Here is a 141,534-nt window from a genome sequence, read left to right as displayed (position 1 = left end):
TAAGAAGATTATCTTTGATAATGTGGGTAAGACTCATCTGATGAGTAGGAAGGCCTTAAAAACAAAACCAAGGTTTCCCTGAGGAGGAAGAAATTCTGTCTCAAGGCTGCAGCATCACCTCCTGCCTGAGATTTTCCAGACTGTGGACCTTCCCTACAGATTTCAGACTTGTCAGTTTCCACCACCGCATAAGCCGATTCCTTGAAATAAATCTCTTAACACACATGTATCCTCCTGTTCTGTTTCTCTGGAGGACCCTGACGGATACACCCACGTATCACTCATTTCTTCCACTCTTCTTCTTAAAGCAAGGTGAGAAGGAAATAAGTGGGTAGGGAGGAGGGGAGTGAGAGGTGGTGGGCCAAGTGGGGCCAGACGAAGAACCCTCCCTTCGTGACGTGGGGAATGGAAATGCAGGAAGCAGCATGGGCAAGCCTCCCCACCTCTCTGGGACTCACCTATCACCTTGGAGGGGTGGGGACAAGAAAGGAAAGGAATGCAGTCTCCACAAGGTAGGTCGTTCTTAGCATCATAGCCCAAGAATTGTCCAAGGCCATTGGGAATCACTCCCACCCCACCGGTCCACCCTCTTTTTAAGTAGATGAAGCCTGAGCAACAAAGTCTCTTGCCTAAGGACACAGCAGGTGAGGGGCAGAGCTACTTGATTCCCAGTTTAGCTGTGAATCTCCTCTGTGCTCCTATCAGGGATCCTGGAGCTGTCCATGGTGACACTCCACCCACCCTGTGGTCTCTGTGGAAAGCCACACCAGGGACCGAGACACAAAGGACCCATCTGTCCCCCACATCCTCTCTCGACTCCGGCAGCACATTAGCATCCTCTGGGGAGTTTTTTTAGAAGTTCTAGTATCTGAGGTCTACCCCAAACCACTTCTATCAGGATCTCTGGGGGGACGAGCTTGAGCGTCAATACTTTTTGAAAGTGCTCCCAGGTGATTCTAATGTGCAGCTGGGCTGAACTGCTGCATTTCACATCCCGTTTTTTACCTCACATTTTACTCCCCTCCGTCCCTACTGGGGGGCTGTCCCTTCTTACTATTTTTGGTGATCTGCCTAGAAGGGGAGAACCAGGGAGGAGGCTGGCCTGGCCGGGAACACTTTCTCTGTCCCTGTGCTGCCCTGGAGTCTGGCACACCTCACCCCGCTCAGTGCCAACCCATCCGGGGCTGCTGCCCCACCGAAGCAGAAAATACTAGTATCCCTCTCTCTTCCCCAATCTGACATGACCTCTGAGACTTCCTGTTCTCTCTTCAGCCTCTCCTCCCCTCAGACTTCCAACCCCCTTTCCTTTTTCAGTCCTTCTTTACCAGAAGTTCTGAGCCCCCTTCTTGGCTACCTTCCTCCCCACACCTGCTGTTCTCTCTCCTGCAACCGTGGCTAATTTGAGTCCCTCTGTGGTGCCTTTTTCCAGGAGAGGGGTGTGCCTCCCTGCAGCAGATGCCCTGGCTGCCCTAACCCCACGTCTGCAGGGAATGCCTCCCAGATGTCCCTTGTGGCCGTATAGTTGACTTCAGGCTGCAAGCAGGGAGTGTGTCTGCCTCATACCCTTTTCTCTTCCCTCTCTGTGCTGCCTGAGAAAATTCCTGATGAGAAAACTGCAGCAAGAGCTGCCGAGAAAGACAAAGGACTGCTTTGCGGTGTTTTCCCAGTTCTGCAGAATCTTCTCTTGAGGCCCTGCTATGTGCCAGGTGCCAGGATTACAAAAGATGAATAAAGCAGTCATTTCGCTCAAGGAATTTATAATTAAATAAAAGGTAGAATTTTTTATGGAACAGGGGAGAAAGGACGGCAGGAGAGGGGTATGGGGAAAAATGAATATTAGTACCTGTTACGTGCCGGGCAAATGCCTTCTCCATTTTATATGGAGTTTTATAGGCAAACTCCAATTAAAAGGTACTGTTTTCCCCATTATATAGATGAGGATACTGAGGCAAACAAGGTTAAATAACTTGCCAAAGGTTATATAGATCTTAAGGGACAAGGTCAGGGTTTGGACCCAGGTCTTTGGACTCTAGTTCCAGCACTTTCTAGGAGTCTGATGGTTATTCCATAACCGACCCAGTGCTCTTCACCAGATTGAGCCATGGGGAGAGCAGAAACCCTGGAGCTGGGGGTTTGGCTTCTTGCCCTGGCTTTACTGCTAACGAGCTGTGTGACACTGGGCAGTCACATTCCCTCTCTGGGTCTTGTTTTTTTTCTTTTTTTACATATAAAGTGAGGGAGATAGGAGTAGGTAATTTTAAAGATCTTTTTCAACTCTATGATTTTCTTGATTGCATTTCCTTTTCCCAGTCAGTTATATATTTATTTTGTTTCCATCTTAAAAGAAGGGTCACTGGAGCTCGGGGGAGGGTCACGCAGTCAATCCTGCAAAGTCGGAGCTGGCACCCACAGTCCAGCAGCCTGGCACACCGCAGTGGCCATCAGTCGGGGCTGGATGCGTGCAATTAGACTTCCCAGGGAGGCACTGAGAGTGCCTGCGAGGATTCCAGCAGCTGGGGCAGCGCCCCTGCAAAAGCCACCAAGAGAGATCACTCAGTTCATGGAAACAGGCCGAGGGGGAGAAGAGGACAGCCCAGAACCAGTCACTGTGAAGCCTCCCCAGGCATTTCACGCTTTTGAAAATGGCCCTGAGAGAGATGCTATCGGGAGGCATATTTAATGGCTTTGGGAAATTGACTAATTTTGTCGCAATCATTTGCATGTTGTCCGATGCATGCTGAGCATCTAGGACCAGCGTGGGTGTGTGAGTGGGGCCAGGGTGTCCGAGGGAGAGACGTGGCATGGGGAGGGCAGGGCAGAGTTGCTGGTCGTTTCTAGTTGCCTGGAAACCCCCTCGCTGACTTCAGGCCACCAAGCTGGGTGTTGGGTCAATGCCCTCCCTTGCTCCACCCACCTTCTCCACCCCTCCCTCTTTCACATCGGTCCTCCCTCTCCTCTCTCCCCGGGCCTCCCTTCCCACCCTTGCCCGTAGCCCCGTTTCCCTATACCCCCCAGTCAGCCCTGAGCAGAGTTCTTCCTGCAGCCACCCTTCTCCCATGTTCCGGGTCAATAGCCATCAACATCCCATGCTGAGAAGGAACACACAGCCCCTTGCGTGCCTGATTCACCAAGAGCTGCTCTCCCAGTCCCTCCCTGGGCCTCTGGTGCGCTCCCTCCATCCTATGGGCCCTGCTTCTCCTCCTCCAGAGACACTGCTATCCATCAGCTGTCTGCCTCGCTGGTCACAGTTACTTTCGCTGGCTGTCTTCAGCTTGGTTGTTTATTTTCTCTCTCTCCCCTCCTCCCACTCCCTTTTCCTCCACTTGTTCCTGGATTTGGGTTTGCTATGCGTTGCTTTTCAGGGCTGTCCTGCAGAGGGGGCAGAAAAGATGCTCAAAGCAGTGCACTCACGTCCCCTTCCAGGTGACTCTCTCTCCTCTCCAAAGTTGAGGATCTTCGAGGAAAGAAGGCTACAGTCTCCCGCAGAGGCACACGATGTCATTTAAAGGGCCAAAGATTTGGAATCAGGGGACTCTAGTTTGGGAGCTAATTCTGAGAAAACTTTGGGTAGGTTCCTTAAACTCTCTAAGCCTCAGTTCTCTCATTTATACAATGGAGCCGTGATGACTGAGTGAGAAAATCACAGCTATCATTTACTGAGTAAATTCTCTATGTCAGGCTCCATGCTAGGCACTTTCGAATAGGATTGCATTTAAGCATGTTTGTGAAAGTGTTTTGTAAATTAGAAAGTGCTGTGCAAATGCCTGTTATTAAAGGAAAGCAGAAAGCCGCTATTGGCATCCACATGGCTCTCTTTTGTACCCAGAAAATAATTCAATGGGTACTTTTGACCAGTTCTGTTACAAAATTTCATACATACATCATCTCATTGAGCTTCACGTGGCTGCTCTGTAGTCAGTAAGCAAATATGATCGGCCCCACCCTATAGATAAGGAGGCCAAGACCCAGAAAACGGAGTCTGGGGAATTCTGCCTGTTTTCTCCACTTCCCCCTGTGCCCTCCTGTCCTCCCTGCCCTCCATCCCCCTGCAGTGGGCTGGGAAGTATACCTGTTCCATCTCATCTGATGGAAGGTGGGGGGCAATGTATGAGTGTGCCTGGGCATGGACAACATCTAGAAAGATGCAGTGACGTGCCAGGCAGAGGAGCTATTTGGAACAGGCAGGGTGGAGCTCTGAGAGTGGCAGAGTGCCCGGGGGGCTGAGGTGGCACAACCGGTGCTGTCTCCAGAGCGAAAGGGCATGGTGGGACCAGAAACCAGCAGGAAAGGGGGCTGCCTAAGAGAAGGCATGGCGTGCCACATGACTAGGATCCTGGACATGGGGCTCCGAGCCCAAGAGTCTAGCAAGGACTTGTTCTTATTCTCTGCTAACCTTGGGCCAATCAGATCACCTCCCACATATACCTGGTACCCCACATCCTCAGGCCATGGGACCAGACTCTGGTCCAGGAACTTGTGTCTGAACCTGCAGTCCCTTCCAGGCAGCCAGTGTAATTATCCAGGCCTTGACTACCACTTTAACCCCAGCCACCAAAGGCCACAGCTCATTCCCACACAGGCTGAGTCATGGCGCTAGCCGGCACACGCAGACCAGGGCTCCCTCAGAACCATGAAGAATAATCAGGGCTGCTGCTGACCCTTTCAGAGAGGCTCCAGTGCTCCCAACCCCAATAACTCACTGCCTGGGCAGATTCCTTTAAAAATTGCAGCCAGGGCTACCCTGGTGGCGCAGTGGTTGAGAGTCCACCTGCCGTTGCAGGGAACACGGGTTCGTGCCCCGGTCCGGGAGGATCCCACATGCCGCGGGGCGGCTGGGCCCCTGAGCCATGGCCGCTGCGCCTGCGTGTCCGGAGCCTGTGCTCCGCAACGGGAGAGGCCACAACAGTGAGAGGCCTACGTACCAAAAAAAAAAAAAAAAATTGCAGCCAGTTAAAGCCACCGAGCCCAAGGATGCAGCCCCTTCTGCCAGCTAGGCTCTTCCTTACACTCACCCCCGAATCCTTCTGAGCTTCCTTTTTTCACCTTTTTCCAAGGCCCTCTCTCCTCCAAAATTTTCTTTGGGCTTCTGGGTTCTCCCTTCCCTGCGCCTCCATGGACTGATGCGCTGTGGCTCTCCCCTCAGAGCGCGGTTTCCCTTTGGGCCGTCTCAGGTGGAAGCTGCCCTTCTCTCAGCCCCTGGGCTCAGGGGGTGGGATGGTGACTCTGCCTCAACAAACCACTAAACCCAGCCCTCTACGGTGAAAACCGGCCCCAGTGGGTTCCCGCCGCCTGCTTTGCACTCCACTCTTCCTTGGTGCTGCCCTGAGGCCACCTCATTCAAGGAAGACATCGCCCTTCCTCTTCTGGGGACAACTTTATCAGCTGCAAGCCTAAACGTCACCATCATGTGGGATGATATCGCATCTCCACGGGCTGCTTCCTCAGCAGCTTCGTCTCTCTGATGCAGCCCCTACTTTACGGCCACTGCCTGGACCTAGTCATCTTGGAACTACCCCACCTCTGGAGTGTTAAACACAAATGCCCTGTGGGCAGACCATAATCCCACACCCTTTGTGCTCTCCACAGCCTTTCCTACACCTGACCTGTGATGTCATTGGCCCTCCAGTTCCTTGGCTTTTAATTTCCTCCCCGTATCAGCCCCACCTGTTTTCCCTTCCATCCTGAGCCAGGCTGGGGTCCGTATTCCTTTTTTTTTTTTTTCTAGTTGCTCTTACCTCTGTTGTCGCCTTGTCTTTTCATGACATCCTTTTGGCAAAACCCCAGTGTAAAGTTAATTCAATTATTTGCCTTTTCTGCACCTCTACCTAGGATACTGGGTACTGTGGCAGAAAAATCACACGGCTGCACAGAGTGAGGGGACTCCACGACCACAGCCGGCATCACAACCAAGCCTTCAAAGTGGCCCGGAATTTTCTTTCTTTTCCTTAGTCAGTTCTCTCTAGAGCTCATGGTCAGCGATTTCTGACCTTCTCCACTCTCTTCAAGACACCACCTTTCCCAGCATCTCCCTACACATTCCCAGCAGATAACCTTCAGAGAGAGTAAGAATCATTTGGCAGAAATTCCATCAGCATCCTGCCATCAAACAGACTTTATTCTTCCCTTCTTCGCTCTCTGGTCACAATGGATGAGGTAGGGGTCCAGATAACCCTCCTAAGAATTTAGGCTAATCCCTTCAAGTGCTTTGGACCCTCTCCCTTTCCACCTCCTTTTGAAATCTCCTTTGGTTGGTTTTCCATGCACTACTCCCATCTTGTGTTTCTTCCTCTCTACCTGCTTCTTCTCATTAGCATTTAAACATGTCTGAGATGAACTGTTTCAAAACAAAACAAAACAAAACAAAACGATCCTCTCCCTTAGACCCACCTTCTTATCTCAATACCTCTGTGTTCATTATTGCTCATGTAACAGTTTCAACCCAATATTCTGAAGCTTAAAACAACCAACACAAAACAATAAACATTACCTCATTCAGTTTCTGAGGGTCCGGAACCTCGATTCAGCTAAGCAAGATGGCTTGCGTGTCTCCTGAGGCTGCAGTCAAGATGGGACAGTAATTATGTGAAGGTTAGACCAAGGCTGGAGGACCTGCTCCCGGTATGGCTCAAATATGGCTGTTGGTCAGTGGCCTCTGTTTCTCATCACGTCGGCCTCATGATGTGGCAGCCGTCTTCCCCTAGAGTGAGTGATCCGAGAGAAAGTGGCTAAAATGGAAGTTGCAATATCTTTTGTTAAAGGAAAATCAAAATGGAGTTGGTATTGCTCACAGAGCTCTCTAAAATGGAGCCGAGAGGCCAGTGAGGAAGTGTGACTCATACACATCTCAGCTTGGAAGAAATCTGAGCTTTTGACCACTTATTGTCTTAACAAAGACATCCAGGACATCTGCCGGAAACTCAAGATACTTATCGGACTCTCACCTTAAAATAACTCGTGACAATCTGTCTACTTATCGGACCCTTAAAACCCTTAAAACCACTCTTGAGAGCCTATTCCTTAAGGACAAATAATTCTTTTCTTGTATCATAGCACAGCCCCATGGCTTTTGCCTTTCTATGAGCCCCTGACTCTTTCTCTTCCCTGGAACACGCTTTTGGTTTCACCTGAATCCGTTATCTCCTGAATTACAATTCTTAAGACCCCAAATAAAGCTCTTTGTTCTTTGCAGCCTCGATACTGATTATTGTTTGACCCTTTTGAAATGTCCTCACTTCGGCTATATTTCTTTGGTCACACAGAACAGCCCTGATATGATGTGGGAGGTGAGAACCCCAGGAGGTGGGGGTCATCAGGGGCCACCTCGGAGGCTGGCTACCACAACCCACTTTGTAGCCAGACCTGTTCAAAGAGGTGTTCACCTTGGGTGTCTCCAGATTTTGCTCTTCATTCAGACTGCTCTCACTGAGTCCCCAGTGACTTCCTTATTTTGAAATCCAAATGCTACTTCTCAGTCCTTATCTCAGGTGGCCTCTCCGCAGCATTCCATCCTGTTGAGTCCCTCCTTCACAAACATTTCCTTCCCTGGTTCTTGTGACATCACAGGTTCCTGGATTTCCTTCACCTTTCGGCCCCTCCTTGGTTTCAGTCACAAGCTTCTTTCCTCCCATCTGTCTATCTCTGAGGGTTGCTGCACCTCAGGGTTCTGATCTCAGGGTTCCTTTCTGTGAACATCATCTTGGCCTCTGCTAACCTGATCTCCTGGCGCTCCCTGCACCCCTGCAGAATGTCTCCGGGCTCCTGCCCTCCTCCCACTGTCATCAGTTCAGATCAGCACCTCGGGGCTACTCTTTGTCCAGTCATGAATTCCTCAACTAGAGGAAGAGGGAAGAGGCCTGAAGGAAGTAAGGATAACGGCATAAATTAATGCAGGGAGTAACCGAAATTCATCAACCTCAGATGGAGAAGCCTGCGGGCTGGTTTGATTATTGTTTTCAAGTCTACAGAGGCCCCTTGCTTTGAGAAATATGACCAATTGCCCTGTCTCTTCCAAAAACCAAATAGGGAAAGGTAAAGTTTTAGTAATGACAGATCCAGGTTAAAATAGAGAAGCGTTAAGTGCCAGGAATTAGCTAGAGCAATGTGGAGTCTGATCAGCAAATTTTTAAAGTAGGTTAGGTTTTTGCACATTTGAGATGATTCCTGGGTAGACTGAGCTAAGGGTGGGCAGGTGGATTGGGTAACTCACCACATCTTCCGTGGCCGCATGAGGGGAACTCCAGGGTGGCACTGAGCTCAGAACAAAATCTCTTGTCCATTTCCAGCAGTGGAGTGTGAGAAAGCCCGTGCTCAGCAACGAAGACCCAACGCAGCCAAAAATAAATAAATTAAATAATTAAAAAAACCAAAAGGGACTTCCCTGGTGAAGCAGTGGTTGAGAATCTGCCTGCCAATGCAGGGGACACGAGTTCGAGCCCTGGTCTGGGAGGATCCCACATGGCGTGGAACAACTAGGCCCATGCGCCGCAACGGCTGAGCCTGTGCTGTACAGCCCGCAAGTCACAACTATGGAGCCCGCGCACCTAGAGCCCGTGCTCCGCAACGGGAGAAGCCACTGGGCTGCAGAATGGGTTCATTGTGGTCTGCAGGGTCAGGGCAGTCTAGCCACTACTGTTTGGCTGCATCAGTCCTGAAACTGGCTAGAGCCTGGGGTTATAGGTAGGGAGGAGTGGTGTGAAGACAAGCATGAATTGGTATTGAGACGAGGAGCACAACCAGAGAGAATAACCTTGGCTGAGGAGCTGGTTGGTGTATCACCTCCTCCAGGAAGCCCCCCCTGATACCACCAGACTGGCTTCAGCTCTGTGCTCTCACAATGCCCTGTGCTCCCTTGGTCCTCAAATGGACACTGTGGCACTGAGATGGTCTAAGGGGTTGTCTTTATACTCATCAAGCCATGAGCTCCTTGATGGCAAGAACCATGTGCTGTTGACGGCTGTCTCTGGGACCTGGCACAGCATGTGGACCATGCAAAGTGCTGGGTAAATCAATCTTAACTAATTAACCTAGGGAACAGAGGCCTTGGAGGACTTTGTATCACATCATCCCCAGCGGTAACTTCAGTATAGCCCAGCAGAAAGCCCTGGCTTTTCAAAACCCCATTCCCATGGGACAACTGAAGAGATGACCCAAGGAAATCTGGGTTCTGGTACCTGCTCAGCCACTTATTAGCAGAATGACCTGCTTAGCACATGACAATCCCTTCCCCATGCCTCAGTCTCCTCATCTATGAAATGGGGGCGATGACCCCACAGATTCACAGAGTTGCTTTGCAAATCAAATGAGATAATGGGTGTGGAGGTGGTGAAAACATCTAGAGAAAAGTCTTTAAGACTTATACAGAGGTAAGAAGTTATTAATAGTCTCATTAATATTCTTACCCAGAATGCCCATGGAGAAGCAGTCTGTGGCAGCTCCAGCCCCCGCACCCCACCCTTCCATACTATTTCTGTCCCTGGAAAGCAGGTTCTTGGAATGGGAGTCCCCATTCTGCCACTGTGCGGGAAGGGGGTGAATGTCAGGCAGAGACGCCCACCCCCCCAGCTCTCCAGCCTGCCCCTCCTTGGGGGTTCTCACCAAACCCTTTGATTTAGAAAGAATGGCCGACACCAGCACACCAGCCATCTGGAGGATGGCAGGCGGCATCTTGTCTCTGTCACTTTGTTTGATGCTGAGGTGCTGAGGTCAGGCCCAGTCAGGCCCAGGTATAAGGGGAAGCAGCTTCCACTCGTCTCCTGCATTTTTGGGGAGGCGTGAGCTGCTCCAGGTGGCTGGTCCTTTCTCTCTTCCTGCTCTTCTTCCCAGGACTGTTCAGCTGCCTGCGGCCCACCTTGCCTGCAGAGTGGGGTGGCCGGGAGTGGGAACAAACCCAGGGTTTTCTCCTCCCCCACATTATTCACTTTCCTGCTGAGCAAGTGTGATGCTTGCCAGCATCAGCTGGCCCATTCCTAGGGAGCAGCAAAGAGAAGTAGGTGGCCCCAAGATGGGGAGAGGAAATCCAGATGGGTGGGGTCTGATGGTGACCTCATCCTCCAGAAAGTTCTGGAGATGACATCCAGGTCCTGCCAGTCAGCAGAATCCCCCAGGAGGTAAGCCCTGAGGGCTCCAGGCAGAACACCTGACCTCCCCTGGGCCTCATCTCCCAGTTTCCCCTGGCCATACTATAACCTGTGAACATCAGCACGAGGGCAGAGCAGATCTGTAGAAGTGGGGTCTTCACTGGCTTTGCAAATAATCAAAGCCTAGGGTCAGCAAAACTGTGGATACGAAAGGAAGAAAGCCAGGAGAATACATCTGAGGTCCAGGGAAGGCTGGCATCTGGAGTGAGGTGTCAGACGGGGGCTCTGCCAGCCCCGCCCAGGGCTGTGTCCACAGGGGGGAGGAAGAGCAGCAGTGGTTGTTACCAGTCTTGTGGGAATGGGCCACTACCAGAAATGCAGCCGCCTGCTCAGAGGAGGTCTCCTAGCTCAGCCTAGCTCCCCTTCCACACTGCGCCAGCCAGGTCTGCCGCTGCTGACTTAAAACGCTGCCCTCAATTTTATCTTTAGCTCTGGCTGCTGGGAGCCTGAGTGACAGGCAGGCTGGGGGCTTGTGCCGGGGTGGGAAAAATTTGCAGCTACCTGGTTTGCTGAGGTGGCACGACTGCAAGGAGCAGGGCCTGTGTTGTGTTCGTTGCTGCATTTGTGGCTGGCGCGGTGGTAGGCACGGAGCTCCCCCAATACTGGTTGAATGGATGGGTGGATGCAGCCAAGCATGGATGGAGCAGAGGACCCCAGAGGAGAGGATGAGAGCAGGGCCATCTGGTCCACAGACCAAGTCACGGACCTGGAAGGAACTCCGTGTGGTCTTGGGCGAGTGACTTCCCCTCCTGGCCTCAGTTTCTTCATTTGTAAAAGGGGACTAGATAAGCAGTTTTCAGACCACCTCTGTGGACCACCTCCGCCTCTAATCCCCCACCCCACCTCCATAAACAAGGTGCTGCTGCTGGGCGCTTGAGTTGGAAGGGAAGGGAAATGACGGACTACAACGCGCTCCTACCTCTTCCGTCGGGATTGAGTCACTTTTATCAATTCTGAATATTGAGCTTCCTGGAAAGAATTCTTTTATTTTTATTTATTTATTTTTAAAATAATTACTTACACTATCCAGAGTAGTGGATGTTTTGGTTTGGGAAGCAGAGACTGGTATTTTTCTTTTAAACATAAATTTATTCATTTATTTATTTTTGGCTGCGTTGGGTCTTCGTTGCTGTGCGCGGGCTTTCTCTAGTTGCAGTGAGTGGGGGCTCTCTTGGTTGTGGTGCGCAGGCTTCTCATTGCAGTGGCTTCTCTTATTGCGGAGCACGGGCTCTAGGCATACGGGCTTCAGTAGTTGTGGCTCGCGGGCTCTAGAGCGCAGGCTCAGTAGTTGTGGCGCACAGGCTTAGTTGCTCCTCAGCATGTGGGATCTTCCTGAACCAGGGCTCGAACCCGCGTACCCTGTGTTGGCAGGCGGATTCTTAACCACTGCACCACCAGGGAAGTCCAAGAATTCTCTTAGACAAAGAGCAGCTCTGTTCCCCAAACACATCCAGACTTGAGGAGCCGGAATGAAATTGCCTCTTGGAGCAGGTAGCAAGAATAGCCCCTCCACTGTCTCTCTTCAGGACTGATATGAAAAGCCCTTATCTGAGCAATAAAACATGTGAAGTGCCCAAGAAAGAATGAGGAGGGGCCAAGGAGAGACCCTTGCAGGGCAGTAGGAGGGTGTATTGGAAGGCGCAGACCAGGGGTTGATCCAAACCCACAGCTAGACCTCGAGAAGAAGCAAGCGTCCGTGGAGATGGCAAGGAGACTTGAGGCAGCAGGAGTTCCGAGGAGAGAGCCAGAAGAGGGACTTGAAGCCAGCATCCAGCCACCCCCGACTGTCCTGAGGTGGGAAGGCTCGGCAGACCCTTGAGGTCCCAAGAGGGGGATCCAGCAGCCTGGTGTGCTGGGACCTGGATGCCAGCTTGGGTGCTGACCCCGTGGAGCCCAGGGAACATGGTTACCAGCAAGGCAGGAAGGCCTGCAGGGAAAGGGAAGCCTGGCCCAGGGGACTCCTCGCCTTTCCTCTTGGTCTGCCTTACGAAAGGAATGAGGTGTGACCGGGACCTCGGGCAAGTTATTTTAATCATTTGTGCCTCCCTTTCTTCCCTTGTTATAGGGAGATGACCTCTGACCCTGCCTATATCACAGAGGTATTCTGATCAAAACAGATTATAGATGTGAAAGTCTTTCTTACTACATATTGAAACTGCTTTGCAGGTATTACTCAATGGCCAGAGGGCTGGGGTCTAGCTGGCAGGACTCTGTTTCTTCCAGGCTCTTCTTCCTCCTGTTCTTATAAACCTGCTCCAGTGAGAGAGCAAGTAGGCCCAGGGCCTACTTCTCTTTCTCCTTTGAACTTCCTTCTGCCTTCCTCCTCAAAGACATTCTCCTGCCATCCCCTTTCTTTCCCCAGCCCTTACCCTGGTCCAGCCTCTGATGCTGAGCTCCCAATAAGGCAAAGTTCCTGTTTGGACCCCTTGCTCCAGCCTCCCAATTCCAGCTCATCCCACACACTCGGCTGGCCTCATTATCCCCTCCCCCTGCTTGGAAACCTGCCGCGTGTTCAGTGTGCAACCCACACTGAGCCCCAGTTACTCATCAAGCGAGTCGCCTGGGCCACTCACTTCTTACTGACCCGAGCCCACCCCCGCCAAACACCACCTGCCCCCTGCAGACACTCAGCTTCCTACTTCCTCCTGTTCCAAACCATATCCTCAACCACCATCTGGAAGGCCCTCCCCTTTCTTTCTGCTAAATCAAGAAAATACCCCTTGAATAAGTGGTCGAACATCTCCTCCCCTCCAGGAAACCTTTCCCGAATAACCTCACTGAAATCTTGCCTTTCCGTCATCTGAATACTTTCTAGAATAGAACAGGATTGGCATCTCTGTAGTGTGTGTACCTGTGAGGTATGTGTCTGTGGGTTCTGCTAAGTCCTGTGGCAGTCATCTTTCCCAAGTCACCACACCCACTTGTTCCCCATGGTGGGATTGGTACAGACGGCCGACCAACGGGTAAGACTCATTATGTAGGAAGATGACCAGGCCAGGTCTGATGTTGGGAAAGATGGCAGGACAGCATCACGTGCAGAGGCCACAGTGACCTTTATGACAATGAGACTTCCCAGAGCCTTTTCCTTTTTTCTTTAAGATTTTTTTTTTTTTTTGATGTGGACCATTTTTAAAGTCTTTATTGAGACTTCCCTGATGGCGCAGTGGTTAAGAATCTGTCTGGCGATGCAGGGGACATGGGTTTGATCCCTGGTCTGGGAAGATCCCATATGTCACGGAGCGACCAAGCCCATGTACCACAGCTACTGAGCCTGCGCTCTAGAGTCCGTGAGCCACAACTACTGAGCCTGCGTGCCACAACTGCTGAAGCCTGCGCACCTAGAGCCCGTGCTCCACAACAAGAGAAGCCACCGCAATGAGAAGCCCTCGCACCACGTCGAAGAGTAGCCCCAACTCGCCGCAACTAGAGAACTAGCAACTAGCCCACGCACAGCAACGAAGACCCAACGCAGCCAAAAATAAATAAAATAAAATAAATACATTTTAATAAATAAATAAATAAAGTTTTTATTGAATTTGTTACAATATTACTTCTGTTTTCTGTTTTGGTTTTCTGGCCCTGAGGCTTGTGGGATCTTAGCTCCCTGACCAGGGATCGAATCTGCACTCCCTTCGTTGGAAGGTGAAGTCTTAACCACTGGACCACCAGGGAAGTCCCAGCTTTTTCCCTAAGACATGGCCACAGGCTGTCCTCCTCTAATGCCACCTGAAGCACTCGTCACCTGTGGCAGGAATTGTAGATGAGGCACAGACATTGTCACCCAGCCCCAGGATGGCAGGCTGGTTTGTTTTGGTTGCCTGCACATTGCTAAAGGGTAAAGGCTCAGGGGCTGCTTATGTGCACACGTTGGGCTCAGCACACAGTCCTGGCCTATTTTGTGGTTTTATATCCAGAGATGCCAAGGACAGTCCGTGTTTGTTGCTCAGGCTGGTGATTTAACCCAGAATACCCTTTAGGTGCTTTCCAACCCTGCAGTGTTCTTTTGTATCGTTTGGGTTGGAAAATGAAAAGCTCTCTCTGCCAGCAATTAATTTACCAAAATAAACAAAAATTCTGCTTTTCGTGACAAAGACAGTCCCTGAATGCCAGTCTTAGGGCTGCCAGACTGCAATTTCAAGTGGCTGCAGCTCGCACGGTTACAATTTACAGGTGATTTATCGGGGAGGTTATGAGAAAAGGAGAAAATGCAGTCAGGAAGGAGAGGAGAAAAGTGTCGCGCATCTCTTGCCCTCATCCCCAACTTCTCTGGCAACACGTCTCGTGTCCTTGACTCTACCTTCCCGTTTTTAGTTTTATTTTTTTTAAGAACTGCAGATGATTTTTCTTTTTCCATTCTGTTCTATTTGGCTTATTTCCAACCCTCTCCTGACAAGGGTGCAGCCTGGCGCCCTGCTTTCAAACCCCATCACTGGCTGTGGGCACCTCCCGCGCATTCACCATCCAAGACCTTCAGCCTGCTACATTTTACAGGAGGGTCTGGTCCCTTCATGAGAGAGCTGCTTCTGGGGGTAGTTGATTTGATACACGCTGGAAACAGTATCCAGACTGCGGAGTTGCAAACTCCCTCGCCTTCCCTAAACGCTGAATGAATAGGGACAGGGATGCGTTGCATTGGAAAGGGAGGTGGCAGCCATGGATTTGAGATACAGAGTTGCTGAGAAGCTGGGAAGAATTTGCTCAGGTAGGCAGAGTGGGGTGTCTGGGGGTGGATGCTCTGAGTGGCACCAGCCAGGGACCATTAGAGATTACGCTGGGGGAGTTAAAAGCAATGATTTAAGTCTGAGAACATTGTCTCCTTCATCTCAGAGCCTGCTGAGAATCAATCCCAGTAATCACTACCCGCATCCCCACTGCTGCTCGCCAAGGCTCAGCTCACTCGTAAGGACCCACCAGCCTTGCTCACACACCTACTCTATCAACTTCCTGCTTCCTACCACCTACCTCTGAGAACTCTGCTCTTCGTGGCTTTGCAATCTGGATGGTTATCTTTGCCAAGATTCTATCGACTCTGATCCTGGGGATTCCCTGGGCCAGACTGTGGACAAGTATTTATGGTGCATGGTTTTCAGGTGCTTTGTGTGAAAAACAGACACAGCCCTGACTTCAAAAAGCTCACAGTTCCTCCTGGAGTCAAGGTAAACACAGAAAACCGAGGAAACATGCAGAGAAACTAGAGAATAATTTCCTTATAGGCAATGGCAGGAAGTTGAATCCTCTTCAAACTTTTCTGCTTTGCATCTCACTCTTGCTTCCTCTCCATTGTCTCCCACACAATTCCGTCCTGGAATAGTTTGGACACAACACCCCACGGAGCCTCTTTATTTAGCTCCTCTCCAGAGAGACACAGAAGTGACCCCAACTCTCTCTGGAGGAGTGGGTAGGCAGAGCAACCTTGATAATAAAATCCAGTGAACAATTTACTGACCAGACTAACAGTGAGTGGTTTGCTGTGGATTCCGTTCAACACTGCATGCACAACTACTGTTGTGTTAGGTCTTCGAGGGAGGGGTGAGCGGTACAAAAATGAACAAGAAAAATCTTGCCTCAGAAGAGCGTATTCTTGGGCTTCCCTGGTGGCGCAGTGGTTGAGAGTCCGCCTGCCGATGCAGGGGACACGGGTTCGTGCCCCGGTCCGGGAAGATACCACATGCCGCGGAGCGGCTGGGCCCGTGAGCCGTGGCCGCTGAGCCTGCGCGTCCGGAGCCTGTGCTCCGCAACGGGAGAGGCCACAGCAGTGAGAGGCCCGCGTACAGCAAAAAAAAAAAAAAAAAAAAAAGCGTATTCTTCATGTATATCTAATATTTGCTTTATAAAACTTCAATCATATGGAATCCTTTGGAATATAGTACTTTGAGGTATTAATGCTTTTCAGACTCTTTCACTGATCTACCACTGAAGTCATAGCATCAATGTCTTTGAAATCTTGTGTTTTTATCATCATATGAAATTTATACTCCACTTTATATCAGTACTGGTTTTAATATAAAATGATCTTCCTCCCCCTCAATCCCACACTCCTCAAAGTCTAGTTATAACCGAAGCAGTAGGACAATGGGACACTTATCCTGTCTTTTGGACCCCCCGTACATTATCTTACACCCAAGGAACACAAGTACCCTGTGAGAAAATCAGGGTAATAGCTCAACACCTACCTATTGATTCTCCCTCCTTCCCAACCCACCTCCTAGGTCTCACCTTGCCAGGGGCCTCCAGACTTCCTATTTTTCCTACCTTGGCCCTCTACTCCTACAAGCCAGTAGCCCCCTATTTCTGGGACCTTCTTTTTGTGCCTCTCTTAGAGGATGTTCCCTGTTCAGTTCTGGTCCTTGATTTTATGTTTGGGATTGTTTTTGGTTTTGGACACACAGCCATTTAGGCCCAAGGCAAATAGTGGCAAAAAAGTCATTAATCACTCCATTAATTAATTCTTCCAAAAATATTGATTGGCCACCTGCTCCTCAGACTGAGCTGTGCTAGACACTGTGCATATAGTGATGAGCAAAATAGAAATGTTTTCTCTCCTGATGATGGTTACAAGTTATTGAGAGAAATGACATTAATCAAATAATCCTACCAGCATGTAACTTTGAACCGTGCCTGGAAGGGAAGAACTAGGGTGACATGAGAACGTAGAGCAAAGTACGGACTTGCTCTGATCTGGGGGAGGTGGTCAGGGAAGGCTTCCGGGAGGAAGAGGTATTTCAGCAGAAATGTGGAGGATGACTAAGAGTTAACTAAATGAATGTTAACTGAGTGAGGGGGAGCATTCCAGGCAGAGGGAAGAGCATGTGTAAGTGTCCCGTGCCTGGGGGAGGGGAGCACAGCCAACTTGAGGAACTGAAAGACCATTGTGGCTGGAACATAGAGAAAGGAGAAGTGGGTCAGATGGGGGCCAGAAGTCTAAAATCCAAATTGGTAACTTTAGCTGGAGATACACATATGTGTACTAGGTACATAGGACATAACCAAATATGTTTACTTAGTTCCAGAGTAAACGGAGGAGGAAGAACTTTAAGTGAAAACAAATTAACCAAGACGAGAAGTTCAGGAGAAGGTAAATTCACTACAATAAATATTCCCCAAAACCTCAGAAGACAAAGAGCAGGGACATGTTTGTTGAATGACGGAAGGAAGGATAAATGATGGATGAATAAAGATCTAGTACCATATTAGACATCTCCATTTGCAGCCATGCTCCCAGCAGAAGACTGACCTGGCTCTGCCGCTTCCAGGCCAAATTGCCTTCAGTGCTCTGTCCTCTGGATGCCATGGCCTCCTGTACATGTGACTGTCACAGCATTGTCCCATTGTATCGCCGTGATGGGTTGCCACTTGCCTCTACCACTAGACTCTGAGCTCCTTGAAGGCAGGGACCTTGCCCTACTCATTTTTTTCATCCCTCGGGCCGAGCAGAGTGCCTGGCACACAACAGGTGCTCAGTAAGCGTCGGTTGAAGTAATGCACAGTGTCCTGCCCACATAAATTCTGCAAGGGAATGAGGATGACGGAAATGAGCAGTTGCCTTAGCTGCATATACCCTCAGGACTAACAGCAAACATTTCAGAAGAGTCAGCTGCCTTAGACATCCGTTTTGTGGTGAAATCTTAAACTTGCTCTTAGAGTGATCAAATCCAGGACGCTGTTTTTCTTGTGGGTTTTTCTGTGGGTATGTCCAGCTCATCAAGTCATCAGTAACTAAGCCGGAAAATCTACAGGGTGAATTACCCGTCCTCTCCACTAGCCTATGATATCAATATTCTGAGTATGAGTAGCCTTTGTATTTCCAAGCTATATGTGCACATCCGTCGTTTCCTTTTGTCCATACACCACCTCTGTGATGTATTTAACTAAAAGAGGTTAAATGATTCGTCCAAAGATCCTACGGCAAATCGGTCCAGCCTAGAGTCTTTTCTCTTACATCCACTCTGCTGCCTTACTCCCTACCCCAGCGCTTTCCTTTACCTACCTTGAAAGGAGATGGTTCTCAGCAGCCACACTCTTGGAGATGCTCTGGATAGCTCTATGGGCCTTGCTCCTGCTGAGCCAAGCACTGGCAAGCTCTGGAGGGAAGCCGAAAGGCTGCAGAGATTCAGCGTACTAGAGAGGGGATAGAGTTGGATAAGCCAGATCCACTTTCTCTCGAACACTCAGAGGCAACCTGATACAACATGCAGCTACAGAACTGGCATCGTGACCCAGACAGGGGCAGCCAAGAGCAGCCAGGAGGCTGGGAGAACAGAACTGAAGACAGACAGCTGCCAGGAAGGGAGGGGGAGACATTTCCTCCTGAGCCCAAGGCCAGGGAGCCTGCAGGCTGGAGACAAGCTAGTGTTGTCAATGAGCCCCGGACACAGATGACAACTGACTTCTACAAGATGGGAGCCCGAGTCCTGCTCTAGAGCTACCCACCCAGGATAGCGCACTACCATGCCCTTCTTTCTGTGGATGAAACCAAATCGACTGTTACTCTTCCCAGTCCTTTGGAGACCAAGGCTACTGTAGGGTTAAATGGTCGGATTCAACACTTAAAGAATCATGACATCTTTTTCCACATTAAAAAAATTTGCTAAATGGGAATTCCCTGGGGGTCCGTGGTTAGGACTTGGCGCTTTCACAGCGCTGATCCGGGTTCAACCCCAGATCGGGGAACTAAGATCCCGCAAGACCTGTGGAGCGGCAAAAAAATAAAAAACAAAAGAGAAAAAAATTGCTAAATAATTGCTGAGTGCTGAGTTTTAGGCATTTACTTAGAGAGGAAAGGGCAGTCTCTATTCTCAAGATGTTTACAGTCTAGTAGGAAGGTAAGCTGACACAATAATTACAAATTACACATGAAAAAGAATGTGGTGAAGTGTCATAAAGAGAGGATTAGAATCGGCCTTAATGAAGGCAAGCCACAGGGAGGCCATCAGGAGGCCACTGGTCCTGAATGGCACCTGAAATGAAGCCTAGAAGACAAATTCATGGCAAACGCCTGTGATTCTAGGCCACTGAGCAGTTTCCATGGATGCAACCTTCTCTGCTTATCTAGAAGGATAATAATAATCAGGTACTTATTAGAGTCAGGCATTGAGCTGAATGCTTTGCATACACCACCTCGGGTCATCATTAGAACCACCCCTGGGTGGACACTCTTATCCTCCTGTTTTACAGCTGAGGAAATTGAAGCCTTAAACGTAAGTTAAATAACTCATCCAGCGTCAATCAGCTGGGGAAAGAGTTGGAGCTGGGATAGAAACCCAGTATGTATTTAAAAATTTAAACAGTATAGAAATCTAAACAACTGCTGTGTTCCAAAAGTGAAAACCTCCCTAGGAGCCTGGGGAAATGCTCAATGATCCTGTGGAGTGGTTCAGATTGCAGATGGCATCTGTCTCTGGTGCCAGGCTCCTAGACTCTAAAGCTCCCCAGGAGGGGCCAAGACCAGCGCCTGCAGGCAGGAGAAGGCGAGATGAGGAGAGAAGATCAAGACCACCCATCTCAGAATTGTGGAGAATCGGGTGAAAGTCCCCAGGGACAAACCTATCTGAGATGGTCTCTGAATCAAATATCTTGGCCTTAGTCTCTGTCCTAAGGCCCTCTGGACACCGGGATGTGTCCTTGCTCTCACAGGTGTGACTAGTCTGCATCTGCTTGCCCGTGGTGCTTGAGCTTCCCTTCAGTGTCTTGATGAATCATAAGCTGTTAGTTCTGACACAGACATTAGAGATTATCTAGCCCAATCCCTTCCATTTTTATATTACACATGACAGTAATTCATGGCAGAGCCACTAGGATGTTTCGTCTTTGTTTCAGTAAAAGGTCAGCTTACCACTAAACACTGATGTAAGCTATTTCCCTTGATTGCAAAACCCAGAAAAGAAACTCATAACGGTTGTGCGCGTCCATCGAGAACCTCTGCAAAACCCCATCTTTAATATTTTGCTCCACCTGCAGTACCCCTTTTTTTGTGGTAGAGGCCTGTGGGTGGGTAGGGGAGAGCAGAGCAATGCATTTCTCTAACGCTAAGAACAGAAGCCCTACTGCTTCCTCACCTGGCATCTTCCAACTCCCAGCATCTCTGCCATATTCAAGGCCAGCAGTCATTCATTTTGTCTGCCAGGCTCCTTATCAGCTTAGCCCACCGGCAGGCAGAGCTAAGCTCATCCTTTCACTGCTGGCTGCTTATCTGGGACACACGATGTGTGGAGAACAGCCTGCCAGGCAGATAGGAGCCACGACTTTTCCTCTCAGAGCCCCAGCAGATGAGGGGAGCAGCGCTGATGGGCTAGGTCTGCCCCAGGATCTCATGCCTTTCCTCTATTTGGGACAGCAAACATCTGCACTCTGGCGTCATGGGGCAAGGAGCCGAGAACAGGCAGGGAATGCCTGCAGCAAGTGGGAGAAACCACTGCCCCTCTTCCACCCCAGTCACTAAGGAGCTAGCCATGTGTGTTCACCACTTTGCCACCTTCTCCAAGGACCCTCAAGCCACCTCTGCAGCCCATCTCCTGGGCCCCATCCACCACCCTCCCCTCCACTTCTTTTTAGAAACCAAATCCCTGGTTTGGAGAGCATGGTAGGTTCCCATAGCGATGGGCCTTTTAGCTGTTTCCATGGCAACCAACACCCAGACCATTTAGTTGCTAGTCAACTGACAGCTGTAACTGAATAGGATTCAGTTTAGAATCTGAGGGATAGGCCAGGGGATTCTCTTCATAGAAGGAATCACAACAACCCAAAATGACTCAACTCTTCTAAAGACTTTTTTAGGCAACATCTGTGGAGATCCTGTGCCACTTTCTACCGCAGGTCACACAAGACTGCAGCTCCCATTCCCAACACACACACACACACACCCTCACCCTCCTCAGCTGAGTATCTCAGGCCTTTAAATCCCCCAGCTTCTATTTCCTGATCTCTTTCCCAAGGGTCCCTGGAAAAAGACTTGTTCAAGGTAACTATCACCTTGGCGATATTTTTCACACATAACCCTTTCCTCTGTGTCAATGCTCTCCCTATGTACCATGACCCTGTCCTCACAACAACCCAGTCGTTTAAGCAATATTTGCTTTTTGGATTGTCTGATGTAAATGGCTAATCCCAGATCACCTTCCCTTAGCCTGGACCCCACCTATGTCAAGCCACTTTCCTATGTCCGTGGGTGTTCTCAGAGAACAGACTGTTTTATCAACCTTCGCAAAGCATAATTAAGATCAATCTGTTGCTTTTAAAAAGTCAACTAAAATTTCAAACCAAACATAGGGGATTAGAAATTACTCCATGCTCATTGCTTTTCATTAGCCTGAAGATTTGACGAAATGCCAGCCCTCCCATCTAACGCTCTCCCAAACCGGGGATACTGGGTATTGGATTCCCTTTATGCTGTAAACAGGGGTCTGCATCATGTTTTTTTAACCACTGGAGTCTGGGGTTTCTCTACTCTGGAACTCACGCAAGAGAGGAGCTGTCTAAGCCTCCATGGCTTGCTCAGCGGACTAGAAAAGCGTGAGAGCGTCACAGGAAAGAGCATGACCTTTTTGAGGGGGCTGCCCGCAAACCCTCTGTACAGAAGACGACCTTTCAAACTAATCCCTCCATGGGAGCCCTACCCAGCTCACTGCTGCAGGCTCCATGTAGCCTCACAATGGTTGGTAAACAGTTCTAAGCTGTCGAATGACCCTTCTGCTCTAACAGAAGGGTATACACTAGTGGGACTGCTTTTTTTCTGTCTTCCTTCAACATATGAGGGCAGAAGTACAAAATGCAGGGCAGGCAGTTGTTAGCCTCAAAGGAGCTCAATGACATGAGAGTCTTCTGGGATTAGGGCGAGAGCAGACGCATATGAGAACTGAGGTTTTCCAGGCACATGAGAAAGTTCCTGTGCATAGAGGATTGCCTCGCTTTTGAGGTGACGTATCATCACACATCAGATTGAATCTTCTGATTTTCCTGCTATACCTAGATGAGGGACAATGTCTGTCTCTTGGAATGCAGCTAACATTTACTGATTATGTACTATGTGCCAGGGGTCATTCTAAATGCTTTACATGCATCGCTTCATTTAATCCTCACAGCTCTACTGTTATTAACTCTAGTTAACAGATAAGGAAACTGACACACAGAAAAGTTAAGGGATTTAAAGATCATACTGGTTATCCTACTGATTGGTGAAGCCAGGATCCAACTACCGGCAGTCTGAAGCCAGAAACTACAGCAGTTAACCACCTCTGGAATCCATTTAAGTTTGATATACCCAGGGTTCAGCATGTGGAGAGAGTGGGCTGTCCCTCTAGACACAATGTGACAGGATACACAAAACATCTTAGCTAGAGTACAGTGGTTGAATGGCTCCAGGAATTAACTAGGAAATCTTGGCCGTTGATAACATTATTCCCAATCTATTGCTGTCCCCTGGTGGTTTTCCTGGGAAACTCACAAGCCAAAGAAATCCAAGAAATCTAGTGAAATCAGTAGGATGAAAAGAACTGGACCAAATGACTTATTTGCTGCATAAGCACCCCAGACTAAAAGAGATGACCTTCCACATTACCCAACTCCTTTGTGAATAGGGCTGTAATCTCTGTGACAGCTAAAACCTGACTGATAGTACATTGATTCAAAACAGCAAAATATATGCCCCATGATTACACTTGTACTTCAAGAGCAGGACACTCCAAGATTTAAATAATCTAGCCATTACTTCCTGCAACTTCACATTTCATCTTTAAGCTTCTAGGCTTTCTTCAAGGCAGGAGGTTCCCAAAGATTGCCGTGCTTATGCCAACTTGTAACTTCCTACTCCCCGCCTCAACCCCAAATTCAGTTCCCCTGACCCTGCAGATGTTGTTATTCAACTAGGTGATGTTTGCTTTCACTGTTTCTTTCAAGCACACTTGGTGGTATAAGACTGTGCAAAGTGAAGCAAACAAGGTCGTTTTGTGTAAGATAGAGAGGTGAGGCCTAACTGTGAAAGGGAGAAGTGGCAGTTTCTGAAAGTCATGTCTTTACAGTACTGCACTCTGGGACCACGGGACCAGGTGTCCACCTACCATGGATCTGGGGGAACATACTCTGTGAAAGAAGCAGGTGTCCACAGCCCAAATGCAGAAGAAAAGATTGACGAGTTTTTATTTATTCAAAGGGACATTTCCAGGTGCATAAAGAAGCCACAAGTTAGTGTTGTTAAAAAAAAAAAAAATCAAACATCTGCTAATCAAGTGATGCATTTAATGAAAACCACCTAAGACAGTAAAGGAGACATGAGCTAACTGCAGAGAATTTCTGTTGTAGAAGACCTCCCCTCCACTACCACGCTGGACACCACTGCACAGCAAGTCATGGCCGGTGAAGCAGCGGAGCTGGAGGTGAGGAAGCTCATTGGCCAGATGCACTGAACTCAACGAGGCACGTGGAGATGAGGAACTTGCAGATGTAATATCCCACTTAGATGGATGTGGTTTGGAACCCGTGCTTGGCTGCAACGGCTAGTAACCCTAGGGCAAGTTATCCAATATCCCCCAAGCAGCCTCATTTGGATCATGTCTGGTTAGACCCTCCTTATTCCAAAAGCAAAAACCAAACCAAAACAAACAAACAAAAAACTCTCCCTGAAGATAATTAAATCAATCCCTACAGTCTCACTTTCTCTTCCTTCCTTCAACCCTTTTACAAAGGATAATACAGGGGCGACAGTTCTGAGCTCTCAGGAAATAGGGTCTTAGATGCTTTTGGAGGTTGAGAGGCTAGAACGGCAGTCTAGAAATTCCTTTCATCTTATGGCACTGATTTAGTTTAGACTTGATCTCTCCTCCTCTCCCTCCACCCGTGCTCTCTCACCCCCAGACGGACATATTGGCATCAAATAGCTCTAGCTTTCAATCTGTACTGGGATTTGCCAGCAGAAGAGACGTTGGTCGTTGTCATCCGTAAGTTCCCACTCCACCACCAGTTTTATCTGGAGAAAGAGAAAAAGAATTGGGAAAAATGAAACTAGAACCTCACCTCAATCCAGAATGGGTTTAACTATGAATCCTAAATGTAAATTGTAACAAACTGCCTAATTCCTCATCCTTTTCTTCTTAAGTCATGCCACCATGAAGGCTGCTTGGGATGTGGGCACAGCCCGTGTCCTTTAGCTTAGAAGGGCAAACCAAGTTACACCTAGGATTTGGTGTTAGCAGTTAGCTTCTCAAATACAATTTCTAAAGCATTTTTTCCCTCTGAGATCAATGGTACATAAATGAAGCCAGGACTTCCCTGGTGGCGCAGTGGTTAAGAATCTGTCTGCCAATGCAGGGGACACAGGTTTGAGCTCTGGATGGGGAAGATCCCACGTGCCGCGGAGCAACTAAGCCCGTGTGTCACAACTACTGAGCCTGTGCTCTAGAGCCCGTGAGCCACAACTATTGAACCCCGTGCGCCTAGAGCCCATGCTTCACAACAAGAGAAGCTACCGCAATGAGAAGCCCGCACACCACAACGAAGAGTAGCCCCTGCTCGCTGCAACTAGAGAAAGCCCACGCGCAGCAACGAAGACCCAACGCAGCCAAAATAAATAAATGAATGAATTAATTAATTAAAAAAAATAAAGCCATCCATGAAAAATAATTTTACATTTAAACAATTTCACATGCATTTTGACAACCTGATGCAGCTTTTTCCAACTTTAACTATGAAGTATGAAGAGTAAAAAGTTAGATTCCTAGGTCTCAGGAAACTTACTTGCTAGTTGGAAAATGAAATGTCAAAGCACAAAGGATGTTCAAAGAAGTTTAGGGTTGTATGAATACTTTCAGGGACAATGACCTTTGTGGCAATACAGTTTTGATTAATGCCCTTAAACTTTTTGTTTTGTTTTGTTTTGTTTTTTTGTGGTATGCAGGCCTCTCACTGTTGTGGCCTCTCCCGTCGTGGAGCACAGGCTCCGGATGCGCAGGCCCAGCGGCCATGGCTCACAGGCCCAGCCGCTCCGTGGCATGTGGGATCTTCCCGGACCGGGACACAAACCCGTGTCCCCTGCATCGGCAGGCGGACTCTCAACCACTGCGCCACCAGGGAAGCCCAAACTGTTTTTTCTTTCTTCAATAATATACCCCCTTAGAGATCTCTGCCTTGACTTGTTACACTCATACTATGAGCTCTCTCTTCTAATTCTTAATAAGGCACTGGCGCTCTGCCAGTCCTTTCTTAAGCTTACTTGCTTTCAGTTACAACCTCTCTTTTGTACTCAAAATGTTTCTTCAGAATGCAACATTTGAGTGACAGTGATACCCAGCTTCTTGAAACTTGTTTGATAAATTTTTCAAGACTAGTACACATCAACTACTGTTTCACTTAGTGCACACATTAACATAGTTTAAGCTGGTTTTCAAATGAAATGTCACTTAAGCTGCGTGGCATGGCAAAACCAACAAAAACAACAACCAACAAACAAAAAACAAATGAAATGTCACTTAACACTAGCTACCATATATTAAGTGCCTACTCGGTATCAGGCCCTAACTAGACACTCTAAGTTATTGAGGCTCAGATATGCCCATGATTACATGGCTGTTCTGCAAATTAATCTACAAATCTCTTCCTGACCTTTAGGGTCTCTGATACCGCTTAAGCACAGACTCCCTATATTTGAGTCTTTTTAGAATGTCCTTTAATTACTTGCTGTTTCTAGGAAATAAATGGCCAGATTGCTCCTGGTTCTACTTGATCGCCTTTTAAGAAATACAGCTCTAGGGACTTCCCTGGTGGCGAGTGGTTGAGAGTCCGCCTGCCGATGCAGGGGACGCGGGTTCGAGCCCTGGTTCGGGAAGATCCCACATGCCGTGGAGCGGCTGGGCCCGGGCGCCACAACTACTGAGTCCACGTGCCACAGCTGCTGAGGCCTGTGCGCCTAGAGCCCATGCTCCGCAACGGGAGAGGCCACTGCAGGGAGAAGCTGCGCACCTTAGCGGAGAGCAGCCCCCGCTTGCCACAACTGGAGAAGGCCTGTGCACAGCAACAAAAAACCCCAACGCAGCCAAAAATTAAATAAATTTAAAAAAAAAACAACAAAGAAATACAGCTCTTTTTCTTCATGGAAAAAAAGTAACCCCTTTACTTCCTCCATTCTTATCAAGATTCATATTGTTAACACAGGCTCATTCCAGCAGGCTCTATCTCACAAGTGTTTGGTAGAAAAAGAAGTAGGTACAGCAGGGCGAGCCAGAGGTGAAGGTTGGGGGGTGGGTGGTGGCGGAGGAGAGAAAGCAGAGGAAAAAGCCACCGCTCTGCTACGGACCTAATAAATTACTGCTTTCTTGTTAAGAGATTAATGGAGAAACCACGTTTTTCTGATGACAATGCTCTGACTACTTGAAATCTTGAACTATTTGGTACCTAGCTAAAATCTTATAACATTGCACAGGTTTTGGAATCACGAGACCTGGGTCTCAGTCTAGGCTGTAATTCTTGGCAGAATGGACTCTGTTCATATTGCATAGCATTGGAGGCTAACATCTCTTCATCTGTAAAATGGGGATAGTATCACCTCTACACAGGTGGTCACAAGAATCCAGTGAAATACTGTATATAAAAAAGGCATCGTTAGGCCCAGGCTGACCATTAAGCAAGAGACAAAGAACAAAGGGACACAGTGAAAACTCTCCACCCCAGCTCAAGATTCCTACACTCCTTTCTCCCAGGTGTCCAACTCTTCCTCATAGAGATGAAGGATTCCTATTCTAATCTTTTCTTCCTGCCCCCTCTCCTCATATTTCCAATCTAGTCACAGGACCTTTGGTGTCCTCAACTACAATGTCACTTACAGAGGGGTATTCATTCTTCACGGGTAGTTTATTCAAGTAGCTATAGGTCTTGTCTTTTTCAATGGGGCAGCTGATTCCACTCTTACAACCGTCGGGCTCAGGAATAGGAAAGGGAATGGCGACGCCCATCACAATGCCGTGCACCACGGCTTTGCTACTTTGAGACTGAGTGCCTAAGAGAAAAAAAAAGAGAATAAGATGGTGATGGAAACAGCCTATTTCCAAACTGTAAATAAAAAATTCAGACATATTCTCAAGCAACGGCATTGCTGGGATAGCAAACCAAATTCTGTACCTCTTAATTCCTAGGGTCTATTTCTCTTTGGAGTTATACTTAGTACCTCCGTGAATGCTATACAGTAAGCATTCACTCTGAAACTTGAAAAATTACTGAATTATACAAAAAAAAAAAAAAGCAGTCAGTGGGGGCTGTTTTTTTTGCTGTTGACCCCACCTTGCTCTTCACTGCCTTCATAGTTTCTCAGGAGAATCAGAGCCACCTGGATGGATAAATAACTTTATCGAACAAGCTAACTGATTTTTGGTGGTAAACTTTCTGTTTACTGTTTACATCAGATTCTGTCAAAGTGTATTGCGTATCTTAAAGGGTTTGGGGAGACTGGTCTCTGAATTCTCAAATACCCTGTCCAAAGGATTCCGATAGAAATTAAGAATAAAATGGAAGACAATATGGAAAGAGGGAACAGGAGTCTCCATAGAAATGCCACGGGCTGTAACAGCAGTGAAAGCGGTAACCCTTTAGAAACTGGGTAAAAGAAAGAGGAACATTTCTTGCTAACCTCTACCCTCCATATTGCAAGTTGGGCAGAGGAATAAATATACTAAAATTAGGGCAACTGGAGTTATGCACTATTAGGTTCTTCTGGAGATCCAGAGCATTGGCTCTGCTTATTTCTTTCTGTCTGGGTTGGGAATTACTTTTGTTTAGAAGGTACTTTTTTGGTTTGGAACAATAGAGGGGACAGGGTATTGTCCAGGAGAGAGAACAACTCCAGGACTTAAGAGCTGTCTTTAGGCTTACAAACAAGAGATGACAGAAATCTCAAAGTTCCTAATTAGTCTGTCCAGTCTAGTTCCATAGGATAGAAAATGAGGGAAAGAGTCAAGGTAGATGCTCTTTCTAGAAACAGAGATTTTCACATTGTCTAGATTCCTGGGAATCTGAAGGAAATGAATGTGGTACCAGAAAGAAACAAGTCCCAATAACATGCCTTCAAGTTGAAGAAGAAAGCTTCTTGATTGTTTCTTGGGTCACCAGTGAGTTCCCCAAACCTTACAGAGGCTAAATATTAATTGTTCCTATATTTTCAGGCAGAAAATAGACTTCAGCCAGAAGATATATTGCTTGAAATAACACTTTGGAGGCGTTCCAGAGTCTACAGGGTTGGGGTCTGTACTAACACTCTGCAGTCAGTAGCTAAACAGAGTTGACACTCCCATGAAATCCACTGTACAATGTGAACCAAAAATAGGGCACGGAGAAGCCAAGCTGTCTTCTTTGACCTGTGAAAACATGGAAATCCCCCTGTTTGCTCGAAGGGAGTCTGGCAACTATGGATTCTGAGAAACAGGCATATGGGAACCCAGTATGAGAAGGGAGCATAGTGAATCCAAGCTTTGCCCATTGAGAGGGAGGTCACAGAATTCCTGACTGCAATTCCCCTCCCTCATATTCCCACAATTATTCCAATACTTGAGATTGATGTTACGCTTTAAGATGAATTTGAAGGTAAGAGCCACTTTTACTCACTACTGGTGAATGTGACATTGACACTGTAAGACTGTCCTTTGTGCAGTTGGCAGGGTTCGGTGGAGCACGGGTTCACATTCACTTCCTTTATAACTCCGACCCCAGAACCTGCAAAAGAAGAAAAATTTATTGAAATGGGTGGGAAAACAAACCTCCTAGGCTGTCTCTTACCTAACGGGAAGGTGCTCTGCCTTCCCAATGGGGGCGAGTTCTTTCTCCGACAATCCGTGGTCCCCGGGAAACTGTTCACATTTGACAGGTGAAAGGGAATTAAAGAAATTATTGAGTATACCTAGTCAGCTCCCCTGCTCTATATCCTGGGAGGGCTATTCCAGGGGAAATCATCTCCACCCTTCCTTCCATCTTGACACAGGATTTTAAAGCAGCACACTCGGCATAAGCGATGGCTCAGGTTGCACCGCTACTCTTTCCATTTGGAATCTTGAGACTGGCTGCTCCCTAACTGCCTTTCCCTACCATCTTTCAATCCTGTCCTGGTAGCTCTCCAAATCAGCGGTCTCTGAGCTTTGTATACTCCTACCGATGAGAACAATCTTAAGCATGCATCTGTAGTACACTCTACTCTGGAACCTGTGTTCTTCAAAATAAGTGTCTTTGAGGCAGGGTGTGTGTCCTTTTTTTTCATTCTAAACAAGGACAAAAATACCTTGACCAAAAAAGGTTAAGTACAAATCTTTAAGAATCTCCTTACTTCATCCAGGCCCCTGAAACCAGACAGCTGAATGGGAGAGAACGCAAGTAAACAACAGGGTAAGCCTAAGCTCCGCCACTCATATACCACTGCTGACAGCTAGACTCTGGGATCCGACACCTGGCTTTGAAATCTCACTGGCTCCATTACTTACTATGGAACCTTAAGGCAAGATACTTAGCCTCTCTGGGGGCTAATAATGGTACCTACCTCATAGGGTAGGTGAGCTAATACACATATAGCTCTGAAATAAGTGCTTGGAACATAGTAATGCTATATAGGTATTCACTGTTACTATCATATTGGGATTTAGTCCATGAATTCAATCTAGAGTAGCTGCTCCTGGGTGGGTTAGCAAGTTTCCCTTTCATACAAAGGGTGAGCCTCTCACCTCAAATTTACTTTGTGGGTAGAAATTATGGATCTAGACAATAGAATGGACTCTGTCTCAAAAGTAGAATGCATGAAGACAGAAAGGAAAAGGCAGGTTGAGAGCACATTATCTGCCTGCTCTTGGGTGGAAGGGTTGCATCGTATTGACTAACACTGCTTCAGCTAGGTCTGTAAATCATACTTAGCAGTTCCCTATCACCAACTTGCTTCTCCATCATGGCAAAGTTCTCAAACAATAAATACAAGATTCTCTTCTTTAAGCACTCTCTTCCACTCTGTCCTATCGTCTATGGCCAGGAAAGAAAATATCTGGAATTTTAGTCAACAACTTGTTGAAAATCAGTGCTTATGCTGAACTTCTAGTTTCAACTTTCAACTTCTAGTTTCTTTCAAGGCTGGGTCACATGATCTAGTAGGAACTGAGTAGAGGGCAGTACTTGTAGCTCCTTCATCTAGTTTTATTTTTGCTGACAAGTCGTTCCTGGACTTCCAGTGTCAATAGAGCAAACTTCTCAGTCCTAACCTGCAAAAATTGCAAAACTAGTTCGCTTGGCCCCATTTCTCACTTGAGGAAATACCACTTCAGGGAAAGGGGGCATAGAGTGGGACTCAAAAAACCTTTTGATGTGGGCACGGAAGTTTTTACACTGTATTTCCCAATTCAAAAGTAAATTGAAAGTCTGTAACTGAAACTCTCCTTCCCTTAAGAGGTTTTTGCCATAGGTCTAACACCTGCTTTATTCACATGAGCAGAACAATGTCAGGATTTAGTTTCCTTAGTTGTTTTTCTTTCTTTAATATTTTTGGCCGCGCCGCGGCTTGCAGGATCTTCGTTTCCTGACCAGGGATGAAACCCCTGCCCCCTGCAGTATAAGCGTGGAGCCCTAACCACTGGACCGACAGGCGAGTCCCCCCCACCTTTTTTTAATGTTAATGTTACTGTCGAAACCCAGAGTGACTCACAAACACCCACTAGTTTCCTACTGCTTACTAGGAACCTGGTTCCTTACTGCTGTAAGAACTTGGGCAAGTACCTTAATGTGCCTGTTTCCTCATCTGTAAAATAGATTGTGAGAGTTGAGTGACAATAAAGTTAACAGCGTCTTCATCCAAATGTTGGCCACTAAGTTTAGTGGAGAGAAAGGCAGTAATTTGAGGTGATAATAGGAGCTTTCAAATGCCAGTCTCCTAGTTCAGTGGAACAGCATTTGTTAAGTATACAAAGGCCAGCAATTTTTATTCCTTAATCACGCCTGTCTCCTAGCCCCCAACTTTGCTTTTGCCTCAACATGAATTTTGGAGATATAGTGGGAAGAGTATTTCTTCCCTCATTTACTTTTCCAACAAATATTTACTAAGCAGTTACTATTACCTGGGCACTGGATATGAAGGAGCAAGTTTATTCTGGTTGCCATTCTGCTGTGTGACTGGGTACGTAACCTAACATCTCTGGAATTCAATGATTGACTATAGGATCTCCAAGTTTCCTTCCAGCTCATAAATTTTACAAAATCAGTTTCATGCCTCTTTCATTTATTATTACACCTCTCCACTTCAGAAAAGTTCTGCTCAAAAAATTTAATAGACTTGACTGAAGGAGCTCACAATTTCTACCCCCTGTTGTGCTTCTCAACAAAGATTCCAACCATAGCTGCATGACAGGGTTATGCATCACAAGTTGTGACCAGCAACATGAGTTTTATAAATAGGAGAGGAAAACTGGTAAGAATCACAAAATTCCATAGCCCAAAGGACGCCCTAACGGAATAACTCATGAAAAGGAGAACTGACTTTCGACTTATCAGCAAAACGGAAATTTAAAAAAGCAAAAGAAGTGGAGAGGCAGAGGACATCCAAGGCACAAGGCATAAATAAAAAGCAGTTTTGCGCCGCACCCCTTACGCCCAACGCTGCACATGGATCTTCGGTTGTTTGCCCTACAATCTTTAGGAAACTTCAGCAAAAGGCCCACCTCCAGGAATGGGCTGGGATCCCAAACACGCGTTCCAAGGAAGGAGAAAAGTTGTGAGTGGTCGGGTTTCATCCAGGCCAGCACCCTGTCCCCTACCCCAACCCACTCCAGCCCACTCCACGAGGGGTCCGAGGCTGAGCCTGGCGGCCCGGGGGACCCACCCAACCTAGCTCGGAGATCTTAGCACCGGGTTCTGTCGGGGTCTCCCGCAGAGGGTGCGGGAACCTCAGGCTGGCCCCGGGGCTCACCGCAGTCCTTGAAATGCACCGGCTCGGCCAGGGCGGAGGCGCTGAGTGCCAGGAACAGGAACGCGGCGCCCAAGAAACGCATCGCAGCTGAGACTACAAGCTCAAGGAACGAAGAACCAGATTCCGCGGTCACAAGATAAACCTTCAGGGGCGGGCCGGGGGAGGAGCCCAGTCAGGCGACCGGTCACCAGCAACCGGGTCCGAGGCCTACCCGCGCCCCGCCCCCGGTTCCAGGGAGCCAGACACAGGGTCCCAGACATTCGCAAACCCCGCCCATCCGGTCCGCTTTGCTGCCGGGCCAGCTGGCTTCCACCTCCCTCCGGCCCAGCTCCTCTCTCCAGTGCTCCGTCCGGGCTTTGTGGGTGACTCCCACAAATGCTTCCGCAACGGGAGCATTTCTAGCCAATCAAATCCCCCCTCCTCCTGCACCACCCAATAGGTGTGCTCAGAGGCGGGGTCTCTGTGGATCCCGCTTCCCGAGGCCCAGACGCAGAAGGGGATTGGGACAATGCGAGGGGCGGTGCTTGTGGAAGAAAATGGCGGCCGTCAGAGGGTTGAGTCTAACCGCTGTGGCCCTGAGAGCAGTCACTCTCTGGCCAGGGGGCAGGTACCAAGCCTAGAAAAGCAACTGGGAAGGGTGTTTGGTTCTGCGCCTCCAGGACTAAAGGGAAACTAAGGCTCGCGGGGGAGGTGAAGGTTAGGCGTGAGGCTGTCCAGGTGGAGGGACTTCAGGTTTGGCTTGAGGCTGTCCAGGTGGAGGGCGCCAGGTGCCTCTCTGCTCCCAGGCTCACCCTCCCCCCTTGCACAGCAGGCTCCTCGCGGCCTCCCGCGGACCTCGGGCGCTTCGGAAACTGTCGTCCTCCAGCCCCGAAGCTGGCGAAGGGCAGATCCACCTCACCGACAGCTGCGTCCAGGTAAGAGGCCGGACGCGGGGCAGCGGTGGCGGGCGAGGGCTGGGAGTGGGGGGATCTCCCCTTGGCCCACCTTTCTCTCTCCCCTTGCCTGGCATTCTTGACCCCCCTTCCTGCATTTCAGAGGCTTCTGGAAATCACCGAAGGGTCAGAATTCCTCAGGCTGGAGGTGGAGGGAGGTGGATGCTCCGGATTCCAGTACAAATTTTCACTGGATACAGTTATCAACCCCGACGACAGGCAAGGAGAAAGGGGTGGGTTCCCGGAGAATGTGCAGGAGGGATAAAAGTGTCTCCACTTTAAGGTGCACTTTTATTCCGCATTTAAAACGTTTGCTAAGGATAATTTAACATCACCCTTCTCACACAGTGGGGATACAGTGAAGATTTGTTGTCTTGATTCATAATAACTAAGTCATAGGAGGAAAACTGGCCCGTCTAGGTGCATAGGGTAGTTGGTAGAGGGTCAGGCTGGACTAGAAAGATTCCAGGCTTAAACCTCTAAACATTTCCTAGTATTCATTCTGTTGAATCTTTTTGCCTCAGAGAAGATCAGCACCTGTTAGAGGTAATAAGGGAAGCTTCCTCTGTATTTCAGAAAACAGAGGATGTGCATCTCTGGGCTCAGAGGGTGTTATGTTTTTGGTGTGTATGATATACATTAATGCCTTCCTCCCATCTTTTCAGGGTATTTGAACAGGGTGGGGCAAGAGTGGTGGTTGACTCTGATAGCTTGTCCTTCGTGAAAGGGGCCCATGTGGACTTCAGCCAAGAACTGATCCGAAGCTCCTTTCAAGTGTTGAACAATCCTCAAGCACAGCAAGGCTGCTCCTGTGGATCATCCTTCTCTGTCAAACTTTGATGTGATGACAGGTGACCCAGAGATGACCATCATCTGTACGGATTTGAGGAACCTGGGATTAGAAGAATTCTAGAGGTTTCCTTCCAATCCTGTCCCTCTCACGGTTTCATTTCCCTCGATCCAGGAATGCTGTGTTTCACCACTATTTATTTTCAGAATGTGAAGCTTTTTCTCTTGCGTTAATTTCTCCCTCACAGTTGTAAGGCCAAGCCTGTAGATGCTATTACGTAAGATTTAGTAACTTGTCGAAACCAGTATCCTCTGTAGAGCCTCCAAGGTTCCAGAATTTGGAATTCTCTGGCCTTCAGAGCTACTTGTACATAGGTGTATAGCTGTGTGTAAAAGCTTCATTTTAAAGAAAGTCCTTAATTACTTGTGTTGTGGATCAGGGTCATAGATTGGGTGGGTTGAACACTGGTTACTAGGCCAGAGAGGATGAAAAAGGCAAATGAAATGTTATCTTTTTCATTTCATCCTTCCTGAATGTGCTAGTTGACTTACCCTTATTTTCTATGCAGCCCATTCTCTGCTTCCCATTTGTTACAGCAGATACATTTTCCTCTCATACTCATGAATCTGCTAGATTCACAAAACCAATTGCCCATCACCCAGAAAACTTGGACCTAAACCTCACTGATACTTGAATTGTTTGAAAAATAGCCTCATACTCCATATTCACACAGACATTTTAAGCTTCTTTGATCCTTTAGTGACTGAATCTTTTTAGAATATGTTGCTTCACTTACCTTATGGTGTAAAATGTTTCTGATCTCATTGCATAGCAGGAAGTGGTCCCTTTGTTGGCACAGATAATAGATACTTGGGGATTTTTTTTTTTTTTTTTTTTAGTTTGGACTACCAGATAAAATGCAGGATGCCCATTTAAATATGAATTTCAGATAAATAGCAAATAATTTTTAGTATAAGTGTGTCTCAGTGAATACTAGAAATTATTTGTTGCTTATCTGAGATTCAAATTTCACCGGGTATCCTGTATATTTACTTGTTAAACTTGGTAACCTTACTTTAGAGTCACTGAAAGAAGAGCTTTTTAGCCACAAATTCCAATGAATTTTAAAGTACTTGTTTGGTAAAGCACTTAAATAAGCTAAAGAGCTAGAAATGATTGTGGTATGTGTGTGACGGAGCTGGGGCAGCCAGAACTGCATGGACAGACAACTAAAAAAAGATAAAAACACCACCACCATGACAAATGATTAATGAATGCTAATGCTGGGGAAACCACAACCAAGTTGATTCTGTAAGGATTATTGGTTAAACCCATCTTTTCCTCGAGAGCCTAAAAGTTCATGTTGGCAAATCTTGCATTTCTGGACTGGATTGAAATTTTTCTAGACTGGATTGGAATTGAGGTCATTCAATAAAGAGTTTACCATTAGAAAAATAGAAATACAGAATTTAGAGACAAAATAGCTGAGACAGAAACTTCATACTTACATTTTCAATATGGGAAAACCTAGGACTTAGAGAAAACAAACCTATCGTGTGTGCAGTCTGTACAAAGATGAAAGAAAGGGACACTCAGAAACCTGAGCAGTTTTTTTTTAAGCAGATATCCATGGAAGGGGGCACAAAGCAGCATACTGTGGAAGTGTCTGTGTGTAACTTTACTAAGCCATTGAAAGTTGCTGCCAATACCTGGGCCTAATAAGATTTTCAGCTCAGACTAAGGCCTTTCATCCTCGTTAGAGATTTTGTTACATTTTAGGTGTTAAACCTCTTCTTCCATGATATTTTTGTGGGTTATTTATTTATATGGTGATCTTAGCACCGGCATAATAGCTTTAGTTCAAAAAACAATTAAATTCCAGTGGTCAGTTAGATAGGAACAGTGTCTCTTTGATTGACCATGTGTAAATACCTCATATTAATGGAAGAATTGGAATTTTGTGTTTACAAAGGGTAGGTTAGGGAGGAATCACCTTATCGCACTGGAAAAGCTTCATAGGGAAACCTGAGGTCCCCATTGGAGGAGGGCAATGTAGAAATTTTAAGAACACAGGGCAAGGGGAGTTGATAGCATCAAGGGGACAGGGCAGTTGGCTTGGAATAATAGTAAGTGGAGGTAAAATAGGTTTAAGATCTTCTGTAGGCTCTTCTGACCAGATGCCCTCTTCCTGGCAGGCCGTACAAGCCAGCGCACGTTTTCACAAATTTTGCTCACTATGCAGTTCATTTAGGAAAATGTTATACTCTTCCAGTATCAGCTGGAAGATTTTTTTGCCTCCCTATTACTTTGAGGGGAGGTTATCAAGAGGCTATTTATTGCAGAATTGGTTTTGTTTAACTTCATAAGCTAGTGACTGCCTGGGGCAACATGCTCCACCATTGCCGTAGCCAAACATAATTGTGTAAGGACTGAAGGCACAGGAGCCCTCCGTCTGCTTTATGTGTGAATCTTTATGTTGTTGGCTCAAAAGAGGGGGCTTCTTGGTCAACATCCAGATCTTTCCTTGTTGCGAAATCATACTCTTCAGTTACATGATTGATAGTGACCAGTGGTATATAAACTATAGGTGTCCCACCCACCCTTAGTTTCTTTGGGAATGTTGACCAGTTACAAGGGATTCAGAAGTAAGAGATTAGGAAGGACCACTAAGGTAGGTGTCCAAGAAGATACTCTTCTTTCTCTAACTTTTCTTCTGAGAATTGCTCCCCATTCTTTTGGTCTTTTGTCATAAAGCGTGAGCGGAGGGTCGATATTTGGCAGGAGCATCCTATACAGAGAAGTGGGCAGCACTGACTGTCATGGGGTAGCCCTCCCGTGAACTCTGGCCCTGAACTGACACCCTGCAGCGGGCAGAGCCTAACACTGTCCCTTGCAACATTATCATGGCCTTGCGTGTTTGTCTCAAAAGCAGGAAACTCCTCTACTTTTCTAGATATCTTGCATTGATGTTTATGTTTGCTCTTTTAAAATCCTTGTTTGCCATTTCTCCACAGAAATGCCGCCCGCAGGGCTGTTTAAAGGACGTTTGCTTTAAGAAGTTTTGAAATAATTATCATCTGGCTTTAATTGTAAAATATAGTCAGATAAGTATATAAAGAGAGGGAGCATTTAAGCAGTCTATGTCCAGCAGCTGTATTTAAAAATATTTTATTTTTGAATAGGTAAGACATATGGTACAAAATTCAAAAAGACACAAAAGGGAATACAGTGAAAAGTCTCCCAGTCCTGTGCCCATCCACTCTGTTGTCCTCCCCATCAACTACCCTTGTTTCTAAGAATTTAGCCCGCAGGTACAATTCCGTAGATGTAATGTGAAATAACATATGCACAAGAATGTTCATTACAGCATTATTTTTAATAGCAAAAGATAGGAAACAATGGAAATATCCATTAATAGGGGACTGATTAAATAAATTATGATTTATCCGTTCAGTGGAGACGTATACGGTTATAAAATAGAATGAGACAGCCCTTTATGTGCAAGTATGTATTAAGTAAAAAAGGTGCAGAACGGCATGCCATTTGTGTTTCTAATACAAGGAAGTATGTGTATATGCATGAACTATCGCGGGAAGGGCGAGCAGGAAGGCGAGGGCTGGGAGGAGGAGCGGTGGGAACGGCATTTAAGGAAGTGCACTTCCCGAAGGGTATATTGAGGAATGGTGAGTTCTCTGAAATACAGCGTGTGAAGTGGAGCGGCGAGGATGAGGTTAGCAGATATCCAATTCTTTTCCCCCTCTGTTTTAGAGAAATAGCAATAGCAGCGTAGGCTTCACTTTGTTGTATAACCTTCCTTTTTCCCTTAAATCTATTTTGGAAATCTTACCCAGGCATTTAGAGCCGCTTTTTTTTTTCTTATTAGGGCTCCATAGCAATTAATTGCTTCTAACCTTTTGCTATTACAAATAATGCTATAATAAATAACCTCTTGCATACGTCATTTTTCATTTGGTAAGAATATATCTGAAGGTTAAATTCCGAGAAGTGGAATTACTGATTTAAAGAGTAAGTGCTTTTATAATTTTGAAAGACACTGCCATATTATCCTCTTCAGAAGTTGTGTCAATATATACTCCTGTCAGCTATGTACGTGAGTACCTCTTTCCCCAGGTGCTTGCCAACTAGGAGTTTTAACAAACTTAAATCTTTGCCAGTCTGACAGTTTAAAAAAGTGTCTCAGTGTAGTTTTAACTTGTATTTCTTTTTACTATGAACGAAGGTCAGAATATTTTCATATGTTTAAGAACTATATATTTTTGTCTGCTGAGAACATCTCAACTAGTATAGTGACCTAGATAGAACAAATTATTTAAGCTTTGTAAGTCCAAGTTCCTCATCTGTAAATTGGGAATAAAAGTAGTAAGTAGGATTGTTGGATGATTAAATGAAATTTGTGTACAGCATTCAACACAGGCCTGGCACATAGCAAGCATTCAATAAGTTATTTTGTGATGGCTGACAGAGCAGCAGGTAGGACAGGACAGATTAAATTAAGAAAAGAGCATTCATCTCCACGTCTTCAGGCACACAGAGCCTTGTTCATTTACATTGCCATTCATCAGAAATGCAAAGTCAGAGCTTTCTTTGTCTTAGAAGAGGAAAGAACCTTTTCCTATTGGCTATTGGAACCCAGTCATAGGCTATCGGCAGAGCTGGCGAGGGGGTAGCACAGCCTCATCTCTAACATTTAGACTCAGCCAAGAAATTTGGTTTATAAATTTGGTTTAATATGAAATAAAAACAAAAACAGAAGAGCCCAGATGTACATTTCTTTATTCCACCGTGGTTTTAAACTCCCAGCTAGCCAAGGTTGGAGTGAGTCTCTACTTGTAAACTCAGTGGGACGCCAGCCAGCCGTTTTATGAAGGGGAAGAGGACAGAGGCCTCTGAGTAGAGAGAAGAAACAACGTAGGAAATCTCGCTTCCCCTAAACAATATTACACTGTATTTCACAAGCCAGAAAATAGACCTCTTTATTTTTAGCACATCAAACTGGTGTCCACAAAAGGAGAGCCCAGGAGAGACTTGTTTCCTGTAAGAAGCAGTATGTATTTACAGAGGTCTTCTGAGGTGGGCCCCCTGCGTTGTGGCAGCCCTTGCTGTGGTGTACAGGAGCTATTGCTGGGTAGATTCTGAATGTTTATTTACCTGAAGCTACTGAGTATTTTCTTTAGACTTGTGTAAAGCCCTGGCCCCCCCTTTTTTATCAACTCCCCATATTTTTTTACATTGCCTTTTGCTGCTTTCTCAGGCTCCTCGCTCCCCTTCATCTGTGTCTCTTACTAGCAATATAGTATCAGTCTTGCTTCTCTGAGATGAGGGGATCTTCTGCCCCTCCCCGGGGCCACAGAACTGGCAACAAGGTGGAGATGTGGCACAACTGGCCCAGACCAGATTTGCCGAGTGGTGGTGATGGTTCTTGGGAAGAGGCATTGGAGTCACTCCCCAAACTCCCCCCAATCCTTTTTTGCTTGATAGATTCTGAAGGACCATCCCAGGGCAGATATAGCCTCTGATCCAGGTGTGGAATCATCAGGATGATACGTGGATCATGGCTAGAAAAGGGTGTGTGCAGTGTGAGGACGAAGGACCTTGCATGTTTGCACAGCTTGAGGGGCTGGTTCAGGGCCATCCTTTGGTAAGCATCCCATAGCAAGGCCAGGACAGATGGCAGACTGGGCCTCACGGCCAGTGCTTGAAGCATTAAAGCATTTGGTGGTGGTTGAGCCAAGCAAGGGCATGGCGGTGTGGAGGTGGTGACAGAAGCTCACAGGCAGAGCCGAAGCTGGGGGAGATGAAAAGCAGGTGAGGCTGGCTGGGAGCTGGCTGCAGGGCCTCCTGCCCGGTGTCTTCATGTCGTCCCCCCAACCAGGAGAGCTTCCTCAAGGCCCCGCCTGTGGCCAGGGCCCACTTCCAGGTAACCGCCTGCACTGACCCCTCGCCGCTACTCCTTGGCGGTGCAACGTGGGGGGCCTGCCTCGGCAACATAACCTGGGGGGCAGTGGCAGCGGTAGGAGCCCTCTGTGTTCTCGCAGTGACCTTGGACACAGAGTGCTGCAGGCCCGTTCAAGTCATCACATTCATTCACATCTAAGAGGAGGAGAGGGAAGAGAGAGCTGTAGGGAGCCCACATGCCTCCGGCCTGCTGCCTCTGCCCCTCTGGCCACTAAGCCCTGACCCCTGCCCTGCAGTGCAATCCTAGATGTGGTGGCCGGAGGATAAAGCCACTGCCCAAAAGGAAGCAACTCACGGATACAAAGCCGGTGATAGTGAGCCCATACTGTGACCATGCTGTCTTGTCCCTGCCTTTCTTCTATCTGGGAACCTCCATGGAAAGGGCTTTCTAAACACAGCGTAGACCTTTGGAGCTCTCACCCCTCGGCCTGGAGCCCGGCAGGCCTGCTAGGGGGCAGCAGTGAATCTCCCAGCTAGGCTCAGTCCTGTACCCTCAGTGAGCAGTGGGCCAGTCTGACTTTTCCACGTGGAGCCAGCAGGGCCGTCCTGCTCCCTGGGCGTTGCCACTCTGATTCCAAACCTACCCACACAGGCCATGTTGGCCGTGTCCAGCTGGAAGCCCTCGAAGCAGTCACAGGTGTAGCCCTCCTGCACGCGCACGCAGCGGCCATTCTCACAGCCGTTCAGGATGCCGCACTCCTCAGCCTGAAGCCCTTCAAAGCCGGCCTGGTGCTCTGGTAGGAGGGAGTCAGAGAGAGAAGGGGTCTAAGGCCTTGTACTCCACCCTGGGGCCCTCGCCCTCCGCTCAGAGGGTTTCCCCTAATGAACTCCTGGGGTCGGGGTGGGAAGGATCATAACACTCTCACAGAAAGATGCTGAGACAAAAAGCAATACTCTTAAAAATAAGTACGTGTCATTTTAGATGGAGAGGCACGCTTACTTTAAATGAGGGCTCTGGGGAGGTTGGGACTCATTGCTTTCACAACGCCAGGGCTCCTCAGCGCTTGGGTGTCCCTGTACAGTTTTGATTTTGTTGTGGTTGGTGGCAGGGTATTTTGTTAAAATCTTTACATAGTTTTTTTGGGGCGGACACGATTGGTAGCAAAAGGGAATTACCCTCACTCACCACAAAGCAAAACTCCTCCAAGATCTGCCTAACCCTCTTCTTTCTCTAAGCAACCCCCCTCCCCTGGAAACGACCCTGTCCCTAATCTCAGTGCAGTTTTGATCAGTCTGATGCAGTGGCTGTCCCCGTGGCAGGTACCGCGTCCACTGCACAAATGCCACGTCCGACTTCCTCATTAGAATCCAAGTCCCGAGTGCTGGGGTCATTGCCACTTACAAACTGTGTGACCACAGTGGACCTTTAAAGTGATTAGAAATCCTTGATTCCCATTTCAGGTCACAGGTGTGAACCTGTAGAGCAGGGTATCCTGCATACTGTAAGTGGCGTGGTGGGAGTGCGCTTTTGTCCCCCTCTTCAACTCCCACACGCAGCTTTTGGGGTTGGGATGATGCCCTGTACCTCTCTGTGTCCCCTGTGCTAGTCCATCAGAGGGAGGTGTTAACGTGTGACCCGGGCGTTTGGAGTTCTCCCTTGAGTGACCCGTGAGGGGGCTTGGGGGTCTTTTCCCTTCCCTGTCCTCACCCTGCTGACAGTGATGAGCAGATGGAGGAGATGGAAGTGAAACAGCTTCAGAGCCCACCTCTTCCCCATTTTTGCAGCAACACAGACCTGGATGGCTGGCCACGTAGTGGGGCTGGAGTTCTGAGGGCTGCAGGGGAGGCTCAAGGACCGGTGTGCGGTCCTCTGGGCGGCTGGCCGTGTTGGGGAAGGGCGGCTCAGGGATGGTGTCCTCGGGGCCCAGGTAGTTGTAGAAGGGGACCCCGTCTGGGCCATAGAGGCTGTAGTGCAGGTCCTCGGGCCCAGGGCCATACTCATAGCCGGGCCGGAAGTGGACCCCGGCCTCCCGCTCCGCTTCAATGCGGGCCACGTTGCACAGCTGAGCGTAGACCTCTGTGAGGGAGGAGGGAGAGAGGAAGCTGGGCCTGGCTCCTGGTAGCTGAAGCCTGGAGCGCTCTTCCCCCAGCTCGTGCTCACCGCCCCCCGGAGAGAGGGAGCGTGCTGGGACTGCCGTCCTCTGTCCCCCGCTCTGTCCCCAAACAACAGGGACGGAAGACAGGGCCTTGACTTGCCCTACTCCGTTCTAAACCCACAGACCTGGCTGGCTGTGGATTCCAAGGTGAGGACAGCCCCTACCCTGGGGCCCAGCCCAGCTCCGCAGGTGTCCCCCCTTCCCTCCTTCAGGCACAGGCCGCCCTTCTCACCAGAGCTCCTGGGGGGGCACAGAGCACACTGCTGGCTCCAGGCCTCGCCGTCCTGGCAGCAGCACTCAGTGTAGGTGGTGTGGCGCCCGTGCAGGGGATGGCTGCACACGTAATTGGTGACTTTTTTCCAGCAGATGTCCGTGTGGATGTCATGGTCAGGCAGGTCCTCTGGCGGCACAGGGCGTGGAGGCATGTGAGCCCCCCAGCCCAGGTCCGCTCCCCCGGCTGCCCCACCACCCCATGGCCCCCCCACTGACCCGCACTGCTGGTGCTGTTCACGCAGCGCTGCTGGCTGAGGTCCAGGGTGAGGGGCGGGCTGCAGAAGCAGTGGAAAGAGCCTTCCGTGTTCATACACCCGCCATTCTCACAGGCCATGTCCTGGCACTCATCGTGATCTGGGAGGCAGGGAGATGGGAGGAAGGTCGGGGGCGGTGCCAACGCGGCCTGCCCACAGGCCACCTTCAGGGAAGGGGTTTTCTTGTAACTGTGTCCCCTCCTCACCCCCTTCCCAGGGATGCCTTTCCGGTAGGTTCCCTCACCTCAGACCTGCCCGCTGTAGTGGGTGTCTTCCCCGGGAAGGGGAACTCCCAGCAAGAATTGGGCTGGCTGGCAGGGGTGGGTGAGCACTCAGCTCTGGGCCCCAGGGTGGGGAGGGGTGCCAGGTGTCTCACCCTCACACTTCCTGCGGGCAGCGTCGTAGTGGTAGCCAGGATCGCACAGGCAGATGTAGCCAGGCACCGTGTTGAGGCACCGGCCATTCTGGCAGAGACCAGGCCCAAACATCACACACTCGTCGGCATCTGTGGGAGGGCAGAGCTGAGGCGAGGGGAAGGCGAGAAGCAGGATGGGGCAGTTCTTAGGACTAGGGGTTCCAAAGCCAGACTGGCTGGGGTCGAATCCCGGCCTTGCCACTTGCTAGGTGGGTGATTTCGGGCAAATTGCTTAAGTTCTCCTTGCCTCAGTTTCCTACCTAGAGAATATGGATACCACTACTTAACCTCTTAGAGTTATTATGAGGATTAAAAGGTTAGTACATGTAAGGTGCTTAACACGGTGCTTGGCACGTCGCAAGCATTCAAGGGGAACTCCCATTTCTGTTACTTCCTTCTCCAGTTTCAGGTGTGAGCCCATTCCTGAACCATCCTTTCTGAGTGTGAGTTCCCCAAAGTTTTGGGCTTTGTAAGTGGGGCCAGGGAGACCAGCAGCTGCCTCTGGCCTGTGTCCCTGTGCCCTGTGACTGGGTTAGTCAAGGCATCATAGTTTGTTCCTTGAAGGGTTCAGCCTCGAGTGAGCAGAGAAACCAAAGTGGGGTTGTATAGACACTTCAGGAGGAGCTCAGGTCAGAACTTCCAGCTAAAAATCTGCAGCCCTGGGACAGGAACGTTGGTTGGAAGCACCCTGAGAGGCAGGGACTGCATGCAGAGTTTCCCTGGGGGCCTCCTGGAGGACCAGGCCGGGCCTAGTCAGGTGAGTGGCGTTTGGGAAGGAGGGTCTGTAGGGAGGTTACCTGTGTATGTGGTCTGTCCAAACATCCAGGCTCCTTCCACAGGGATGTAGCCTTTCCCACTAGGGCAGATCTCGCTGAATTCGACTGTGCAGGGAGGCATCCAAGCTCAGAGGGAGAAGGGTTCTGCCACCCCCCCTTCCTCTCCCCCTTCTTTCAGTGTCACCCTGCAGAGCTGACCCTGAGAGGATTTGGGACCCTTGGGGGCCTTACCTGAGTCCTCGGCTGGGCACAGCTCACAGGCATCTCCCCAGCCGGTGCCCTGGGTGCAGCAGCACTCAGCCTGCGTGGTGTTCCGGCCCAGAAGACTGGAGCAGGGCGGCTGGCCCTTTTGCCCAGAGTAGCATCCCATGCGGATGGGGCCTGGGGGGTGTTCCCCTGGCGGGGCCTCAGGGATCCTGTGACCTATTTGCGATAGAAGCCCCTTATTATTGTCTGTTCATGGCCCCCTGGGGCACCCTAGCCTTTGAATTTATTTTAAAATTTAACCATTTATATAGCGCTTTACAGTGTGCGAAATGCTTCCATTGTCTCGCCTGATGCTCTTCACACCCGTACGGAGAGCTCACCCGAGGTCATCTGTCATAGAAGAGGCAGCCGAGGCTTCGAGAAGCTAGGTGACTTGCCAAAGCCACCTAGTGGCTTAGCAGAGAGTTGACCCCCGTTCCTCTGGTGCCAAACCCCCGCTCCTTCCAGAGTACCATCCTGCCTCCCTCCACTGCAGTGGGGTGCCCCCAGTCCCTGGCATACCGTATGGGCAGCCCTCTCTGCCCATTCCTCTGCTTCACACTGTACCCCTGCCCCTCCCACCCTTCCTTGTCCTAAGTCCTGCTTGCTTTTCCCCAAGTCAGAGAAGTCCAGCTGAGTCCCAGTCCCGCCAGGGCTGAGAGGCTGAGCCCAGCAGCATCCCTCGGTGGAGTGGGACGGGGAGAGTCGCACTTAGCTTCAGAGTCTCCCTCAGCCAAGAGCTCCCCGGGGTTGGGTTGAGGGTCCCTCCAAGGCTCAATCTGAGATCCCTGAGGCCCCCCTAAATTGGCATTATAGCTTCTTGAGCCTCCTGTAGTGTCGTCACAACCCTGCAGCCTCCTGGAAGTTCCCTGGCCTGGAGCAGACTCGGCACCGCACTCTCAGACCCCTCACCGCTCGGTGCTCCATCCCTAAGCTGCAGCCCGGCCCGGCCCACATCCCTAAGAGCTGGAGCAGTGGAAGCGGTTTGTAAGCCATGGAGTGGTGGTGCACAACGACGGGGTGGGGTCCGGGGCTCACCTCCAGCCACCCGCGGTTGGCAGCGCCCCTCCTGAGCGTCATACTCCTCCAGGTCGCTGGCGCAGAGGCACAGGAAGGAGCCCTCCACGTTCTCGCAGAGTGCCGCCCCGCATACCGCCAGCATGAGCTCGCACTCATTCACGTCTGCCAGGCAGGAGGACAGACTCGTGGGCAGAGGAGAGGCAGCCCAGGCACCCCTGCCCCTGCCTCAAGCCCAGCAGGCAGATCCTTGTCTCATCCCCCCCCCCCCCAGAGAAACAGGCTAGGCCTTGGGTCAAGAGTGGAAGTGGGTATGAGTTAGCAGGAAGGAGCAACAGATGCGCAGAGGGTATGGGAAGGAAGAGGAAGAAGGAGAAGGGTGGCAGAAAAGAGTCCGTAAGTGGACAAAGAGGAAGGGTTCCTCCCTCCGCACGGTCCCCACATGTGCCCCTTGAGACCTTAGGGTCTCTGGGGAAGGGTGGTGACTTCACTGGCGTGCTTGCTTCCCCTGCTGGTTGAAGGTGGCCTCGCTTCCTTGACCAACCTGGCCAAGGTGCCCCTGTAGGGTGCGGCTGAAATCTCCCTCCTTTGCCACTCTATGAGGACCCCTTATGGAGCCTTGTTAGACCCTGAACATTTCAGGAGGAGGGCCCTAGGGCCCCTCTATGCAGGGCAGCCAAGATCTGCGGAGATGGGATCAAGGGCCCAAAGGCCTTCCCTTCCCTGGCTCAGGCTTCTCACCAATGCAGTCCCAGCCGGAGGGCGAGGTCTCGAAGCCCTGGTCACAGAGGCAGCGGAAGGAGCCATCGGTGTTGTCGCAGAAACCGTGGCTCCCACACATGGTGTCGTTGGCACACTCGTCTATGTCTGTGGGACAGGGGAGGCTCATAGGGTGTGCTCTCTATTCGCTGGGAATTCTTACTTATTTGGTCTACTAACACCAAGATTTCTGAAAGCTAACTTCTGAATACAGGAAAGGAAAACTCTAACACTGACATTCCTCTTCAATTTTTGTGTAAGCACTGCTGTATGGAAAATACACAAACTTCAAACAGCAGCAAAAAATAGTTTCTAGCTGGATACATGAAAAATAGGTGTCCTCAGGCTTCTCACCCTGGATACCCGCTCCCGACTCACCAACACAGTCTCCAGTCGGGGCCACATGGAAGCCGGGCTGGCAGCCCGGGACACAGCGGTAGGAGCCGGGGCTGTTCTCACACCTCCAGGCCCCACACGCCGAGCCTCCGAAGTCCTCACACTCATCAGTGTCTGTCCCCAGAGTCATGAGAGGGGACAGAAGTGGCCGGGTCACTACTCTGGCCCCACCTCTCTGGCATTAAAAGGTCATGCCCCACAACCTCTGGGGTCTTTGATCTGTTCCAAACTACTGTGCACGTGTCAACCCCCAAGCATCAAGTTCAGGATCATTTCCCCTGACCCGCAGGGCTGAGCGTCCAGGAGGTGAGCGCTCTGCTATTTAGGAGAGCACCGAGCTCTCAGACTCTGTGACACTCCTGTCCCCAACACCCTGCTCTCTACAGCAGAGCACTTTCTACTTCTCTTTATAGAAAACCTTCCCCAAAGTGTATTACGGAGAGTCGTCTTCATATCTGTCTCCCTTGGTCCATTTCAAGATTGTCCATAACTGTCTATTTGTTCCAGCAAAAGACATTAAACCCAGGTGGTGTTTAATAAATATCTATTGCATCAGTTTGGCTTTAAAAACTAGATTATGTGCTCTGCTAGCACAAGGAGTCCCTGAGTCAGCAGAGGCTCAATAAATGCATTGGATGATTAATCTGTGGAAAGTTCTCTGCTTCCTGGAAGCTGGGGGTCCAGGTCCCAGGGAGCTGAGGAGGAGGCAGAGTGGAGGAGACAGATGTGGGGAGGGGCCCCGTTCGCTCCCCCCCAGAGCCCTTACCCACACACTCCCCACTCTCTGCGGAGGTCTGGAAGCCAGTCTTGCACAGACAGTTGAAGGAGCCCTCAGTGTTGACACATTGCCCCCCGAGACACCGGTCAGTGACTGCACACTCGTCCACATCTAGAATAGAGACATCTGTCAGCAGGACCAGCCATGGGTCCCCAGGGCCCTGTGCAGCTTCCTCTGGGCCCTGAGGAGCCCATAGGAGGGCCAGGGAGTGGCTCGAAGTAGGAAAGTGCTGGAAGGTCCCAGGGAGAGTCCAGAGCTGGAAGCCAGAGGCCCGACTGGGGGGCGGAGCCCTGGAACTGGGGCTGTGTCAAGGGGAGAGAGGGTGAGGGCACCTGCCATAAACACCATGGAGAGGCCCTGGAGGAAGACTGAGACCCTCCTGACACCTGCCTCCCCTCTCATCACTCAGCCTCCTATCTTCCCATCCTGGGTGGGACCGTGAGCATTTTATTTCAGTACTCTAGATAGCCTCTAGCGCCCCCTGCTGCTGGCTCCTCACCCTGGCAGCTGGCGCCCCCCTCTGCGCTGGCAAAGCCAGGGGCGCAGAGACAGAAAAAGGACCCGTGGCTGTTGAGGCACTCGCCGCGCGGTGCGCAGTACTCCTCTCCCACGCACTCGTCCACGTCTGTAGGGAGAAGATGGGCTGTGCTGTCTCCCGGGGACGCTCCCGCCTCCCCGCGCACTCTGCCCCCGTCCCCGGTGGGGAGACCTGAGCCACTCACCCTCACACACAGTGCCATTGGCCAGCTGGAAGCCCGGGGGGCAGAGGCACTGGTAGGAGCCAGCCGTGTTCTTGCACTCGCCTCCCAGGCAGCTGCTCTGGGGGTCTTCACACTCATCCACATCTGCAGGGTCACACAGGGAGGAGGGCAGCCGATGGCAGCACCTCCCAAGGGCAGGAGCCAACGGGGAGGTCTCCAGAGGACCTGGCACCTGCCTGAGGAGACTGGACCCATAGGGGCATCGTTCCCTTGTAAAGCAGCACAGCGGGGAGAAGCTGGCGAGGGAGCCTTTGGGGAGCGGGATAACTGCAGCTCCCTCCTTCTGTCCCAGCTCCCCCGCCTCTGGCAGCTCACACAGTGCCCACCTTGGGGACAGTTGGCCTATCCCAGCAACCCTGGCCTAGGGTGGCCGAACCCTACTGCCCTCATCATGGCTGAGATTTCACTGAGAAACAATTGGGAAGGCAAATGAGACATAAGCCGAGGAAGCAGATACAGAGAACCTGAGAAAGTAACAGAAACTAGATTATTATTACTATTTTTTGGGGGGGGGGGCGGGAAACGCGGGCCTCTCACTGCCGTGGCCTCTCCCGTTGCGGCCATGGCTCACGGGCCCAGCCGCTCCGCGGCACGTGGGATCTTCCCGGACCGGGGCACGAACCCGCGTCCCCTGCATCGGCAGGCGGACTCTCAACCACTGCGCCACCAGGGAAGCCCAAAACTAGATTATTTAAATTGGCCTACAGATTGCCTGGTACAGGCCAAGGTTTTTCAGAATATGGTCCCAGCACCCACCCTTACAAGGAACCCTTGAGGACCTTCTTAGATGACAGATCTCAAGGGCCCCCGACAGAGGTGGATTTAGTAGGTCTGGGACAAGGCCCCGGGAAGCTGCCTGTTGAACAAACTCTCCCAGTGATTCTGACACGCGCTGAAACTTGTGATCCAGTGGCTCAGTGGTCCCCTGGACCCAGTTCTGCAGTCGCCTTTCCAACTACTGTTGGGGGAGGGGCAAGAATAGGTGTCCCCAGCTGGCCCACCATCTGAGGTGAGCGCCCTTCTCTAAGGGTGATGGGTTAGTCTGCGCTCTTCTCCCCCACGGCGGGGGGGCCTCTCACGTCACAGGTGTGGCCCAGGGCGCTGGGCCGGTAGCCCCGCTCGCAGTCGCTGCAGGAGAAGGAGCCGGCAGTGTTGGTGCAGACTCCCAAGGGGCAGACTCCCAGAAGGGCACCCTCGTCTAGTTCTGGGGCAGACAGCCAGCCAGTCCCCAGGGGCCTAGGAGGCCTCCCTCCACCTGGTGAGGCAGGAAGCACCCCACGCCTCTGGCTCCCTCTCTGAGCTCATAGGACTTTCTGGGGGTCCCTGGGGAAGGGGAGGCCCTGGCTGTGAGCCTTCTGTAGGGCAACCCCAGTACCCTCTCCCCAGGATGCTCCTGGGGCAGCTCTACCGTCAGCTTCCCTCTTGCCTCCGTGACTCCCTTTTCCTCCTGTCCTCATGGAGGAGGAAATAGAAGCTGTCCCTGGGGCCAAGTCCATTCACAGGGTCCTCTAGCCTAGCCTGGAGACCCTCAGCATCAGCCCCAAGCTGGGGGACAAATGGAATGCTCTTTGAGAGGTAAGAGGGCCTGTGTTCTCGGTCCCTCTCTGCCATCCCCCCTCCCCCGGGTTACCTTCGCAGGCGGTGCCGTCCTCGTTCACCCAGTACCCACTCTCGCAGGCCGAGCAGGTGAAGGAGCCCTCCGTGTTGAGGCAGAGGCCCGCAGGGCACGAGGCCCGGCTGGCACACTCGTCAACATCTGAAAGAGGCCATTGAGCTCTGTGTGGGGTTCTGCAGGACAGACACGCCAGGCTAGCCAGAGACCAGTGGGGCGGGAGTGGGGCAGGGTGGGGGAAAGGACGGGTCTCGCAGCCACACGTTGGGTCAGCGTGCTCCGGGATGCGGGGCCGGAGGGAGGGAGCTGCAGGCTGACTCGCTGCGGACAAAGCGTGCTTCAGATCTTCTCTGTACCTTGGCAGCCCTTCTCGTCTGAGGTGACCTCATAGCCCGGCTCACAAGAGCATCTAAAGGAGCCCTCCAGGTTGATGCACGTTCCACGGGTGCAGACCCCAGGGGTCAGACACTCATTCACATCTGCGGGAGAGAAGTCCAGGATGGCGGGCTGGACTCATTTCCCTCACGCAGCCTCCATCATCAGGCTGAGAGCATCTCAATTACGAGGCCAGGGAATCAGCATTCAGAGGGGCCATAGACACCCTGGGAAGGGCATGAGGTCCATCCTGTTCCTGGGCTTAGACAGGGTACCCTTCTCCCCTGAGCTCACTTCCCCCCACCGAGCTCACTTCAGCTCTATCTAGTGACACAGAGCATCCTGCAAATTCCTAGAAAAGGGGGCCAGGTCCCCCAGCCCCGGGACTGGTTTGGCCCATCTGAGGACACCTGCAGTCAAGTGTCTAAGACCCTTGACTCACCTTATAGTGAGTCTGAACCTCTCTGGTCTCCTACCCGCCAAGCAGACTGGCATTATCTCATGTTCCCAGCCCACCCACCAGGTTCAATAGGCGAGTGGGCAGCGTAGAGAGAGGGCAAGTTATGCCTGGGTGGCTGAGTGGCAGTCTCAAGGGCCTGGGAAACGTCTGCCCTCTCCAGAGCCTCAAAGCGTCTATTCACAACTCAGTCCCTCCTGGCATTCTGAACCCTGGGTCCTTCTTCCTGTAGGGGCTGAGGGGAAAGAGCATTCCTCCTACAGATGACATGCAGCACCCCTCCCCCCGGAGGGAGAAGAGCACCCGCTGTTCAGTTAGGCGTTGCTGTTAGACACTGAGACATTGAGATGCAGAAGAGCAGAAGAGCACTCCTCCCTGGGAAACACACCACTGGTGTCAGCCTCTTCCAAAGACGCTTGGTACCTCACTCTGCCTAGCAGGATCCAGCCACAGAAGCCGCTGGGACCTTGGGCTGTAGCCCAAGGATGGATGTGGCCAAGGAGCTGACAGGCACCCCCCACCCCCGGCTGATTCAGAGGGCAGAGCACCAGTAACTGAAGCACACCCATCTCAGCCCCAGCGTCACCTGGGAACCCAGCCAGGTCATGGAGGACAATAGCCTCCAAGCCACTTCCCTCTGCCCACCCCTTCCCCTTCCTGTTGTGGGCTCATCCGGGGGTCCCAAGGCCAAACAGCCCCCTCAGTGCCCTGGCAAGCAGCCCTCACCTACACAGCTCCCATTCTGGCCCCTGTAGCCCTCCTCGCAGGGCAGGCAAGTGTAGGAGCCAGGGGAGTTGACGCATCTCCCGTCAGGGCAGGTGCCGGGGTGATGGCATTCGTCGATATCTGCAAAATAACAACCCCGCCCGCCTTGGTCATGTCTGCGAACCACGGCACATGGGTGGGCTGTGAAGAAGCAAATCCTTGAACCTGCCCTTGGCTGGGGAGAAAGAGGGACGTCAGTTTCTGTACTGATGGAAACTAGGAAAAAGTGAGTGCTGTCCTGTGTTTCCAACCCCACCTCCCATCCACTGTCCTGGACAAAAGAGAGATGGAAGACCTTTAGGAAGGGAGACTCTCTGGTGAAGGAGGCTGCCCTTCCACTAGCTAGGGGAGGGTGAGAGAGCTTGAATTCATGAGCTGGACTCTTGGGAAGGGCCTTCGTATCTCCCTTGTTCCTTTACAAGGGGTGACAATGACGTGTTTGGATGTGCTTGGCAGATCCCAGAGGCCCCAGAATAGGTCCCAGCTGGGCAATGAGGGCCAAATGGGCTTCCCTGCACCAGGAAATGAGGACAGAGGATAATCCCCCAATCTTAGATGTGACCAAGACCAGCCCTGAGGCTGATGCAGAGTGAAGGGTGGAGGCTGGCAAGGCTTCTCAGCTGGAGAGGAGACTTTCTTCTAGCTGAGAACCACATAGAGCTCCAGCACCCACTCTGGTGAGATCCAGGAAAGTCAGCCAGAAAGGATGAGTCTGAGCACCAACTGGACAAGTAGGGGAAGGGGTGATCCATGGAGAAAGAGAGCAGCCAGTCCTGGGAGAGTGACAGGGAGCGGGAGGGTGAGCTCTCTCCCAGGAACTGCATGCAGGGCTCTTCCCAGCATGAAGCTTGCATACTGGGGAGTCCACCATCCAAGGCACCCAGGTGACCTGGGCTGAGTTAGGGAGGTTGTGACACAGGGATTGAACTCTGGGTCAGGACTGCAGGAGGACATTCTGCTCCTCTGGCCCAGTGTCGAGGCTCCCAGTCACTATTCATGACAGACAGAACTATTCATGACAGACAGATTGACCGAGCGCCAGATTTACCCTCCCTATGTGGATAACTGTCATTCTCCTGCAGGGAGGCCACCAGTTCATGTAGATTCAGAGACCCTATTGCCCAGGAGGAAGACCTACTCAGCACCCATGGAGGAAAGAAAGGCAGGAGGCAGGGCCAAGGGTCAGAACACAGGCTTTCTGCAAAGGGACTCAAGCCAGCAGCTGTCATAATAGAACAGGACATGGGCCCGGAAGTGCAGGGTGAATATGAATCTCCTCTGAGGTTGTTTGGTCTACAGAAGACCGGGTACATCAAAGCCCTCTGTCCCAGGGAACCAGGTACCTCTCAAGGTCAAAACTTCGCCCTGAGGGTCCACATGAGGAAGACATACACAGGGCGGGTGGTTTTTCAGGTGGTGTGTGTAAGGAGATACCCAGAACTCCCGGGCAATCTTGGGGACACTGAGATAAGGCTCACCTCTGGAAAGAGGGCAGCCAAGAGCCCCTAGCTGGGCTGTGGTGACACCAGGCTAAACTATTCTAAGGGCTTCTGTAAAGACAGAGATGGAGAGAATGAGGCAGAGGTGGAGGAAATGAAGGTCCTAGGGCCACCAACTTTGGCAGCACCATGGCCCGCTGGCCTTGGCTGGGTACCAAAGGAAAATGGGCAAAGCCATTGGGAATTATCCACAATTCCTGCTTCAGGGATATGAGACTCCGGGATGAAGAGAAAGAATGAGGCAAGGATCCTCCTCTAAGACCATACTGAGGAAAAATGGAGTCTTTGGACCTCTCCTGCAGGGATCAGGCAGGACAGGAGGAGATTAGATTTACCAGGAGCAAAGGGCCCTGAGGTCTGCCCTGCCCCAAATGTTCTGGGCACATCTGTGGAGGTGGTGCCCGAACTGTTTCACACTGGGCATTAGGAGACTTGCAGGACGAATGCTGTTCACTGAGAATTCCAGCTCTCCACTTCTGGGCCACGGTGGGCTTGTGCCTCCTGATCCCTTGTGGTTGGATGGGGCCAGGGGACTAGTGCTGGCCAGTAGCTATGACGTGTGTAATTCATGGGCCCAAACATTTATTTGTGTGCAACCCCGCAGGGTGCTCTTTCTTTCTTCCATGAACACTGGCCACATTCAAGATGCCGGCCGTTCCTTTAGCCAGGTTCTAGGGTGAGGAAACGTGAGGCAGGATGTTTCCTCATGATGGACGTGTGGCCTTGGTCAGATATCAAGTTTGCGGTGTCCTAAATCACTAAGGTTGAGGTTGGTTGTTGATGTAGTATAACCTGGCCTGTCCTGGCACACCCACCACTGGCACGCCTGGCACACCTTCCTCAGACCAGAGCCCCAGCCAGCGATGATCATGTGCGAGAGGTCTGTCAGCAGGTGAGAGAGGGAGGGCAGAGGGTCAGAGCAGCCCACAGTCTCCACCTGAGCCAGGGCAGGCCTCTTCTAAGTGGGGGTGGATATAACAGAGCCACTAGCCTAGCCGATTACAGGAGCCAGATCAAGATTCTGGATGAAGTGGGTTCCATGTGAAAGGCACAGGCTCTGACGTCACCAGATATCTTGAGGCCGTTCCGCCAGCCTCTTGGTGCCTGGAGCCAGACTTTTCTGCCTAGTCTAGGGTTTGAATTTTAATCTAAGCTTATGATATGCTTTGGTAGCTTTTACCCTGGTCCTCGGGGGGCAGGAGCTGTCTGTCTTTTTATTGCTATATTCCTAGCCCATGGCTGGGACCCAGCTGGCGCTCAACAAGTGTTTGCTGACCGAAGAATGAGACCATGTGACTAACTAAACCTTCACATCCTCTTGGTATGAGGCTGCTGAAGAGATCCCAGAAGACCCAAGGAAACAGTCACCCCCGGGACCAGCTTGCCAGCCTGCTGTCTGTACACTGGGAGGACCCTGGAGCTTCTCTAACCAGCACTGCAGCTTCTGCGTGAGGAAATGTGAGGGTGCTGCCTCTGTTCCTTGTGAGAGCACAGGGTGGGGAGGGTGCTCACTCAGGCGCCAGACGCTCAGGTGACCTTGGACGTGGGTGGGGACAGCAGAGCCCTGGCAGTCTGCAGGGGAATCTAACCCCTTTCCATGGGAACCCAGAGTCCTGGTACGATGGAAATGCCATCGAGACTTTGGATGGGCTGCTGTCCAGACCACTCGGGCCTTTCACCAGATACTTGAAGTTTAAGTGGAGAGAGTGATTTCTTAGTTGGAAGAAGAAGAAAGAAGGAGAGGAAATTCACTGGGCTCTCGGGGTGATGGGCCGGGTCTGTGGTTATGGATGGAAACCTGGGGAAGTGTGCAGGCTACATCCGTTTTTCTCTCAGCAGACTCAGAGTGTCTGCCCTGGGCCGGGAACTCAGCCTGACCTCCCAGCCGAGGTGTGTGTCTGGAGCCTGGCGTTGAGGGGAGATTAGACGTGCGAGAGAACGGGTCCTCAGACAGTAGTGCCGCCCCCCACTCGCTGTAGGGCTGCACGTGCGCTTTGTATGTGGCAGGTTATTCAGTCCTCACAAGAGCCCCTAAGATGGGCATTATGGTTTCCATTTTCAGACATTGAGACAAGAGCCAAACCCAGGCCTGTCTCCGCCAGAGCCTGTGCTCTTGCACGGACTGGTTAGTATAAATTTGATATTTTTAATGTCCTGGTATTTTTTCTTAGTTCATTTCCTTTAGTTTTGCTTTACTTTTTAACAAAGTCTGATGCCAAATTAATAATGTTCGATGCTTAAATGAGGCAGTCTATCAGATCCCTAGCACAGCACCTGGCACGTAGCAGGCACACATCAAATGCTAACTCCCTTCACTCTCCCTTCTCCCGGAACACGCCAGGATGTCTGTCCCCAGTGAGTTAGTGAGGATAAGGGAAGTGGGTTCAGGTTTGGAGCATAAGTGGGCCTGAGTTTAAACGGGGAGGCATTGAGAGGGGAAAGTAACGCGCCAGGGATGCAGACAGAGTATTGTCTGTCCTACATCCCTAGTGACCTCTCCCCTTTGCCAAGACCTGCCAGGGCTCTGGACTCTGCTTCTGTGGTAGTGGCATTGGGAAGGGGGTGGGCTCCCTTCACCAGACACAGAAGCTCATCTCTCACCTCTAGGACCCTCTGAATCCTGGCCCGGGGAAACCTGGAGGCAGGGAGGCGTCTGGGCCTAACCTTGGATCCAGGGCAGGACTTCCTTCCAGAGAGAGCCTGGATTCCCCCTCACCCATTCCTGTCTCAGCCAGTCTTGGGAGCACATGACCCAGGCCTCTTGCAAGCATCTGAGAGCCCCAGCCTGGCAGGGGGTTGGAAGTGGCAGGGCTGCCAGGAGCTGACATGATGGTGGCAGGTTCAAGCCAGTCTGTGAGGACATCAGTTGGCAATGACACAGCCACCTTATGGCAGGGCCTGGGAAAGGGGGCCAGGATGAGAGCTCATTTGTTCATTTATTCCACTAGCATTTGTTGGGGTGTCCAACACATGGACATTTGTCAGGTGTCCATGCATGGTCATCTAAGGATATGGTCCAGCTCTGAGGAGCTCACAGCCTTAAAGCTTTAGCAAGTAGGCCAAGCCCAAGGCCCCAGGCACCTCCCAGATAGATCAACCTTCCCTCTGCCGCATGACTCAAGGTGAGGGGCAGAGGTGCACGGAGGGGTGCTCCTGGGATCTCATGTACATAAAGTTACTGTGCTCCGTGCTGCCGGGACAGACAGGATGTCAAAATCCCACTGAGGGGCCAGAAGGGCTCCAGAATCCACAGATAGGTCTCTCTGTGTGAAGGAGGGGGCTCAGCATCAAGGGGCCCAGTCGGGGATAAGCTGGAAGGGGAGCTGGTTGTGGGCAGTGCCCGGGGAGGGGCCAGGAGAGGGAAGAGCGGCACCCCATTCCTTACCTTGGCAATGGCCCTTCCTGACCATCGCGTAGCCCTGGTCACACTCGCAGTGGTAGGAACCCTCCGTGTTGGTGCACCGCCCCCCGCTGCACACCTCGGGCTGCCCACACTCGTCTATGTCTGTGAACACACAGAAAAGTCCTGAGTTGGGGCCAGCCCTGCAGGGGGTCCTGGGACATCTGTTCAGAGGCCAAGGCCAAGGACAGCCATGCTGAGGCCCAGGCAGGGAAGGCATCCTTGCTGCAGCGATGAATGGCAGGGTCTGAGACTGACCTAGCTCAGGCCCCTGCAAACTCCTGAGTTCCTTTCTCCTGGAGGAGACAGCTACTTTGGGGGCCCATGGGGACTCTCACAGCTGTCTCCTTACCCCAGTGCAAGGGCTGGTCTTTAGGTCAGGTGGCTGTGCCTATGGCACTATCTGAGGAAGCCAACGAAGTCCCCCTCTTGACCCCAATAAACCCCCCAGAAGTCTGCTCCTAGAGTTCCTACGGGCCTTCCTAAAAGTTAGGGATTGGAATTCCCTGGCGGTCCAGTGGTTAGGACCAGGATGGTGCTTTCACTGCCAGGGGCCCTGGTTCGATCCCTGGTCAGGGGAACTAAGATCCCACAAGCCACGTGGTATGCCCCCACCACCCCCCAAAAAAATAAGTTTAGGGATTAAGCAGCTAGTGAGAGACAGCATCTTAGGCAGCTGTGGATCTGTCCCTTTGGTTTCTGCCATTGTCCCAAAGCATAATGGTGCCCTGTGATGGCTTGAAAGCCCAAGCCTGGTCATGCCCCTCCCCTGCTGGGTTCCCTGCTGCTCAGCCTGCCTCACAAGGCCTCACCCCAGCCTTGCTGTGTGTGCTGATCCCCACTGGTCCAGCCTCCAAGCCTTTGTTCACACAAATGCCTCTGCTTGGTTTGATGGCCTGCAGAGCCCTACTCCCATTCCAAGGATGGGTTCAGGGCTTCCCTGGTGGTGCAGTGGTTAAGAATCCGTCTGCCAATGCAGTGGACACGTGTTCAATCCCTGTTCCGGGAAGATCCCACATGCCGTGGAGCAGCTAAGCCCGTGTGCCACAACTACTAAGCCGGCATGCCACAACTACTGAAACCTGCGTGCCTAGAGTCCGTGCTCAGCAACAAGAACCCACTGCAATGAGAAGCCCGTGCACTGCAACGAAGACCCAATGCAGCCAAAAATAAATAGAATAAAGATAAATTAAAAAAAAAAGGGTGGGTTCAATTTGTCAACTCTAGGTCACTCTGGCCACTCCCCATTCCCTGCCCCCCACAGTCAAATTAATGGAGGACTCACCCTTGCCCCAACCCGTAGCAATGGTTCAAACACTTCACAGAGGCTTTGTGCAGATGAAATGAGATAATCCAGGTAAAGGGCTTAGCACAGTGCCTGGCTGACACAAGGTGAGCACTGAAGAAATGTTAGCTATTATTATTTTTATTCTAGCATTAAACCTACCCTATAAAATCCAAGCTCCTCAGGCTGGCATGTGAGACCTTTCGTGACCTAGCCCCGCCTGGTTCTCTCACCTGGGTTGCTGCTTCCCACATGCCTCCTTCTTTTTCTTTTATGGTCAAAATTTTAATGTCAAAAACTTATAAATGTTTGGTATTAGTCCACATACAATTCAGTTTTTGGTGTAGAGTTCTTTGGCCTCACGAAAAAACACTTGGTTTACTTCACTAATAGGAATATCTCTTAATGCTGAGATGGCCTCTTCTTGGTATTTCTTCTGCTGTCGATTTCTGGCCTAGTTATCTGTGATTGCATGAATGGACTTGAGTGGAGAGGTACTCATCATGTTCATCCCAAATAAGAGCACATATAGTAATCACATGATTACTATAGTAATGAGGAGGTACACAGGCAATACAACTGCTCGATATTTTTGAGGCCAACAGGATAAGCCTGAGGAGTTTAGCCTAAGGAGCTTCTGCACGTGCTGTTCCCTCGCCTGGAGTGGCTTCCCACCCACCAGCTTGGCTGTTTCCTTCTCATCTCTCAGTGAGGCTGCCCTCGCCCCTCCAACCCATATGGCCCTTCCCAGGGTTCCCTTAGGAATCAACCCTTATATTGAAGAGTAACTGCTTTTTTTTCTCCCTGACTGCTGAGAATGTGCCTTATTATCCTAGTGTCCTTAGTACCTAGCCCAGACCCCCGCAAACTACTTATTGCATGAATGGAATAGTAAGCATTTGTTTACAGACATGAGCAATACTTCATGACACTTTAGTGCACAGTGGAGTCACTGGCAGATGGTATAAAATGTACACTCCCAGGCCCACGTCCAGAGATTCTGATGCAGCAGTACTGGGCGGGCCCAGAAACCTGCATTTTAATAACTCTCCAGGCAATTCTGAAATAACTGGTCCTCCCTTTGGGAAGCTAAAGAGAACCTGATAAAGGACCCACAAACTGGTAGGGCCAGGATGACTGCCTGATAGATAAGCCTGGGAAAGCTGACTTGTTCTATGGAGAAAAATGGAAATGGAAAAGACCCGATCTTAACACCCATGCAAGGATGGACTCCAGATGGACTAAAACATGTCGTGAAAGGCAAAACTGTAACTTTAATGAAAGAAGGTGTAGGAGAATATCTTTGTGAATTAAGAGTGGGGAAGGACTTGTTAACTAAAGCTCCCAAAGCATAAAAAATAAGGCAAAAAGGTGAATTTCAATACATCAGAATTAATGATTTCTGTTAAAGAAAGGACATGTGGATAAGGTCAATGGACAGAGGACAAGGTGGAAGAGTTGTCATATCTAAACCCAGGCAAGTATCTGGAATCTATAAGGAACTCCTAAGGAGCCACAAGGAAAAGCAACAAAGGCCACTGGAAAAGAGAGCAGAAGATAAGAGCAAGCAGTTCCTAGATAAGGAAACCCAAAGGCTCATATACGAAAAGATGCTCGTAGATACTAGTAAAGTAAACGTTATTTTAAATATTTAATAATCAAATAATTTATCTTAATCAATTATTTATATTAATTTCAATTCTAGAAATTGTAATGCCTTCTATTAATTATATAAATTAATGAAATAATTTATACATAAGAATAAAGTAAATATTTAAAATAAGGAGGTATTGTTTTACTAGAGCAGCAAAATTTAGAAAGTGGATGTTATCCTGGATGAGGCCTCATCACACCACAGCCAGACCCCACTGGGAGAAGCTCTGACAGCTGACCTTGACCTTCCTGCCTCCTCCCCCAGCTGTCGGGTTGGCAGAGACATCTGGACACCCAGGCTGGCACGAGGCAGGACGCTTTGTCTGGGCCAGTCCTGGCGACACCCTTCCCTGCAGCAGCCACTGCTTGTCCCAGGCCAGCATCGCGGGCTGGGCCTGCAGGGAGCAGTGCCTCTGGCCCACAACACGTGCCAAGGCTGCGAAGCCCAGAGAAGCCCCTTGCTCCCGGCCTCTGCCGTTGATAACTCCAGACTGTTCTGAGCACTGCTGCCTGAGTCATCTCCCTGAAAGCTGGCTGACCGCATCGCCGCCCTCTGCTTGCAAACCTCTATTGGCTGCCACTGTCTGCGGGACAGCGACCAAGCACTTCAGCCTGGCACTCAAGACACTTCGCAAACTGGCGTCGGCTCCTGACACTTCCTCTGCACACCCCGCGCTCCCATCACACTGGATTTATTTATTCCCAGAGCACGCCAGGCTTGTTCATTGCTCTGCCCTCTGCAGAAATGGTTCCGTTTCCCCAAAATACCCTCTGCTCCCTCCTTTCCTTCACCGTGTGTGTAAGGGAAGGTGTTGGAAGCGAACCATGTTTTGGGGCCAGGGTGACTTTGATTCTGTTTCCAGCTCTGCCACGGCTCTAGGTGTGAGGTCTCTGGGTGGTTCAATTCACCTCTCTGAGCCTCAGTTTGCTGAACTGTAAAATGGGGATAAGGATTTGTGCTGCATGGGGTTGGGTTGATGAGCTTCATAAATAAAGGGCTTAGGACGGTGCTGCCGTATGAGAAGTGCTCATTAAACGGTAGTTGTTATTATTCTGTCCCCACTCAAACACCCCTTTGGGAAACCTTCCCACATTCCTCCATACAGAACCAGTGCTTCCTCATCCCACAGTACCAACGTTCACACCTCACTCATTGCAGTAACCCTAGAGCTCACACAGCGCCCAGGCCAGAACCAGCAACGTGAGCCCCAAGAACAGCAGTGTCATTCGCTAGGTGAAGGATTCCAGCTTGGTTATGGACCTTACAGCACTGCTTTGAAAGCGCTGCACCCTATTCTCTGTAGTTCGTAAAAAAGTATGTGGAGTGTTTCGTATGTGGTGTAAATGCCGCATATTAAAGGGCCTTTCTTGGAAGCATCTTTGTCCAGCGGCCCCATGCAGAGCTTCCCAGGGAGGCTTAAAGCCTTGCAGGCATTTCCCAGCAAGGGCAAGCCTGCTCCCAAGGCTGCCTGGAATCCCAGTTGGTGTCCTCACGGGTCACCCTCTTTATCCAATAGGAAAGAAGCTCCTTGTCACTCAGGATTTGGGGACCTGGTTTTTCGTCTTCATCTCCAGCCATGTCCCCAGACCCCTCACACTCTTGGCTCCAGTCACAGTTCCTTGGAGCGTTGGTGAATGTTGCTGCCTTTCAGATTCCTATTCCTCCATCTGGTCTCAGCGAACTCAGCCTCAGCGCAGGGTCTGCTTCCTCCCAGGTCCAGGTTAGAGCCCTGGTCTTGGTTCCTGCGGCCCCCGTACTCCCCACACTCTGCAGCTGTGTCACTGGGTGCTGTGAATGCCTGGATCCTCTTCCACCCCAACACTACCTGTGCGGTCCTGTGCCCCTCCCAGGGGCAAAGGTGGCTCACCTTACCTTGGCATTCCTGTGTGGCCCCCGAGGTGGCCAGCGTGTAGCCAGGGTAGCAGAAGCAGGAGTAGGAGCCCACGTTGTTGACACAGCGCCCCCTTCCCTTGCAGGGGTCCCTCAGACACTCATCGTCATCTGAATGGAGGGAGGTGAGAAGGACAGTCAGGGAGGCCTTCCTTTGGGCACCTGCCAGCCACCTGCCATGCTAAGGACTGGACAGGGAATGGTGCTGTGGGGCAAGGAGAGGATGAGGGAGCAGAGGAGGCTGGGAGTTGAAAAATCTCTAAGGCTGAGGGCCATGAAGTCGGTTCATTGGGCCCATTCAAGAACCAAGGGCCTGGGGCAGCGGCCCCGCACCTCCCCCCTGCCCCGTGTCCCCCTCCCACAGTGGCCCGGTGATAGCTTCCTTTCTCCTTCAAGGCACAGTGGATGTGTCTCCCTTGTATAAGAATACTGGGGGAGTGGATGAGGCCCACACTGGATGATTTATGTGTTATGCCTCCGAACCTCTCCCCCAGGGATGGCCGTGGCTTCAGTCTGCTATGCAGACGGAGGGGTGGGCTGATCTCAGAGCTGAAGGCTCCAAGTACCAGTCGGGGACCCTGGGGTGGCTTCCCATCCTCCTCAAGTCCCGGGGGCTCATCAGATGGGGCTCCCAGAGACCGCTCTCCCTGAGGTTAAGGTTAGCTTTGTCCATAGGGGCTGCTCTCCTCAGTCCATCCGCCACACAGCACTGCTCGGGCTTTTGGCTGCCTGGACTCTGGACTGTCCTCCAGCCCTGCCTCCACCCTCCCCAGCCGCTGAGTGAGCCCAGGCTGCCCACGTGGATACCTGCGCAGTAGGCCTGGCTGGGGTGCAGCCGGTAGCCGGGGCTGCAGATGCATCTGTATCCATCAGGGAGGTTCACACAGGTTCCCGGGCCACAGATGTCAGTGGCTCCAGCAGCACATCTGTCAATGCCTGTGGGTGATGGAGCAAAGCAGAGGTTATGGTGGGGTGCAGATGGGTGAAAGCAGTGGAGTGGGGTGGGGACAGGGCACACGGGCCTCAGAGGACCACAGAAGCCTCACCCCAGCCTTAGCTGGGCCCTCCCACACCCACGTATAGCGTGGCCTGTGTAAGAACCCATGGCCCCTCCTCCCAGGGCCCCGAGCCCTACCAGGATAGAGCTTGCAGCACTGCATCCCTCTGACCGAGACCCAGGGGGTTCCAGTAACCTGTGTCCCGCGTCCCAGCAAAGGGGCTCCCCTGCTGAGGCCTCCAGCCTGACCTCACCCTGAATACGGGGACAGCTCTTATCCACAGCGAGTGCTTCCCTTCCCTGGCAACTCCTGACCAGTTTTTCTTAGGCAGACAGACAGATCTGGTGAGGGGGGTCTTGGGACAACTGCCAGGGGAAGAGGGGAGAGGTGGGCGCGGGCTAACTGAGCAGGGCCTTGAGTGTCATGTTGAGACAGGCCTGTAAGCAGGGGGGTCATGGGAGGTGGGGTGTGATCAGAACTGTCTCAGAAAGACCATGCATCTTGCATGTCATCTTGTTCAGAAAGGCAGCAAGATGGCAGATGGACTGGGGTGGGAGGGGAGGCACAGAGGGCCCCTCGAAACCTGTTGAAATGAATTAAACAAGGACTGCCTTGGGTGGTGGTAATGGGTAAAAATGGGAGATGGAAACTGAATTCAGAAACAGTTTGGAGACTCGCCAGGACTCAGGGCTGAGGCTGCATAGAGAGCAAGAGATTATAGGTCTTTTGAACTGTGTCCATAATACCAGAAAAGTACCTGGCACTTAAAACATGCCGAATGGACAAATGACTGAATGAATGAGCGATGCTCTCACTCCAGGTCTCAGCCGGAAGCCCACACACCCACGCTCCCAGCCCTGCCCCACAACGCTGAGGGAACCCCAGAGACCCAGGGAAATGGGTCAGGATGTGGCCTGTGGTGGTGCACAGCGGGGCTTCACAGCGTTTGCTAAATTGGACTGAACTGAACGTGCACACCGGCCTGTTTGTCGGGCTACCCTGCCCCTGGCCTGGCTCCAAGTTTGTGTCAGCCTGGGGGCTCAGGAGGACCTCCAGCCAGGTTCTAAATGTCCTCCCAGAGGGGTGGAGTTGGGGGATGGCAAGGAGGAAGGGGGATCAGGCGAAAGTCTATAGATCGTGGGTGGGATTCTGTCCCCACATAGCTGAATCCCCAGCTGAGCCCCTTAACCCAGCTCATCTTGCCTGCCGAGCGGAGGGGGGCCGAGGACACTCGTTGGAGCAGCGCACTGAGCCCAGAGAAGAGGGGTCCTGGGGGAGGGCAGCAAGGATGCCCTGGTTCAGGCCTAGGAAGGCCAAGCTCCCAGCCCCACCCACACTCTCTGGACTGTTCCACCAACCTGCAGGGTCTCTCCCTCTGCTGGAGGAGATCTGGAAATACCCCTCACCCCAAGGTGACCTCAGTCTATGAGGTTACAAGCAGCAAGGCCCTGATGAGGACGCTCATGGAAACACATGCACGAACACACACACGTGAGCACGCACGTGAGCAGGGAACAGCTGCAGCAACACCGGCCCTGCTTCTCTTGAACCAAGTCCCCAGACAACGAGCCTTTGAGGAGGGTGCATTCCAGAGCAAGGTGGATGTGCCGGGGATCTCCCCACACCACCCCGCAACAACGCAGTGGCCAGAGCCTGGGGAACGCAGGCTCCAGGGCAGCTAAACAACTTTGAGAAATAGAACCATTTTCCTTCCCTAAAGTCGGCCCTCCCTGTGGGCAGGAGACTGCCCACCGCCAGGGTACTCAGCTGACCCAGGGTCAACAGCCTGGAAGAGCCAGGCTCCCGGAGGCCCCACGTGCTCGCCTTCCTTGAGAAGGCCCCGTGGATTCTCCTGGAAGGCACCCCTTCTCTTTCCCCTGCCTGGCTTGACCGGTGCTCCAGACGGGACTCCCCCGATCACTAGGGGCACCCTGTGCTCTCTGCGGAATGCGGCCGGGGCCGCTGACCCCGGCGGGAGTTCAGTGGACACTGTGCATCCGGTGGGAGAGCCCTGGAGTTGGCTCTGGCCGCCCACACCTCATGGGGCTGTTGCAGGTACCTGACGGGGCCGGGGTCACCAGCACATCGGTGGGGGCGGTCACTTGCTCTTCTGCCCGGGCCTCCGGGATCCCCTGTCCAGGCAGTGAAGGCGTTGGTCTTCCTGTGGCGTCTCCTGCGGAGGGGAGAGGGGCGGGGGGAGAGAGTGGGCCTCAGCCCCTTGACGGCCCGCTTTCCCACCCCCTGGACAACATCCCCTGCAGAGGTGCAGTGCCCTGTCCTCCTCCCTGCCCTCCAGTCCATCGGGCTCCGAGAACAGGGGGTGGAACCTAGGGCGGGTCATCCCCCCTGCCTCTTAGTCTCCTGAAACTTAACCTGGCCCCAAACAGAGTCAGAGAATCTGAGAGCCCTGACGGGGCTCGAAGCACATCTGGTCTCCCGGCTCCACTCCGCAGGGAAGGAGGTGGAGGCTTGTGGGAATGGCCACTTGTCCGAGGCCGATAGCTTGTTGGGGATGGAGCCGTAGCCCGGGTCTCCTGACTCCTACTTCAGCACTCTCCTTCTGTCTGCAGAGGTCTTTACAGTTTACAGAGCTCTGCCTGGACCACCAGTGTCTCAACTGCCTTAAGAGGCAGGCATTCGTGTCCACATCATAGTAGAGGAAGCTGAAGCCGACTTCTGAACAGTGCCCTGTCTGCAGCCCCAGGGACGGGCAAGCTGGGCTCTGTGGAGCTCTAACCATTTCCTGAGGGAAGACAGGCTGGGGGCAGGGCTCTGGGTACCTGACCCGCCCCTGCTTCAGCCAGCCCTTCCTCTTTGGTCTTGTTTATTTGCTGACCAGCACCACGAAGGGCAGAAAGAGTGCTGTGGCTGCGGAGGTATTTGTAAGGCATCGCGGTGCCTTTCACTGACCTATAACACCTTCCGCAGACAGAGCTCCCAGGAAAACTGATCACACGTCTCATCATCCCCAACCTCAGCTGATCTGAGCCTGTGCACCAGCTCCCGGGTACTATCTCCACTCCTGGATTAAGCTCTCTCCTTCCCTCCCTTTGTTTGCTGGGCACCACTAGGAGGAGGCACTCACCTGGGGCCCAGGCAGATAGCTGGGTAACACTGGTTGTGACCTGCACAGAAACGGGAGGAGGTCACTCTTGGCTTCCCTGTCACCCCCATGATGTGCTTCCTTCCTCCACACTCACCCCTGCCTCCAGGCTCCCCGTCCAACTAACTCCCTCTTTCAGTCTTTCATTCATTCCAGGTGTTGATGAGTTCTTACTACACCCTGGCATTCTGCCAGGTACTTTATGTCTATTGTCTTAATGAATCTTCTCAACTATCCTCTGGTAGAAGGCTGTGATGATCAAAGGAGCCAATGTATGGAATGGGCCAGCTCAGCGTTACAGCAACAAGTATCGTATCAGTGCTATGATCTCCACATCTCAGACAGCAACAGAAGTTTAGACGTTAACCAGTCTACCGAGGGTCACAGGGCCAGTGTGGTGAAGCTGGGACCCCAGGCCACACCTGGTGTCTCTCACCATAGCCCATGGACAGAGGTAGATGAGCTGTGGGGAGCAGGGGAAAGAAAAATGGGCAGGGGATGGCAGAGGGCCAGGAGCATGGCTGGGGCTGGGAGGACACGGAAGAACTTTGGTCTGGGAGACAATGCATGCTTCTCCAGGGAGAGAAGAAGCTCCCTGGGGAAACAATATTTGCGGAGAGTCAGGGATGCAGGTTGGAGGGGCCAAGGGATAGGGTAGGGATTGGCAGACTGATGAGGGAAGAAGCAGCTTCACTCTTCTGGAATGTTTTTCTAGGAGGACACTCAGTTCTTTGCAGGGAAATCCTGGGCTCAGGAGAGGGGGTGGGATCCCCCTTTCTCAATGAAGTGGTTATTCACAGCTCTGCTTCTACTTCCCCACGAGCCACTCACAGAGGAGACCTGAGACCTTAAGCAAGTCAGGCTCAGAAAGTGCTGAATCCGGAATTAATCTGGAACCAGTTCTAGACCTCATCTGCTGTGATGAAAGCCTGAGTGACAGCCAGGACTAACAGGACACGTTCCTGCTTCCTTTCTGAAGGGGGCCCCAGAGCTTCCCGAATGAGAGTACTTGCACAGCAGCTGCTGGAAAAACAGGAGCTGTTGTTATTACTTCCTTTAGGGTAAAACTGGGTCTTTGGATCAACTCTCCCACCACAGCTTCTCTGCAAGTAAAATCCTACGTACACTCCATCTTTCTCCCCTCCCTCCCTCACGGGACGCTGCCCTGCGGCCTCAGTGCTACCACGTCCTGCTCTCTGCCACCCTTGCGCGACTTGCTGGTGGGAGGGCTCGCTTACCTGGCCAGCCTGAGAGTCACCTGGGAAGGAAAGGTGAGAGCGTGAGCTCAGGGAGGAGGGTCTGGCTGCCTTCTCCCTCCCACCCACGGCCAGGGCTGGTTCAGTCCATGACCTCCTGACTTCGTCCCCCGCAGGCTCAGTGGTAGAGAGAGCCCAGACTCTTCTTACCTGCCTCTGCCCCTGCCACCCTTCTGGCACTGGCCAGCCCAGATCCCAGAATCCCAGGTCTGGAAGGCCCACAAAGTGGTCAGTTGGTGAGAGGAAACCTCCGGGGCTCCTTTGATGCCCCCGGTGACAGGAGTCCCACCCGCTCCGGGCCAGTCCACCCCATGGGTGGACTGCCACCCCATCCTCGCTGTAACCCTCCTTGCACTGCCACCTCCTCCCTCCCGACCACATCGGGTCACTCCGCCCCTGCCCCAGGCTACAGGCCAGGGCAACAGTTCTAGGAAGGGGAGGAGTTGCTCCTGGCCTGGCCAGTGTCTGGTTTCCATGATGACTGGGGCTCTGCCTGACTTCCGTGTCTGTCTGTTCCCTATTCCTGGAGCACTTTGGCCACCACTTAGTTCTCCTGGTCCTCATATGTCCTTGGCCTCCTGCACCCTGTGCTACCAGTAACCCGGGCTTGCCTTCTGCGTGGTTTCCCAGGGCACCTGCCAGGGGTGCCTAGAGCCCAGTCCCTTTCCAGCCCCACGCCTCCTGGGCCCAAGGCGATTGAGCTGGAGCCAGTGCTCTGACTCTAAGGCCACGGGAGGGGATCTAAAGCCCCCAGATTCCCCAGGATCCACCTGCCGACCCTTCAGCTTGGCAGCGAGCACCAGCCCCAGAAGCTGCGCGGCCGGGGGCAAGGGATGGAAAGACCTGGTCAGCTGGAGTGGAGGATGCGGCGGGCCTCTCCCACCCCCACCAGCAGCTCCCTGGGACATGGGTACCTATTGACCCTATATAGGAGAAAGAGGAGGTGAGGCCATGTCATCAGGCCAGGCCATGAGAGCACATTCCCAGGGCTGTGCTGCTGCTCTGAACTCCTTTTTCTAATGCCCCAGAGATGGAATGCCATGGGTCCAGTGGCTCTTTGAGGTGCTGTAACCCGAGGGGAGGGGGAACCTCTCAGGCATCTTCCCCAACCCAGATACCTTTGTCAGGGATGGTCCCGGCCTCCAGCCAGGTGCCGGTGGCCTCCCGGAGTGGCTGCCTCTCTGCTGGTCTGGGCAGGGTCCTATTGCTCTTCTGCCCCTGTTGCCTCGAGGGCCTGGTCAGTTCCTCCTCCTCAGCTTTCCTCATGGACAGACGGATGTCTGAGCTTGAGTAGGTGTAGCCGTGGCCGGCAGGGCAGATCTCCTTGAAGGCCTCTGCAAGTTCAACAGTCAGAGGACAAGCTGAGGGGTGCTGTTCCCGCAGGAACCCAGGGCCCTCCTTTTCCTGCCTTTTGAGGGACAGGGCAATTGTGCCAGCAAGGAGGGAGGGGCCCCAGGTTGGGTTAAGGAGTTGAACAGGAAGGAAAATTAAGAGTCTTCTGGCCTGATGTTAGGTCAGGTAGGGGAAACTGGCCACTGGCTTGGAGGAAGCCCTTCGGCGGCCGGGGCTGAGATGAGGACAGAGGGTTACCTGTGCCAGGCAGGGGGCACTCCTCACACTTGCTGCCCCAGGCTTTGCCCACTCGGCTGCAGCAGCATATCTGCTTGGTGATCTGCTGGGCCAAAGGCAGGGTGCAGGTGCCGGGCCCCAGCAACCGGTAGCACAGCCCCTGCTGCATGGAGATGGCCTTGTCCGCTGCAACAGACACGGCAGGTGGGGATGGGCAGGTGGCCAGCGGGAGGGGAAAGGCAGTGGGTGGAGGAGTGACCGGCCACGTGCGTTCAGATTGGCTTGGCCTGCATCTCAGTGTAGAAGTTGGGGCCCTGAAAATGCTCACAGAACATTTGGAAGAGTAGCTGCAGGAATGCTTTTAGCACCTCCTCATGTTATCTGTTTGAGGCGACCCTTGACTCTCACCCTCATGTGGGGAAGCTAAGAGCAGGAAATGTGGATGTCTCTGCTTGTCTCCAGATTCTGAGTCTATGCGTGTTTACAAAAGCCCATCCTGGGGAGCACGAGGCAGGAGCAGTGTGCTCTGAGGGCCACAGTCTCCCTGGGGAGATGAGACGAGGCGAGAACCACAGGCCTGATGGGGAGCTTGGAGGACCAGGCCCTGTCTTGGTCGTCTTTGCAGCCCAGACACCCTGGGCAATGTCTGGCGCATGTAGATACTCAGTAAATGCTTGCTAGATTGACGGCTGCCTGGCTGGAGCCATGAATCAAAATCCCATGGACTGCAGTGAGTGTAAGCCACGCTGGGTTTAGAGAATAACAACACCAAGGGCCAACCCTGCCTCCCTGCATGAAGGGTCTCTATCCAGAACTAATAAATAAGTCACCATGAGCTCTTCCTGAGAGTGGCCAGATGGGTTCTCCCCATTCTGGGTCCCCTCGCTCTCTGCTGTCCCTTTAAGGCTCTTACTACCTAAGGCTCTTACTACCTCCTTGCCCTGGGGATGCTGGGTCCAGTCTTTCCCTCACATGGGTGCTCCCTCTGGGTGGTGCTGGAGTCTGTTCATCTTGTGGCCTCCCCAGACCCAGTACCTGGCGGTTCACAAACTGGGGGCTTGGCCGGCCACAGGGAGCTCTGCTGAGCCTTGGGTGACCCACCTGACCTGGGTGGCTACTTTGCAGAGGCCAGTCGGGACTGGTTTTATTCAGTACTGGTCAGGCCTCCCTGGTCTGGCTGTGCCGTCAGCTCTGCCATGGGGAGTGGTGGGTGGAGGGGGGCACTGCCAGCCTGGGCCTCTCCCAGCTGGAAACCACAGAGGTCACTGGAAACAGCTGCCTGGGTGTTCACACATGCACACACATGGACGCGATGTTGATACGACTAGTGACATGTACGCGCTCACGGACACACGGGGACCGCAGGATTACGGAAAGGCCCCGGGGCCGGCAGCAGTGCTGCTCCTGCTATGGGCAGGCTCCTTAAGAAAGGTCTGCAGTGAAAGGACCAGGCTGCTAAGCTCAGGCACTGGAAGAGGCAGCCACAGCTCAGCCAGACATCGCAGCAGGGACAACACACATCCTCCCAAAGCAGATGAGGCAACAGATGGAACAGTAATGATGAGAGAAAAAACAGAGGAGGTAGAAAATCCCAAACTGCAAAGCCCTCAAAGAAATACATAAAGAAAACAGAGAAGCAGTGACTGTCTCCGTCCCAGCAGGATGAGGGATCAGGTTTGGTACTTGGGACCCAGTTCCAGGTGGAGGAGCAGCCCCTGGACCCTGCGATAGGGTCTAGGGGCACTTCTGCTCTCAGTCTGGCCCGTGGACCTTGAGGGTCCCATCTCGCGTCTCAGCGTCCCCACCCTGGGTCCCACCTGCACTCACACACACAGCGACTCCTGGATGGATCCAGCAGGAGGCCGGGTCTGCAGGTGCACAGGTAGCTGCCCCTGGTGTTCACGCAATCCGAGTCCTCGCACAGGCCCAGGGTCAGGCACTCGTTGATATCTGCAGGGATGGCGGAGATGACCAAGCGCCCCCCAACCCAGGCCTGATGGAGGGGAGGGGTCGGGGCAGAGTTCTCCTATGATTCTCCAAATAGAAGGACAGCAATAAGAGAGCTGCCGTTTACTAAGTGTGATCCCTCTCTCTGGGCCTCAGTTTCTTATTTGTAAAGTGGGGATAATAATAGTAACGACGATGTAGTCCTGTTAGGGGGATAAAATGAGATAAAAATTGCAAATCGCTGGGTCCAGGAACTGGTAATAATGGTCATAATATTAAGAGCTAATGTTTATTGAGTGCCTCGTGCCAGGTAGTATGCCAGGTGGATTGCATATGATACCTTATTTAATTCTCACAGTTTTATCAAGTAGGTCCACACAGCCTCATTTTATAAGTGAGGAAACTGAGGCTCCAGGAGTAACTTGCCCAAAGTCACTCAACTAGTAAGCGGCATCCTGGGACGTAACAGGGGGAGTAGATGAGGGCAGAGTTTGAGTTGGAGGGTGGAGAACAGGCTGCCCAGTCCCTCCTATTCAGTCTTCCTTGAGAGACCCTGAAGCATCTCTGCGGGACCCAAGATCCAGGGACCATGTCCACAGTGAGAAGCTGCAGGATGGAGGGGCCCCGGCAAGGACGAGGAGGCGGGAGGATGGAGGCAGGTGCTGGGAGGTGGAGCAGAGGTTTAAGAGGACAGGGGAAATCACAGTGCTCACACTCTGAGCTCCAAGAAGTCAGGGGCCCTCTTAGCGATGGCACCTTTGCTGATGATGGTGAGCATGGAAGATCTGTGATGGCCGCCCACCTCCAGTGCCAGGAGATAACACATGGCAGCCCAGTGTCATCAGGGCCGCCTGCTCATTCACAGGCGTTGGGGAAATTGGCACTGAGTACAGGAGTAAAGGGGCTGAAGGATGACTCAGCTTGGGCACCAAGGGGAACTACTGCTTAGCAGGATGTTCTATTGGGAGGGAGAGCTGGGACGGGGAACTGATCCGTTTGCCTCCAGTCTATGGCCAGAGTGATGTCTAAACTCAAATCTGACTTGCCTCCTGTCTGCTTGAGAAGCTTCTGGGCTCCCCCTCACCTCCTAGAGGGAGCTTCTAAACCCTCACCTGGTATCCAATGCCCGCCACCATTTTCCAAAAACCTGTGGGTGGGCCGGTGGCTCTGATGAGACCCTGGGATGCGCTTGTTATCTCCTGTGGGTGCACTGGCTGTACTCCAGCCAGCCCAAACTGCTCCTTTGCTCATACTCGTCCCTCGGCCTGGAATGCCCGCATCCCCTTCTAGCTGGCCAACTCCATTCATTTTTTAAGTCTAGGTCAGGTATCACCTGAAACCTTCCCTGATCCTCCAGTCTGGGAAGGGGCCCCACCATAGGATCCCATAGCACCCAGTGCCTCTTTCTCTCGAGAGCACTTCTCTCATAGTGTGTAATTGTTAAGGCATCTGTCTTCACCTGGGGCCGCAGCTGTGTCTCATCCATCACTGTGAACTAACACCTAGCACAGTGTATGCAGATCATAGCAATACCCCAAAATTAGCCTGTGGAAGTAGGAGAGAAGGATGGAGAGAGGAGGGATGGTGCCTGCAGGTGCAGAGATGAGCAGGTCCCATCCCAGACAGGGAGACCACAGCCACAGACATGGGAAGGGGGAGGTTTCAGGGGCAGGGCCTCCTGGGGAGGGCACCTTGTCATCCTGAATCCTGTGGGCTTGGTGGAGGAAGGACAGAGAGCACATTCGAGATCCTGGGAATAACTTTAACACTGCAGACTAGGAAACATGCCAGGCGGAGAGGCCACTGAGGACAGTTTAGATACGAGCAGCCCCGTTGCACTCTCTAAGGGCAAAAATACCAACTTCTCCCCACACCCACTGTCCGTGAGGTCCTTGCCTCATTGCCCTGGAGGGAGGCTAAGCCTGGGCTTGGCTGGGTCAGAGGTCTTCCCTTTTGCCGGGTCCAAGCACCTGTTCTTATCCATGGGCCAGAAATCCCCACAGGCAGATAGCTCAGCCGCCCCAGACTCCTCTCTCCTGAAGCCTCCACGGGGAGGGGACCTAGGAGACCATCTGGGTCAATCCCGTCTCTAACCTAGCTTCAAGCAAAGTGAACTGCACAGACAGCGATTTGTCCAGTTCCCAAAGCTCTCCAAAGGGGCAGCTGTCTCAACCCCAGGAGCCTCCCACTGGCTGGAAGGCCCAGCTCATATCTCACCTATTGCCAGGTCCACAGCCAACAAGGGCTCCCTGCTCAGAGCCATGGCTGAGCTCCCCCCTGCCCACTCTTCTGTCCTGAGGTGTCCCTGGGCCTTGCCCCTCTGGGGGCCTCTAATGCAGAGCACCTGGGCCTCAGCTGGCCTTACAGAGTCTACCAGCCAGGCCAGCAAGGCCAAGGACTGTGCTTTATGGTCCCCCTCCCCCACTCCCCCTCCATCCCCTTCACCTGTGCCCTCCCCGCTCCGCTGCGGGAAGGAGGCCTGAGCAGCTGAGGTGCTTTGCTGGGAAGAGTCCATAGTGGTCCCCACCAACTCAGGCTGACTTGATCTCCCACCCTGGAGTTAAAAGTCTTCCCATTCCAGGGAGAGCAGCCCAGGAGGTGAGTGGATGTGCGGGGACCGTGGAGCACCTTGAGATACAGCACAACACAGCCCTACAGAGTCACACACCCAGATCTGGGTGGGGGTGGGTAGAGATGGGGAGGAGGGGAGGGCTTGGCTCCCAGGCGCTTTCTCAGCTGCACCATCACTATCCTCTGACTTCCTTGGGCCCCTGGAAGCAGCAGCCCTCATAGCTCCCCCAAGGTGGGGCTTAGAGGTGCCCAGTGGAGACCACTCAGACAGTGGCAGCTGCTCCTTCTATCTGGGGATGTGGGTGTCTCCCCGCATCATCAAGCCTCTGTTATTTCTGCTCCCCAAGCCCAGCCCTGTCCCTGGTTATTCTTACCTTGGCAGTGAGTGAGGTTCAGTCTCTTGTACCCCTGGGGACACTCCAACTGGCCATTTTCAATCACTGGGAAGGCTAAGGATTGAAGATACAGACAGGTTTCACTGGAGGGCCCTTGGGCTCCTCTGTCACCCATGCTGGGAAGTGGGGTGCTGTCTGGATGTCCAGCCCACTCTGCAGCTGTGAGGCCCCATCCCCCCAAGCCATTGCCCTGGGTAGCTGCACCTCCTTAGCTGAAATCCCTTCCCTGGCTCTCACCAGGCTACTCTCAGCCCACCTTGCTATTACTAAAAATGATACCTAGTGACTAGATATCTTGTATATATAGTTATAATAATATAGTCATATAGTTATTAGATACAGTATATATTATATGATATTAATGTTACAATATAACATGTGATTGAACAAATTTGTGGGTTTTTTTTTTTACTTTTTGTTTTTGAAGTAATTATGGATTTGCAGGAAGTTGCAAAAAATAGTACAGTGAGGTCCTGTGCGTCCATCACCCACTTTCTCCCAATGTGCATCTTACACAACTCTAGTTGTTTTGTTAGTTTTTAAACATCTGAATATGACAATTCACAGTCTGGTTCTAAGTTCAGTTTATTCTGATACTTGGTTTGAGTGCCACCTTAGCTGACAAAGCCCCCCGATCCTGGAAGAAGCTCACCGTCGATTGCACTTATAAATCCATGATATCCATTCACTCACATTCATCAACCATGGGATGTTGTTGTTGAAATTTGGTTAGTAATTTTCACGTTCCCTGAGGTCAGTTAGTTGTTTTTACAAAGTCAAAAAGAGTTAGAATATCCCAGTTCTTGAGTTTTTCAAGTATGCAAGTGGAGAGGATTTATAGCAGCAAATTACAGGATGATGGAATTTTTTCCAAACATTCATTTTCAAAAGGCTCTGTCCCACCACAACTTCCTTGAAAAGCAGCCCCGCTTAAAGTTTATAACAAAACTGGGCAGTGGTCTGAGTCCAGACTGGCCAATAAGGCAATAACTGTCAGTATTTTGGTGCTGATACATGTCCTATCTTGATTTCACACCATTCCTCTTGCTTTAAAGAGAGAGAGAGAGAGAGAGAGAGAAAGAGAGAAAGTGTGCTTAAAAACAAAAACAAACAAAGAAACAAAAACAACTGACATTCAGTAAAAACAGGGAAAACATCTCCACTACCTTGGAGGGACAGACTCGTATGTCAACCTCCAAAGAAGTGCTTTGAAGGTGTTTTTTTTTTTGAAGATGTTTTTTCTTGAAAAGTGCTAGCAGGTAGTATACTATTGACAGCTACCTGTGATCACAGAAAAAGGCAGCAAATGTGGAACACCCATCTTTTTGTTTAAAAAAAATGAAGAAGGACTGCTTTTTCAGTTTGATGATTCCTTTGCCAGGACATAGCCAGTAATTCTCAAGGGGCACAGGCATTTCCACAGACACTATTCCAATATGAAGCTCCGTAAAGATACCTTTATACTTTAAAGATCTTGTTTTATGAAGTTAACCGCATGATGACTTCCTGTGACAGCTTGTCTTCTCCCAGCTTTGACTTCTTTGTGGCAAAACCTTGGCTATGAAGGGTACGGGGAGGGGACTTTCCAGTTAGCATTCCCCAGCTCCATTGCCTTGCTGATCCTAACATCAGCCGCTGTACTTATAGAGTTATTGGGTAAACCTTATTTTTATCCAAGAAGTCATTTACTGTGGAGAATATAGGTCTTCTATCTTCTAAACAGGTTCAACCTTTAGTGGCTTATGCAATAGATAGTTCTTCATATATTTTATTGCTGAAATAGATTCTTGCAAATACCAAGAGACATGTTAATAATACCTATACCTTCATCCAGTTATACAGCAAAATGTGAGTGTCTCAGTGTTTTCTTTTTTTTTTTTGAACATTTATCTGTTTATTTATTTGGCTGCATCGGGTCTTAGTTGGGGCACATGGGATCTTTGTTGCCACGTGCGAGATATTCGTTGTGGCATGCAGGATCTTTAGTTGTGGCATTCATGCGGGATCCAGTTCCCTGACCAGGGATCGAACCTGGGCCCCTTGCATTGGAAGCGGAGTCTTAGCCACCGGACTGCCAGGGAAGTTTCTAAAATGTTTTTCTAATCAAGATAGCTTTTACTCTGTCATTAGCTGTTATCTCTGGGCACATTATACACTGAAGGCAAAGTCTGGTATTAACGATAGTAGATATAAGCTGTATTTTTTTTTAAGCTGTATTTTATATAGACTTCTTGATCATTTGACTCCTGGGGTCCATTTTGGGTCCCATCTGAGAGGTCATCATTATTTTTACCTTGGAATATGGCCGATTACGTGTCAGAGGAGAAGTGTCAGCATTGCATTTTTAAAGGATCGCTTAGGATTATTCATATTATTTTATTTTATTTACTTATTTTTTAAAAGAGGATTTTTAAATAATTAATTAAGTTTTGGCTGCGTTGGGTCTTCGTTGCTGCGTGCGGGCCTTCTTTAGTTGTGGCGAGCGGGGGTGACTCTTTGTTGCGGTGTGCGGGCTTCTCACTGCGGCGGCTTCTCTTGTTGTGGAGCACAGGTTCCAGGTGCGCAGCCTCAGTAGTTGTGGCTTGCTGGCTCTAGAGCACAGGCTCAGGAGTTGTGGCGCACGGGCTTAGTTGCTCCGCGGCACGTGGGATCTTCCTGGACCAGGGCTCGAACTTATGTCCCCTGCATTGGCAGGCGGATTCTTAACCACTGAGCCACCAGGGAAGCCCCTCATATTATTTTAAATCCTGTTTCTCTGCAAGAATTTTTTAGAGTCATTTCTCCACTTGGTGAGGGCTGCTTTATTTAAAACTAGACAACCTAACTGAAGAACCCCACAAACAGCATTGTCGTGCATCACATGTTGTGATACCAAAGACAAACATGAGGAGGTGCCGTGTTTCCCTGGAAGCCCCACACTTCCCTGAGGACACTTGCAACAGTCTGACATAGAGATCAAGTGAGGACATAAATGAGTAAAGCTTAATTTTTTTTTTAAGATTAAAGAACTGTAAATTGAAGTTGTAATTTTTTCTTTTTTGCCACAGATGGTATTCCCCAGGGTTTGCATGTTCTTCCACATGGGAACTAGGCTTCAGCCTAAAAGGCCGCTGTGTGGCGATAAGTGAGTATTCTGAAAATGCTGACATTGAGAAAAAGGATGGGGTGAGGCCGGGAAATGTGAGCACCTGGCCCGGGGCCTGGTGGCATGAACTGAAGACCGGGAGGAAGAAAGAAAGAGGGGAAGTTGTTTGGAGAAACTCAGAAAGCAAGCTGATTAGATGCAGGCGCGGAAGGTGGGAAGGAATATCTTGAGGCTGATGCCAGGGGCCGGGAGAACTGAGACAAGGGGACATCTGGACAGGGCTTCGGAGGCCTGAGGCCTTTGGTGCGTATTGTCCTGTCTGTTTCTCCTGTCTGTTTCACAGGTTAGGAAGGAAGGTGAAGCTCAGAGGGGGCCTAGTCGGGGTTGCAACCAAGCTTCTGGCTGCCAAGGGCACATCCCTCCTACAGCCAGAGAGGAAGGGAGGGGGGAGCCAGGAGGCCAGGGCAGCAAGGTGGTGTAGGCAGAAGGACCTTGCTTCTTTACGGAGCAGGAGAGGGGTGGCAGAGAGCTGGGATCACAGTAAGGCTGGGCACCAGCTGTGGCACCTGCAGGGTACCCCGAGAAGCTGAGCAATGCGTGAACTAAGAGGAGTGGGGCTCATCCGTTAGTCTGGAAACATGCGCTTTTTCTAGAAAGTGATTTCCTCCTGAGAGGACTCTGCCTTCTCACTGGCCTGAAGAGAAAGTGTCGGCTGGACAGCCCTTGGTGAGGGCAGACTTCTAGAGAGAAAGAAGTGTCAAAACCAGCGTTCCTCGTGAGACACCCATTTTTGCCAGCACCCTGCACCCCACCCACCCCGAACCAGGGCCCTCAGCCCCCTTCCTCAAACCCACAGAGGCCTCCTATAGGGGGCTGGATCCCAGCTTCTGTAAGACCAAGTGCAGCAGCCAATCCAGAAAAATCTGCTTATATCTCTTTGGGGGAAAGAAAGTCGAAGTTGAGATGAGCACATGGAAGGGAGAAGCCTTGGCTTGGGGTGAGAGTTCAGCACTCACCCAGGGCTCTGAGCGAGATTTCGGCAGTGATGGGGGAGGGCGGGTATCACCAGGCGCACCTCCCAAGTGCTCCCAGCACACGTAGGCCTTCCCTTGCTGTAATGCTTAATGGACTGTGCTGTGGCTGCCTGTTTGCTTGTCCATCTCCCCTGCTAGTGCATAAGCTCTGTGAGGACAGGGACCTTGCCTTCTTTGTCATTGCTGTGTCTCTGGAGTCAAAAACAGCACACGGAATAGTATAGGCAATCAAAATGGAATGAGTAATAATAGCAGGCACTAAAATAGCTCATACTATGGGCTAGGTCCTGTTATAAAGGCTTTACAGGTAATAACTTATCTAATCCTCATAACAGGCCTTGGAGATACTAATATTATCCCCATTTTACAGATGAGCAAACTGAGGTACAGAGAGGTTAGGAAACATGCCCAAGGTCACCCAGCTGATGGATTGAGCTGGGATTATGCATCTGCTTCCAGAGGATAAATTCTGAACTATTCCCCTCTACTGCCTACAAATAAATAAATGAACGAACGAATTCATGACGAGCCTTAGGAGTTGTCTAGGCCAAGAATCTTAGGGTCCAGAGGCCACAGGGAGATGCCTGCCCAGCAGGAAGCATATGACCCTTCCTGGGAACTCCTCCTCTCCCTTTTATAAAACAAGGGATCAGGAGAGTGAGTGGGGAAAAAAAGGCAGGGACACCCAGAAGGAGGTCAGAAGAAGTAATCAGATGCTGGGCAGATGCTCCGTAATGTGTACAACCAAAGCGTCATGTAGAATCGGTAAAGGAAATAGTGAAGAACATGTACTCCTCCCATGGCCCCTCAGCCAGATCAAGGATAAGTCAAGGGCCAGAGAGCAGAGGACTTGTGGATCTGGAAGAAGAGAGTGGCTGATCTGGGATTCCTGTGGGCGCTTCAGAGAGGCTCTTTCGGGAAGTGGTCTTGCAGCTTTTGGACTTTGACCTGAGAAGCCCAAACAGCTGCTGAGGGGTCAGCTGGACTCAACCTCAACTCCAAGGAGTCTGAACATCATCAAGTGCCTGTGAAGCACATAGGGCAGACATGCATGACTTTCCTGGTCAGGAAACCTGGGCCATGCGGGCCTGGAACTCAGGTCTTCTGGCCCCGGCCCCCAGCCCTGTCCACTCACTGCTGCACCTTGGTTGCTCACAGATGGGGAGGAAGCAGAGGGTTCCCTGGCTGCAGCCTGCCCCCACCCTGCGGATTCTCACCCTTGGCTGCTGGAATTCCCAAGGAGGCCTCAACGAGAGCAAACTGATTTCTGGAGACAGTTTTGGCCCTGACTCCGAGACAGAGCTCGGGGAGGAGACGGTGGAGACATATGTCTGGCCACAGGGCTGTTTACAAGCCATGCTGATCTCAATCTGTGATGACAGATGGCTGCAGCAGGGAGATGTGGAGGGTCCCTTGCCACACACCCTTCTGCCCAGAGAACAGATACACACACACACACACACACACACACACACACACACACACTGGACGAGGCTAAGTTTGATGCACAGGGGCACGTGAGCAGGCTGGAGCTGAACCCTTGATCCGTAAACTTCAGGTGGGTTAGCTGGATAGAAACTTCGACTCCCCGGGAGCAGTGGAAAGAGTGTGGGTGCTGGGGCAGCCCGACTAGCGTCTAATTCCTGGCTCCACTCTGACTAGCCATGTGACCTGGGCACATTTCTTAACCTCCCTCGGTCTTAAATTTTTCACCTGTAGAAGTGGGGACAGAAACTCAGTTCGTGGGTTGTTGTGAGGATTAACTGGTTGTTTACTGAAACAACCAATGTCAGACTGAAACTAGCATAATGATAATGCCTGGCACAGTACCTGTAGGTATTCCTCAAGCCTCCCTCCCTCCCTCCCTTCCTTCCTTTCTCCCTCCCTCCCTCCCTTCCTTCCTTCCTATCTCCCTCCCTCCCTCCCTTCCTTCCTTTCTCCCTCCCTCCCTCCCTCCCTTCCTTCCTTCCTTTCTCCCTCCCTCCCTCCCTCCCTCCCCCCCTTCCTTCCTTCCTTCCTCCCTTCCTACCTTCCTTCCTTCCTTCCTTCCTTCCTTCCTTCCTTCCTTCCTTCCTTCCTTCCAGAAACACAGTTTCGAGGAAAGCAAGGTGGCCTGCTGCCCCTCACTGGCTGGAGACACTTGGGCAGGTTACTCTCTGAGCCTTGGCTTTCTTATCAGCGAAATGGGGATGACTTTTCCCTTCTCAGAGGGTTACTGTGAACACTAAACAGGCATGCAAAACCCGGAGCACGATGCTTGTCACATATTGGTAATTATAATAATGTCCATTACTCCAGATTTTCCTCCTTGGTGAAGTCCTAATGGATCCTGCAATGATTGTGGAAATGCCACCCAAAGACAGGCTCTGACTGCTTCCTCGGGAGGCTCCGGAGCCAGAGTGGGTGTCTTGGTCACCATGACCAGTGAGGTGGAGAGGGGTCTGGTCAGAGCCCTGGCTCAGACAGGCGCCGCTTCCGCCACCCTAACCCTATCCCTTCCAGGGCTCTCCAGGCCAGAGATGCCACGTGTCAGTGACACCCCTGCTAGGGTAGGGAGGGTGCTAACTGGAGCTGAGTCACAATTCCCAGGAGGCTTCGAGCCAAAGAATCACGGCTTTTATCAGCCCAACAACTGGAATTCTGAAAATCTCATTTCTTTAGGGCAGGAGACTGGGTGTCTGATCCAGAATTACAGAGAACAGGAGCCCCACCCTGGCACAGCTGTTCCCCCAGCCGGGGTCCTCTAGCTCATTGAATGCGTAAGCCAAGAAGCAGAGGAAGGGGATTACAGAGCGATTAGGAGCAGGGCTCTGGGGTCACATAGACCTGGAGTTTCAGGCCCAATTTCTTCATCTGCAAAATGGAGATAGTAACACCCACCTAGAGATGTTGTTAAGAGGCAAGGAAATGAGAACGCACTTAGCGTGGGGCTTGGCGCGTATTACGTCCTCTGAGTAAAGGGCTGCTAATGAGGACGTGATGAGAGTGATGCTGCCATGACTCGCCCTAGGCTTCTCTGCTCCAGCCTCCCAGACATCACCTTCACATGCCCACTCTCCTCGGGGGCTGGCATCACAGACCTACACCTGGAACACTCCTTGTAGGCAAGGGCCATGGCAAAACCCAGCCAAACCAAGGCTTTCCTTCTATTGAGAGTTTCAAATAAATGTTCAGATGTATATATAAACCTATATTCCCTCAAAAATCAATTTCCTTTCCACACACCTGTTCTTGGTAGGCATACTCCTCGTGGTGGGGAGTTCAGTACTTCTGGAAACATCCCGTTATATTGCTGGGCAGCTGCAGTTTTTAATAAGTTGTCCCTACTGCTCAGTTTCCAGTTGAGTTCTGCCTACTAGAAACATCCACACATCGGCTTTTGCCCACACCCTGAAACCACACAGAACAAGCCTGCCCACTCCCCCCCAACCCCCGGATGTTTCTTTCAACGCATCTCTGTTAATTCAGGCCTGCACTGCGTGTTGCTGCCCTGCCTGTCTGTTCAATCCAATCTTCTGGCAGGATGTTGTCCTTCATGTATACGTGGAATACAGTCCTGGGATGCACCCTCTTGACTGTAAAATCCTGGTCTAGCATCCTGATTTGTATTGTCTTCAGGTTGCCCCAACGCCCCCCTCCCCAGAATGATTAGGGAGATCCTTGTCCCCTAAGAATCAGACACACTGTGATTTGAATCCCAGCTCCCCTATCCTAGCTGTGTGACCTTGGACGAGTTCCTCAGCCCTCTCTGAGCTACATTTTTCTCCTCCGTCAAATGGGGATAAAAATCCTTAGCTTGCCTCTGGTTGTGACAATGAAATGAGATCACGTAGGTGCAAAGCACGGCATAGCGTAAAACTTCAGTACCTGGCAGCTCTTATTGTTTTTAAGAGGGAAAGATGCAGAATTCCTTGAAGGGGACGAGCAAGAGAATCAGCTCTCCCTGGAGACACAGGGAGGGGCCTGGATTCTGCGGTGAACTCATCCTATGCCAGGCAGACGGAGAGATGGTCTCGTGGCAAACAGCCGGGGCCCACCACTGCGGGCTGCGCGCCGTGTGCCAGCCCAGCCTGCCCCAGCAAAGGGGCCTTGGGGTTGACACAGCCGGTGCCAAGCCAGATGGGGCAGCGGCCAACTTTCCAGTCAACCCAGATGTCTGTCTTTCTCGGATGAAAACTCAAAAATGTGGTCTCAGTCAAAGTGGTTTTTGAGAGCTGTGTGCTCTCCAGACCCTGCAGAAGCTCTGAGCTGCGACTTTTGATAACTCCCCAGGGGTCAGGAGGATGTGGCTCAGGCCAGGTTCTGGCAGGTCAGCTGCATCTGTCACTCAGAGTGAAGGGAGAAAGGTGGGGGGACAAGAGGCTGACCTAGATTGACTCTCTGAGCCGTTTCCCTAAGAAGGCACTGAGGAATTTTTCTGGAAGGAAAGGGATTTGTCTGTGCCATGTAACTGAGACTTCAAGGCAGTCCTTTCCCATGTCAGAAATAGCAGCACTGCAGGGACCTTCTTCAATCGTCCTGTACAGCCTCAGAAGCCAAAGCTGATTTAGCGGAAGCCATGAAGTCACGTGGTTCCCCCCGCCGTTGGCTCCATCACTCCCCTCACCCCCTGATTCTACTAGACCACCTTGTTGGGGATGACAAAGCCCTTCCCTGAGGGGCACAGCCTTATTTTATCAGAAGAGAAATAGAGGTTCAGAGGGGCAGAGCCACCAGGGCTGAGAATGTTCCGGAACTCAGGAGTATGCCTGTCTTGCCAACCATTCCCAAACCTACCCCAGCAGCTCGCCTTTTTTTCTAGAGTCTTGCACAGTAACTTGCCTGTCTTGCCTACGTAAAGAAACATTCCCCACCCCGGCCCCAGGCCTGGGACTGGAGCTAGGTGTCTGGCACCCTGTCAACACAAACAAGGTTCCCCAGCATCTCGCCCCTTCTCTCTACAATGCCCAGCTGCACTTTAATGCATTTTAAATGTTTACATTGCCCTTTGCAATTTCTTGCTCAGTGTGGGGAATGCCTAACATTCCAGGGTCTGCACCCTTGTGCCCAGCTTGCTGAGGTGTGCTGAACACAGTGAGGGGTGGTGCGAGCAGGGGACAGGGAGGGGGTGGGTGCTCAGCCTTGGGTGTGCTATGCTCCAGGAAATGTTCTCACTCTCTCGACCTCACCTGCCTGTGCAATTTCCTTGGGTTGTTAAGCTCTTTCCCATCTCTTTGGCCCCCTCTAATAATTCTATTTTTTAAAAATAAATAATTTATTTATTTAATTTTTGGCTGCATTGGGTCTTTGTAGCCGCGCGGGCTTTCTTTAGTTGTAGTGAGCAGGGCCTTCTCATTGCAGTGGCTTCCGTTGTTGTGGAGCACGGGCTCTAGGCGCGCAGGCTCAGTAGTTGTGCCTCGTGGGCTCTAGAGTGCAGGCTCGGTAGTTGTGGCGCACGGGCTTAGTTGCTCCGCGGCATGTGGGATCTTCCCGGACCGGGGCTCGAACCCGTGTCCCCTGCCTTGGCAGGCGGATTCTTAACCACTGCGCCACCAGGGAAGACCTACTCTAATAATTCTTCAGACCTCATCCTGGATGTCACCTCTACAAGAAGCTTTCCCTGATCCACCAGTTTGGGAATGGATCTCCTACCCCACGGTGTACAGATGTGCAGGTTGTGCACTGCACAAAAGCTCCACATCTAACAGAATCATTGGCATCCTGGATTTGTCCAATTATAAAGACTATTTTGAACACATGGAAGGGGCACCTTTCTCTAATTTGCACAAAGGTGGTCCCGGTTCTGCTGTCTGCGCCCCCCTCCCCCACCAGCCTGTAAGCTTGGAGAGGGGAGGCACTGTTTCTACCTCGTTCTCCACTGTTAAGGCCTACACACTATGGGTACTTCAAATGGGTACTTCATCAATGAAAATATTTGTTGGCTGAGTGGAGTGTGGGATATGAAAGTCTCAAGGGTGGGTCTGACCAGGAGGAATAAAAGTGGTAAAACATCTTTGGCCTGCAGGGGGAGATGCTGAGCAGCTCCACACACTCCTCCCCATGGGGCAGTGGGTCCAGTCCCTCTTCCTTTCTTGGAGGGATACTTCTAACAGTAATTATAACAGCTACCACTTACTGACCTAATGCTAAGTACAGGTGCCATCTCATTTACTCTCCACAGTGGCTTTATGAGGCTGGCCCTATTACTGTCTCCATTTCACAGATGGGAGATGGGGCAGAGAGAGGCCAGCAGGCAGAGCTGGGACTGGTACCTGCCATGTATTGGATGCTCAAGCCTGAAAGCGTAATACTACCCTTTGGTGCTTCACCAAAAATTCTATCACACTGTGAAACTGTCCACATTTATTTTTAGTTTGGAGAATATGGTCACTGCTCCACAGCCGAGTCTGAAGTTAGGAACAGCCCTGCCATTCCCCACTTCGGGCTGTGGGCCAGGCCCCCCACAAAGCTGACTCACCGAGTTGACTTTTTTTTTTTTTTTTGCGGTACGCGGGCCTCTCACTGTTGTGGCCTCTCCCGTTGCGGAGCATAGGCTCCGGACGCGCAGGCTCAGTGGCCATGGCTCACGGGCCCAGCCGCTCTGCGGCATGTGGGATCTTCCCGGACCGGGGCACGAACCCGTGTCCCCTGCATCGGCAGGCAGACTCTCAACCACTGCACCACCAGGAAAGCCCCCGAGTTGACTTTTGACAGGCAAAAGAAATACATGCCAGGCCTGGACCCAAGCCCAGGAGTGAGGCCCGCAAGAGGAAGACAGGCTGAGCGGGCAGGAGCCACACTCAGGCATAGGTACCTCGTCATCTGTCTCCCAACTTTAAGATCAGTGCCTATGAGAGTGGTATTTTGCTCACTCCTGAATTCTCAGTGCTCAGTATAGGCAAGGCACCTGGTGAGTATTTGCTGAATGAATAAATGAATACGTTAGGTTTTCCCACCACAAAAAAGAGGGCTGGGAGCTGAGTTTCCCATACCCCAAGGCCGAGGACATTCGGGGACAGATGCCCAACACTGATTCAAAGGCTGAGAGGCAGGAAACAGAGCTGAGGAGGGGGCCTAGGGGTCCCTCCAGGGAGAGAGTGAGAGAAACACTGAGTCACTAAATCAAGACCTCTGGGCCCCTGGTATCTGGGCAGGGGGTATGTGGAAGGGGGTTGAGGGGTAGAAGAGGGCCCAGCATGGGATGTAATTCCTAAAATCTGAGGAAGAACAGCTGGCAAAAGAGAGTAACCCATTCCAGGCCATCAGACCGAGCAGGCAGGCCACGCTGCACCTGGCAATGGGTCTGTGCCGTCAGGAGCCTCTGCCACCAGCCAAAAGCACACTCAAGGTCGATTTGGAAAGCTTTCCTAGTTTACCAGCCTGTTCTGCTTGCCTGGCCTCTGAGGCCCTGGTGGGAAATGCGGGGCCTGGTGCCTGCAGCAGAGGCCAGGCCCTGGGAGAGCTTTGCTGACAACCCTGGACCCTGGCACCCAGCACTCACCTGGTCTGGGTGGACACGGGGCACAGGAGGTCACTCCCCAGAAGGCTCCCACACTGCCACAGCAGTCCTCTTGGGCAGTCAGCTCCAGCAGGGGGTTGGCACACTGGAAAAAAGCCCATGGACACTCATCACCTGCTTCCCTCCCCTGCTGTGCACAGAGATGTCGCAGGAAAGCCTGAGACATGAGCTCACCACTCACATCCTGCAGAGAATGCCCCCACCCAAAGGGAGGGGAGGAGAGGGGAGGAGTTGTCCCGGAAGGAAGCAGTGAAACCCAAAGTCCACTCTGCCAGACCCTAAACTTGGGAGGGGAGTGGCAGGAACACATCCAGATAAGATCTTGTCTGTGAAGTCTGCAAACTGCCCCCATGCATGTTCCCAGCCCACGGAGGTTGGGCTTTTCTCCATCAAACTCCAGGGTATGCCAGGGCCACCTCCGTGAGCAGGGTCCATGCTCAGTGACACCACAGCTGAGAGGTGGGGAGGAGCTGGGGACTCAGAGCCCCTATCCCTTGGGTACTCACTACCTCCCCCAGTTCCGAGGAGGGGTTTCTGGGAGCGCCAAACTGCAATCCTAGGGAAAACCATCCTGGGTCTGGCTTAGCCCGTATCCTTAGGTGCCTGGACTCAGAAAAGCTTACATGATTTCCCATCACCGACTGAGGATGCCACCGGGGGTAGGGGGGGTGGAGTGTCTTATCTTTGCACCGCCAAGGCTTTGGGGTTTAACCTGCATTTGCTAATTTCACATCTCTGTGACTCCACCCTTAACTGAAGACCAAACTCCTTCTCGCCAGATCTAATAGCCCTACTACCCACGCACCGGGAGTCCTACACTCAGCTCCAGGAGAGCCCAGGATTTGCTAGGACACAAGGACGCTTGTTCCCCTCCAGAGGGGGCCTCTCTTGGGTCCTCTTCTGTGTGCCCGGCACTGACAGGTACCCAGTGGCGACCAAGTAGGAGGCTTAAGCTCTCTACACTCAGGCAATTTTATGCCCTGAGTTTTCCCATGTGGGGAATGGGAGACCCTGTAGATTCACATTCCTCAAGAACACGGAGGAGAGAGAGAAGGAGGAGGGGCACTGCAGGAAGCAGTCGTGGTCCCAGAAGACCCCGGGGCTGGGGCAGGAGCTGCCTTCTCACCTGTCCATTCACAGCACTCAGGTAGCACCGGCCCAGCAGTGCCGGAGGCCTGGGCACCACCGGGGGTGGCGGCCGAGGAACCACTCCAGACCGAGCCGGGATGCTGTTGCTGTCCCAGTGACCATGGCCGGGGCTGGCGGGGAGCCAGGGCGAGGGTCTGGTCTCCACGCTGTTCTCCTCTGGGGCCTCCTCGACTTCGCCCCGTACCCGAGCCACCTGGTGGACCTGCACGGAGGCCTCAGGCGGGTGGTGGATGTGCACCTTCACCAAGGAGGGGTTCACAAAGGCTGGGCACAGGGGCTGGGGTCAGAGGTGGGGAAACAGGGCCCCACCCTCTGAGGAGTGCAGCAGCCCTGGGCCAGGCAAGCCACTGGCTGTGTCTCCCCAAAACTCGCCTCCATTTCTTCACTCTCTACACAAAACCCAGAACAATACCCCAGGGAGGACAGGACCAAGCACAGGCTCCTTCCCTCCACACCTTAGCACAGGCTCCGGACGCGCAGGCTCAGCGGCCATGGCTCACGGGCCTAGCCGCTCCGTGGCATGTGGGATCTTCCCAGACCGGGGCACGAACCCGTGTCCCCTGCATCGGCAGGCAGACTCTCAACCACTGTGCCACCAGGGAAGCCCCATACCTTTTCTTGAAAAACCTTCATTACCAACTTCCAAACTACCTTCCTGATTCCACCTCCCCCCCATGATCCTGCACAACCTTCGAGCTCCAGCCCAACAGACCCTGCATCGTCCCCACTCTATGCCTTTGTTCACACCAGTCCCTCTGCCCAGGAAGCCCTCCACTCCCCTCTGCTTAACCAAAGCCTATGCATTGTTTAAGGCCTAATTGAAGTCCACCTCCCCCATGCAGCCTTCCCTGAACTCGCCAGGCTTGGGGCTCTCCATCCCCTGATCTCCTACAAAATTCTGTATTTTTTGTACCCTTTATTTGGCACCTAATAACGGAAGGCAGAGGAAAGGAACTGTTTTATGATGCTATTCTTTCTCATGCAACCTCCCTCTATTGTTCAGAACCATGGGTTCCTTGAAATCAGGACCCTACCCTTATACTCTTTTGTTTCCCCCATCGCACCCAGGGGATAAGAGAAAAAAAAAAAAAATTGATGAACTCAGATGGAAGGGCAGAGAAAAACTTAGGGAATGAAACTGAGTGCTAAGGGTAGAGGAGAAGGAAGGGCTGGAGACAGCTTCCCGTCCCCTCCATGAAGATGCCAGCACCCACCTTACGCGGTTACCCAGGTCGCCTCCCAGCCCCACACTCACCCATCTGGTTGGAGAGAGGCAGCGTGAAGGTGGACTGCTTCAAGGGGCCCTGTGGCGAGGCCCTGTGGTGGACCCCCCTCTCTGGAGGCTCCCTGTCCAGATTGGGAACGGGCAGGTGGCAGAACTTCCCAGTGGAGTTGGTGGGGCACCAGCATTCGTCCCTACCAATGCAGCGGCCTCCATTCAGGCAGGGGATCTGGCAGAAATCTACAACATCGACCTCAAGGTGACGTGGTGGAAGAACACAGCAGCACCTACTCTGTGGCCGCTGGGTGACAACAGGGAAGCAGGGGGAGCAAGACCCCCAAATCTGGATGGCTTTGGGAACCGGGCACCCCCTGAAATGCAGGGACTTTCCAGGAGGCCTGGGAGGATGAAGGAGGATGGATAATAACAGGCCTTGCCTTTCCTCCACCCTGCAGTAACCTGGGGGATAGGATGGGAGTGGGGGGCTTGGGGGGAGTGGCACTGTTAACGCCTTCACTTTTCTGTGGAGGAAACTTGGATTCAGCAAGGTTGTGAGACTTGTTCAGTCACATGTGACAGAGCTGGGTGAGGACTCAGCACTGTGTGGTTGGAGACCATTCACAGGAGCCACGGTATGAGAGCACCCGGCCTCCTTCCTGCAGAAGAGCTGGGATCCAGCCCAAGGCAGGCCTGTCCTTCTGGCTACCCCTGCACCCAGCCCCAGGGCCAGCCAGGAACCATGTGAGCGGGGAATGGACTCACAGATTCGGAAACCAGACTTGGGGTCATGCCCGTGGCCGCTCTGGCTGTACAGGGTGGTGGTATCGCCACGCTCGCAGCTGCTGGCACAGCGCCCATGGGCACAGGTCTGCTTGCAGACGGTGGGAGTGAAGACGATCTTGATCTTCTTGATTTTCTCCGTGAGATTCAGCCCTGCAGAGAGAGGGCTTGGGTCCAGGGGGCAAGGCTGAGAGGCACAGCTGTGACCTCCAGAGGCTGGTTAGAAAGGCCCACGGGACTGGGTTGAATCCATCCCAAGGGCATTTGCTAAGTACCTCCTGGATGCGAGGTTCCATAGCGGGGGCCGAGTAACAGCTCACAGGCCAACATCTACTGAGGGATGCCGACAGGCCAGCAACTGAGTTCACGCCTTATGCACAATAACTCTCAACCCTGTTGAGTATTATTTTAGGTTGAACCACTAGAAATTGCCATTTTTGTAGGTTAAAATGGTTGAATATTGGCAATGTTCTTATATCTAACCTAATATTTCCATCTGACAGTTAAGGAAACTGAGGTTCAGAGAAGGATGGGTTGCATCCCAAGTCACACAGCCAACAAGGGCTGCATCTGGGCTTTGCACCAAAGGGCAGAGAACAGAATGTAGCTCAGACTTGCCAGAGAAGAGAGTTTTCCAAGAGAACACCTGAAAGAATGATTTAGAGTCGGGTGTTGGAGGCCCTAATGGCCAGAACAAGGATAGGGAACTTTATTCAGTTGGTGGTGGGAAATCATTGAAAATTTTCAGTGAGAGATCAAAGACGAAGTGGGGGGAGGGTAATGCCATCTGAGCTGGGGTGTGCAGGTGGATGGAGAGACAGGGTGACTTGTTGGGAGGTCTTTGTAGCAGTGTGAGCTGAGGTCGCTTCATTTAACACAAGTGGAAATACAAAGGAGGGGTATTCATTCTGTATAGGGGGCCCAGCGGGGAAGCCAGGAGGCGGAGGGGTTGAGAAGGGAAGTATAAAAGGTCTATGGAGACTTGACAGTGAAGGGAGGAGAGATAGAAAGGAAGGCAGAGGGAAGTGGAGAAATAGCCATGCGTGTGTGTGTGTGTGTGTGTGTGTGTGTGTGTGTGTGTGTGTGTGAGAATGGGAGAGCTGTAAGTAACTGTATATGCTCTAGGGAAAGGGCTGAGTGGGGAACAGGTTGAAGGGGGAGGAGAACCGGGGTGGGGGGAGGGCAGGTGACAGCCTAGGGTTCCAGAAGAGTCAAGAAACAGTGGGATGTACCTTAGACAAGAAGAGGGGCACTTCCTTCTCAAGATGGCAAGAAAGGTCATCAGCTATAAAAAGGACACTGATGCATGCTGTCCACAGCATGGATAAACCTCAAAAACATTACACTAAGTGAAAGAGCCAGACACAAAAGGCCACGTATTGCATGATTCCGTTTATATGAAAAGTCCAGGATACACAAATCTATAAGGACAGGGAGTAGATTAGTGGGACCAGGGGCCGAGGCGAGGGTGGGAGTGGGGAAGGGAGTGACTGTTTAATGGGCACGGGGCTGCTTCTGGCAGTGATGGCAATGTTCTGTAATTAGATGGTGGATGCACAAAATTGTGGATATGCTAAACATCACTGATGTGTACACTTTAAAATGGGCAGGAAGGTGAGGACTCTGGGGAGTGGAAAGCATGGCCATGGGATGGGGCTGGGGAAGGTGGGGGCAGCTTGGAGTAGCTGCTCTGAGGAATGAGAGAAAGTGTCCAGGCACACCGGGAAGGATGGCTGGGCAACGAGCAAGAATGTGTGGAGGCTTGAATCCTCAGGGATGCGCAGCTCTCTCCTCTGGGAAGCAGAGGCCCCGCTGTAGGTAACAAGGGGTTTACAGGAAGGATGAGGTGGAAGGACCGGCGCCAGGGAGGTGAGGTTCACAACTGGATATGAGGGAAGCAAAGGCAGAACAGGTGACAGATGGGGCAGAAATGGAGCAATCAAGGTCTAGGTGTCTCAAAGGGGCAAAGCCTCCAACAGCTGGCTTAGGACCCATGGAGCCCGACACAAAGCAGATGCTTGACAACTGTTTTGTTCATTGGCTGAAAAGATAAGAGACAGGGTGACAGCTCAGCCCTTCTGAGAGGGTGAAGGGGGAAGCAAAGGTGGGGAGAAGGAGGTCCAAGATTTAGATGCCCTGCTCTTTGAGGACCTGGAGTCAGGGTGTCCTTACCCCAGGAGGATGACGGGTGGCCCAGATATGCTGCCTGCTGGGCACCATCCTTCCGTTCAGGGCCTGGCCCCATGGGCAGGGCATTGGAGGTCAGCTGGCCATTGGCCGCAGTGGCCAGATAAAGTCGGACAGTCTGGGACAGCCCCACGTGCTGCTGGGTGGCGTGTGTCTGGCTGAGCCCACTCAGGGTCCTGTGGAGACAACCGGGGCATGGGGTTTGCATCCCAGGAACAGTGTCTCTGTGCCCTTCCTGTTCAGGACGTCCACCCCCGCCTCTGCACTAGTAGAGTGTTCTCTGGCTGCCTTCTTGCCAACTCCAGGAAAACGGAGGTGCCCTGAGACAGGGGAACAGGACTAAGGCCAGCTGGCTAGTTCGGTGGGAGTGCCTACCCCTATGTAGAACTGCCAGGCTTTGGCTGGGTATTCTGGGCAAGTCACTGAGCCTCCCTGGGCCTCAGGGCCCTCGACTGCAAAATAAAGGTGTTAGATTGGTCCCATGTAGCTCTGACATTTGAAGAGTTTGAGACTCTGATGGACCAGCCCTTGCCCTAAAACTGAGTCCTGTGCCTACTTCTTGCCACTTCTTAATACAACCTTTCATACAAATTGCTTGTGGAACATGTGCCCGGCAAATACACGTTAACAGATTGATTTGGGGGCAGAGCCCTGAATATCCCTCTGATTAATGTTATTGTAAAAATAATATAACAACAATGTTCAAGGAGAAAAAAAATGAATTCATCATCCTCCTACCCCAACACGGCAAATACTTTGGCATATTTCCTTTCAACCTTTGCTCAAGTATATGTTCTTACACTATTGTCATCACTTGCAGATACCATTTAAATTCTGATTTTTCACTTAACATTAGATCGTACTTTATACAATTCCACAATTTTCATATTGATCATCTTAATTGCTACAAGGTAGTCTATCTGAAGATGAATCACAATTTATTCAGACATTCTCCTGTTATATACTTAGATTGTTTTTTTAATTTTTAACTGTGGACATCCTGACTCATGGATTTTTTTCTTTGGTTAAAATATTCCTTTAGTATAGGGGAATCCATTAAACTGTTTTTATTCTGTGTATTTGAAAAATATTTATAAGAAACATTTTGAAAAGGCTTATTATTTTAGGATTAATTCTGTGGACTAGAATGATCATATCAGAGGTTACATTTATGGCTCTAGGTATACACTGGAGGACTGCTCTCCAAAAGGTTGTATAAATGTCCCATTCAGAGTGCAGCCTCGCCAACATTATTATATTATACACAGCCTCGCCAGTGTATTATTAATTTTTCATCATCATCATCATCATAAATGATACTTCAATGTTGCTTTAGCTACCTTTTTTTTTATCATTTCTGAGGTTGAATTTTTTTCATACATCTATTTACCACTTGTGAAAATTTTCTGCTCATGTCCTTTGATATCTTAACTATGTGAGTTGTTTGCTCATAAACTTGAACGGTTCTTTATGTGTTTATTATAAGGCAGGTCATTCTACAAGGCAGCCTTGTTGTAAATACTCTGTCACTGTCCAAATGTATATGAACCACTGTATACATGACAGTGTCTGGACTGTGGTGGGTGTGAGCACATTGTAGACACTGAAGCTGAGAGAGTAATTACTTGCCCAACGTTATACAACAGGTAAATCAGGCCCCAGGACTCCAATCCAGCAGAGCTTGACTCCTGTGCCACCCAACAGAGCAGCCCAGACCATGACAGAAACTCAGCCTAGAAGCTTCTGCTCAGGCCTGGGGTGGTGCTCTTTCCTCCCGTAGGTCCCACCCCTAGCCTCTCCACTGGATTCTTTGCCCAAGTGGGTGCTGGGACCCTCTCCCTCCATCATCCCTACTCCTGTTCTGTTGGCCCCGGGTGTCCAGGCCATGAGCAATCTCCTTCTCATCCCTCCCTGGCAGAAGCCAGAGCAGCACAGGTGTCAGAGTTGGGCACCTTCCAGCCCTTCCCCAGCCCTGTTGGCCTGGGACTTGGCTCCCGTGAGCTTCATCACTGCGCTTCTTCCAGTGCGACCAGCAGCAAATACTCACCCTGACAGCCCCAAACATGCCCCAGCCTGCTCCCCGAGTTTGAGGGCTGGAGTGAGAGAGAGGGCCCGTTAGCCACCCCAGAAGCTCTGGGAGCTGTAATGGACCAGATTTGGGGGCTCCACCCTCAGGCACCTGCTCCTAACTCCGAGGAGAAGGTCAGCACAGCCAGCTGCAGCAGAAAACACAATCCTTCCAATGGCTTCCAAGAGTTCACCAAAGAGTGAGAGGTAAGTGAGCTGGTGGGTCGGTGGAAGTCTCCTCCTGGTGGTACCAAGCCAGTACTATGGCTCAGCTTAGTGTCAGCATCACAGAGCAACCAGGGAGCTAAAGGGAGTAGTTCAGGTTCTGCCCGGACCACCTGGGACATTTCTGAACTTGATGCTGACAAAGAGCTCTCCAGTCTGGTCAAGGTGGAAACTCAAAGGGTTCTTTCTTGGTCTTTTGCTGTCACTGTTGTTACTGTTGCCATCACTTGTTTCTCTAGTTGGAACTCAATGCTAATGGCCGCAAGATTCCTGAGTTCAAATCCCTTAAGGGCCAAAGGTTTAACTTTGCAGAGAAGAAAAAAATGTCTTCCCTAGTTGTAGAAAGGACCTGTCTGTACAGAGAAGAGAGGACAGGAGTTGGGCCAGGCAGATGTCAGTTCTGCCTCCTACTTGACCAGTCACTGAGATCCCCTGAAACTCAGATTCCTAATCAGTAAAACAGGAATAGTGACACCCACCTCACCGGGCTATGGTGAGGACCAAGGGGAACAGTGACACCATGTGATTATTTTGAAAATATAAATAAGTGGTCACAAGTTGAAAACTATACCAGAACTTTAAAATCACATGAACAAAGAAAAGGAAGTGCTAGCTATAGTTCAGACAAAATACCTCTCCCCAAGCCACTAAAAATTCTTCTTCATCTAAGAGGAATAAAAGACACCTCAAATATCTTGTTATACTGCCCAAGCATCCTTACATATAAAAGGCCAAGGGACTACTCTGATGTCAATACATTTTTAACAACCACAGCCTTCTGAGCTCAATCCATTGTCAGCTGCTGCTGTGATGGGGATTTCGGGTTAAACAGTACAAATCAAAAAGTCCTACCTTCTGAGAGGCTCACAGCCAAGTAAAGAAGGAAGTCTTGGTTCTTTGATAGGTCCTATGTCTTACACTGAAAACACCCCTCTAAAGAGTCAGCTATCTCCCTTCATAAACCCCAGACCAGTCCTCGGAGGTGGACAGGGAGGGAGGGCCCCCCACCCCATGTGTGAAGGGCTTCAGGTCCTCAGCTCAGCTCTGGCTCCTAGAGAGTGGTAGGAACAGAGGCAAGTGAGAGCTGCACTGGGAAGGTGACTTTCTTTGACTAAAGTCCCCGGAGCGGGGCTCTGTCCACTCTCAGCTTTGGAAGAACTGCTTTGATTTCGTTAAAGGATAGCATAAAGGTTCTCAGACTCGCCTGGCCCAAGATTATCTCTCTGGGATTGTTCCAAGGAGGTCCTGGCAGAGCTGCCACAATTGACTGGAACATCCATCTCTCTAGACTTCAGGATTTCATGGATCAGTAAAATTTTGAAACAAATGTAGGGGACCAACATAAAGTTGCCAACTTTTTATTTAGGTAAGACATTAAAACACACACACACACACACACACACACACACACACAAAACTCCCAATTATTACCACCATAATTTTATGAAAGAAAAGACATTTCAATGCCAATAAGAAATATTTGAATAAGCTTAACTTCGTGGAAATCTCACCTCATTGACTTTATTTTTTTCATTTCTTCATGGACCAACAAAAACTCTCATCACAGACCGTCATGGAGCCAAGGAGGAGCCACTGGGTATGATCCACCAAGATGTGCTCTGGCCTGAGGACTCTCTGGCCCTTTCAACTAACTTGGGAAAAAACCTTCCATCCCAGCTGGCTGGGATCTTCAGACCTGAGTGGAAACTCCCTGGACAGTGCATACCCATGATAATGCCACTCAGCTGAACATGTTGCCCCCATATTCTGCCCAACTCACTAAGGTTCTCAAACAGTGATGGGGAGACGAGTGGGTGAGGGGCTCCGTGCCCTCCTTCCCACCCACTTTCACCTTAGCCTGGTGGCTCCACTCTATCTAATTGATAACTGGGTTTCCACAAACTATTTTGTTTGCTAAGTGTTCTGCTGCCAAAAGAAAGTTTAAAAACATCACTGCAAGGTACATAGAATAATTACAGCTCCCATGGACAGAGCACTGAAGGATGTACTTTAAATGCATCATCTTTTTTTTTTAAATGCATCATCTTATTCATGTTATTTTACTGAATGAAAAAAGTAAGTTGCAGGATAATATGGACAGTAATACTTCCAGGTTTTTGTTTGAAGAAAAACCTCTCTCTCTTCCCTACAGATATTTATATAGGCATAGGAAAGGTCTGGAAGGATCTGTAAACAGTGGCTGCCCCTTGGGGATGAGAATGCCTAGGTATGTGTAACTACTGTTTTAAACTTTATGTTTTCATATTTTTAGAGTTTTTTCAGTAAAAAAAATTTTTTTACAGTTTTACAGTAAACATGCATTATGTTGTAATAAAAATAAATCTCTATTTTCCCCAGCAACTCCAATTTATAGGTAAGGAAATTGAGGCTCAGGAAAAGCATGATAAATGTGTGTATATTACTAGGATCCAAGGTGGACTCTGATGGCTAACAGAGGTACAGGAGTTCAGATGTAAGCAGGACCATGACATTTGAGCTGGGGCTTAAGAGAAGGGTAGGAATTTCACAGTCCAAAATGAGGGGGAAGACATTCCAGATAAGAAAAGTAACATAAGAAAATGCATGAAGGTGGGAAGCATGGGCCATATTTAAGGAAGGATAATGAGCACAGTTGGATAAAGCATAGAATGGAAGGGAAGGGAGGGAAGGAAAATAACATCCATTCAGTGCCTACCAAGTAGTGGACATCATTCTAGGTGTTTTACATAACATATCATTTACTTGTCCAAACAACCAACCCTATGATCAAAAACCTCTGCTTGGCCAAAATGACTTTAAACAAAGTAAAAAGACAAAAGGCAAAATGGGAAAAATATGTGCAATTCATATCACGATAAAGAACCAATCTCCATAATATTTAAAGAGCTCCTAGAAACAGAAAAGACAGACCAAACCAATAGCCCTAGAAGAAAAGTCAGCAAAGGAATATGAACTGTTCACAGAAAAAAAAACCCCAAACGTTTCTTTTTTTTTCAAGATCAAGATTTTTAAAAATTAATGTTTCATTGCTTCATCAAGTACATTCTCAAGTATAATTTTTTTTTGTTTACTATGAATATATGGTGACAAAGAGCACAGTTTGAAGCAACTGCACTGACTTTTCCTAAGGCACCAGCCGTTTTCCCCACCATGGCTTATGAACCATAGTGCAATTGTCAACGCAATGAAAAAGGAACTTAGTATTATTATTAAAATAGTTTTAACCCTTAAAGAGTCTTGGGCTAACAGATAGCACTTTGAGAACTACTGTTTTACTAGAACAAAAATATATTTCTCATTTTTGTTATGTTGACTTTGGGTTGGTTACAGGTATCTTCATTCTGGAATCCTGACAGAAGAAAAAGCCTTTATCTGGCACCTGTTTTTCCTGTGGCAGAGGAAAATGAGCAAAATAAACTCATGCATTGGCTTCCAAAGCTTCTTCTTAGACATGACCTATATCACTTCTCATCTTCCATTGACTTTGGTCAAGTCCCATGGCCAAGCTTGATGTCAATGGAAAGAAGGAAGTACTCCTCCCATAGGTAGGGACCCTGGAAACCGTGGCCTCCGACGCCGCTCCCCCGTCCCGGGAAAGGAGACACAATTCCCCTCCTCGCCTCCGCCGCCACCTACAACCACCCCCAAAATAACCCCTACGGGTGGTGAGAGGCAATTATAACCCGGGCGAGCGGAGGGCGGGGGAATGGGCGTCGGGCGGGCGGGGTCGGGGAGCGCGGCGCGGGTCCCCAGGTGGCGAGCGGATGTGCTCCCACCGCCCCAAATGTTTCTTAAACACATGAAAGTAGGCTCAACTTTTCTCATTCTAAGGGATGTGCAAATGAAAACTACTTTGAGATAGCATTTTTCAGTCCATCAGATTAGCAAAAAATCCAAAAGTTTAATAATAGACTAATTTGGTGAGATTGTGCAGAAACAGACACTCAGATGTTGCTGGTAGGAATGTAAGTCGACACAGCCCATTTGGAGAGCAATTTGGCAATGTCTATCCACACAGCAATGCATCAATGCTTTGCCCCTGCAGGTCCACCTCCGAGGCTGTGCTGCAGATACACCTGCTGTGGTAGGCACTGCTGCCGCCCTGCCCAGTCCCCTTTGTGGCCGGTGCACCCCACACTGGCTTCCCCTGAGCTGTGCTCCGGGCGGAAGACGACCACCTGACAAGCTCCTCCCACCATCATGACCACGAAGCCAATGACTGACTGAACCGGAAGTTTAAAAGCCCCGCCTCCTTGCTTCAAGGTGGGACAGCTGTCCAAGCTCCGCCCTCTGTTAGGCTATGGCTTGATTTTCCCGGGACCAATCCTTGCTTGGCTCTTTCCGCCTTTCCATTCTGCCTCCCTCCCGCCCTTAGCCCTCCCCGAGTAAATCACACACACACCTGAATTCACGTCCCAGCTCCGCCTCTAGGGGGAACTGACCTAAGACACTTGTAAACGTCCACAATGATGGATGAACAAGAGTATTCATAGTAGCACTGTTTTGTAATTGCAAAATATTTTGTAAAGAATAGAAACAATTTAAGTGTCCCTTAGTAGGAGATTGGTTAAACAAACTAAGAGACATCCACGGGATGGAGTCCTATGCCCTCAAAACAGAAAGATGCAGCCCTTTTACATCCACAGAAAAGCTCTCCACGATATATAGAAAAGTGAAAAAACAGCCCAAATCTGGCCCACCGACTGTTTTTGTACAGACTGTGACCTAACAATGGTTTTTTATACTTTTTAATGGTTGGAAAAAATCAAACGAAGAATAATATTTCATGACATGAGAAAGCGATACGAAATTCAAATTTGTTTCCATAAATACAGTTTAACTGGAACACAGTCACACTCATTGTCTAAAACTGCTTTTGCTCTACAGTGGCAGAGCTGAGTAGTTGCAGACACCATATGTTGTACAAAGCCTAAAATATTTACTATCTGGCTTTTTGTGGAAGAAGTTTGCTGACTCCTGGTGTGGGGCATGTAAACTTTTGTGTAAAAATAGAGAAAATAAGCATGAATTTATTTGCATATTCATAAAGCAACCTTGGAAGGATACCCTGAGAATTAATAAGTGGTTTCCTGTGTGTGTGTGTGTGTGTGTGTGTGTGTGTGTGTGTGTTGGGGGGGGAGTGGGAAGTGGATGCATGGGGAAGAAACTGGTGCTACAATTTAATGAATGCTTGTGCTGTGCCGGGCTGCATGCCAACAATGCATGTCACATGCATTATCTCATGAAATCCTCTCCGTAACCCTAAGAGTTAGATACTCATTATCCCCCATTTCACAGTCAAGAAAACAGAGGGTAGGGAGATTCTATACCTTGCTGAAGGTCGCAGAACTCCTAAGTGCAGAAGCCAGGTTACCAAACCAGGTAAGTTCATCCTCAAGCCACCCACCATTTGTCATTTCTCTATCGCCATTTCACTGAGGCTGTGAGGGATTAAAGAAGAATAGGTTCGGGTCCATATCGTGGAGGGCTTGAAATATCAGGGAGGTGTCTGGGCTGTACTGAATGGGTAAGGGGGAGTCCCTAGAGATTTTGGAGAAGCCCACCCTCTTTCATGCATTCAAGAAGCACTTACTGAATGCCTGCCACGTGCCAGGTATCCAGGTCCAAGGGTGGCAAAGACTCTCTTGCCCTCTCTGCTCCAGTGGAGACTGAGCAAAGGAACCAGCATCCCAGCACATGTGTGGAGGTACAGCGGGAGCCATACATTAGCCTTGAGGTGCAGGTGGTCTTCAAGCAGGTCTGGGACATGATGGGATGGACCTTTTCAAATGTTTATTACTTTGATGAAAGATTACCTGGTGGTGGATAGACCAGAGAGGGGAGGGCTGGAGGCCAGCTGGAAGGCTTTGGCTGGGCTCTAGGCTAGCAGGGACCAAGGATGGGACCAAGAAGAGGATCGGGATTCAGGGGATATTTAATACATAGAGAGTTCCCAGCTGTGGCTTAGACAAATGGGTGGAGGACATTCCAAGATCTCAGGGAGTGATCCAAGAAGTGACTCAGTTTGGGACATGGTGAGTGCGGGTGCCTCAGGATGGATCTCAGAAGCAGATGGAAATACCCAGGAGGCAGCACTCAGGAGAGAGGCTGCAGACACAGTCTGCAGACACAGTCAAGGGAGTCCTGGTGGAGAGGTGGGGCTGCAGGGACCATATTACTTGGGGAGAGTATTCATAACAAACCACGACTCAGAGTTCCACTGCTGGACTCTGCTTACACTTGCCTGTTTCAAAAAGGGAAATGTGTTAATGAAGAGACTGGTCCCCGTGTTGGGCTTTGCTCCCATAAATTTGTCTCCAACCTTTGGTGCCTGCTACCGCTTGCCTGCTAGCATGCGATAAAGCAAATGACAAGCCAAAAAGGAACACTGACGGGAAAACGTGGCAACAGCCCATCACACTTCACTCGACAGCTTGCTGTCTACATGGCTACGTGCGTGTGCCTATAGAGGGTTTTTATTTTGCACACACAGATGATCATCATAGTTTCTGCTAGTAAAACTGTTCCCAGTTCTAATTATGGAATTAATTACATTGATAGCTCATGGTGTCCCTTATGACTGCCAGATGCTCTGACACGGAAACACTTTAAGAAATACAGGAGCAAAGGGAGAATCAATAAGGGCAGAGGAGGGGTCTGGGGAGCAGCAAGGCTTGAGGGGCAGACCAAGAAAGAGGCTGTGGAGATGTCAGAGAGGCAGGAGGGGACAGGGAGAGAGCGCCGAGACAGGAGGGCGCTCCTTGGACTCTATCCCTGCTCCGGGCCTTCCTGTAACTGCAGGCCCAGCTCCTTACAATTGAACACACCTTGGCGCCTCCCAAGTGGCTCAGTCTCCCCTGAGAATCTGGGTCCTGGAGAGGCAGGGGGAAGCCCTCGCACAGCTCTGCTCCTTCTCTCCTCCTCGCTGTCCAGGCCTCAAGCCCAGGCCACAGTCAGGTGGCCCTTGTGCCTAATCCCCAGGGACCCAAGGTAGTGTTTCCAGACATCACGCTCTAGCCCCCGCTGCAAACCTGCCCTGCCCCGGCAGGGAACAAGGGGACACCCAGCCTTGGTGGGCAAAGAGGAGGGGCCGCCAAGCCCTTGCTCCTTGAGACTCTGCATTGGCTTTTTTCTCTCCTGGATGGGCCAGGGTGCTGGGCAGGAAGCTGGAGTGGGCTGCCCAGGCCCTGGGATCACACCTAGGGCACCTCAGGGGGCAGAGAGGGGAGGAGGAGGTGCCCTGAAGGGCTGCCCAGGGCCCCAGGAAATGCCCCTCATTTTCTACGTAAGTTTCATTTTGTCCAAGTGTCAAACTGCCGAGCAATCGCCCTCTCCCTCCAGCCAGGAAGGAGGTAAAGGAAGGGCCCCTCCAGGAGCTCCTCTGCCTCCTTCTGGGCCCAGCAAGACCACCCAAAGGGCTGCAGCATGGCCAGGGATACAGATCCCGAGAGGGGAAAGGAGGGGACTGGATCTTACCCTCTTTTTTTTTTTTTTTTTTTTTTTGCGGTACGCGGGCCTCTCGCTGCTGTGGCCTCTCGCGTTGCGGAGCACAGGCTCTGGATGCGCAGGCTCAGCGGCCATGGCTCACGGGCCCAGACACTCCGCGGCATGTGGGGTCTTCCCGGACCGGGGCACGAACCCGTGTCCTGTGCATCGGCAGGCGGACTCTCAACCACTGCGCCACCAAGGAAGCCCCTTACCCTCTTTATATCCTTCATGGAGTCATCACAGCGCTGGGCAGACAGCTGCCGCCCCCCAGAGAGTCATCACATTGAACATTGAACTCTGTGGCTCCCAGCACTCTGGCCTCACTGGAGCCATCTCCCCAGCCCAGGCCAGGTCCCACTCCACAGCCATCCAGGGCCAATGAACTTGGGCCTTTGGCTCCAAGTTCCCCCAGGAAGACGTGTCAGCTTGTGGGGAACCTGGATGTCATGAATTCATCATCTAACCACTTCCAAGGTCCACTTGTGAGCACCTCAGATGGTGCGTGATCCCACATGGGCACTGAGGGAAAAGCATCTGGCCCACCAAGGGCTTACAATCCAGGCAGGGAAGCAGGAGGCAGGGGAGGGCTGGCACACCTGGTTCCTTTGTGTGCATTAGAAAAGGGGCCCTGGGCAGCCAGTTTACAGAGGCTGCCCTGCTTCCTTCAGGCTGATGTAGCATGGTGCCAGGGCTGGGCAAGCGGAACGTAGGCTAGAGTTTAGCCCCATTCATCTCCTGACCTTTGTGTAGAGTGCAACACGCCCCCCGCCCCACACCATGCACGGTGGTCCTGGGAGAAGACCCTGCACATGAGTGTTTCCTACAATCCAAGAGTGGAAAAGCAGCAGGTAGTCAGGTGAGCTGCCTGACCAAGATGCTCCAGGCCTCCCTACACAGGTGTAGCCCTGGGTCTGGATGCCTGGGGAAGACTTTCTAGAAGTTGTGTGATGTTAGCTGGAGGAAGGCATGGGGAGGACAGAGTCCACCCAAGAGCGAGAGAACCACGAGTGCAAAGGGACAAATCCAAGAATGTGCTGGTGATGGTGCTCAGGGGGTAAGGAGGTGTGTCTGGTTAAAGGGAAGAAAGGAAGGGCCAAGGATGACAACAAATAACAGCAAATAGCTACATTTATTTGCCAGGTACTGTTCTAAGCACTTTATGTATATCAACGAATTTAATCATCATTATATGAGGAAGTAGGTATTATGATTATCCCCATTTTACAGGTGAGGCACAGAGTAGCTAGGTAACTTGCCTAAGGTCACAGAGCCAATGACTAACAGAGCTGGGAATCCGACACAGGAGGCCTGCATCTGCATCTCGTTCCCGAGCCTGTACTCTAAACCTCTACACTATATCGTGGCTTGAGAGCTATACTTTGGGTCTGAGCTTTAGAGCCTTATCCTTTGGGTCTCATGTATAAAAGGGAAGCCTTGAAGGAAGATGTTTTTACCAGGAAGGAACAAGGTTAAAAATGGTCTCTTAGGAAGGCGATCATGGACAACTCCTCCCTGGAGCTCCCACCCACACTGACCACCCAGCTGCCTGGCCAAGAGTGCTCTCCTCCCCCACCCCTGCCCCCCAGACGTTTTCTCAGGGCATCTGTGGTCCCCAGGGTGAGGCAGAGGTGAGGCAGTGAAGTCTGTGGAGCCGCAGTACTCCACACATACCCACTGGTTCAAGTAACTGCTCTGTTTACGGAAACTCAGGCACAGAACAAACATCACTTTAGAAAGGTCCCCAGTGCCCTGCAAGGCGGCTCTCACGATCCCCACAGCACCTGTGAAGCACCTGCGATGCAGAGACAGTCAGTCTCTGGCCCTAGCTCACGTGTCTCATGAATGGCAAAACCCAGGATTCAAACCAGGTCTATCACACTCCTCCCAGCACTGCACCCTCACTCTCACCGCAAGCTGCTGCTGCATGAGTGACAGAGAAGCAAGTGAAAAAAGGAAGTGGTTGGAGAGGTGAAGAGGTGAAGGGAAAGAAAACACGAGTCAGGGCGTATGGGCACCTGGAAAGTGCTACAGATCAGAGGAGAGAACTTGAGGCTGAGGGGATTGAGTTTGGACCACTTCCCAGAGCCATGAAGAACTTGGTACGTCTCGCCACCACCAAATGGGCCATGAGACGCCCACCTCTTGAACCCCGAGTTCCCAGCCTGTGGTCTTTGGGACCCATCTTCCTTCCATGTATGTTCCCCCAACCCCTGGCGGGCACGCACGCCCAGGCGCACACACACACACACACACACACACACACACACACACACACACACACAGCTTAGCTGGCCTGCCTTATAGGACAGCAAACACAGGCCTGTGACTTCAGATGAGTTTATCCCACCTGGACAGGCCCATTGTAGACAAAGGCAGCTGGTGCCTGGGTCAAGGATATGCTTCTCAGGGGCTGGTCAAAGTCTTGGCAGCCTTCAGCCAGCCTGCTCTTCCAGGGCCTGGAACTCTTCCCCAGGACCATAAACAAAAGGAGATTTCTAAAAGACCTGGGCGCCCAATCTGAGAAGCCTTCGCTCATCCCAAACCTACCAACCAATTATGTACCATATACCTGCTACAGACACTTCGTTTTAAAATTTTTACTAGGCTCTTTACGCTTGAGAGTGTGATTTTTCTACGCTTTACTTGATTAGTGCAAACCTATGCTATAAAAACTATCATTCCCCATTTTACAGAAGAGAAAACTGAGGCACAGAGAAGCTGTTTACTTGCCCACTATCACCACCGGGCAGGGAGGTGCTGGGATGGGGTCTCAAGGCCTGAGCTCTGTACCTCTGGTGGATGACATTCCCCAGCATGCTGCTCACCCTTGGCTAAGATAGGAAACCTCACCAGAGCCAGAAACACCTTCAAGTGGTCTGGGGAAACTCTCAGAGTTTCCAGTTACCGCTGTCGCTATAAACAAAGGGCTCAGGTAATCCCAGAGTCTAGGGACAAATAAGAGTTGGTGCCATTCATAGGACACCTAAAAGGTGCGTATATGCATTTACATATGTTAGTAAATCTTCCCGACAATTCTATTGGTGGCAGGCATCCCCATCTTACAGATGAGAAAACTGAGGCTCGTGAGGTTAAATCCCTTGCTCTGGGCAGCATAACTATTAAGTGGCAGAGCTGAGATTCAAACCCAGACGTATCTAACAGTAAGACATCAATTATGCCACAGTTGCTCCCTCACACGCTATTGCCTGCTGTAGGGGCTCTGACCTTGACCCAAGAACCTCCAAAAAAAAGAAAGAAATGTGGAATCAGTTTGTTCCTCAAGGGTGTGGCTTGGCTGGCGTCTCAAGAGGATACCCCCACCCCTTGGAGTATCAGATTCCCTCCAGAGGCCTCTGATGCAACCCCTCCCCACCCCCACCCCCCCACCTCCCCACCCCCGCTGGCTGGGTGCACCCTTGGGTGGACACATTAGGTAGCAGTGAGGAGCCCAGGCTCCAGGAGGAAACCGAGCGTGGGCGACAGGCTGGAAGCAGAAATATGGTATCTCCAGAGGTTTTGATTTGCGATCTTCATTTTGCAAGGAATGGGGATTTTTTTTCTTCTCAAAAAGCAGTGGATTTCCTTGAATTTTAGACCTTTCACAAATATTTTTTTAGGAGAAAAAAGAAGGAAAAAATCTCCCACAAAATGCCTGTCACAGCTACTCACTTCCACATTGAATCACGGACACAAAACCACAGCTATGTGGCTAACAAAGGAACTATGTGTTTTCATATCTTGTTATTGGAAATCATTTAGCAATCTTCACTATGTCATCTGCAGACAGACAGACAAATAGACACGCAGACACACCCCTCTGGGTCCTAAGCCGCCAATCTTACAACCTCGGTCATCAGATAACTTTGCATTTCACCCATTTTCCCTTTCTAATCCTTTTCTGGGAAATTACACAGCAAGGCCTAAATCTTCCTCCTTAGCCCCTCTCCAGAGGTGGGGTGTGTGTGTGTGCACATGCGTGCCTGCCAGTGATTGGAGGAGGAATGCTGAGACATTGATTCAGTTAATTCCACAAGTGGAAACAAGTATACATTTCACAGTCCCTTTTTTGTTAATATTATCATAATAGCACTTTACTTTGGTAAAGTGATTTTCACCTGGGAAGCTTACAGTGCCCTTTCTGACAGTGGCAAATTAATTAACTGATGGCAGATTTACAGATTGCATAACTGGAAAAACTACTGGACCCATAAATCAGCAACTTCCTCTGCATCCCAGACAAGGGGTGAAACCTGATATATATTTGAAAACCTTGAGCTCAAAAGGAGAATTCACAGGGCCTCAAAAATCTCCATTATGATTATGATTTTTGAGGCATGTTCTCTCTGCACAGCTTTCCTCTCTCTCCTCTCTCTCCTCTCTCTCTCTCCTCTCTCCCCACGCACACACACACCCCACCCCAGAGGGCTACATTCACTGAGCAGCCAGTTCCGTACAAAGCAACCGGATGGGATGGGCATCCCCCCGGGGCATCTGAAAGAGAGCATTGACTGTCTTTCTGTTACCTTGTGGCTTCATCTCTCCCTAACCTTTCCTTTCAAACAAAAATCCTAGAGGACTTAGGTCAGTACAGCCACAAGCTCAAAATGTTCATCGTTAATACTTTTTTCTGTCGGATGCTGGAAACTGTATACATTAACGTTTTAATGCCCCAACAACTCCTCCAGGCTCTCGCCAGCTTTCTGGAGTTTCCTGAAAAGACACAAGATGCGTTGCCTGACCCAGTCCTCAGCAGCTCCCACGCCAGGCTTGCTGCTCTGCACTGGCCTGAGCTCACCAGCTCTCGGGGCTACTTAGTCAAATGGCTACGGGCACGGGTTCCAGAGTCCTGAGTGGAGCTGGGCTAGAATGGCCCTTCCTGTCAGTTTCCTCCTGGTGGAGTATCCTCCTCACAGGATCCTTGTGAGGAATGGTTAAGGTGCTGGAGATCTTCCACTTGCCTCTGTGGACCTTTCTCTGTCCCATTCTGGGCCCTAGGAGGCTCCTTCACCCTGTCTTCCAGTCCTGTTCAGCCCACATGGGACCGCAGCAAGAGGGCAGAGGGCAGCAGACGGAGTGGAGGTATTGATCCTCCAGTTCCCTCCTGACGGGCCACTGTGGGTAGTGGTGGCTCTATTCCTCTGCCAGAGGTCACAGCCCTGTTGTGGTCCTCTCCTGTGGCTGGAGCTACTCTGGGTTCCAGTAACCGCTGACCCCTTGTCTCTTAGACCTGCAGGGCTAAGGGCTTCCCTATACTCTGCTTCCCTTGTTGTTTCCTTTGACCCTGTCCACACCTTTGCAAATAGACCCTTTATCAAATTGTCCTCACTGAGTGTACCATCTGTTTCCTGCTGGAACCCTGACCGATACAGAAAAGAAAGGGTCTCAGCTATCAAGTATTGAGCCCTCAGCTATGTGACTCGGCACTTTATCCACTTTGACTCATGGAAGTGAAGAGACTCACACAACGTCAAGCAGCTGGGGAGCAACAGAATCAGATGAAGCCGAGGTCTGACTCATGACGGCTATGCTGTATGGTCCCCGGTATCCAGTGAGGTGGTGCCTGTAAGGTGCTTTGCACAGTCGGGCCGGCTGACTCAATAAAGCTCCACCAATGGTAGCTTAAAATAACAGCTATACCGCACTCAGAAAACCCACAGTCCTAAAGTCTACTCCAGCGCAACGCGAGCCCCGCCCTAGCCACAGTCCTAAGGTGGAACCCTCGTTCTAATACCACACTAAAGTTACGCTCCAGTCGAACCGAACCACCACCCTATTGTGAAATAGAAAGTCACCTCGACCACAATCTTCATCCCACCCTTCGTAACCCAAACATTCCTCACCATAACCACCAGGGGAGGCTAAGATCAGGGCTGTGGAGAGAATGGGGAGCCTCTCTGCCCTCCGCACCTGGGAGCTTGCCCCTCCCAGTGGCAGGAACATCCCACATCCCACTCCATCTGTCCTCCCCTCGTTGGACTCAACACAACTGGCCAGAGGCATTTGTGCAACATCCGCTTGCCTCATGTAACTGACTGGTGACTTTGGTGTGGGGAGAACCAGGAGGGCAGAGCACCTACACGAGGCCTGGGACAGAGCAGAGGCGCCAATAAATCCTGTTGGTGGTGATGATGAGAAAGGAGAATCAGAAGACGAAGCTGCTCCTGGCTTCTGCATCACTTGGCTGCCGGCTCTGGGCAAACAGGAGGTGAACAGCTCTCATCTCAGAGATCTGTAGAGGGCTGGGGCCAGGCCTGGGCTGGGAGGGAGGCCCTCTCTGGAAGCCGCCCTAGGGAGGGTCCTGATAACCCTCAGCTCTGGGATTATCCTAGAAAAGGGAGTCAGGCAGTCTCCATCAGAGACTTCGGGGCCACCTCGGGCCAGATGTCCACCTTCAAGCTTAAATATGAGAGGCAGGAAGAGAAGAGAAGTATGCAGGAAGCAGACACCATTTCCCTGGAATCTGCCCACTTCACTGCGTGGGGAGCGGAGAGGTGTTAGAAGGCCCTGGGCCCCTTCCTCCCTTGAGCATAAAGAGGCCTGAGCTTGGCCTCTTCATCGACCCAGAAGTGTCTGCCCTGGGCCAAGCATGGTGGAAGGAAGAGGATTTGCCGGCTCCGCTGCTTGGAGAGAAGGCACACCGGCCCCTCCCTTCTCACGGCCTCTGTCGGGCTCGGGCTCTCGGGCTCTCTCGGCCTAGAGCAAAAGCGAAAGCATTGCAAGACTGCGTCCATCCAGAGCCTGTGTCCTTTTGCTTTTACACTCAAGTACCCTAAGGCCAGCTGTGGCCCTGAGCTCCGTGGGCCTCGGGTATTTGTGTGGGTTGGAGAGGTGCATGTTAATACTCTACAAAGTCCAGGGGTCCACCTCCCTTTCGGAGAAACCTAGGAGGGGCCTCAGCAGCCAAACCCAGCTGGAGAGGACTGCCTTGAAGCAACATGCTTTGTGGGGGAAATGGGAGACATTTCCCTCTTGGGAAGAAGCCAGGTCCAGGGTCACCACATACAGCTGCACAGGCTGTGCACTGCACAATTCTTGGAGTACCTGTCATAGAGACTATGAATGTGACAGACATCTCCTGGTGTGTGTCCAGGGACTGAAAGGTCCAGCACACACAGCCTGCCTCCTTCTCCTCCTGGGTGGAAATGGAATGCTTCAGACCCACCCCGCTACTCCAAGCAGTCTCTGCTGGGCAGGGATGGGTGGGGCTGGCAGGGATTAAGTGCCAAGGAACCTTACACAAACCTTAAAGTGGCAGTGTTTCCAGAACCCTCTGCAAGCAGCAGGGAGGGGGACAGGGTGGTGAAGGAAGCTCTCAACTGAGACACATTTCTCTTCTACTGTCTTCAGAAAGCAGCAGCAGGGCTTCTGTGATTTCAGATTTGGGAAAACAAAAGCCTTTCCATTTGTTCTGGCTGGAGGCCCATGAGTGAGCATCTCCCTCTGACTACTCCCCTTTGAGCCCTCCCTCTTCCAAACCCGCAGCCCCAGGGAAGAGCAGGCATGGGACTCTTCTAAGGCCCAAGAGATAGAAGAAACTGGGAGGAGACCCCTTTACAGCTGTTGCAGCCCCTGACAGACTCCTGGAACTCCTAAGGGTTTGCTAAGCCCTGCTCTGGCTGTGCTCCAGTCACCCTTAGGAGAGAAGCATTGCTCTCTGCCTGCCTGGCTCCAGACCCCCGAGACCAAGGGGCACAGGGCAAGCAGGTACCCACCTGTTGGGAGGATTGGGAGAGCCCCCTTCCTGATCAACAACATGCCAGGGGATGGGCTGAGTGTCAGCTCAGAAGGGAAGGGACCTGAGACCAACTTTCTTTGCTCCAGGCAGCAACAGAGGATACATGGTGACAGGGATGCTCATTCAGTAGATAGTTGTTTATTTATTTATTGAGTGCTTACCATTATTTATTGAGTACTATTCTAGGAGCTGGGGATATGTCAGTGAACAAAACAGCTCACACTGTACTTGGGGAAAAACAGACAGTACACAATAAGCATAATAATTAAATTATATATTATGTTAGGAAGCGGAAAATAGAAAGCACTGTGGAAATTAAAAGGTGAACCAGATGAGGGCATCCTCAGGTTTGGGGTTTATAATATTAAACAATAGGAAAATAGGAGACATCTCCCTCCTGGGAAAGAGCCAGTTTCAGGGTCACCACATACAGTGGCACAGGTTGTGCACTGCACAACTGCGCCGTACCCGTCCCAGAGACTATGATGTGAAGCACATCCCCTAGTGTTGTGTCCAGTGGCTTAGGCTAATTCTAAGGTTAAAACCTTACAAAGGTGGTCAGGGAGGGCCTCAGTGAGGAGCTGCTCCTGAAACTGAGCCAGGCATGTACAGAAGGCATAAGTAAGTATCCCAGCCCACTGTCAGGAGGTCCTGAAAGCTTGACTTAGTCAGGATTGTAGGGTTGAGTCAACCCAGCACAGAGGCACCACTTGGTGGCCCTGAGGAAGCGGGTGACGCAGGATGAAAGATGTAGGTTGATTAACCCCACTGCAGCCTTGCCGAGGAGGACTTGAGGCTTACCGTCAGGGAGAGCTAAGGTCTGCCCTGGTGAAAGGCATCACGTGTCCTTGTAACGACCTTGGAAGCGGGTAAAGGGGGAGTAAGCACATTTCACCATCGGGGATGGAAAATGGCCAGGCTGGAGGCCAGAGACTGAGACCATTAACTCTCGACCTCAGAGAAGATCCACTTGTTGCTTCTGATTTACAAATATAGAAACTGAGGCCCAGGGAGGACAAGGGACTTTTCCAAGATTTCCTAGCATGAGTTGGTCTCTCATCAGGTCCCAGGTGTATCGGAGAATAGCCTTGGGTCCGAGGGACTGGAATAAGGAGGAGGGAGGACCTACAGGGGATTATGTGGCCCAGAGGCGTGAGCAAAGTCGTGTGGCAGCATGCGGGAGCCCAGAGCAGAGGAAGGGAGTGGGAGGCAGGCGGCCGCAGCTGGAGCAAGGCTCAGAGGACCCCGGCAAGCCTTCAGACTGGCCCAGAGTCAGGATCTCCTGGGTTCCCAGGGCAGGCTCACCATCTAGCTGCCAACCTTCGTCCTGCCTCAGTTTCCCCATCTATAAGCCCAGATTGTGGGTTGGAGAAGAAAACCCCTTCTGGCAAGCGGGGCATCTCACTGATTCGCCATGGGCATGGGGGAGTACGCAGGCATGGTAAGACGTTTCACGTTTTTCAGACACCCTACTGACCTCTCTATGTGCGTTATTTCAGTGAATTCTCGAAACCACCCTCTGAGATGAGCATCTGTTTTCCCACTTCAGAGAACCTGAGTTTCAGTGAGGTGAAGCGACTTGCACGACTAGTTTGTGAGGACACTAGGGTTTAAATACTGCCTGACTGCAAAGCCCAGCTCTTCCCCGGCACACACGCCGGGGTCGCCTCCTTGCACCTGCTGCCCTCTCCCCAGGGACCTCATTTGATTCTGGGTCATCCATCTCCTAGGCAAATGCCTTGCCCTTCTGTCAGGAAGGATGCCTGGGTCCCCCCTGCGGCAGGTCTCGGTGCAGACTGGCAGAGACCACCCCTTGGGGCAGAGTCCCCGCACCCCCTGCAGGAGGCCTGGCAAGGCCTGGGGGTGAGGGGAGGCCGCGCTCCCGCAGGAAACCTGCGGCCTCACCCTCCACCACAGCAGGTTAAAGGTCACACATTGGGAACCCACGAGGGCCCGAGTGGCGACGACGTGGGGCTGAACAATGCCGGGTCCTGTTGGGGAGGCGAGTCCTATGCCACCCACCCGTACCCAGTGGCCCGGTGCCCACCCCCGAGGCCAGGCCTGCGGCAGGAGCTGCACTAGTGCCCCTGCCCTTCTTCCCTCTCCCCACTGACAAAGGCCCCCCCGAGAGGCCGGCCACCCCCACCTCGGAGCCTTGTCAGCAGAACGGGGACATTGGGAACCCACTGCAGGGCTTGTGAGAGTAAAGGAGAGACCACGGGGAGACAGCCAAGCTGCCTCAGCCGGGTTGACTCCACTCTACTCTGGGCCCATCGTGTTCGAGGTGCTGGAGATACACTGGCAAAGAAAACAGAAAACAGCCCTGTCCTCCTGGCCTGACGTTTTACTGAGGTAAGAAATAAATACATAAGTAAAATACACAAGACGTTAGTGCCGTGGAGCAAAATAGCTGGATAGGAGTAGGGAGTGTTTGCGGGTGTGCGGTGCAAAATCAGGTGAGCATAGGTGGGGTTCCCACTGAGAAGAGAAGACCTGGAAGGGGGAAGGAACCAAGCCATGTGTGTATCTGGGAAGAGGGTTTAATGTCGGTTGAATTGGGTCCCCGACCCCCCAAAAGATTCCTTGAAGTCCTAACTGCCAACCTACGAATATGAACTTATTTGGACGTAGGGTCTTTGCAGATGTAACTAGTTAGGGTTAGAGGAGATTATACTGGATTACGGTGGACCCTAAATCCAATGACTGGTGTCCTTATAAAAAGAATACCCCCCAACACACACACACACACACACACACACACACACACAACATGTGACGACAGAGGCAGAGATTAGGGTGATGCAGCCACAAGCCAGGAGACACCAAGGACTGCAGGAAGCCATCAAATGCTAGGGCAGACGCATAGGACAGATTCTCCCTTGGAGTTTCCCAAAGGAACAATCCTACCAACACGTTAATTTTGGGCTCTGCCCTCCTGAACTGTGAGAGAATACATTTCTGTTGTTTTAAGCCGTCCTGTTTGTGGTCATTCACTATGGCAGCCCTAGGAAAGGAACACAGGGCTCCAGGGAGGGGGGACAGCAAGTACAAAGGCCCTGAGGTGGGAGCATCTCTAGCATATCTGAGGAAAAACCAGTTGGCCAGTGTGGCAGAAGCAGAGTGAATGAGGGGAGCGAGTGGTGAGAGCTGATGCTGGAGATGTCAGAAAGGTTTTGGGGGCCAGATCATTCATGTAGGGCTGTCCTTGTGGCGAGCCCTTGATAAGAGGAGCTATTACACTGCAGATGGACGGTCCCAACTGGCGTGGGCTGCAGTGTGTGGGTGACCCCCGTGATCTTTGTTCCCTGGTATTATACCTTTGAATATGTATATAAATGGCAAAAGGAAATCAAGGCTGCAGGTGGAATTACAGCTGCTAATTAGCTGACCTTAAAATAGGGGAGAGTGTCCTGGGTTATCAGGGGGCCCTTAAAAGTGGAAGGAGGCAGAAGAGTCAGTGAGAGATTCCACTGAAGAGGGAGACACAGGGCAGAGTTAAAACATGAAGAGTTCACCCTCTGTTGCTGGCTTTGAAGAGAGGAAGGTGGCCACAAGCCAAGGAATGTGGGTGGCTTCTAGATGTGATGGCCCTCAAGTGATAGCCAGCAAGGAAGTGAGGCCCTTAGTCCTACAACTGCAAGGAAGTGAATTCTGCCAACAAACAACCTGAATGATCAAGAAAACAGATTCTCCCAAGAGCCTCCGGGAACTCAGCCCTGCTGATAGCTTGACTTTAGCCTGGTGAGCCCCGTGTCAGATGTTTGACCTACAGAACTGTGGGATAATGCATGTGCATTGTTTTAAGCAGCTAAATTTGTGGGGTGTGCAGGGAGGAGGAGATCGAGAAGGAGAGGGAGAGACCGACGGGGACAGTAAAAGGAAGGCTGACCCCAGCTGCCTTCTCAGGGGACAGCCCGCTAAGAGCCACGATCACGGGACCCAGCTTCCCAGCATCTCCCAGCCAGCCCCGCCTGTCCACCTTAACACTGTCCTCCAGGCTCCTTGTTGTCCAAGTGCTGATCAAGCCCGCCGAGGATGTCCCCAGGGCTCCACCTCTAGGTCCTCCGGTCAGACTAAGGAGTAAACCCAGTGGAGGTCCCTCCCATTCGGAGAATTGTTGTGACACCTCCCTGCCCCCCTCCCCCATAGGGCTGGTGAGACGGCCTTGGTGGAATACCCAAGCCAGCCAAAAGCCACTATTGGTGCTACTGCTGGATCACACCACCCCTGAGACTGGGCCTGGGCTCTAACTTCTCCCCAGAGCAGGTCTGCACGCACACACACACACACACACACACACACACACACACACACGCACACGCACCCCAGTTTTCTGTCTGCTTTGTGCCACACAAGTCCTCATGGCAGAGAGAACCAGCCTGCTGATGGCTAACATGTACTGACCACTAACCCGTATCAGGCACCCTACTAGGTGTTCTACTCAAATGGTCTCATTTCACCCGCTCTGCAACCCTACCAGGTGGAGACTATCGACTCAGAGCTGTTAGGCTATTTTGCCTGATGTCACACAGCCGGTAAGTCCAGAATTGGACTCCAGGATTCCCTGAATCCGAAGCCCAGGCTCAGAACCTCACTCCTCCAGAGGTGGTCCGTGGGCCAGCAGCATCAGCATCACCGGAGACCATGTTAGAGATGCTCACCCCAGACCGGCCGCGTCAGAAGCTGCATGTTAACACGTTCCCAGGTGATTCACGTGCCTGTTTCAGTCTGAGAAGCACGGTGTGGAGCACTGTTTTCCAAGGCCTGCTGGTCCTCGACTGTTGTAACCACCTCCTCCCCCAATCTCTCAAGGCCCTTCCCAGCTGCCTAGGTCTTGCTCCACAGGTGGGGTAGGCTCTCTGCCCAGCCTGGGGAAGAAGCCTGAGCCCCGGGCTCGGAGGGAGTCTGCAGGCCCCCCGCGGCCAGTCCAGGCTGCAGCTGGACAACATCAATCCACGTCTGGCTCTCTGCAGGGCGTGCTGCCTGCTGCCCGAGACTCTCCTGACCCCTCCCTCTCGTCTTCCTTCTGAGACACAAGTCTCTTGGCCTCTGTCTAGTGCTCTCCTGAAGGTGGCCTCTGGCCATCACCAGTTCCTGCAGTGTCTCTCCTCCCTGGACATTTTGCACCATCCCCCACCCCCCACCAAGAATGCCCTCTGCATTTATGTCACTCCCTTATCTGGACACCAAGGGCCTGTCCAAGTTGCCATCAGGAGAGAGTCCAGCGGCTGCTTGGGAAAGCTGGCCAAGTTCACAGGAAATGTCTGACACCACCAGGCAAGTGGGATTTGGCCTCCCAAAGCAAAACACAGCTGGGCCAACAGTGGGCCGCTCGGACTTTCCCAGATTTCATGGCATTGACACGCCAAGGCAGAGAGAGAGAGAGAGAGAGAGAGAGAGAGAGAGAGAGAGAGACATGGAGAGAGAGAGAGAGACTGGGCTGGCCTGGAGGCTGCAGCTCATTAAAAACATCACAGTAGCCCCTGGCCAGGGAGCCTGTGAAGCTCAAAAAGGACAGCCCTGCTGTGGGCCGGAGACCTCAGCCCAGGCCTTCACCCTCCCCTGCCTCTCGCACACCTTCGCGGGGGGACCGAAGCCTCACTGAGCTGGTCCTCCTTCCCTCCCAGCCTCCTCCCCGCCCAGCATCGAGCCTCGTCCATTTCTTCATTCAACTTGTGTTGACTGAGCACCTACAGGGTACCAGGTGTGGTATTAGGTGCCAGGGACATGTTCATGAAAGAGGAGGACACAGTAGTCCCTGCTCTCACGGAGCTCCTGGTCCGGTGAGCAAATGCACAGACTGTCCCGAGGCAGAGTGAAAAGCGTGACCCTGGGGAAGCATGGAGCCGCCCGTCCTCCCGCACTCTGAACACCACTGCGGGTGGTGCCCTTAGTTCCAGGGCAGGGTGAGGGTTCGGGGCCAAATGGGCCCTTGGTTAGGTAAATCTTCGGTTGGGAGCGAGCGACAGAAAGCAATGCAGATTGAGCACTTCCTGCAAGCTGGGACTGCAGGAGGCACTGTGGGGAAATCCAGTGAGACGCAGGCACTGCCTTCCAGGGTGCAGGCCACACCGTCTGATTGCAGACTCAGGGTGCAGACTCACAGCGATGTGTGTGCCACGTGTGCGCTGCAGGGGGTCAGAGCCTGGTGGATATGAGGGAGTAGGTGCTTTTTGGAGGAAGTGGGACTGGGCCTTGAAAAATAGAAGCGGGATAGGCTGGGAAGATGGGGCAGGGGATGTCAAAAGCCTTCTGACTCAAGGGTACAAGGAACAGAATGACCTGCCAAGCAACCACCCCCAGCACTCACTTGTGCACACACACAGGGGATAAATGCATTGTAAAATGAATGAATCCCACAAGCCAAAAAAGAGCTTGCAGGGGGAAAGCCAGGCTGGAAGGACTCTGCTCCCACCCTGCCCCGGGGCTGGCCCTGGAGCTGCCACCTCTGGGGCTCCTCCAAGTGCCTTCACACCAGGCCCACCCACCTTGGACCCAGAGCCGGGACCAATGAGGACAAGGCTCAGGCCCTGCCCAACTGGTCACAGCCAATCCCAGGCAGTTCGCCCTGCCCCCTGCATTGTCCACCTGGCCCTTAGCTCTGCCCCCCATCTCTGCCCCAGCATCCTAAGGCCTTGGTGAAAGAGTTTGGCTCTTCTGGTTTTAACTTTGGGGCTCCCTAGGCCTTGACCCAAGTTCATCCTTCTGTTGTTTCTGCTCCTGGCTGCTCTCGGAAACCACCTGCTTGTTTGGGTGGCCAGGGCCCTGGAAACCCCCTTACTGAGACCCTGGTCTGGCCCGGCCCCCATTGCCCCTCCCCCTTCAGAGTTGCTGGACAACCTTGAGCTCCTTTCCTTTCTCTCCTGAGCTTTCCCCGCTGGGGACCTGGCATCGAGGTCAGCCTCTTCTCCCTGATTCTCCCAGCTTCCTCTGGGAGGGTAAATCCTTTTTTCGCTGAATTCAGCAAGACAAGGTTGAAACATTCCAGAAAGAAGTTCCTAAGTAGGAAGCGAATGGAAAAAGTAACCTGAAAAACCACAAGGAAAACACAGCCCCCAGAAATGGACCAGTTTACAAAGTTCAGATTTCCTGAGCTGAGCTAGGAAATGTCTAGCCAGGTTGGCTGGCACGCAGGCCAGGGAATCCTGCCCGTGAACACACCCCTTCCCACTTTTTCATCTTCTCGCTTCCCCTACGTGCTCCAGCTGCCCCTCTGAGGAGACAGGTTAGCACTGGTGGTGACTGAACTGAAGGGGCTTTTTCTGGCAGAGGAGTCCTTCCTGCATCACAGGGACCACAGGCAGAGAAGGGGGAGGCGGAGACAAACATTTATAGAGTTTACTGTGTGCCAGGCACTGTTCTAAGCATTTTCCTCATAGTCACTCACTTAACCCTTACAATACATGACTATGATTGTCATCATTTTCCCCAACTTACTGATAAGGAATCAGAGAGATAAGTAACTTGCCCAAGGTCACCCACCTAGGAAGTGGCAACACCAGGATTCGAAACAAGAGAGCCTGGTCCCAGGGATGTGCCCTCCTCAGCTCTCTCCCCGGGGCCTGGAGAGTAAAGACTTCCCCTCCCACCTCCCCTGGGCACCCTGCCAGAGCCCGTGCCACCCCTGTACCTGCTGCCCTGCTCGCCGCCCCTCTGGTGGAGCAGAAGGGAAAGGAGGACTCTCCGGCCTTCTCCACCAGGGTCTTCACCAAACGGGCCGAAGGAAGAAGCCCCTCCAGAGAGGCTGCGCCCCCAGACCGGAGGCCCCGCTGAGGAGGGGACTCACCTGGCCAGCGGCGGCTGTGGTGCTGGCGGCCGCGCTCTGGCCGTGGTGCTTTCTCTGGCCGCACTGCTCCTGCGCAGGTGGGGAGACCCCTGGGCTGAGCGTCGGGGTGCCAGCCTGGAGTTCTGGGGGTCGAATTCCTCCTCAGGAATGACCTCTTCACAGCGGGCTCCGCGGAAGCCGGAGCGGCACACGCAGAGCTGGGGCCGGCTGCAGGAGCCCCTGTTCTGGCAGGGCGGCTGGCACACGGCTGGAGAGACAGGGAGAGGGTGAGGGTCGCCTGTCAGCGTCGGACAACCCATCAAAGACTGGGTGACCCATCACACCAGCACCCCCGGCAGAACACCCAACATTGGGTTGTACATATACTTAAGTGCTCCCTTTTTGTTGTCTGTCCATCTGGGGACCTGGCCTGCTGGTGTGGCTTCCTCTTCTCTCTGCCTTTGTGTGTGCTGCTTCCCCTCCCTGGAGCTGTTTCCCTTTCCTCTCCACTTACCTAAGTGCTACTGTTCCCTCCAGGCCCCCTCCCCATCCCTGACGACCTGCCTCCAGCAACTGCTCCCTCCTCCGAACAGCTAGGACGAGTGTTCTCCTTGCACAGCACTCAGGCCCTATAGGCCACCATCAGTGTGATGGGTTTGTTATGTATGTGTCTCAACTCCCTAACTAATATGGTCAGCGCCCTCAAGCGCAGCGACTGTTCCTTACACCTCTTTGCCTCCTTAACTCCTAGCATATGCCTAACAATGACACAATCAATATTATTTTTATTACGGCAGCTACTATCTGTTCAGTGCTACAACATGCGAGGAACTGTGCTCTGCACACACTGTCTCATTTAAGCTTAAAACAATCCTATACAGCAAGTGGGATTATGATTCTCATTTTACAAATGATGACTCTGAAGCTTGGAGAGGTTAAAAGATGTGCCTGAGGCCACCCAGCTAGGCAATGGTGGATCGAGGATCCAGTCCAGGTCTGTTTGATGGAAAAGCCCAAGCTCTTTCCACCCCACTGCCTCCCAGCAGGGCTGAACCATCTCTAAACCTTGGCCTGGAGGTGATGATGAAACAAAAGGGATCTGTTGGCTTCAAGTCAGCCACCGAATGCACCCTTGGCCTGGGAAGCTGCACGTCCCAGGTTGGCTCTGGTGGTGGAGACCACAGACCCTCAAACCCATCTCTCTCCAAAGCCCATACAGTCAATCTTAGATTGAGGGAGGATGTTTACCAGCTCCTGCATTCATTCAGTGAACATTAACCGAGCACTCACTAGGTGTGAGACTTGTGGTAAAGAGGATTCCTCTCTCAAAGAGTGTCCTGTTTCACATGGAAGCCAGGACATAGGTCATGTGATAAGTGTCGGCCAGAGCCTCTAACCCAGGCTGAGGCAAGAAAGGGAAAATCAGGGAAGGCTTCCTGGAGGTGGTGATGCTGACCAGAGACAGCAAGGATGAGTAGATTGGGCATTGTGTCAAACAAGGGCAGCCTGTCTACTCAGGGGAGAGTGGGGAAGTCATAGGTCTCGCTGCAGGATTCCAACCATGAGCTAGATCCTGAGGCTAGAGCATTTTCCTCAGTGCTTGGGCATCCCTTCCTGGCAGCCCCAGGCCTCCAGGTAAGCAGACTGTGTGAGAGAATTGTAAACCTGAGCATTTCCCCAAACACAAACTGCCACCTTGGCAGGATTTTGGCCTATCACCTGGCCGCCATTCCACCTGCCCAAGGAGAGTCAGCCCCCACCTGACCACACGCCAGGCCACTGTCACCACCACCACCAGAGACACGGTCTGCTGGGGCCAGCCCTGTAGCCAAACCAGGGCCAGCGAACACTGGGGAAGCAGGTTTGCCCAGGACAGGTGTCAGCCCCGGTTTATTTTAGGGAGGGAGTAGAAAGGGAGGGCCTGAGTGGTTTCCCATGTGGACCACAGATGCTACATCACTCCTAGCCCCTCAGATCCACATGCCTCTGCCAGCAAAGCCTGGCGTGGGTGAAGGGAAGGTCACACAGCCCCTCCCAGTCTCCGTGTCTCTTCTACCTCTGCGTGGGTGGTCCCTGCCCTTAAGACAGCCTTCAAAACTAACTTAGCTTCTGTCCTTCCCCTCCTGGGCCCCAAGGATGGCCCATCCTTGACTTCAACAGTAAGATCTTTCTCTGTCTAGAAACCCAAGGCCCCAAATCTTGCAAGCCGAGCCCATGTCTTCCTGAGACTCGCTTACTTCTGGTTCTGCCTTATTCGCCAATACATCCGCAAACATTTAATGAGCATCCTCTCTCGGTCAGACTGGGTGTCGGGGGCTACAAAGACAACAAGGCTGGTCCCTGGGTGGAGGAAGCTCTGCCAGGTGGGAGGGTTCTCAGAATCATGGAAGCCCCTTGCCCCCAGGCACTTAGGTCCTCAATGAGGACAAGGGTTGGCAGACTTCAGTTGGTATGATGAACAGCTCACAGAAAGTGGGTGTTTGGGGGGAAACTATAAAATTGGCATTTACATATGTATGTAATATTGTGGTTGATAAAAGTTCTAAAAGGCTCCCAAACCAGCCAGATTTGTTGGCAGAAATGAACCCGTTTGGGAAGATAACCTTTCTGGACCAATCGTTTATGAAACTGCACAGAGGCCAGATCTGCTAAGAAAGGTCCTCCAAGTGCTGGGTTTTCAGAGCCAGCTCTCACCAACTTCATTTGTATCTTCCTCTGAGTTGTCTCCATAAGTCTCAGCAGGAAGTGATTTCCTCACTACAGTATTCAAGCGTTTTGCTCTGAGCCAAGCATCTGCATTATGGGATTGGAGCATAAACTCCTCTCCTCTCTCTCCACTCCCCCAAAAGCCACCCCGCCAATGGCCCCAAATGGTGGCTCCAAGTGCCTGTCTATGAAAGGCGGCATTCTTAGGACAGTGTTCACTGGTCTGCCGTGAAACAAGAAAAATAAAAACAGTTTTCTGTGTTGCTTGTGATGCTATTTTTTCCCACTTAAAATGTGTTTTTTATTTTGAGATTATTATTGTATTACTTTTTTGGTGTTAAAATTTTCTTTTAAAATTAAAGGTGATGGCAAATGGTAGTTTGTTTTTCTAATATCCTCACTTAGCAAAAGGAAAAGCTGGCTATTGTACTCTGGTACCTAAGATGTTTGGGGATATTTACTGGTGCGTGAAATCCAAAAGTTTGGAACCCTTGGGGAAGGAGGGGGGCGATAGCAGCCATGTGCCTTTCATTTAAAGGAAACTGAAGCAAAATATTCCTAAGTCAAATGAGCACAGATTTCAAAACTGAAGTGTCAGAAAGGGGAGCAGCCATCGCAGAATCGCCCCACGGCAGGGGCTGTTGCATAAAGCAAGGACGGAAATGCTGAGGCACCCCGGAGATGCAATTTCATGCAGTGCTGTGGGAATTTTAAGAGAGAAAATTCCCAACCATGGCAGGCTGGGCAGTCTTCATGTTTTGCCCTTGGAGGCTCATTCCTCCCATTTTCCCACAAGGGCAGAGGTCATGCCTTATGCTTGAGAAATCAACACAGGATGGGGTATATGGCTTTAATGAGTCTTCGGTGATTGATGATTGGTGAGAAGTTATCAAGCACGATACCACGAGGTCCGTGTTTAGCCATCGAGGACACACCCAGCCCCTCCCTGTCAGGGGCTGGCATCCTCAGAGCCTGAAGGTGATGCTGCTTCCAGCCTCCCTGTGCCCGCTCACCAATGCCAGCCTTTAGCCATTCATAATTTGGGCTCCACCTGAACTCTGGCTTCTCCACACTCCCCTGGCACTCTCTTTCTCACTGAGGATTGGACATGTGGAAAGTTTCAGCTTTGGGAGTTCAGCTCTGTGGAGGTAGCCGTATGCCAAAAGACAGGGGAATAAAAAGAATACTCCCGAAATTACTTTGAAACAAGAAATAGAAGGCATCGTTCTCCCCAACACCCCACTCCTGGCTGTGCCCCTTCTACCTTCACTCTGCTCCAGAACAGTCAAGCAGAGGTTTGCTCAGATTTTCCAAACAAAACCCCTGCCTTTGGGAGGAGACCAAATGCAGAATGGGCAGGCCTGGGGGAGAGTCTGGAAACAGCTCCCACCGTGTAGGCTGCTCCTACCATCCACTCAGAGCCCTTGCGACCAGAGACTTGGTAGCAAAAAGAACAGGGGGTCGGGAGTCAGAAAGATTTGGTTTGACCCCCGCCCCGCTCAGCCACATCCCAGCTCCGTGACCTTGGGCGCGGCTCATCTCACTGAGACGCCTCAACCAGTGCCTCAGCTGTCACATCCATAAAATGGGTCTGGCAATTCCTGCCTCCAAGAGTTGTGGGAGTCTCAACAGAGATCACGGAAGTACTTTGTACTCTCTAGAGCTGTGCTGTCCAATGCCGTAGCCATGAGCTCTATATGGCTGTTGAAATGGAAATTGATTAAATAAAATTTAAAATTCAGTTCCCCAGTTGCACTAGACACATTTCAAGGGCTCAGTAGCCACATGTGGCTCACGGCTACCATGTTGGATGGCAAGATATAGAACATTTCCACAGAAAGTTTCCACAGAAAGTTGTATTGGGCATCAATGCTAAGTTAAAAAACAAAAAAATACACACACCTAGTGGCAGAAGCAAGAGGGCTTCTGAACTTCTCTGCCATGACCTTTTTCCCAGGAAAAGGCAATGACAAGGCAGGCCTTGGTTAGAGAGATGCCCCAAACACTGTGGTGCAGAGGCAGGGCTGCTCTTCAGGTGTTAGATACAGCCCGTCCCCTCTCTACCTCCTTCCACCCCAGCCAGGTAGGGCTTCTGTCATCAGCTCTCTCTCCCGGGATCTAGAGATGCCTTCTCCCTCCGTCAATTCCATTAGGTGAGGCACCGACTTTAGGGTGGGCCCCTTAAGCCTGTGCCCTCCTCCGAGGCCTCCAGTACCAGGCCCTCCTGTCTGGGAGATGAACCTACCTTCCAGATTAGACTCTGGGCCCAGCACCCCCATACCTGAGGCTCAGCTGCTCCTCAGATTAAAGCTCCATCTTTCCTAAACTCTGTGTCAGTGGGACACTAAGGACCTCCCCACTGAGTACCTGATCCCTCCCTCAGGATGGGGCCCTGTCCCTTCCACACCCAGAGGCATTTCTAGGCAGGACGGTCACCCACCACCTTCAGTGCTGCCCTTCCCTGGGTCCGCCCCTCACCTTAGACCCCTACCTGGAGGCCTCAGTTTGCCCTTGGAATTCACGTAACTGGGGGTCTACCTGTGACCCTGAGCTGTTTCTTCTCCACAGCCTTGACCTTTGGTTTCCACAGAAAGGGGACCCTGATGTCAGAGCTCCCCGAGGCCAGGAAATCCCTCACTGGCCTTCACACACCCTCAGAATCCACCGAGGACTCATCCCCTCCACACCCAAGCTCTGCTCACGAGCTGTGTCCCCCAAGCCCCGACCTCAGCCCCAAGCCCCCAGGCTGTGGGAGAAGTCAGGTCCTCAAGGATTCAGCCCATTCCCACCACAGCTGTGCTGGGATCGCAGCTCAGGATGGCTGGAAACAGCACTGGGGCTCAGGGGCCAGCCAAGCGCCCTGCTCCAAAATTGCAGTTGTGTTCACATAAAAGCCTTTAATGAGAGAAAGATGCCGTTCTTGGCCCCTTGCGCACGCTCTGCAGACGCTGTCTGGCAGGCCAAGAGGGCCTCTACCGTTTGGCGGCCGGAGGGGAGGAAGGAGGGTTGTGAGTCAGACCTTGGCCCCGGCCCATCAGCATGGACCGCCCTGCTAATTGCATTAACAAACACCGAGATACTGGGCCAGTTGGGGGCCAGGGGCTGGGGCAGAGAGCAGCCCCAATTCCCACTGGCTCCAGCAGGCATGAGGAGGGGACCACTGGGCAGGGCTCGTGGCCCAGGGCAGAGGCCTGGGTTTGCCTCTAGCTCCTGCCCTAGAGCAGATGAGTCACCTGTCCATCCCCATCACAGCCCTGAGGGCTTTGTCTGGGAGGAGGCAGGGATTTAAAGGCCTCAGTGCCAGAGAGGCCAGGGAGATGAGAGAAGATGGGGTCCTGGAGCAGCCCCCATCAGGGACAAGCCCGGGGGCCCAGCCTTTTCCAGGGGAGCAGCCCCAGGGCGTGCAAGACAGTCCTGTGGCTAACACGGAGCCATCCAAGCCCTTCTGCAGCCACACCAGCTCCGTGCCCAGGACCCATGAAGGTTGAGAGGGAAGGAATACACCATTGCCATTTACAACTCAATGAAGGTGGGGGCAGAAGTGTGGAGGAGAGAGCAGCCTTATAGTCAAAGAGACCTGCATTTGAATTCCAACCCCACGACCTCAGGCAAGTTCCTTCACCTCTGCAAGTCTCAGCATCTAGAAAGTGGTCGTGCGTCCAACATTTACTGTCTGCTTAGGATCGTAAGCAAGACAGACAGTGTCTTTTTCTTCATGGAGCCTCCAACTTAGAGAAATTCATAAAACAAGCAAAAAAACAAGCAGAGGAAGAGAAATTGGGATATGAATGGTGGAAGAAGCAATACAGGGGCTGGGATCCAGAGTAACAAGGCTGCTGGGGGCAGCTCTAGACAGAGCGGTTAGGGGGAGCTGGAAACGAAGACAGGGAGCAGCCACATAAAGAGAAAGGAAAAGCAAACAGAGAGAGCAGCATGTGCAACAGCCCGGGGGCAGCACATTCCAGGAGCCCGGGCTGGATCTGGTGAGTGAGGCGCTGACAGACAAGGCTGGACACACCGCCACAGGAAGGTTTCAATAGGGATGTGTTACGATCTAATTACAGAGAAAGAACTGGAGAGTAAGGGGGACAGTGGGAGCAGTCAGCCAGCTGCAGCAGTCACCCAGGAGAGCGTGCTGGTGCCCGGGACTAGAGAAGCGGGGGGGGGGGGGGGGGGGGGAGGGGGGAGGGGGGTGTGGGGGGCGGGAAGCAAACAGACTCTCAAGAGATTTAGGAAGTAAAACAAACAGGGCTCAGGGATGAACTGGATAGAAGCCTGAGCAAGAGGAGGTGTCCTGAATGGTCTGGCTTAAGCATTCACATAGATGGAGATGCCTCTGACAGGATGGGTAAGACCTGGGCAGGGATATGGGCTCAGAGGGAGGGAAATGATGCGCTCGCTTGAGACAAGTTGGGGTGGGGGTGGCTGGGAGGCATCAAGAGCAGATGTTGAGGAGGCGGCGGGATGAAAGGAGCCTGGAGGTTGGAGCAGAGGACTGGCTGAAGATGTATATAAATCTGAGTGTCATCAGCCCAGAGACGATGTTTACATCCATGGGAATGCATTAGATCATTCCAGGAGCAGTGCAGTGAGAAAGGAAAGAAGAGCACCCAGAATTCGGTCCTGGGAAACCCAGTGTTTAGTAGCGGGTAGAGGAGAAGCAGTAGCCAGGGACACAGGAAGGGCCAGGACAGAGCGTGATGTGATGGCCACTCACAGGGGGAAGGGAGGTGAAGGGCTTGGCGTGGTCCCTGGCACAGAGTGAGCACAGCCGCTCTTACTGTTGCGTGTTAGTTGTCTGGCACAGCGTCTACTGGTACTCAATAATGCTCTGCTTGCTTCATATGGCCCCCTCTTTGTGTGGGGGATTTAGAAGATCTGGGGAAAGTCCTGAGGCAGCCCAACATCAAGATGTTAGGTAGAGGGCTTCCCTGGTGGCGCAGTGGTTGAGAATCTGCCGGCCAATGCAGGGGACACGGGTTTGAGCCCTGGTCTGGGAAGATCCCACATGCCGCAGAGCAACTAGGCCCGTGAGCCACAACTACTGAGCCTGCGCGTCTGGAGCTTGTGCTCCACAGCAAGAGAGGCCGCGACAGTGAGAGGCCCGCGTGCCGCGATGAAGAGTGGCCCCCGCTCGCCGCAACTAGAGAAAGCCCTTGCACAGAAACGACGACCCAACACAGCCAAAAATAAATAAATACATAAAATTTAAATAAAATTAAAAAAAGAAGAACTTGGCTTTAAAAAAAAAAAGATGTTAGGTAGAAAAGGAGAAGCCAACCAAGGAGGTGAGAAGAGGCAGCTGAGAATGGCAGAAGAAAACCTCCAGGTCACCTGTGAAATCATTCACCCACTCAGTCCTTTAACAAACATGTATCAAATAGGCACTCTGCTGGTATCAACAGGATACAGCCCCTGGCTTCAGGACCCCCTGGATAAAAGCATCTCCTAAATACTCCTTTAAGCAAAAAGCCTTGGGGGCATACACCTGCTTACCAAAAAGATCTAAGGTACCTCTACATGGTCAGGGGAGAGAGGGGCAGTGTCTCTTGCTAGGTCTGTACCCTTCGTGTTAGTTGGGTCTCCACTGAAGTCATGTGATTATTCCCCTTAACACCTTCCACTTTCCTCTCCACCACTCCCACCAACTACTGAGTTTCATCGGATGGTTCATCCAGAGACGAGCCATATGTAGACTCAAGCCTCTGGCTCCTGGCAGCTCCTAACCAGTCAGTAAAGAACCTGCAAATCCCACCCCTGCCCTGACCCTTTTCCCCAACATTTGTTCAGCACTTACCATTATGAGGTCGATTTCTTTGCATACATCTCCTCTGTAGAGTCTTATAACTACTACAGGTGCTATTCTGATCCTCATTTGACATACGGAGAAACTGAGGCTTAGAGCAGTCCAGCAATGTGCCTGAGATCACCATGCTAGTAAATGATGGAGCAAGGGTTTGAACTCGGGGATTCTGGCTCCAAAGTTGGGTGGCTATAGTCTTGCCCTTTGGGACGGGGTCATTTACAGGGCTGGGATGGGTGGGCCAGGGGAACTCCCTCAGGGAAGCCCAGGAGAAGCCCAGATCAGGAGGGATGAGGGTCTTCACAGCACTGAGATGTGGCCTAGAAGGTATGTGGTTCTAATGGCCCCATGCGCACACAGGCTTGGGACTAAAAGGCAAGCACAAATGCCTAGGCCATTCCAGGGTCTCCTGAGCACCGTGGGGAGTTTTCCAAAAGGGCCGATGAATCCAGGGCAGCAGAAGGGGACTCCTCTGCACGGGTCTGGGAAAGGCCCTGTGTCATTCAGTACATTCTTGTTGAGCCTTTACCTTGTATCCGGTGAACACTTGCCGCTGTGCTGCATGGTGTGGGCTGGTAGACACAGTCCCTGCTCGCAACATCAAGGCCAGACATGTACAGAACACACAGAACGTGCCAGGTCTTGAACTAAACACTTGCCCTAAGTGATCTCATTTGTTCCTCAGAATTCTCTGAGGCAGGGACTAATATTAGTCCTGTTTCACAGGAAAAGAAACTGAGGCACAGAGAGCTTGAGCAACTTGCCCAGGGTCCTGTAGCTAAGAGATGGAGTCGGCATTGAAACCCAGGCAGGCAGCACAGCCTCCTGGATCTAGGTTAAAATAACAACTAAACTTACCATGTTGCAGGCTCTCTACACACACGTGCTCGTTTCCCAGGAGCACGGTGTTAAGCCCTATCCTCTGGAGCAGGCTACCTGGATTCACACCCAGGCTCTACTGATTGCCAGCTGCGTGACTTGAACAAATAGTTAACCTCATCTGTAAGTGGGGATAAAGATCAACTCTAGTTTACAGGGTTGTTGTGAGGATGAAAAATTAATAAAGTTCTGATGCACAGAACACACTGTAAGAGCTACAGTGTGTTATTATTATTAATTCTCAAAAACAGCTCTATAAAGATCGTTATACCCACTTAACAGGTGAGGCACTGTGGCTGGAAGAGGGCCAGGCACTTGCCTGAGGACACGGAGCTGTGATTCAAACCCATGACGCCTTGAATCTGACACCAGAATCTAAAGCACATGCTCTTAACTTGGAGCCTTCCTGCTGCGGGGGAGGGGAAGATGGTACTCCACCTAGCCCCCTCCTCAATAGACTTCTCCCCAGAACAGCCCCAGCCCCCGTGCATCTAAGCCGAGATAAAACAAGAAGCCAAAGAATTCTTCAAATCCTCTTCCCCAGTGCGAGCCTTCAGAAGCCTCCCAAAGGCTGTGTGTGCACTGGGGCGAGCCAGTCTGGGAAGACGGGACAGTCTTCCAAAGGCCCTAACTGTAAACAGGACCCTGGCACCCCACGCCCTACACTGCTTCCCCTCAGCTGAGCGGGCTGGCAGGCCCCAGTCAGCTGCCTCCACAAATACGTAAACACACAAATTGTGTGGCGAGCTGGCAAAGCCACAGAAGGAAAGGCAGACACCAAGACCAGAGGAGGAGATGGGGGCACAGCTCCAGACCCCTCCAGGGCGCAGAGAGCAGCTGGGCTTCTAGCAGTGGACACCTGCAGACACAGTGGGTCCCCAAGGTCCAGTGACTGCACAGGGATGAAGAAAGGGGCCTGCCAAGGAGATGGCTGGTACGTTACAGCAACCTAGGAGTCTGTGACAGGGGGCAAGTGGGAGTCGGGGGTGGGCCAGGGGACAAAGGCCATCCCTCGCTATGCAGGGGCAGTGGGTTGGACCTACGGATATCTGGGAGAGACCAGGGGATGGATTGAATCCCCACACTGTTCTGGGACTAGACTTTATTCTTGGCAGTTGGGGGGATGTCACACACCCCTCCCTGTCACCACCCCCGCCGCGGCCAGGCCAGGAGAGGCACCCCACATGTGGGAAACCACTAGGCCAGAGTCATGAGCATTCCCCGGCGTTGGCAGCCTCTGTTCCAGCCAGAAGGGCAGCTGTGGGGAGGGGATAGGGAGACGCAAACCACGGGGGAAGCAGGAGAGCCAGCTGACAGGGCGTGGAACCAAGAGCCCCATATTTGACAGAGCTCCGGACCTCGCCATCCAGGGCCAACACCCCACTGCCCACGTGGTTCTCATCAAGCTCATTAGCAGCAAAACAGCAACAAGCAAACAGCGCTGGGCCCAGCTAATTAGCACACAGGCCTTCGGTGGGCGAGCCAGCTTCGTGTGGGAAAGGCTAACGCCCAGTGGCAATTCCTCCAGGAGCGCTGCCAGCCCGTGTGCCAGGGCCACAGGTATGACCAGGGGAGCAGCGGAGGGCCGGGGAGAGAAACAATGGGGCTGAGGCCCCCCGGGGTGGAGTGGATACTGACAGCAGGCTGGAGCGGCACCCCCAGATCAGGGCATGAGGATGCACACACACGTCAGTTCTGACAGTCTGCAGACTCACCCAACCTCGAGTTTCCAGTGTTGAAACTCCAGATTGGCAGAGAAGGACGCTGGAAAGTCATGAGAAAGTTAGGAAACTGAGAACCTTCAGGGCTGAAGGGCCAGAGCGAGGCCCATGCCCACCCGCCCTGAAGCCACCCTCCCCAACTTCAACTCAAACCTCAGCAACACTCTCTGCTAAGCTCAATAGAACTTAGGGGCTCTCCTCCTCATCTCCAGCCCCACATCCCACCCCAGGCCTCAGCTCCAGGACTCGGAGTACTGCTGTCTCCTCGGGCACATTTCCTAACCAAACTGAGCCTCAGTTTCCTCGACTATAAGTAGGATAGATGATCAGTAAACACTCATGTTATAGGATTGGGAGACAACTAAGATGACGTATGTGAAGAGCTCAGCACAGTGTTGGGCATATAGTAAATCCTCGGCTGTTAGCTAGTAGTAGTCATTGTTATAGTAGTAATGGGGGTAGTAGTGGTAGCAGCAGCAGCTGCAGCAGTAGTGATGGTAGTAGAGGTAACAGTAGCAGTAGTAATGGTAGAGGTGATGGTGGTAGTAGTAATAGGAGGTAGAGGAGGAGTAAAAAAGGAAACAGTAGTACACGGCCATCCCCAGTTCACAGATGCAGAAAGTGAGGTCCAGGAAGATGAGGTAAGATATCTGGCAGCAGAGTGTGGAGATTAAGAAGAGGGACCCTTGGGCTTCCCTGGTGGCGCAGTGGTTGAGAGTCCGCCTGCCAATGCAGGGGACGCAGGTTTGTGCCCCGGTCCGGGAAGATCCCACATGTCACGGAGCAGCTGGGCCCATGAGCCATGGCCGCTGAGCCTGCACGTCCGGAGCCTGTGCTCCGCAACGGGAGAGGCCACAACAGTGAGAGGCCCATGTACCACAAAAAAAAAAAAAAAAAGAAGAGGGACCCTAGAGTCAGGTTACCTGAGTTCATATCCGGCCATTTCTAGGCCATGTGACCTTGAGCACGTGACTTGTCTGTGCCCCAGTTTCCTCACCTGCCAAAAGGTGAGTGGCTCTCCCTGCCCCACAGGACGTGTGAAGTGAGTCTTGCACAGAGCGAGTGCTGCATAGCTACTGGCTCTCGTGTTGCTGTCACCTCCTCCGAGGGTACCATCAGTGGAGGCTAGGGCACAGAGCCCGGCTCTTCCTACCTCACTCCTTGGTCTCCACATAACTAAGATGACTACCCTCTTTTTTCTCATCTGGGCCAGCCTGCCAGGCTTTGGAGTGGTTGAAAGGAAGACTGCTCCAGACACAGGATCAAAGCCTCATCTGACCATCCTGGTAGGATGCCCACCAGGGGCCAGGGGCCAGAGAAGAGGTGGACTCCCCTAGCACGACGCTGGGAGTGGTCCCCCCAGGAATGTGCGATGCAGAGGCTCTGGGGCCAGGTGTGTTCCACAGACCACAGTGGTATGTGAGCACCACAGGGCAAGCTGGGGAGGAGCCCCAACACAGTGGAGCAGCAGGTGGGGAATACAGGAAACTTTACAAACAAGAGAGGGGATTTTATTTGAAAAGTCATCTTCAGTTGGAGCCTTTTTTTTTTTTCGCCATGCCATGCAGCTTGTGGGATCTTAGTTCCCCAACCAGGGATGGAACCCAGGCCCTTGGCAATGAAAGCGCCAGTCCTAACCACCAGACCACCAGGGAATGCCCTGGAGGCATTTTTCAATCTCCTCTCTTCCACTGCCTCCCCCCTGGAAAGGGGCTACCTGCTCAGGAGACAGATTGAGGAAGACACTTGTGCTCCCCGCACAGATTCTGGAGTCCCCATGCCCCGCCCAGCTCAAGGAAGAGATAGGGAGAGGGTGGATGCGGTGGAGGCACTCACGTTTGATACAGTGGTTGGTACTGTTTGCTGTTGTCCATCCTGGGCAGCACTGTCCCCCGCAGACATTCCTCCTGCAGGGTCACCAAAACAGGGTCAGCATAGGGTGCTCAGAACGGGACTATTCACAGAGCCCTACTGATGGTCCCACCTTCTACAGGCGGGGCCTGGGGGAACTCTGCCAGGCCGGGCACTGTCCCCCTTTTCTAGGGAGGCCTCGTGGCCCATGGGCGGGTGCTTTGGAATCCTTCACATCTAAGATTGAAACCTGACTCTGCCGTTCTCTGCATGAGCTCGGGAAGCCTCATTCTTTTCATCTGTACAATGGAGATAATAATACCTGCTTAATGTTGTTGTGAGGATTAAATGAGATAGGATATATAGCCCCCAACACACTGTCACAGGGATCACGAAGATGATCAAAAAGCCAGTTCAGAGTGTCTCAGTCACTTTCCAAGACTAAACAATAAGTAAATGTCAGAGCCAGATTCAAACCTCAGTTGACCCAACTCTAAGTCACGCTCCAGCTCCGCATGGCCTCTCACCAAAAAATTATCACCGTGGCCCTTGCCAACAAACGCTGATAATCCAAGGGAAGCTGGAAAACGTACCCAAAACAGCCTTAAGGACATACATGTGCAGCACCTGCCAACACATGCACACTGGGAGGAGCCTCAGCCCTCTGGCAGGCTGGTGCACGGTCAGACGGAGCACTGGCTGGGACAGAAGGAGCCGGAGCTCCAGAATTTCTCTTTAAGAGGAGCTGAGGAAGTGGCAAGCTGGTAGGAAGATGGGGCTGGGGACTCGGGATAAGCTGCACTGTACGGTGAGCACGCTTTTTACTTGGGCAGGCTGATGGAACTTTCTCGGTGGGAGATAGCCCTTCCCCCAGCTACTCCTTAGGGCTGGCACCGAGACACCTGCAGGAGACACTGACCAGCAGTTGCCACCAGGGCCACTCACCTAACTCACCCGAACTCTGCCCTCAGGTGTGGAGTATCCTTCACCCACCCTGACTGTCGATCTAAAACCCAAATGCCCAGACAGAGATGACTTCCCGAGAAGGGCTCTATCTGGAGAAGACCTCTGGGGCCCTGACTTCTCAGCTCAGGCTGGGCCTGGCTCTGCTTCACAGACCCCATCATTACCATCAGAAATTCTCTACTCAGCACTCGCTGAAGCTCAGGGTGAGCGGGGCAGCAGAGGTACGGAGCCCAAGAGTGGGGTGAAGGACAGACCAGGGGGCCCTTCCTGTGACCTTCGTGGCCGGCGTGGTGAGCATCTGGTCCCACTTAGGAGTTTGTTTGACATTTGTGTGGCCCCCAAAGCTCGTGTGGTTTTTGAAACCTTATGAAACATTCAAAATAAATTCCTTCAGCTTGAAAAAGCTGAGGCCCATTCCTGGCCCTTTGGCCCAAAGCTGTGGGGAGCTGCCTCCCAGGGAGGCCCCAGAATGCCCTCCCACCCAAGGGCTGTGCCATTTCAGCCACCTCGAAGCCCCTCTGCACCGCTGCCTTCATCGGCTTCCTGGCTCCCGAAGGCCTATTCCCCATCAGGGCCCAAGTCTCTAGGTTCTGGGGAAGGGGCTGGTCCTCACAGCCAGGGCTTCTGAGTGTGTGCCCTGGTGGGAGGGGGGACTACCCACCCATTGATGAGTCATTACCCCCTCTGGTGGTGGCAAGGCCTCTTAGAGGCCTGAGAGGTCTTTGAGAAGGAAGCAGACAGCATGCCCCGGGAGTTTTCTAAAAACTAGGGTCTGTGGGAGTCCAGAGAGCACGGACTGAGGGGCCCACCTGGCTGAGAGGTCATGGCGTGGAGCCCAGCTCAAGGAGGCCCCCCTGAGCCTGCTGGTTCCCTAGATGCCTTCAGAATGGCTACGGAGCTGACTGTAGGAAGACAGCAGCTCGGCATGCCCTGCTGACCACGGTAGAGCCCTCAAGGCCGTCAGGGCCACAGTGAGAACTGGTCAGAATCAAAGATGCCAAGCAGGGGGGCAGGGCTTGGCAAAGCGGGCACTCAAGAGGGATACAGGAGCCCAGCCAGAGTCTTGGGTACAGGCTCAGGGGGGTGCCCGATGGGAGATGACCATTCCGTGAGCTCTGGCTATCTGGAGAGAGCAAATGAGCCTGACTAGCTGGGGCCAAAGACTCAGTGGCTCTGAGTCTCTGGAAGATACGACTCAGAGATTATGTAAGCCCAGCCTTCCAGGCCACACCACTCAGCAAACATTAGTCCAGTATCCAACATCATTGCCCAACCCATCTGGCTAACAGCCTAGGACAGCTGCTGTTCCACCTGGAACAAATCTGGTCATACTGGTCCTTTGTTATAGACGCCTCAAGGCTCTCCACTGGCCTCTACAAAGCCAACCGGGCCCCTCCTGCCTGTGGAGTCTAATTGCCCCCCTTCCCCCCTTATCTCCATGGCCACCTACAACCAAAACTATGATCCTCCAGATATACGAAGTTTGTTGTCCCCCAGCTGCACTGTGTGTGGGCACATTTTGATGCCTTTGCTTAAGCTGCTCTCTCTGCCTAGACTGCCTTCCCTCTCTTCTTTGCCGACGGAGATCCGTGGCTCGCTCCAAGACTTCCAGATCAAACGTCACCTCCTTTGTGTGAAACCTCCCCTGCCATCTACCCAGCCTTCCCCATTCTCCGGCCGCCACACCATTTAGCACTGATTACCTCAGGCTGTTGGTGTATGTCTCTGTCTTGAGTACCTTGAGGGCTCTTTCTTATTCCTCTTTGTGCCCCTAGAGTCCAACATAGTGGCTGACATGTGGTGTACTTTTAATACCTCTTTGTTTCACTTAATCCAATGTTTCCCAACACACTTCTGGTAGGAAAGGAAGTGTGACGTTTCCATAATCACAACATGCAGCAATGCTGAATCACACAGCGAGAAAGTGATTCCCTTTTTAGTGATCGTTCTAGTGTGATTAGACCAGTGGGAAAAAATCTCTGTTGGAGGTTGGGTCTTCACGCCAGGTTCTCTCTCCAGCCCTTGCCAATTGCCATTTCCAGTAGGGAGAACTACGGGGCTGAACTTCCTATGATAATGGTATTTGACTAGACTTTGAGAACATTTTGTTTTCATTTCAGTTTTCCTACAGTTTCCTCTTTATGACAAGTGGTACTATTTTCAGCTTATGATAGTGATACAAAGTGTCCTTGAAAATGGATTTATTTATGTAGAAAAATGCCAAGCACTGTTTGTAATACCAAAATATGTAACTCATCTAAGTGTCCCAAAACAGAAGGATGGATAAATAAACTGTGGTATATTCAGACAATGACATAATGACCAACAATTAAAATGAATAAAGTTGAGCTGATTATATTAATGTAGTTAAATTTCAAACATCTAATGAGGATTGGAAAAGCAAATTTTAGAGGGATAATGCAGCATAGCACCACTTATCTAAGTTTAAAATATGCAAAACAATATTGTATATGTTATGGATGCATGCATCTATAAAAACCTAGATTGGAATCATGGGTAAATTCAAGGTGGTGGTTAACTCTGGGGAGAGAGGGAGACAAATTTATAGACGATATTTCGACTAAAAAAATCAGAAGCAAAATAGGCCCAAATATTAAGGTTTGAAAAAGCTGGATTGTTAGTTGTATTATTTCCAATACTTTTTGTAGGTTTGTATAAAACTTCATAATATAAAATACTTAAAAATAAATAAAACACAAAATCCTGTTATTTTAACAGTTTCTAAATTTAAGAAAATAATAGAACAAGGAGGAAAAGATAGAGGAAAATATTATTAAGGTGGTATGCTGTGAGGCTAAGCTTAAGAAACACTGAATGCTGGGGAACAATGGCTTAAAAAGTCCCCTGTGGACTGTGAATTTCAGTAGTGCAAGAATTTTCTGCTCTGGTTACACTGTGTCCCAGACACCTAGCACTGTGCCTGGCGCACACTTAAAATCTTCATTATGTGCAATAAAACCCCACTACATTGCAAGTTCCACGGAGACAGAGGCTGTCTTGGCCACTGCTGTATCCCCATGGTCCAGCAAAGTGCCGGGCATATAGGAGACCTTCCAAACGTTTGTTGAATGAAGAATCCCCAGTAGTGGTGATGCAATTCCAAGCTTTACCAGCAGGTGGCACTTAGTCCTTGGCCCTGAGCAATTCACAAGGCAACTGCCAGAGAGGCCAGCCTGGCCAGAAGCCAGGAGCTAGAATGGACTTGGGGAGAGGAAGCCAATGGACAAGATTGCCACTCAGCTCCTCCCCAGATGACTGGGAGTGGCTAGCTGCAGTGCCAGAGGAACCCACCCTTTATCAAAGCTGCAGAAAATAATCTGGGGGAGGAGCCACCCCAGCATGTGATATGATGTGTGCACCTGTATATGGCAAGTGATTGTGGGTGGCAGCCAGCCCAGGTCCTTACACACCTGTGTACATCTACCAGCCTTATCAGGGTGACAATCTGCTTTGCTCATCACCACCTCATTTCACAACTGCGAAGAGTGCACCCTCCCACCCCCACTCCACTATCCCATCTCCCCCCAACTCCCACCCGAACGCCGACAGTATAAGCTCCTCCGTGATCCGGCTCAACCTATGCCTCCAGCCTCAGCCCTGTGGCTCCCCTACACCAGGGTGCAGTCCTGCCCCGAGGCCAGTGCCAACAGTGAAAAGCCCTTGTCTTTGGGCAGTGCTACGACTCGGGACCCCACTCCTGCCACTTCCCCTCTGCTTCCCCGCATGCTGCCCAGCGCACCCCAGGGCCTCCTTCTCCTCCAGGCTCGTCAGCCACAACCGTCCATCCCTTTATGCTTAACATGAAGCTGCTGGTACTAGAAAGCATGTTCACCAGTGCCTATCTGTCCATTTCTCCAATTCGATTTGAAGTAATTGAGTTGCCCTCCTGGCAGGAACAATGTCTTTGTCTCGGGGCCCCATCCCCTATCCCAGGCCCTGCACACTTGCTCTTAAGAAGTATGTATTCACTTGCACAGGCCATTACCACACTCTGACTGATCCTCTGTGTAAGCGACTTGGCAGTGCTCGGGTCTACTCTGTCTGCCTTAAGCTGGGCCTTCCAAGGGCAGCGGGGAATTCATTCACTCACTCAACAGATACTTAACAAGCAGCAACTATATACGAGCACTGTTCTAGGCACCGGTGACACAGCAATGCACAAAACAAAGCCTCTCTTTTTATAGAGCTTACATTAGCGTGGGCTGGGAGACCAGGCCATAAACGCAGAAACAGAAACATAATATGTCCAATGGGAATAAGTGCTATGAAGAAACGTAGAGCAGGGTGAAGGAAGAGAGAGGGTGGGGCAGGAGTAGTCAGGAAGGTCTCTCTAAGCAGAGAAATACAGGAGAAGAGTGCTGCAGCCTAGGAAAATAGTGAGTGGAGAGGCAGGAAGAACATCCTCGGGAGTAGAACAGGGGTTGCAGTGTCCTTCACGCTATGAGCCAGGGGACTGAACCCAACTGGCAAATAGGGCCCAAGCCGAGAAGGGCTGCCAGCTTCCTTCCCAGCCTCCCCGATGGTGTCCCCACGCATCCCCACACTGCCCGGGCCTCCAGTGCCCTCCATTCTGGAGACACCTGTCATACTCAGGCAAGACTGAGCCTCCCGCAGCCATGAGGATCTTCAGCGGGGCCGGGGGTTACTGGGGAACCTCTCCCACGCTGCGAGGGAGCCCCCGGCAAGCAGCTGGTCGTCTCAGGGTAGGGGGGAGACTTAGCCCTGCAAAGTGCGCGAGTCGCGCTGACACCTAGCTGCATAGGGGCACACACAGACCCACTCCCCCACGGACCCACAGTGCCACAGCCACATCGCGAGCAGGCTTCCTGCCCAAAGTGCCCCCGATCCCATGCCCACTTCCACGTCCAGCCATCCGCGGGCTCAGGCCGACCTCTGCTGCAACCCACAGACTCGTTCCCCCGCGCAGGCTTTGCTGCCAGCCTCCTTCCTGGAGATGCATCTGCCCTTGCGCTCTGGAGCCCCCGACGTCCTCCACCTACCCGCGCTCTAAGCCCGCTCAGCTTCCCCTGGGCCTCAAGCGCGTGGAACGCCCACCCCGCTGCCCTCTCCCCGATCCCTTTCAGATCCCCGCACCGCTACGGGCGTCAGCAGGCACCGGTTGGAGGCGGGAGGGAGGAGAGCGGGCGAATGCCCTGGCGCCTTGGGAAAGGATTAACGTCGGGTCTGGGCGAGCTGGTACGAAAGGGTGTGGATGATGTTTCTCTTTCCTCTCAACTCTTTGAGAGTGGGTCAGATGGAGCCCCAGCTCCGGGACCTCGGTCTGTTCCTCCGCAGTACTGAGGACAGAGGGACGAAAGGCAGAGCCCGGCGCCCTGTCCTCTAGCCAGCACATCCCTCCACGAACGAGCGTACGGGAGACCGGCCCTCGCTCCCCCAGCCCCCATGCTTCCCTCTCCAGTGCTCACCCCGTTAGCCGCCCTCGCGCAGCCCGCGGCCGCTGCGCGGTCCCGAGGCGCGGGAGAGCCGGGGGGTCCTGGGCCCGGGGTGCGGACTGCTGCTGGCTCAGGGGCCGGCTTCTCCAGGTCTGCGCAGGTGGCTGGACTCGCCGCGGCTGCTGCGCGCGGGGCGACCTCCTGGCCTCCGCCTCGGCGGGCCTGCTGGGGCTCCCCCAGCCAGGTTGGGGCCGCTCCGCGGGCGGCAAACCCGGAACGGGCACGTTCTGCTCCCGGAACAGACTGTACACCTTGGCTGTATCCGCTGCGGGGTGGCTGCCCCCGGGGCGCCGCAGCCGACTCGCGTCCCTTCCAGCCGGCTCGTATCTGCCCAACGGGTCCCTCTGAGCATGACCCATGCCCACGAAGAGAGCCAGGGTGAGAGGCAAGAAGCTCCTCCAGGGGTTCCGAAGGACGCGCCCGGGGCAGCGGGTGGTGGTTGGGAGCCTCATGGCGCCGGGGCGCCCGGAAAGCGGCGCGCGCGGGTAACTGCCCCGGGGCTCGCAGTCTGTGCGCCCGGCCGCCCTCTGGCTGCGCTCCGGTCCCCTCTCGGTGGCCCGCCTCTCCCCGTCTAGGGGGCCCCGAATCAGACTGCGGGCCAGGCTCTCCGTGGAGCGAGGGCCAGGCTGCTGGAGCGGCCCGGGGCTGCGTGCAATGAGCCCGGCGGCCGCGCTCCGTCTCTAGCTGGGTGGGCACCGCTGTCGCACCGCCGCGCCTTCTCCCCGTCACTGTAGCCTTCTGAATGGGAACCGGAGGGTTTTATTTTTGGAAACCTCCCCCCGATTTTTCGTCTCTTTTATCCACACCGTGCCCCCTCCTCGGAGGGACAGCTCAGCCCCCTCATTACGGGAGAGGGAGAGAGGAATTCCAGCAACACCCACTTTGGCACTGGGAAGCGAGCGGGCGGCGAGGGGTGTTAACCCGTGAGGAGCTGGGGGCGACGCAGGGCCGGCCCGAGGGCTAGTAGGCGAGATGACGCCTGCCGGGACAGGGGCACCCAAGCCACCTTTCTCTTGTCCTGGGCAAACTGAACTGCTGACCTGTCCAGAGTTTATCTCCCGCCCCTAACCTCAGGGACAAACTCCCTGTTCGATGACCAAGGCTGCAGCCTCGAAGGTCTGAAGGAGGTCAGGAGAGGTACGAAGAACGGCATGACAGAGACAGGACCCAAAGGCCGGGCCCCGGACCCTTCGCTTCCCGCCCGAGCCACTGGGGGCGTCGGCCGGGGTTGCGGCTAGAGCTGGGACAGCACGGGGCAGCTCGCCTGCCTCCGCCGCCGTGGGACGCGGGAGCGCTGGAAGGTCCCCTGGGGGCGCGCGCCCTCTAGTGGACTAGGCCGCGTCCTTGGCTACCCTGCGGCCGGCAGAGACCTGTCGCTGCTAGCCGCCTTAGCTCCTTGATCTTAATCCCCTTCCTGCTGCGTCAGGATCGAGCCTAGGCCTGAGGCGATGATGGCGGCGGATCCTACAAGAGGTGTCTTCTCTTCCACAGGGGAATAAACATGGAGGATCTGGAATAAGGTCACTCAAGGAGACAGCGTGTGTCCAAGAAGTGAATGAAATCCAGTCCTCCAGCCTGCGGCTCAGATCCATTTCCTAGATTCCCATCCAGCCCCTCACTCCCTCGGGATTCGATGAGCTTCTGATTGATGCAGTGAGTGTGCTCACATCTTCTCGTGTTGGCAGGGAGAGGGCAGGGGTGCTAGAATGCCAACGGCCACCCATCTTAGTACCCCCAACTATCAGCTCATCACTCACACCATGGTCCCCTGCCCTAAAGTCTAAAGGCCTGGCAACCATGGCTGCCTCCCCCAAGCACCCCACCCCGCCCCTGCATTTCTGCAGCCTACTGCTTCCTGGAGAGGCAGAGGGACCGAGCAGGCAGGAAGGCACCAGTTTATAAGGACCCACACCACACAAAGGACAGACCCAGTCTAATGTTGAAAACAGCCTCAACTCCTGACCTTGGCCTCCAAAGCCCTGCAGGACTGGCCCCCTCCCTGATCTACCTCACCTCTTGCTGGGGCACTCACCACACCGCAGCTGCACTGGCCTCCTCTCTACTCCTTGAACAGGCTAAGTTCATGCCCACTTCCCTCTCCCCGAAACACTCATCTCCAGGATGTTTTACAGGACACGCTCATCGCTTCACCTCTCAGCTCAAACATCACCCCCTGGAGAGGCCATCCCTGACCCCTCAACCTAGAGCAGACTTCCCACTCCCAAGTCATCACTTTCTAATACAACACCCTGTTTCACCTTCATTGCTCTAGAGTAGTTGAAATTGTTTGTTTACCTGCATAACTGATTTATTGAATGGGCTGAACCTGAAGAGGAACAATCAGGAAACAGCTCTATTTTTCTCCTCTCACTGCCTTCAACCATATTATTATGGTGAATTTCTCTTCTCCACCCTTAATGGCATCTCAAGCAGAGTCCTTGGCTTGCCCATCGCCGTTAGTCACAAGAACAGTTTCGTTTCTATAATTAAGACCAATTTCCAGGCACTAAAAAGTCTGGTTCTGTCCAAATCAAAACCTCATCCAATTTAATCAATCTCGTATCCAATTTAATACCCCTCCTCTCCCTCCACAGGCCTGTCCCCTGGCGCAAGATCATGTACTAGGGAGAGTGGGGTGTGGTCTGATTTTCTGACCTTCCTTTTCTGCTGTGGCTCCTCCACATCAGGGTTGGGGGAGAGGTGTTAGGGGGACAATGGTAAAGTCCTGTGTGACAGGTGCCCTTGGCTGACAGGTGCCAAGCTCTGGCTCTTTCATGGGCACATTTGTGGGTTCTTGGGGAGCTCTCTGCATGATCTCCACCCTGCACTACCATAGCGAGGCACTCTCTGGGCAATTTCCCTTTGTCCCCTACTCCCCATGGGACTTTCCTGTCCATGCCAGCAAACCAGTGGTGAGCTGGCTGCATCTCTTCCTGTTATAAGGGCCACTCCAGCCAGTCTCCATGGTCAGATTTCTCCAGACAGAAAATGCACACAAGCCTCTTCATTTATGGACGTCCCCAATTCCTAAAGATATAGGTTGGGTTCTCCCAGGAACTTTCTTGCTGTGCTTTGGTGCATTGGGGTGCTTGCAGCTTCTAGCACCTCAGCTAGCATCAGTGGAGACAGAGTTATGGGGAGTCATGCTAGTTTCCTCTTCTTTGGAGGCCCCCAGTCTCTATGACTGGTTTTCTTAGGGCCCTGTTCACTTGGTTTGCTTGGGGAGTACCCTCAGGGGAAATCTCAGCCCTGCTTACTGATGCAACTGTTCTCTGACTCAATGACTTTCTTCAATCCCTTTGTATTCGTAGGCTGGAATCCAGGGATGTATCTTGATAGTTGTTGAACTGGTTCTGCCTTTAGTAAGATGCCTAGTACTTCTCTTTGGCATGTGAGAATATATAGTCCTTATTGTTCTAGCCTTTGCATCTTCAGCAGAAATTCAAAGCCCACAGGAAAAATCCTGTTCAACAACCTGTAAAATTATTGTCTGACTTCCCAAGCCACAATGATAGCTCTAAATGAGCAGGTATCTTGCCTGCCTGGATAACCCCTGTTTCCCCAAAACCTAGAACAGTGCTTGCCTCTAATAGACAGCCAAGAAATATGTGTTCAGGGACTTCCCTGGTGGTCCGGTGGCTAAGACTCCACGCTCCACATGCAGGGGGCCCGGGTTCCATTCCTGGTCAGGAAACTAGATCCCACATGCCGCAACTAAGAGTTTGCATGCTGCAACTAAGAGTTCTCATGCCACAACTAAAGATTCCACATGCTGCAACTAAAAAAAAAAAAAAAAAGATCCCGCATGCTGCAACAAAGATCCCGAGTGCCACAACTAAGACCTGGCACAGCCAATAAATAAATAAATATTAAAAAAGAAAGAAAGAAAGAAAGAAATACGTGTTCAATGGATGGCTAACTGAATGAAAGATAGGGTAATCCCAACAAGTAGGGAGGGCTGGTATCATTAGACCCATTTTCAAAGAGAAAAACTGAGTTCCTGGTGGGAGTTCCTGGTCCAAGTTCATGTGCTTGCTGCCTTTAAGGCTGGTCCTAAGGATCTCCTTGAATTCTGCACCTTGCATTTTGGGATGAATGCCATCTCAATTCCCAGGATGCTCAGCTCTCTCCCTGAGACACTGCTCCTTCACAGCTGTGGGAAAGCCTCAGCTCCACACTTCCCTCCCCTTGCCTCATTATCTACCCAGTTCTGTAGTTCCGGGCTCCCTTCCTCACCCCACTACCTCCCCAGTTCCTTTAGGATCTCTCCTCGTCATCCCTCAACGCTCACCTCAGATCCCCATGAGCCTCCCAAGGCCAGAAACCTTGGCATCATCTTCGTCCCTGACCTATTTTTTCCTCCCACGTGTCCAAGTCATTATTACTGCTCTGTCTCCTCCGTCTGCACTTCTGGAAGTCTGCTGCCCATTCAGCCTCTCACTGCTCCAACCCAGCCAAAACCCTCATGCAGACACACTTCCCTCACCTCTAGACGGCCCTCCCACTCTCTGGTGAGTACAAGCGGTCCCTGGAAATCCCCACCTTGTTCTCCTGGGGGCCCACAGCCAGGCTAATCTACTTTGAAGACTGGCATCTCCTACTCCCCCATCCCAGCACCATCCTCCTGTCCTGCCTCCCACTTACTGCCCATCACTCCCTTTCCCTGTCATCGCTGGGATCTGCTGATGCAGCTCTTCAGAATCTCCAATCCCATAAACAGTGGCGTTTTTTGTTTGTTTTTCCTTTTTGAAGCTGCGAACACTTATGGAGTCTACTGTGATCCAAGCGCCGTGCTAAGCATGCTACGTGAATTGGCTCCTTTAACCAAAGAAAGGAGGTGTTGTGATTTCCATGTACACAAAGGAGGAAACTGAGGCTGGGAATAGTTACTGGCTTGCCCACGATCACACAGCTGATAAGCAGCTGAGGAAGTGTTCCAACCTTGGTCGTCTGCCACCTGAGCCCAGGCTTCTAAGACTACACCACGTTGCCTTCACTCTGGGCTTGAGCCACGGCAGCCCTCCTGACAATTGAGTGGTACCTTTTCCAGCCATCTCTGCAGCTGTCCCCACCCAAGACTCTCCACCGCACGTTCCCCAGCCTCTTCCCTGACGGCTAGCCCACCACTCAATTCCCAGGGGATGGGTATCAGAACTTTCTGTTCCCCTCTCCCTTCCCTGCTCAGGAAAAGAAGGGGAGCTAACCGTTTCCAGCAAGGCCCCTGACTCACCACGTGTCACTTCCCTACCCCTGATTCCCGCTTCCCCCCTAAAGAGGCACAAAATGTTGCTAAGCCAACTAACCCACCCCTCAGGTCTGGGGAGGGAAATCGTCTCTGGAAACCCTGCAGAGAGAGTCCCAAGGGGCTGCTAAAATGATTCCAGTGGGGAAAGGTTTGCCGGGACACGTGCACCATGAGAGGGGATGGCAGTCTGCTAGACACTCGAGGCGACCTCATTGCTTACCCATGTCTTGGAATAACGCCGGCAGCCAGAGAGCTACCAGAACCTGAACTAACTTGATAAATAAGGACCAAAAACAAGGACCGCATTTCTGCTCCCTTTGCTGAGACCCAGACTCTGGACAGAATTCCAGGGATTTTTCTTCCTTGGAAGTGACTGGACCTCCAGTCCTGAATTCCTCTCCCCAGGAGAGCTTGTTACCCTGCTTAGAACAAATAACACATTTCCTGGTTAATCAGTGGGTGGAAGAGCTGAAGGAAGGTTGATTGGGCCCCCAGCCTTCCAGATGCGAGCAGCTCACGGGCTCAGACGTCCTTGTCCAGAGACCGGGCAGCTGGGACCCTGCACCATGCAGCCTCAGCCTCCAGTCTGGAAGGTAGAGGCTGTATGAAAAGGCGCCAGTTCCCTCCTGCTCAAGGCCTCCAAGGCCCACAGGGGCTGCCAAGACCACGCCACCTCAGACGCCATGGCCTGGCAACCCCCCAGTACTCACAGCCACCCTGCTCTGGTCTGCCAGTACTGTCCCCTCCGGGTGCAGTGAATGTTTCTGTCTTCGGTGAGCTCAGCTCTCAGCTATGCTTGGCTTCTATTTTCCCATCTGAAAATAGAGATAATGATGCTTTTCTTGCCACCCCACCTTCAGGGCAAATAGATAACCAGCCCTATCTACCCTGTGATGGGAGGGGTTCAATGACTGCTTCTTTCATTTGCCAGTTGATATTTCTGGAGCTTTTGAAAGGTACCAGGCACTGTGCTAAGTGTTTTACAGTCATTCTCCTTTAATCCTCATAATAACCTTCTGAAGAAAGTACTATTATTTCATCAGGTAGCAGAAGAGGGAATGAAAGCTCAGAGGGGTAAAATGACTTACCCACAATCACAAAGCTAGTACTTGGTTACACTAGGATTCACTCCTGGTTTTTCTGGTTCCAGACACTATACACAGGCCAGCTTCCAGAGGAGCATTTCTCAGGAATCGCACCTCTGGCTGCTGATGTCTGGGAACCAGAAGCATTCACAGCCTTTTGTGGTGTGGTGTGGGGTGTTTGGTGCTGATGGACACATGAAATGGCTGTCACGAGCTGGCCCCCATCAAGCACATCCCACTCTTCTCAGGCCTATTTACAGCTAGGGGTCTATTTTAGGTCAAGGGCAGGCAAAAGTCATCATGGGGAGTTTCACTGAATCTGATTCCCTCTCACCAAGGGGAAGGAAGGAAATAAGCTTACCCTACATCAAGTCGTTCTCCATTTCTGAGTAAGGCCCATCTCAACCCTCAGCTTTTCTCTTTAGAGCACAGATAGAGCATCTACGTGGCCCTGTGAGGTAGGCATCGTAATTTCCACTTCACAGACTCAGAGGGGTGAAGTCTCTTGCTCAAGGTCATACAGCCAGGAGTCGAGCCAGGATTCAACTAAAAGGTCTGACTGGCTCCAAAGTCCATGCTGTTTCCACTACAGCACACTGCACTCACTCCAGGATGTCCTGCAATGATGTGGAATGGCAGCTCTTCAAAATAACTGATTTCACTCCGTTTCCCTTCATTTCCAATCCTTGATACAAAGGTGGGCTGACCTGAAAGCTCTGTGCATTTAGCTAAAGCTCAGACCACATTTCCTATTTACCTGCATAAAGCCCTTCAGCCTCTGGCTGGAGTGGAATCCTCTAGAACTCCTGGGGGCTGAAGCATAACTTCTCCCCGAGCTGAGTCTCTGAAGACCTGAGCAGGAAAACGATGTGAGCAGCCCGGAAGGTCTCCTTCTTTTAATTCCCCCCGTAAGACCACAGGGGTTTCAGGTGCTCTCCTGGCGATGAGGGAGTTATTCAGATAGGGACAGATTACACACTGTATTATCCTTTCCAAATGCCCAGGGAGAAAGCCCTGTGGGCTGAAGGACGATGCAGCCCTATCCTGGATTCTGGAACGGCTGGGCAGGGATTTGAGGACAAGTTGAGCAGGAAACAATTTTCCTCAGCTGTTGCTGAGGTCTCCCAGCCTGTCCCCATCTGGCTTCCTGCTGGGACACGGCAGCATCCCTCACAGCCCAAGGGATAGGGGTTTGGGGGGACAGAGCACGGGGGCTGCCGTAGGGTCTTTCCCAGAATAAGCCCATAAGCAGCTCACTCTTGAACAAGACAAAGAAAGAGGGATGAC

General features: G+C 51.8%; 3 protein-coding genes across 4 annotated transcripts; 1 reads left to right on the top strand and 2 right to left on the bottom strand.

The window, feature by feature from the left end:
• Positions 1-23,241: 23,241 nt before the first annotated feature.
• Positions 23,242-32,377, bottom strand: NPC2 (NPC intracellular cholesterol transporter 2). Its single transcript, XM_082844468.1, has 4 exons — positions 32,038-32,377; positions 28,713-28,820; positions 26,942-27,114; positions 23,242-24,093 (listed from the first exon to the last, which is right to left on the bottom strand). The coding sequence occupies exons 1-4, from the start codon at positions 32,117-32,119 to the stop codon at positions 24,007-24,009; spliced, it is 450 nt and encodes a 149-aa protein (XP_082700594.1). The 5' UTR covers positions 32,120-32,377; the 3' UTR covers positions 23,242-24,006.
• Positions 32,378-32,554: 177 nt separating this feature from the next.
• On the top strand, positions 32,555-39,199 carry ISCA2 (iron-sulfur cluster assembly 2; the record flags this gene model as incomplete). Of its 2 annotated transcripts, none has more annotated exons than XM_082841461.1 (4): positions 32,555-32,644; positions 32,846-32,951; positions 33,073-33,188; positions 33,635-39,199. In XM_082841461.1, 4 exons carry the CDS (start codon positions 32,574-32,576, stop codon positions 33,807-33,809), a joined length of 468 nt encoding a protein of 155 aa, XP_082697587.1. In that variant the 3' UTR covers positions 33,810-39,199. The 2 variants fall into 2 exon arrangements, with proteins under 2 accessions (XP_082697587.1, XP_082697588.1); XM_082841462.1 differs by having other exon boundaries at positions 32,574-32,644; positions 32,849-32,951.
• Positions 39,200-39,207: 8 nt separating this feature from the next.
• Positions 39,208-134,369, bottom strand: LTBP2 (latent transforming growth factor beta binding protein 2; the record flags this gene model as incomplete). The annotated part of the gene is made up of 37 exons (XM_082841447.1): positions 39,208-39,335; positions 39,716-39,870; positions 40,320-40,469; positions 41,471-41,752; positions 42,064-42,231; positions 42,321-42,458; positions 42,735-42,863; positions 43,571-43,654; positions 43,781-43,972; positions 44,834-44,977; positions 45,554-45,679; positions 45,950-46,081; positions 46,734-46,856; positions 47,245-47,370; positions 47,468-47,590; positions 48,591-48,710; positions 49,137-49,262; positions 49,475-49,597; positions 50,677-50,796; positions 55,600-55,719; positions 60,426-60,554; positions 61,251-61,379; positions 63,501-63,614; positions 64,527-64,566; positions 65,783-65,802; positions 66,919-67,134; positions 67,391-67,555; positions 69,197-69,319; positions 72,262-72,336; positions 83,882-83,984; positions 85,026-85,312; positions 86,304-86,510; positions 87,033-87,203; positions 89,223-89,461; positions 114,539-114,785; positions 127,463-127,533; positions 133,891-134,369. 36 exons carry the CDS (start codon positions 134,367-134,369, stop codon positions 39,725-39,727), a joined length of 5,487 nt encoding a protein of 1,828 aa, XP_082697573.1. The 3' UTR covers positions 39,208-39,335; positions 39,716-39,724.
• Positions 134,370-141,534: the final 7,165 nt, after the last annotated feature.

Source organism: Leucopleurus acutus (assembly GCF_964270905.1).
Source record: "Leucopleurus acutus genome assembly, chromosome: 1".
Lineage (NCBI taxonomy): Eukaryota > Metazoa > Chordata > Mammalia > Artiodactyla > Delphinidae > Leucopleurus > Leucopleurus acutus.
Note: the sequence above shows the minus strand (reverse complement) of the source record. Positions and strands in the feature narration are given on the sequence as shown.

What these genes read in the sequence shown, in the direction of transcription:
- NPC2 (XM_082844468.1), bottom strand. Translation starts at nt 32,119, where the DNA reads ATGCGTTTCTTGGGCGCCGCGTTCCTGTTCCTGGCACTCAGCGCCTCC. An exon ending in GGTGCATTTCAAGGACTGCG is followed by an intron (nt 28,821 to 32,037) that starts GTGAGCCCCGGG and finishes CTTCTTTTGCAG; the next exon opens with GTTCTGGGGTCGGAGTTATA. An exon ending in TGAAGAATGAATACCCCTCT is followed by an intron (nt 24,094 to 26,941) that starts GTAAGTGACATT and finishes CTCTTTCTCCAG; the next exon opens with ATAAAACTGGTGGTGGAGTG.